The sequence below is a fragment of the Cupressus sempervirens genome, chromosome 3, assembly GCF_028749045.1.
Source record: "Cupressus sempervirens isolate cs-2001-9-10 chromosome 3, ASM2874904v1, whole genome shotgun sequence".
Lineage (NCBI taxonomy): Eukaryota > Viridiplantae > Streptophyta > Pinopsida > Cupressales > Cupressaceae > Cupressus > Cupressus sempervirens.
Genome location: NC_143120.1, coordinates 1,046,955,095 through 1,047,099,273, shown reverse-complemented (window position 1 = coordinate 1,047,099,273; position 144,179 = coordinate 1,046,955,095).

Below are 144,179 nucleotides of genomic sequence, written 5' to 3'. Positions count from 1 at the left end.
AAGACTCAAGGTGACAAAGCTTGAGATGACAAGCTGACAGAGCTGAAGTGATTAAAGCCAAGCAAAGGATTGAACTGAAGTGTGATCTATAATCTAAAAGATATGTTGTAAGTTGTATCAGATCAAAAGCCATTATTGTTACTCTCTAGCAATTGTAACAATTAGAATAAATCCTATGGACTTAGGTTGGTTTAGTAGCCATGTTGTAAATCCTTTAACAGGGTGACATTCCAAGTGAATGTTTCAAAGTCCTTTAACCAGGCCCATTCCTAATAGTATGGTGAAATCCTCTAACAAGTTCACATTTAACAATGTGTTGTAGCCTTTAACAGGGCAGACCATCAAAAGTGGTTGAAATCAATTGTGCAGTTATTTTGTGGGTATCATCCCCACTCCAGTTTTACCTTCTTATTCTTGGAGAGTTTATGGGTTATCAAATTCTCAATGTTATGGTGTGATGCATGTTTACTTTTCATAGTTGTTTAATGTTCAATTGCATGCATGATAATTTTAGTTATGTGCCATTAAGGATTTGTAGAAAAAGTTGCATTGGACCTTGAATAACTGATTCACCCCCCCTCTCAGTTATTCTAAAGAATTATAATAGGGGCTAGTAGGCAATGATGTGGCACACTGAGTGTGTAAAGGGGCACAATAGGATACTGCCAAGTGGTAAAATAATGAACCAATCAAAGGGTGCCATGTGGCTCCCATGTGGTAGATAACAATGCAGAGCTCTAACCAATCACATGCTAATACATGTCAAGCTCAATCAAACTTGAGTTGACTTGAATGAAATATGAAGGGGAAATACACAAGCATGGAAAAAATAATATTTTATTATTATTTTATGGTTTTGAGCATACACAAGTCTTTTTAAATCAAAAGTGTTATATCTTAAAGTTTAAACTTTAGAAAGGGATTTAAGTTTTGCATAAAGCATTCACATGAGATGTAGACCTATGAAGGTAATTTAGGAGCATAGTTTTCAAATGAAGATTATGGGCATCTCAGATGCATCAACATAGGACTATCATATACTGTTGGAATTGGGAGAGAATGAATGTTCCATTTTTGAAGTTTGTTTTTGCACAGAAAGTAGTATGTTGGAGCTATTTAGGATTTTGTAACAAATCCTCATTTTTCAACCATGTTCAGTTATGGCAGTTCAAATTTGATTTATGATGAAATTGTGAAGTAGGGATCTAGTTGGGGATGGATTTTCTCATCTCCATGTCAATTTAATGAAGGTTTTATCAAAATTTTAGATGCATATTTGATGTTTTTGTCAGAATAGGGTTTTTCATCATTAGGAGGACATATTTCAAGTTTGTTACACAACAATGATGAGAATCATATCAGATTTTGGTTGTAGAAAGATGAGAGATGATTTGCAATATCAAGGAATGAAGATTCAAGTGGATTAATGTCACTTCCAAATTAAATCCGATTTCTTCTTCATTTCCTATATCTTTCTCTTTCTCTCTCATTGTAAGGGTTCCATTTTTTGGAGAAGCTTTTTCATTACTATGATACCACAAAGATGGTTCCAGTTAGGTTGAAATTTTTGTTATGATTGATATACCATTTTGTTTAGCATATTTTCTCTTGAATGAACAATAGTAAATAAAGCTAATATAGATAAGTCAAATCTATTTAGTGGTTTCATGAGTAATTTAAACACACCTTAAATGTATAGTTTCAAAGAAATGAATACAATGAGCAAGAAACTTCTTAATTTCATTCTGATTCTCATCTCCTATCTCTATAATTTGTAATATTTTATGGTTTAAGGATTAAAAACTTAGACCTATTTTTATCTCCTTAAATTTGTATGTCTCATATGTTTTATTGCTGGGACAAAGAGCCAAGTAAATGCTTGATATATTTGATAGGGTTGCTAGTTATTTGAGAAGGATATCTTTCACGAGAATGAGGTCTTTATGAGCACTGATGTCTAATTCACAAAGTGATAGGATAGATCTAATATCTTGATGTATGGAATATGTCATTGGTATCATAGATGTATGTGTGTGATTTGTGGAACTGCTCAATAAATAAGGCACTGATCAACTATAGGATCTACTTGTTCTTACTGTTGTATATTTGGGGATTTGCTAAAATCAAACTTATAATCATTCATTTCCATTTCTATTTAAGAGCTAAAAGGATGCCCTTACTTAGCTTATCAATTTCTTAGGTCATGTTATTAACTATTTCATGAATATGATCTTTTCATAACTACATAAGATATGAGGATTATATCTACTTTTTAAGATTTAGTATATGCTTTGAATACTAGTACCATATGAAGAATCTATAGGTACACGCCCCTAGGTTTTGCAGAGCCTGAAGTAGAAGAAGGGTCTAGCCTTATACTTGGCCCAGTGTTGAAAGGATATGTTGCAAATAGGAAGTAGCTATGCCTAGATGTATTTTATTCTCATTGGGATAATTTGAAGTGTAACATTTTAAAACATCAACAAAATGGCGATTCTACTAGGTGTATGTGCTAAAATTGGTTAGACACATACTTCAAAATAGTTATTGTTTGTGAGGTTCATCCAAGAATGAACATTAGATTGTTCATCTTGAACATTTGCATAATGCGACCTATTGCCTCCTATCTAGATGGGGTTCTTTAATTTCTCTCAAAATTAAGAGTTCAATAAACTATAGACCATTACTAGAATGAACGATTTAGGAGAATGAATGAATCTATATTTTTGTATTTTTAATGCAAGTAAGTATGAATTAATCTAGAATCATATGGAAAGAAACTATTAATTGAGATAAGTATATAGAATTCTAGTTTAGCATGAATGCAACTAAAAGCTAGAATGAAAAGCTATTAATAATATAATAAATCTAATGCAAAACAATCTAGCATGAATTTGGCATAATTTAATTATTCAAATTACCCCTCCTCTCTGAATGAGAAGTAGAAAGCCTCCTTTCATAGAATTCCAAATAAATCAATGGTCAAGATTGATTTGATTGAAAGGTTGAGATTGATTCAGAGTTGAGTTCAAATATAAAGTTTCGATCAAAGAGGGAGCTTTTGAGAGATTTTAGGAAATAAGATTCAGTTGAAAGTTAGTTGACTGATTTATTTCCCTTTCTTTTTAATTTAACTCAAAGTTTCCATTTTTTGAACTCAAGACGAGATCTTAGGAAGATATTTGAAGATTTAATTAGATATTACATCATATTTAATGATTTTCTCAATTAATTAATTATTTAAATTCAATAATTGAAATGAGGAGATATTATTTAATTAATTGTATTTAATTCCTATTGTGTATTAGTTAAAATGAGTGAATTTAATTTAATTAAAGTACTACAACTTATAATTAAATTAATTCAATTAAAAGGTTAATTTAGCCAATTTAAGTCAATGTTTAGGAATTAAATATGATTTGTGATTAATATAGATTTATGATTTTCTACATTTGACACTTAGGTCGAGTAGAGAATATCAAAATTAGAATTGCCTAGTAAAATAGGGCTTTAAATAAGATTGATAGACCAAAATTGGTTTAGCATACCAATGTGCCAATTTAGGTATATTACCTTTGCCCCTCTTTGAATGAATGTGTGAGCAATACCTTGATTCAAAGAAATAAAAAGCCTACGAATATAGACCAAGAAGTGAGATTGGTTCTGAGATTGATGACATAGAGACCAATTGATGAGATTTTTAAGGTTATCTCTAGAATGAAGCTTAGCCTTAGGGAATCCAAATAGAACACCTAGATACCAGTATGAAAGAGAAAAGATTATCAAACTTCACAAAATTGTTCTCAGAATGAGACTCAATTCTTAGGAGTCAAGGTTAGATTGCCCTAATACTTGTCCATTAGAAGATGACAAGATTAATCATGATTTATAGAATTATCCCCAAAATGAGGCTTAATCCTTAGGAGTCAAGGTTAGACTATCCTAATACCTATCCATTAAATAGTGATTGAAAGAAAGATTTAGAATTATCCCCAAAAAAAAAAGCTTAATTCTCAACAATTATTAGAATTATCTCCAAAATGAAGCTTAATTATGAGCGAGATTTTAGAATTATCTCTAGAACAGATCTTAATTCTCTGGATTCTAGATAGAGCACATAAATAATGGTCCATAAAAAATAACAATACCTAATCATGAGTCATAGAATCATCCCCAAAATAAGGCTTAATCCTCAGGAGTCAGGGTTAGAATGCCCTGATACCTGTCCCTCAAACTATGACAAGGACTGTTATAAGATTGACCCATTAAACAAAAGATGAGATAGATGACATATGATGCCAAATAAAGGGAACAAAGATACCCCAAGTGATGAGATGCCCCTAGCGATCAGGACATAATGTTCAAATTTAGTTGAAATCAGTTTTCAAAGATTCAATGATGTAATCATCCTACCCCCTACAGGAGCAAAATCAAAAGATAACACACTAGAACAGTGATACAAAGCAATAGATTGGAAGACACAAAAGTGATCTAAGATTCAAAAGAATGTAGAATATAGTTGGAGATCATGAAGAATACATGGAGTTGACTTAGAGTGATTTCAAGGTCCAAAAGACCAAGTTTGACCAGGGTTGACCTAAGTTGACTTTTCTAGAAATTTTTTAGAAAATTTAAAGAGATATGTGATGTGAAAATATTCCAAGATGCACAAAGTATCAACAAAAAATGGACTACACAAGCGTTCAATCATGTCAATCCCCAAAATTTAAGTGTGTTTTTGAGTTATTTTAGTGTGTTAGATTTCAAATTTGATTCCAAAAATGGGGTTAGAGCAGCCAAAGTAGCCAAGAGGTTGATTAATCAATCATTTGTGAAATTAAGATGAAAATGTGACTTGTATGAGAAATCTTCTACCTCTCAAGTCAAGAAATGCAATCAAATGAGTTACCAAAATTATGCCATAATGCAAGTCTAATATGAAATGTAGTCCTATGCTAGATGCAATCCCTAGGACTTGGTTACTGAACCCATAAGATATAGTTTTCATCACAAAGTGTTTGGCTAAACACACAAATGTCATACAATTCTCACTAACATCTCAATCATGAGAATGTGAATATGACACATGTCCTAGTTTTGTCGGGATTAAATATAAGCATTCAAGGCACAAGAAGCTAGAATGACCAGAACATTTGTCCCTTTTAATGTAGTAAGCTAACATAAACATCAAAGCATAAATGTTTGGATGACAAAAATATTTCTTGCATCTAGACACACCAAACACACAAGAGATGCTTCTCATGCTAAGTAATTGATAAAGATTCTATCTGCAATGACCCTTGCATTTGTAACCTGAGACATAAGTGTGCTAAGTATACTCACAATGACCCATATGTTCACTTATCAAGATGAGTATCAATATTTTACTATAGCATGTAGAGTTCACTCAAAATAGGAAGGAGAAGAACCAACCTCAGTGAAGAGTCCATAAAAAATGAGTCAAGGTACACATGGCTATCTAATATGAGATAGAGGCTCTTATAGTAGACACCCTTTTTACATGGATGCTTTAGAGCATTGGAACTAAACCATCAAACAAAAAGAAAAGAAAAGATCATGCCCTTGGTCCTTGCTTCTCTAGTCAAAAGAGACATCCTCAATTTTCTCAAAGGGAAATGATAAAGAAAAAAAGCAAAGCAAGAAAAGACAAGCTTAGTGCATATTATAAACCATGTCAATGTTTCCATTTCAATGTTAATGTTATAGGATTGATGTTAAGTATCAATGTTTAGAACATATGTAAAAGAAATCTCTTCAGTAGTGTGACAACAATAGACAAACTTAGTTAGGACAACTGATGACTGACATCATAGAGAAATCTTGATTGATAAGAATCTCAGTAAGAAACTAAGTGATAGTAGCTTAAGAGACTTTCCTCGAGACGGATCTCTATAAAAAGCAAGTGACAGTAGGAAGACACATTTAGAGCAACTGGTGACTGACATGAGAGAGATCTTCATTGAGAGGAATCTCAATAGTGAAGCAAGTGACAATAGAAAGACACAATTAGAAAAACTAGTGACTGACGCTAAATAGATGTTTTGGAGGACGATAGGGTGTTTCCCCTAAGACTATGACAAGACTCAATCCATGGATGTGTGAACAAAAGCTACAAACTAAATTAAGAAAGCAACTATATCAGAGCTAGAATATGCATTGCAAGATGTAGCATTTGAAATAAGATGCACCTGTTTACTAGGTTTTCACCTACTTGGTAGGGATTCTATTTTTGCTACCATGATGCTTATTTGCCAGGTTTTCATCAATGACACTTTTTTTCTTTTTCAATTTTTTTTGGTATTATCAAGGCACCTATTGCTAGGTTTTCACCAAGATAATTATTTTTTTAAGGACCTTTTACAATTTTTAGACTTTTTAAGGATATTTTCAAAATTTTCAAACTTTTTTAGAGATTACTAGCTCTTAAGCAAGATCATATCATTTTGTTCTAGTGTCTAGTAAGGTGTAGGACAGGATGTTGTAGCAAGTTGGTGAATAAGTAGAGATGGATAGGTAATTAATATGAAGTGAATGAAATAGTACCCAAGCTAGGGAAAATGTAAGATAGCCATATGAAGTGGGTTTTGGAAAATCAATAAAAGTCAATGAGTGAGATAACATGATAGCCTGAAAGGAAGTAATCCAAAAGAGTGGACATGTCAAGAGGCCTCTAAGAACCATTTTTTCTTCTTTTTCTTGTGATCAAGACTAAGAGGTCAAGTGGATAGGATAGTGATAGGAAAACATTATTATAATTAAGGATAATGGAGGCTATGGGTGAGTGACTCAAGATAAGGAGGATGATGATCGGAATCTTGGTGGATCAGATAACCCATGCTCATGAATAACTCAAAAGTGTCAAGATCAAAGAGGAAAGATGAAATGGAATGGATTATGGAAGAATTGCACATGATGCCTATTTGGGTAGTTTTCATCATGGTACTTGTCCAATGTGCCATGAGAAGTGGCTTTCACCATAGGACATATTTATTTATCTTTACTTTTGCTACCAAGGTGCCTATTTCCAGGTTTTCACCAAGGCATATTTTCTTTTTTTGGATTTTTATATTTTTTAGGAAAGAATTCAAGCCTTTTTCAATTTGACTAGTACTCCTATTAGAAGGAGAAGTTATGATAATCCAAGACCATAGAAATGTATAATCAAATATGTTGATAGGGTAATAGAAGGGAGATAGTAGAAAAGATATATGGAGGATAAGGTTTTAGGCTATAGATGAAATAAATCAGATGGAAGGATAAAATGTGGTAGGATAGAAGGTGGAAGGATAGGTAATAGGGTATTGAAAGGGATGCACAAGGGTATAAGAAAAAGTGGGGAAGATCAACATTGATACACACCTTGAAGGGCATTGGAATGATGGAAGAAATATGGACGAAATAGTTTGAGGTTTTGATGTATAAGGTGGTAGAATAATTTTGGAGAAAGATGGGGTGGAAGGCTTCAGAATCTTTTGAGGAAGATGCCTAGAAGATGATGAAGTGAAAGCCTTTGGAAGCTAGAATGCCAACTTTGATTTGCTTTTAAATTTCAAGCCTTTCAAAAGAGACTTGGGAATCCATATAGCTTTAGAGTTTTCTTCACTTTTGGATGCTTTAAAGGATATTTCTTCAATGATGGATTTAGGAACCTTTGATTTTTTTTTCTAGTGGACTTTTGTGGTCTCTTGAACAATTTTTTTTTTGCATTCACATGTCAATTAGAGGAGACATTGTGATCATTTGTAAATGGATTCTCATGTGTATTTTTAAGTTGATAATCCAAATTTCTTCCAAAAGGCTTGGGACTTGTGGATGAAGAAGTTTGATATGGTTGGTTTAGATGGAAAGCGTTATGTGAAGGACTCAAGGATTTGTGTCTTTGTTGATCTTGAAGTATGGTAGGAGAAGTAGGTAATGAGTTAATAGCTGAATTAGGAGATGGGGGAACATAAGCTCCTAGAATATATGGAAGGTTTGAAGGCTTTATCTTAGATGGATAAGGACCAAGAATAGATTTAGAAGATATAAATAGATAGTGGATATGGATATCAACATCCTTGGAGTGAGTAACATGACCTAGGCCATTTAAAGACACATGAATAACTTTAATAGGAGAAACACATTTGAGAGGAGAACTTAAAGCTTGAGTATAACTTTGAAGTGAGTATGGAGAAGTAGAATAAGAGGGGATACTTTGATCTTGACAAGGATTTTTGGATAGCATAAGAAAAGTATTTTTCTCTTAATCTTCAGTAATCTCATTAGGGATGGTGGAAGGAATATCATGATCTTTCCTAGTAGAGAGGCATGATATGGGAGATGGATGACTATGTGGCTGATCTTGAGATGGAGGGATGACATCTTGAGGGATATGAGAGGTTTCTTGATCTTGATCTTTAGATTTTTTAAAATCCTCTTGACATTGATTCACTTCTAAGGACAAGGTAGAACATGGAGTTTACATGGTAGGCTCTTGAAGAGATACTCAAGGGCTAGTTGAAGTGGGATTAATAGGAGTAGTAGCACATGAAGGTTTTGGATCTTTAGTTTGAGTAGAATGGGAGAGGTTTTTAGCTAAGTCAAGATTAGCTTGGGTTTCTTTTAAAGGCAACCCTTGAGGGTACACATAGTCAATAGAAAAAGGATTAGGTGCTTTGTTTGGTGGATGTATGTTGGAAAGCTTAGATGCTTTAGAAGGTGATGGCATGTTGGAAGAAGTAGAAGTTGCATTTGAACCATTACTAGAGATGGTTTCATGATGTTGATCAAGCTTGAGAGTAGCATCTTTGATAGATAATTTATTAAGTTTTTGAATTATGCCAACATCAAATAAAGGATTTTATTTTTCAAATCCATGCAATGTGAATTTTCATGTAGATTATGTCTATATGATAGGCACAATAATTACTCATAAAGAAGACTCCAGCCAAAGTGACTTTATGTAAAACAATGAGTTTCTTTTAAAGTAGTTCTTCCAAAGTTGATTCATAAGATGTTGTGCATTTGATTTTTGGATTTGATTATGTGAACAAATTTTCCCAAAGGGGTGAAATCATGCTCTAATTTTTCATAAGATCTTCCCAAAGGGGTGAAATCATGCTCTGGTTTAGGTTACCAAAAATTTTCTTCAAAGACATTTCTAGATTTCTTCGGTGTTTGTGGATTATTTTGAGATGGCTTGGACTCAACATTATATGAGTTTGATGGTTTTTTTTCATCAAAGGAAGGTAAATAATCTCGCAAGGATAATTTTTTGGATGATGTGTCATCTTCCTCCTCTAGTATTTGAAGTTGAGTACGCATTGATTGGATTTGTTTCTTGATGTTTGCAATAAGTATCTCTTCTTCCTTAGGAATATTGGATTTAGCACATTTTTTGTTAGCCATTGTGATGTCATGGGTTTATGAGAACAACTAGACAAAAAGGTTTGATAGGTTTAGACTAAGACCATACTTGAAACATTGTCTCAAAGTAGGTGTAAGTTACAACAAGGGAGATGTTTTCCAAGATACAAATAGTTGAAAGTGGCTAGAACAACCAAGAGATTGACTATTGTGACAACAATGGATAACAACACAATAGAACAAGTAGAATAGTGTAGTAAAGAGACTAGTTCAAATGTTGGTCATAAGTGTTCAACCGAGATATTTTAGTTTCAGATAGTTGCAAATAGAGTTGTCTATGGAGTTTGCTTAACATAGACTAGTGAAGATTCAAGAAGATAGTAGAGTTATCATTTTCAAGTAGTTTCTCATCAAATGTTTAACTCACCATTTCAATAGTTTTGACTTGTTTGATGTTTATGCAGATTTTGGACTTTGAATACTCAAGCACACCAAACACATCAACAATCCTATCAAGGCTTTCAACTAGGATATATAAAGATCAACTATAGGGTGTCCTCGATATACACAAGGTACATGAGGCCCAAATCTATAGATGAAAGAAAATAATGTCATACAACTAGGAGGAGATGGTAACCCAAATCTCCACCTTTACTTCCCAAAGGTATAAAGCTCTTTGGGTCTTAGCCAAGAGTGACAAGATTATAGTTCCAAGAGAGGTGTCTTTTGATTCACCCATTGATATTTATACTCCGCCAGAACACATGAATTGAGGTCTTCTCAAGGGGTGATGAAATCCCCAAGTAGGCCTCCTAAAAATAAAACAAGTCCACTTGTTTCTTGTGCACTTAAGATCACCCAAAGGTGCAAGAGGAATGAATACATAAGTGGCCTTGGGGTTTAAAAAATACTTGTTCTTTCCCAATAAATCTGTAGATTTTGTAATCTATTCTTGAAGACACTCATGTTTAGCATGCAAGGTTCTTTCCAACTTACATCATAGTCAACATAAGAAATCAAGAGTTCATCAACAAAAGTAAATTGAATGTTGTCAAAATATGAAATTGATAGGGAAAAGAGTCAATTCCTTTATGCATTCAAGATTGAATGAGTGTTCTTTTTAAGCACCAAATTTGAGTGTTATAGATTCATTCCAATGAAAGAATGTAAATTTCCTTTAAGCATTCAAGATTGTGTTTTAAAATGCATTCCAATGAAAACTTTACATTTTAGTTCATGGCATTCAAGATTGGTATAGGCAACATTAATTCAATGAAATATTTGTCAATTTATTAAGACACTCAAGATTGAATTTGATTGTTTTAAGTTTGAAGGTATGCAAGAGTGTGTTTGGATTTTGAATTTAATTGCAACATTCATTCAAGGATAAATGATTAATCATTCAAGTTCATTCCTTCCTAGATTAAAGTCCTCCCATGTTTGCTTCCTTGCCACTTTCCACAAACCTACAATAATTTGTTTTTTTAGTAAAATCCAAGATTTGCATCATGAATTAAACTTTTCATAAAAATGCATTAAAAAAATTATTAAAAATAGAATTTGGAACAATCAAATATGATTTTCTGACTGTGAGCTCTTGATAGTGTCCCAAAACTACAATAAAACTTTTAGATTAAATTCTATGATTTGTGTCATAAATTAATTTTTTATTATGAAAAATCATTAAAAATTTATTAAAATTTTATTTAAAATAGACATTTAATCAAGTAAATCTAAAATTTTTGCTGGAATCTTTTGAAAGTGTCCCAAATCTGTAATAAACTTTCTAGATCAAAATTCCATGATTTGGGTGATAAATGATTTTTTTAATGAAAAATCATAAAAAAAGATTTCTAAAAATAGAATTATGATAAGAAAAATCTGAAATTTTTCTATGAACCGTACATATCCATGTAAAGCTAAAAAAAATATTTCATTGTCTAGTTTGATGATTTGTGTCCAGAATGATTTTTTAATGAAAAATAACATTAAAATTTTAAAAAACTGAAACTCAACCCGAAAAAATCTGTTTTTTTTTTTTTGAGCTACGCATCTATATATAAATCTATAGAAAAAAAAATCATTTCCCAATTCTATGGTTTCACCCCAAAATGATTTTTTTAATGAAAAAATCATAAAATATCATTAATCAATCCAAAGAAATCTAACTTTTTTTTGTAGCTTGTAAATGTCAAGATTAACCTGCAAAAAAAAAATCATTAATAATTTCCATGTCTTTTAGGAGATATGAAAAAATCTTTTGAAACTTGTAGGCAAAAATTAATAAGCATCTAAAAAGTGAGAATTTGAGGCTAAATATCAGGTTCAGCCCCACAGTGGGCACCAAAAATGTACGTGCTAAAATTGGTTAGACACACACTTCAACATAGTAATTGTTTGTGAGGTTCATCCAAGAATGGACATTAGATTGTTAATCTTGAACATCTGCACAATGTGACCTATTGTCTCCTTTCTAGATGGGGTTCTTTAATTGCTCTCAGAATCAAGAGTTTAGTAAACCACTAAACATTACTAGAATGAAGGATTTAGGAGAATGAATGCATCTATAATTTTGTATTTTTAATGCAAGCATGAATTAATCTAGAAAGATATGGAAATAAACTATTAATTGAGATAAGTAAATAGAATTCTAGTTTAGCATGAATGCAACTAAAAGCTAGAATGAAAAGCTATTAACAATATAATAAATCTAATGCACAACAATCTAGCATGAATTTGGCATAATTTAATTACTCAAATTGCCCCTCCTCTCTGAATGAGAGGTAGAAAGCCTCCTTTTATAGAAATCCAAATAAACAAATGGTCAAGATTGATCTGATTGAAAGTTTGAGATTGATTCAAAGTTGAGTTCAATAGAAAGTTTCTATCAAAGAGGGAGCTTTTGAGAGATTTTAGGAAATAAGATTTAGTTAAGAGTTAGTTGATTGATTTATTTTCCTTTCTTTTTAATTTAACTCAAATTTTCAATTTTTTGAACTCAAGATGAGATCTTTGGAAGATATTTGAAGATTTAATTAAATATTACCTCATATTTGATGATTTTTTCAATTAATGAATTATTTAAATTTAATAATTGAAATAAGGGGATATTATTTAATTAAATATTCATATTGTGTATTAGCTAAAATGGGTGAATTTAATTTAATTAAAGTATTATGACTTATAATTAAACTATTTCAATTAAAAGGTTAATTTAGCCAATTTAAGTTGATGTTTAAGAATTAAATATGATTTGAGATTAATACAAGTTTATGATTTTTTTCATTTGACACTTAGGTCAAGTAAAGAATATGAAAATCAAAATTGCCTAGTAAAATAGGACCTTAAGTAAGATTGATAGACCAAAATTGGTTCAGCATACAAATGTGCCAATTTAGGGGTATTACACTAGGGAGTCTATAAAGTAATTCATTGTTAAAAGTACTAGAATCTTTGGTATAAATTGCATTTTTAGAATCTTTATGATAGAAAAACCTTGATAATTTGAAAAAGATTCAATACAACAGGAAGAATTTTCTATATCAGCAATGTAATGAGGTATTTTCCATTTCTTTGCTTAAGATTCATGTCTCCTAGTAATGTTTTATGCATTTATAGAAGTAGTGTTGAGGGTTGAGTGCAAATTGTATTATTAAGAATGTTCATCTTTAATCAATTCAACTGGAATTTGTTTTCAAAGTGTTGTTGTAAAATCAGATTCAAGAATAAACAAAAGGTTTTGTTCTCTTTTTCAATTTTGTAAATCTACAGGAGTGATTTGATGATTTGCATACTGTCCTACAATTGAAATTCTGGTCCACATTTGTCAAGTGACAAATTATGTTTTATTTCTCACAAGCATGAGTGGTGACTCTAAATCTCTATACTAGTTTTTTCCTAGTTGATTTCGTTGTAATATTTTAAAAGACTTTTAAGCTATATAGGCAGATTTGAAGCTTTTGATAGTCTCTTGAAAAGGAAGTATAAGTTCGTGATAAGTTTTAAGGTGTTGTTGCTTCTCCTGTTATAAGAAATAGAACTGTTAAAAAGTAAATCACAATAGTGATTTCTCTTTCCTCTTCAAGGAAGTGTTGGCTCTATATGGTTTTGATTGGTTGTGTCAAGGAATTTCAAGCTTGCACCCATGCCAAATTAGCACATCAAAGTTTAGCATCAACACTTGAGGTATTTTTCATTTTCATGTTTCTCTTTCATGGAAGTCAATTATAAAAAATGGTAGACTCTCTTTAGTGATTTTTAGCACTAGGATAAAGAGGTAGAAAGTTTTTTTCAAAATGGAATCAGATCTTAGATCTAAAACTAGTTTACTAAGTCATGAAGATGTGCTTGAGGATATTGTAGAGATAAGAAAAGAACTTCGTTATCAGATTGTTAATTTGATAAAAAAAACATGGAAGTGAGTGTTCAAGGTCTAGACGATTATTTGATTTATGTAAAATTCAAATCAACACTCATGGAGTTGTATTGATTTAAGACCTAAGGAATCTTCCTGGCCTATTATTTTTATACCTGACTCAGTTAACTAGCCAACACATTTAAGATTAGAAAAGATTTTGCAAATTGAAGAATATGTCATGAAGATGGAAATTTTTTTGTATGACAATAGAATTCATGTTGAGATTTGTAATGATGATGGTGAATGTGCTGAAAATCAAAATGAATGTAATGAATCCATACAGAAAGATAGTTTGTCTTTCGAATGTGAAGAGAAGGATTCGAATATTAGTGAATCAAATGATTGTAGTTAGCATGAGGAAAGTGGATACATAACTAGAAATGAATCATGCGATGATATGTATGAATGTGAAGAACATTCTAGCAATAGTAGTGATGGCTCTTCTTGCAATGATAGTGATTATAATGATGCACCTAATGATGAGGTATCTTGCAATGAAGAGGAAACAAGTCATGATAAGGATTCTAATTTTTTAGATTCTTTTACTAATGTTACTACTATTGTAAGTATTTTGGATCAGCCGGCTTATGATCAGAGCCTAGGAGAGTAGACCTATGATGAAGTCTTGTTAAGTGCTGATGAAATTTCAAAACTACTGGCTCATGATTGTGAAAGGTACGTAAATGTTTCTAAGGATGTTCTAGTTTTCCCTTATTGTATGTTTTCTCAAGATGAATTCCTTTCCCCAAAGTTTGATGCTAAAAAAGATACAAATTCAGAACATTATGTGTTAGATCTTGGAGGTGTATGTGGCCTTAGTTCAAAATTCAATATACATGATCACTTGTCTTATGTAGAGAGTTTTGCTAAGGGAAGATTTAATGTTGATTGAAATTCTCTTCATGTTGATAATGTTGCAATAAGTTTTGATGTTTCATATAATGAGAAGGAGAATGATAGAAGTTGTGGTTTTGATTTTGAGTTTCAATTTTTTGCTAATGAGTCTAGTGATGATGAGTTTGAAAGGTTTGAATTTCATTCCAATGAGTTTTTTGGAAAGAGAAAATGGCAGTAATCAACAAGTTTTTTATGAGAACTTTTATGACAAGTTTCATAGCTTGGTAACTAATCCATTGTTTGAAGAATGTGATGGATTTTTAGAATGTGTTGAATCTGATTGGATGTCAAATAGGATTGAAAATGAGGAGAAATCAGATTTCATGTCCCCTTCATAACTGGTTACATAAGGTGAGTTTCAAATCCATGACATATTTGACTCCTTGAATTGAGAAGAGTATCAGTCCTTTGTGTTTGTATTGGATAGCATGCATGAGCCATTTAGTACAAGTGTATTTCAGTCTAATTATGAAATCTAAGAGCATGTTGATCTGTACTTTCATAATGAGCAAGTTGTAGACCATGATTCTAGTTTTTATATGCACTATGAGAGTGTAGGAAGTTATTTCGTTTTGCCAAGTGAGTTATTTTAGAGTGCTAATCTAATTGGTGAATCTAATAGAAGAGATATTCTTAGCTTACCTCATGAAAGTGTAGATGAAAATAAGATCTATGATAGAGTTAAAAGTTTTTGTTAAGTTTTGGTGGCATGGGGCCATCATTTGTACAATTTTAGGAGTAGATTTCTTAGCTTTCAATAAGCTATTCGAGAGAAGATTTTGTTGTCAAGTGTGTGGTATACTTCTTTCAGTGATTCTAAATACTTTCCATGCCCACAAGGGACATGCATCCCAAAACAAAACCACTGTTGGGACTCAAAATTGCCTTCCTGATTTGAGTACCATTTTGATCTTTTGAGTCCTATAAGCGCATTTGAATGCATGTGTACCTGGCTGTCTATTTGAGGCCTATGAAGTGTTTAATGATTCTAAAAATTTTCATTCAACATTTTCATGTGTTCCATGAAGATAAATTTTCATTCTGAGTCATTCTGTGAAGTTTCATTTTGAGCAATCTTTAGATCTGCATTTTTGCCCGAGTGTCAAAAAGTGACAAATAGCCTAGTTTGCATTTGAATATCTGGCACCTAGTAATGTTTCATGACTCACCCCTTTGGGAGTGTTTAGTACACATATTAGAGAACCTATGTTTTAGATTTCAAGTTGTTTTGACATGTTTTGTCTAGGTTTTGAATCCCTCAAAGTTAGTTCTTTATTGTTGTCATGCTGATTTAAATTGTTCAAAATTCTAGGAGGCCCTGTTTGACTGGTTGTAACTTTGACCTAGTTGATTAAAATGAGAAAATTCCTTATGTATTGCATTTTAGAGGTCAGATATTTGCTATGTTTCAAATTTTAGCTTATGACAAATTTGTTTGATTAGTTTTTGAATGTGAGTCCAAATGCAATTTCTAAAGTTTTACTGGTGTCATAAAAAGTAGATCAATTGGTAACCCTGTTCATGATGTCATAACTTTGAATTTGTGATAGGTGAGATATAATGGAGTGTACCACTATGTTCTACCCTAAAAATACTTTAAGTGTGCTAGTTTGAAAGTCTCGACAAATCTATTTGCACACTTTCTCAGGTCCATTCCATTTGAGAAAATCATTTTTCTGCCATTGTTCCCAGTCCAACAAATTTGAGTAGCTCACTTTGACCACTTGCCAAATTTTCCTAGTTATTCTTCATGAGCCCAAATCAAATATTTATACTCTCCTCATGACAATGAACCAACACCCCATTTTTTGTGCCCCTAAGTGCCTATTTGCCATTTTTTGATGCCAAAACTAAATGCAATTTATGATTTTCATAGTGTTTGCTTACAACTAGTTTTATGAAGGCAACTTTGATGGTTGATATATTTTGACCCTGAAGACTTCATGACACAAAATATGATAGGATGAAAGAATATGGAACAAAGAATTAGTATGCATGATTTCAGGGCCTAGTTATCTTTTTTAGTTAGTTTTTAAGGCTAGTCAAAGGACCCCTAGGCATGAAATTGGCAATTTGTAGGAGCTTAAAAATGAGTTTTAAAGGTTGAATCAGTGATGCAAAATGTTTACAATTAGTATCAAGAGTTCAATGGATCAGTTCAAGGAATTGGTTTTTTTAGTTTAAAAACAAATTTAGATCACACTGATAAGAAATTATGGAGATTGGGGTGTTTAGTGATGTTATAATAACTATAATCATTGTGATCAGTTGACATTGTACATGTCACTTCAAGATCATGGATGTAGAAATTTGATACATGTCAAGAATGTTACATATCTTCAACTTTTTGATCGAATCAAAGATTAAAATATGTGTCACGAATGATATGAGAGGAACTCAAAGTAAATATGTTAAAGCCTAAGGGAGGCTTTTTGTGTTTTAATTATGTCTTGGTTTTAATCAAGGTTTGACACTAATTGGCTTAGAATGTCATCCATTTAGATAATGACAAGAAAATAAAGATGGAGAAATGTGGTATTGTTTATTTTTAAATATGGCAGTGAAGCATTCTGCAAATGTGGATATATACAACACCTCACTAGTAGTAGAGAGTTGCATGCGCCTAAAGAAGGTGATTTTAAAATCAAGTCTATATCATATAAAAGGCAAGATCACCATTTGAATACTATCCTCCCTATTTCACACCTATCACTATAGTAATATTCAATTTCTTCTAGGCATCATTATAATTTATCCAAGATTGAATTTTTTTTCTATTTTCTAACTTATTTAATGCAACTTTTTGCCATTCTAATACCCCACCCCATAGTTTGGATAGATAGGAGTCAAAGCTATAAATATGTACATCAATCCCTCTATATTGTTGAAGGGGTGAGCTTAAATGGTAGATTGTCCCCTTGGAATTGACACTAATCTCTCAAGCCATGACTCATTTTGGTGAAGACCAAAAGGCTCCTCCTCTATCTACTTGCTTTTATGGGTTTTAGCGGCAATCAAACATTAGTATAAGCTACCCTACCCCTAAAAGACAATCCACACCTCTACACACATCATCTTGCTATTCTAGAGACTGATTGAAGTTCATTGGATAAGTCCTTGGGACTTAGGCCTAAAGAAGGCGAGGAGGTAGTTTTAGTTTGAAGCTCACAGGATAGTTTTGAACCCATTAAAAGGTATAACTTTAATTATTCATTACTAAAAATGAGAATGAAGGAAGGGAGTTTTGAGCTGACACACAGGGAGAAGCGACATGGAGAGATATGGAGTGTAACATTTCCTTGTGAAAGTGTGTTTTAAAACCAAATAAGGTGTTAGCAATTGAGCAGATGTCATAGTCATGCTTTGTTTCAAGTGTCTAGTACTCAAGTGTAGACTTTTTTTGAAAATCTAAGCCAATAGTATTTTCCTCCAAGGGTCTTGAAAATTAGAGGATCGCAACTGGTTTTCTCAAAAAGAGGAGGGATCAAACAAGGTGGTAGGATGGACATTGGAGTATCAAGAGGAAAAATCTAATAGAAAGGGAATGGAAGAGGTACTGGCATTAAAAGGAAGAGACCACAATTTTGTCCCACATCGATTGTGGGATGAATTTTTGTTGAGTTTAAATGAAGAACCACTCAAGTGTAAAGTGTCTTAAGCTCTTGGCTTAAAGACAAGTAGTTCTCATGTGTTTTGTAGCCCATTGACCCAGTTGGAGCATGGTCATACAAATTTTGAACAACACGCCTAATGATGTGGTGTACATGTGGAGATCTAGACAAACTAGAAGAAAACATGTGGTAGCATGATCACAAACCAAGAGTGATGATGTCAACATCTAGATGGACCAATTGCAAAATTACATGCACAAAATTTGAGGTCAGTACTAATGTGTTGGTTCCAAAATCAAAGCTGTAGATTTTGGCACGTGGCTAGATCCAATGGTAGGCACTTCCCTATATTGTGAAGATATGTAGAAGTTAGGGAAAGCATGGAAGTGTCTAGTCAACATGTGGCAGTGGTCTCGAGTCAGTGATGATGTGGTAGGGGTAGAGATTGAGCCAATAACAAGGTGCCACATGGCAAACGCGGTGAGGAGCTAGCAGGAAATGATGTGGCACAGTGAGTGTGTAAAGGGGCCTAATAGGATACTTCCATTTGGCACACCAGTGGACCAATCAGAGGGTGTCATGTGGTGTCTAAGTGGGAAATGATAGTGTAGAGGTCTTACCAATCATAGATTGACACATGTCAAGCCCAGTCAAACTTGAGTTGACTTGAATGAAATATGAAGGGAAAATACACAAGCATGGAAAAAATAATATTTTATTATTGTTTTCTAGTTTTGAGCATATACAGGTCTTTTTAAATCAAAAGTGTTATATCCTAAAGTTTAAACTTTAGAGTGGGATTAAATTTTTGCATAAAGCATTCACATGAGGTGCATACCTGTGAAGGAAGTTCAGGAGCCTAGTTTTCAATGAAGATTATGGTCATCTTCGATGCATCGACATAGGACTATCATATACCCTTGGAACTAGGAGAGAATGAATTTTCCATTTTTGAAGTTTTTTTTTTGCACAGGAAGCAGTATGTTGGAGCTATTAAGGGTTTTGTACCAGATGCTCATTTATGAACCATGTTTAGTTATGTTAGTTCAAATTTGATTACTAATGAAATGGAAAATTGGGTGAATGCTAGAGACAATAGGGCCTCCAAGTATATTTAGTGAAGGTTTTATCAATATTTCAGATGCATAGTTGATGTTTTTGTCAAAATAGGGTTTTTCATCATTAGGAGGAGATATTTCAAGTTTGTTACACAACAATTATCAGAATCATATCAAATTTTGGTTGTAGAACGATGAGAGATGATTTGCAAAAGTAGAGAATGAAGATTTGAGTGGACACATGTCACTTCCAAATTAGGTCCTACTTCTTCTTTTCCTATATCTTTGTCTTTCTCTCTCATTGTAAGGGTTCCAATTTTTGAAGAAGCTTTTTCATTACTATAATACCACAAAGATGGTTCCAATTAGGTTGAAATTTCTGTCATGACCATGATACCATTCTCTTCAATGTATTTTCTCTTGTATGAAAAATAGTAAATAAAGCTAATATAGATAAGTTAGATCTATTTAGTGGTTTCATGAGTTATTACATGCACCTTGAATGTATAGTTTCAAAGAAATGAATACAATGAGAAAGAAAATTCTTAGTTTCATTTCGATTCTCATCTCCTATCTCTATAATTTGCAATGTTTTATGGTTTAAAAACAAATAACTTAACCTATTTGCATCCCCTTAAGGTTGTATGTCTCATATGTTTTATTATTGGAACAAAGAGCCAAGTATATGCTTGATATATTTGATAGGGTTGTTGGTTATTTGAGAAGGATATTTTACAAGAATGAGGTCTTTATTAGCATTGATGTCTAATTCACAAAGTGATAAGATGGATATGATATCTTGATGTATAGAATATGTCATTGGTATCATAGATTTATGTGTGTGATTTGTTGAATTTCCTAATAGATTAGGCACTGATCAGCTATAGGATCAACTTGTTCTTACTATGACATATTTGGGGATTTGCTAAAATCAAACTTATAATCATCCATTTCCCTTTATGTTTAAGAGTTGAATGAATGCCCTCACTTAGCTTATCAATTTCTTAGGTCATGTTATTAGCTATTTCATGTGTATGATCTTTACATAAGTACAAAAGATATAAAGGTTCTATCTGCTTTGTTTATATTCAATGTATACTTTGAATACTAGTGACTTAAGAGAAGAGAGTGCATTGGCAAGAAAAACAAGAAGGCTTAAGGTATGAATGCTTGAAGGGTGAACAAGCTATCAGAGCTAAAATGTGTAAAATCCAAGTAGAATGGAGGATTAAAATAGAGATCTATAATCTGCAAATGGAATTGTAAGTTGTTATCGAATCAAACCTTACTGTTACCTTCTAATCATTGTATCAGTCTAGGGTAAATCCTTTGGATTAAGGTTTACCTAATAGTCATTTGTAAATCTTTTAATCAGGTGACATTCCAAGTGAATGATATAAAGTCCTCTAACAAGGCTCACTCCTAATAGGATGATTGAAATCCTTTAACCAAGTCACATTTAACAGTGTGTATTGTAATCTTTAACATGATTGGCCTTTCACAAGGCATCACTTCAGAAGAGTGAGAATGGGTAGCATGTTACTAGTGGTTTTTTCCAAATTGATTTTCCATGTTAAATCATTGTGTCAAATATATTATTAAATTTTTTATCTTTCATGTTTATATTTCTGTAAATTGATTTGACAGTAACCTACAAGTTTGAGTGATTACATAATCTAATAGATTCATGTATGATGAAATTATTTTATGGATATGGGTTCACTAAGCTATGAAAAGTTTTATTTGTACATCTGAACCTTGGATAACTAATTCACCTCCCCCCAGTTATTCTAAAGAGTTCCAAAAATTGGTATCAAAGCCATCTGCTTAAGGGGATTAGTTTAAATGTAAGAAATCGAGTAAAATAAAAACTAATAAAACAATCCAAGAGAGCTTAATGTGAAGAATATTACCATAAAAAAAATGAGTTTCCCAATGGATCAACAAGAATGGAGACAAGAGATTTTGAAAGGGGAAAACAAAGAAAACCCCTTGTGTACTATTAAGAATGTGGCAAATAAGCCTAAGGAAAGAGAGAGGAGGAAGAAGGATTGTGGAGCAAATTAGCTCTTTACAATAACATCAAAAAGATGTAAAGAAGAAGTAGTTGTAGAAGAATGAGAGAGGCATCTCTTTTATAGAGATGAGAAAGGAGTTGCATTTGTAACTCCCATTTCTATGAATGCCACCATTTATAATAATTGTGTGCAAAGTGTCAATATCCTCTTAAGGAGGAATAAACTACTTTCCTTAATAAAGGAATTACAAAAAAGAGTTATCCTCACATGTGGACTAGAGGAAAAGAAAATAATATGTCCTTCACATGTGTACTAAAGGATAAAATACATAAGGGATACCTTGGTTTATCCCATTTAATAAATAAATACAACCAAGGAAAGATTACTACTTCTAACATCCCCCTTTAATCTTTACTTGGGGAGATTTTATCAAAGGATGTTAAACCCAATTTACAATATTACAACTTGATTTTTTTGAAATATCTTCATTGTGCAAGAGGTCTCTTATTATCGTGGGTACATCTTTGGAGAGCCAAGAGAAGTGGATAGTCCTTGAAGTGTGTTACATCTTCAAGTGGATTTATGTGGCATAGGATATGTACAACAAATAATGATGTCTTGTATTTGCCTTGGTGGATTACCTGAAACATAGAAACAAGAAAAAAAGACAACTATCCACAAGGATAATTTCATCTTATATTCAAGTTAGAAACTTTTTATGTATAAGTAAACTCTCATAGAGTAGATATAAGTGTAACTTGGTACCGCAAAGAAATCAAGATAAATCATATCCTGCAAAGAACAAATATGTTATCAAAACTTTCAAGAAAGGACCATAGAAAAGGCTAGCTAATGAATCCAACATCAACAATGCTTCAATAATGTGGATATAGACAGTCCACTAAGAAGTCATTTTACTGCAATTTAATGGGTGATCAATCCATAACCTGCATGACTCATGATTTAAGCAATGAAGTATACATAACATTATATGGCATGTTTTCAAAGATATCAAAGGAGAGAAGTATAAGTATTAACAATAGATTTCTTTCAAATAAGAGTAAAATGCCTTAAGATGGGTCAAATTAACTAAAATTGGAGGGAAACTCCAAGAATAAATGGTATAAACCATAAAGTGCCAATATGGCGATAGAATGATGCTAGAAAAGCATAAACTGCACTTATGTGCCAATCAATAGAACAAGATAAATGTTGAAGGCAATATTTTATAATAGCTCATAATTCTAAGGAAAAAAAAATTGCATATGTGAAAAATATAAAAATGCACTCATAATTGTCAAGTCACAAAATACACAAAAATTTGTATATTTATCAGGATATATATGTGGGCCCCCATATATATACACGAATAAATATACCTAAAATATCATGGTATGAAATCATGCAAAGACAATTAAGATCATATATAGAACATAATTTCTAGGCAACATACTAAGGAGAAATGCCAAAGATGATAAATAAGGATCATTAACATCAAATCATATTTGTAGTAAGTAATCCTCCTAGGTTAAAGTCTATTCATTCTAGAAATTGATCTCTTTTACTAATTACTTTTTGAAACCATTTATTTTTCCTCTTAAAAAATTTATCACTAGAGAAAGATTCATGATGTATGAATGTACCATTTGTATCAACATTAGCATTATTACCATTATCAATATTAGCATTATTACCATGATCTATAAATGCATCATTATCATTACCACTGTAAGAAAGAATAGGAGAAATAAAGGTAGATATATGAGGAGTAGGGTTTAGAGAAGGATGTTGGTCCTCCACTAACACAATTCTACTTCCACTAAATTGTTCATTTTGAGCATTAGAAGAATCATGCACACCATTTCCTACAAGACAAACATTTCATGCTATGTGCACTTTGTTAGTAATAAGATTATAAGCTTGATAACCTTTGGTATTTTGCATGTTTTCACTCATGCACCCTGTATATGCAATCCTAGATGAAGCAATAGGAGGTAAATTTTCAACTGTATTAGATGAGATATGCTCATTTTTCAAATGAGAAAACCTTTCATGCTCCATATTAAAAGCAATATCTTTGTGCAAAGAGTGTCTAGAAGAGGTGAACCTAGAAAATTTAAATAAGTTATCATGGCCTAACTTAGCATTAGCAACAACTTCATTAGTGTTAGGATCAATAATAGAGCACATGTCCCTATGAAACTCAACTTTGTAATTTTGACATAATTTTACAATAGAAAGAAGATTGTATTTCAACTCAGGAACATAAAGGACATCATGTAATTTTCCATTTGGAATACTAACATTACCAAATCCTTCAACTTTGCAACTATGATTATCAGCTAATTGAATTTTGATATTAGAAGGATTGAGTTTTAAATAATCAAACAATTCTTTATGAAAAGTAACATGTTGAGATGCACCAGTATCAATAATCCATTCTAAATTTTTAGGAACATTGTAACTAACAATAAAAGCATGACGAGATGGATGAGAGTTTTGATTATTGTTATTGATAGGTTGCTTATCTTTTTTTTTTTAAAAACAATTATTAGTTACATGACCATCTTTCCCACAATAAGTATAGTGGGGTTTTTTATTAGATTGATTAGCATGAGTATTATTACAATGTGTGTTTGGATTATTATTATTAAAATTATGATTATTGTAATTATGATACCATGTAAGAAATCAAGAAAAATAAAAACTAATAAAACAATCCAAGAGAGCTTAATGTGAAGAATATTACCATAAAACAAATGAGTTTCCCAATGGATCAACAAGAATGGAGGCAAGAGATTTTGAAAGGGGAAAGCAAAGAAAACCTCTTGTGTAATATTAAGAATGTGGCAAAGAAGCCTAAGGAAGGAGAGAGGAGGAAGAAGGATTGTGGAGCAAATTAGCTCTTTACAATAACATCAAAAAGATGTAAAGAAGAAGTAGTTGTAGAAGAATGAGAGAGGCATCTCTTTTATAGAGATGAGAAAGTAGTTGCATGTGTAACTCCCATTTCTATGAATGCAACCATTCATAATGTTGGTCTAACTTTTTGTGTAGTAGAAGTTTTCTGTTAAATCATAGAAAAGTCAAATGTTCTATTCCTAAGTGAAGCATAGGGTTTTGGATAATCCATCCATAAGAAATAATCATCATGTAAACCCTATATCATCTCTATTCATAAATTGTCAGGCGCAAAATTTTGAATTTTCAAAAGAGACGAATCTGTTGTCATATTCCTTTTCCTTTCTCCCGGGTTACCTTTCTTCCTATTTGTCCCAACTGTCAGATCTGACTAGATCTACCGTTGTCATTACCTCGCTATGACAAGTTGCATGCTTATTAAGTATGGCGAGGTAACGAGTGTTGAGTATTTTAAGAGGCGGGACCGTAAAGTGAAGATACGGCGATCGGAGATTTTCTTATTAAATGATTTATTGTGCAGGTAAACTTTGCAAGTTACCATCCAAAAAGGATAGGGACCCACTAGAATATCTGACATCAGAGCTGGAATGATGGTTTTTTCAAACGTTGTGCCACCTTGCTATCGAAAAAATTAAGCACTTCGCCGTTAGCGAAGAGCGAGGCCACGTGAATATCTAAAGATGATGATATTGCATCTTGCTTGTATCATAATTACACCAGGTGGTATGACCAGTCATAAATACCATTGTCAGAATCAATTTTAATTGACAGAAGTGATTACTGGGTAACCCTTGCATTTTCTGGCACGGAATCCTTTTAAGTGTCGGAGCTTGCTACCTCACTATCGGAAAATTCAGGTGCTTCACCGTTAGCGAGTTAGCGAGGCCCTGTAAAATGGTAAAAGATCGGCAAGATCTTTGGTGACGTGGAATGATAAATGACTATGGTAAATTTTGACATGTGCCAACTATGCAAAGATTCGATTCTCATTAATGCCTATCTGACTGAATGTACAAAAAATCTTGAACGTCAGCTTGAAGTGGATCAACGGAGCTCACTACCTCACTATGACAAGTTGCATGCTTGTTAAGCCATGCGACATAGAAAATATAAATCAGGAGATCTTGTGCTTTTTCCTCACCTTTGATTTGGTAAGTGATCAACGACTGTCGTCTCCTCGCTATGAAGAGTTGCAAGGGAGATAATTATAGTGACATAGCGATTTGGGCCCGTCGCCTTCCTTCTTAAGAAGCCCTGTAGCATATCTTTCGATCATTTTTGGATCAGATCAACAATTGTCACCGCTTCGCTATGGCAAGGTGCTTATTCTTTATGCATAACGAAGTAGCGATATGCTGACACGTGTTCTCAGTCGTCAGTCGGTCCAAATATAAGCGCCATCAAAGAAAGAATTTTGTACGTGGCAAGTTCTCATTGGGTAAAATAACTGACATGGCAAATACAACTCCTAGTTGTTCTCTCTGCACCACATGATCGTAGGATCTTTGAAGATCGACGATGCAGTTTTAAATGAAAAATGTAGTGCCACTCTCTGTATTAATTAGACAAGAAAGCTTTGTCTATGAGGAAAAATAGAGTATAATACAGAGAGATTTCATCAGTTTCATCTCACGCGAGCAAAGATTTGGAGCCATTCTTGTGTAGAAGCCATTACTGAAGGAAAAGCGTGCCAAGGTCTGATAAAAATTGTCAAGTTGTCTGTTCGCGAAAAATTTGCAAGAATATAGAGGAAAATAGAGACAGAATTCAAGTAAGTAATACTACCATAATTTTCGTAAGCTTTTAAGTTCTAAAAAGATAGCCCAAGATGCCTCCGAAGAAGGGATTTTCAGGTGCAATAAACTACTTGGATAGAAATGTCCATGATGATTTGCTTGAGTTGCTTCCTAAGTCTACTGTAGAAACAGTGCAAGTTAAGAGGTTAACCTCACTGAACCCTAGGCTAAGGATAGCTGATGGATTGTATGATAAGGGTAGTTGGGTTCAAGATGCTCAAACTTCTCAAACTGGTTTGAGTTTATTCAAAAAATGGTTTGCAGAAAGGAAGTTATATGCCCCTCATGCCAATATATGGAATTTTGATCTTGGAAAGCTTGTTGTCCCCAGTGTGTTTCTAGATTTTGACCTGCTTGAAGCTATAGTGAAAAATTATGACCAAGCCACTAAGGTAGTGAGAAGAATGGATGGTGAGGCTTTAGTTACCATCAGTCTCGAGGAGATTAGGAAGATTTTTAGTCTGGGACCTCTCACTATGTATCATGTGCCCATTAATTTGATAGAGTTAGAAAAAGAATATATGTCCAAAAGGGATGTAGTTAGACAAGGTGCACTGAAAGCCCACATAGGCCGGATTGGAGGCCTCCCAACCATAACATCATCTTCTAAAGAACCATTCAAGAAATCATGCTTTAATGCCAGGGCAGTAGAGATATATAGGACCCTGTGCAGAGTCTTCGGAGAGGGCGAAGAAGATTTTATTCCGGTGAGCTTCATGTATATGATCACCCAAATCTTCTCTTTTGGTGTGGAAATAATTTTTGATTTTGCATCTTACTTGGCTAATGAGATTCACCAGGGATTGGTGGGGATTGCAAAGGGCAAGGTGGAAAAGGTTTGGGGTCAGTACTCCCTATTGATGCATATGTTTCTTTTTAAAGGGGCCACTTATTTTGGTAAAGAAATGGTTTTAAATAGGGAACAAGAGGGGGAGGCACTGCCAGTCCAATTATGGAGTGCAGACATGACTTGGGAAGCAGAAAATGCTAGCTTTGTTAGAATTGATAGGCACTTTGCCTCCAAACTAAGATGCCTCATATTGAGTGATAATCCCAGAATTCCTAAGGCACTAATGCATCTTGTTAGGCCTATGGACAAACCCCATAGTCTAAAAGTTTCACATAATTGGGGAGATATTATCCCATATTCAGTCTCAACCGTCATTAGGGTCTATGGATTCAAAGGAACACCCCATGTACTACCCTATCAAGTACCTTTAAAGGTAGGGATAGCTGAATTTTTGTGGCAGTTGGGAGGAGTGGAGGAGGCCTTTTTGCACAAAAGGGGAACATGATCAATTTTTCCTACTTGCACTATAGCCCACCAATTTGTGATAACTAAAGAAGGGTGGATCTTTCTCCACAAAATTTTGGTTCAATATAAGATGGCAGTGTCTCATGCTCATTTTTGTGATACAGAAGGTTTCTTTAACTCTGCTCTTAGACTTAGAATCAAGCTTCGTCCAGTTCAGCATGAATTCTATTTTCCTGAAGATATAATAAAAAATGAATATTCTCTCCATGAGCAAGAAATAAAGAAAGAAAAATGGAGAGTCTATTCAAAAGTTTTGGAGTTTATTAATTGTTTTGACAAAGATTACAGTCCTCTTAGTAATGTTGCAACCAATGCAGATAAGATAAATAAGCTCATGAGTACTTTCTCTGAGATAATGGAAGTAATGAATGAGAAGAAACAACATTTTATTGATTCTTTTCCAAATAAAGCCAGAGAGGTTATGAGAAAATTGGGTTTCACCCCCAAAATTGGAATGGGTTCACTGGTGGTACGAAAGAAGACAGGATATACTATTGTTCGGCAGCAAATGCCCATTGTACACAAAGAAAAATAGGTAGTTGAATCTACCAGTACTGTCCTTGAAGAAAGACCCCCTGAACCTTCTCCCAAAAGAAGAAAAATAATAAGGGAAGAAGAATCCCCTGATGAAGGTTACTCACCTTCTGAAACTCCAATGAGAATTGAGGAAGAGCAGCTCACCAATGAGAAATGTGAACAAATGGTGTCACAAGGAGAAATTTTTGTTACACAAGCAGAAATTGATGAAGGGAACCCCCAGGAACCTCTTGTGCCAAGTTTTGAATTAACTGTAGCAGATTTCAGAGGAAGGGAATTGGACCCTATTTTGGAACAAGCCAGTTAGCATTTTTTGTTTGATAACAGTTTTGTAAGATCTAGGGCTTTCCATCAGTTTGCATGGAGGGTAAACATGCACATTTTTGAGCAAAGGTGTAAGAATATGAAAACAGAGCATCCAGAAATGGATGAAGCCTCCATTCAAAATCAAATAAAGGAACAAATGATGCAAGAGTTCCAGAATATAACCCTTGATGAGGGTAGACAGATGGTAAAAAATGAAAATATTTTATTATTGCCCAATTGGGATATTGCTGATGCATTAATTTTTAATTCTGTATCAAATAATTTAGGACTACAGGATCCAAATAAAGAGGAATTCTTGGGTACAGCATTCAGCAATGATCAAGCTTCCCTTGTTATGTGGTCCTTGAGAAGAGGATTCAGGACTACTTCATCACAGCCTGATGATTCAGAACTAACAGGGAGTATCATTGTAAGGAGAGTTCCTGATACTTCAAATGTACAGGCAGCCCACATGAATGTGGATTATTCTAAATTTTCTTTGGCCATTACAGAAAGAGAAGAGAAGGAAATGATTGATATGCACAGTAAATATGAAATAGTGGTGGATGCTTATAATCAAGAGGTAAAAAGGAGAATTGAGCTGGAAAACAAGGTATCTCAATTGGAGAAGATACTTGGAAAAAGGAAAGTGGGAGAATCCAGTACACTGAGAATTGCATATCCTCCACAGTCATCTGTTGGATTAACCCCTATCATTGAAATACCTGACACCCCTAAAAGACCCCAATTCTATACTGCAGAGGAATTTGAAGCAGAAAAAACCAAATTACATGAGTGACAGATAGAATTTAGAAATCAGTAGGAAGAAAAATGGAAGCAGGGTGTGACATATTTGAGGGATAAAATACAATGGTCAACTTTTTATGATCAGTTGACAAGGATTGTAACCCTCATGGATGAGTTGAATAAAGAAAAGGATGGACTAAATTCTCTTGCACAGAAATGGAGACAGAGAAATAATGATATTACAATTATATGTATATCTGCAGTCCAAATGCCTTATCATCAAGTTGAAAAGATTTTTGATTTATTGAATAAGTTAGAAAATTTTGAGAATGAAAGAGATTCTTTACAGAGAAGATTGATACTCTATTTTTCAAAATATCTTGCTGAAAAATTCACCCTATTTCCTTGTGCTTTAGAATCTGTTGATACAGTAAAGGAAAAAGAAAAATGGAAAAAGGAAATGGATAAATTATTCGATAATAGAATAATAAACATCATCAGTGAGACTGGCCATTGGTTTTGGGCAAAGACAAACGAGGAGCTGGTAAAAGTACAATTGTATTATACTGCTATGAGAAAAGAATTTGATGATTTAGAGGAAAATGCAAATTCTTTAATAAAGATACAAAGAGAAACTCTAAGTTTTGATTGGCTAGATGATGATACTTTTAATAAGTGGAAAAATTAGTTTAGTGAACAAATGTCAGGAGACAATGAGGAAGAAGATGCAAAAGTAATAGTTACCCTTGTAATTAGCAATGATGACATGGAAAATCCCCAGGTTAAATTGAGTTTGCAGGTAACAGAAGATGATACATCACTTACAGACCTCATGGGTATGTACTCCGAAAGTGAAGAATGATTGTAAGGTCAGATCGTGCTCTTGTCTCAACAATTCAGAAGCATAACAGAAAGGGACCCGCCAAGAAATGTTGTTAATCTTTCTGTTATTTTGTTTTTGTCTTTCTTTTGAAAGGACACCTGTCACCTTCTTTAGCCTAAAGCTTGTTGCATCTCACACTATTTAAGTGAGATCCCAAGGCTAAAGAATGGTCCGAATTCTATTTTTACTAAGTATTGTGCTTAGTCCTATTTTTGGTCCAAACATTTGGAAAGCAAGTTTGTAGTATACTTTTCTGTCAAAATTTCTGAGAATACATGAATGTAGAAAGAACTGTGCTTCTTTTCTGAAGGTCTTTTTGGGTCTATTGTAAAGGATATACCATTTTCAAAGGAAATGAATACAAATTATGAACTGTCCCCATATCAGTTCTTTCTGAATTTTGTCTCCTTTTAAATACTTAGCTACCTTGATGTTGTGTGAGTAAAAGCTTATGCAATTGATTGCAATATAGTAGGGTTGTACATCCATTTGTTATTGCTGTTAATTCAATGGATTAAATAAGGGCTCTAATGAATGTGATGAGATTGCTTAGGTATTGAAAAGGATTTTTGAATGATAAATTCTGATAAGAATTGCTGATAAGAATTTGTTGCAAAGCAACAAATTAGATCTAAGAATTTACTATAGACTCTGAAACCCAATGGATTAGGCACTGATCGAAAGTATTTCAGCCAAAAGAGAAGTGTATTATGACTAGTTTTTTCAAAATACATCATAAAATCAAATTTTACTTTTATTTCCTGTAAGATATTCAAAGTTGGCTAGCACTTGCCTGCATGGAATGTTTTAGCTTCATTTAGCCATTGTTGTTGAAAACATTTGCAGATCTATAGAAGATTTCTTGGCCATATCTGTTCAAGGGATGTGTTTACCAATTTGGTAAGAGTTATGTATATGTTTGAGGATTTAGAAATGAGAATCAAAATGAAACTAAGAATAATTCTCATACAATTGTTCTATTTTTGAACCATCCCCGGGTACACCCGCCCTGGTTTTTACAGAGACAAAAGAGTAGAAAACCATCTAAGGTTTTGTTGAAGTTGGGTCCTAGTACTTTGCATATGCAAGTGACAATGAGAATTGGCTATTCTTTAGGTTGTGTATGTATTGATATCTAGGTATTAAGCCTTTTGTCGCTTAGTAGTTTTAGCACTGTTTTAACAAAAAAAGAAGAAAACACCAACACATAATAAGTGTGTGCAAAGTGTCAATATCCTCTTAAGGAGGAATAAACTACTTTTCTTAATAAAAGAATTACAAAAAAGAGTTATCCTCACATGTGGACTAGAGGAAAAGAAAATAATATGTCCTTCACATGTGTACTAAAGGATAAAATACATAAGGGATACCTTGGTTTATGCCATTTAATAAATAAATACAACCAAGGAAAGATTACTACTTCTAATATTGAAGGTACTAGAAGCACAAAGATCAAGATGTCAAAAAGAGAATTGCCCAATCTTAATAGAGTTAACTTTCTTGCATGGAAAAATCTAATGAAGCTACAGCTGGGAGGTCTTGGAGATCATGCAAAATCTACCATTAATGTTGAGCATATTGATCTTGCTAGAGCCCTAACTACTGAAGATCTAAAAAAGAAGGAAGAACACAACTAGGAAATGTTGGCGATTGCCTCTTCCCTAAGCTATGTTGAATTTGATGATACCAAAAGTCTTCATAGTGCAAAGAAAATTTGGGATGCTCTATACACTATCTATAGAGGTGACAAGAATGTTCTAAGAGCCAAAGCTGAGAGTCTCAGAGGTAAGTTTGATGATATGAAAATGGAAGAAGGTAAAAATATTGCTCAATATTTCTCGAGAATAAAAGATGTTGTTAATGCAATAAGAGGAGCTACTAGTACAATAGATGATGATATAGTACTAAGAAAATGTTTGAGAGCACTGCTATCTATATATGTTATTAGAGTTTCTATAATACAAGAACAGAGATGTATACCAGGGAATGCTCTATGTCTTGAAGGTTTGGTAGGTAGGCTCACTTCTTTTAAGCTATCTAACTTTCATAATTATAAACTTGAAAATATAGAATCTATTTTCAAAGCTCAGACGCCATTGAAGGAACTTGATGAGAAGAAGAAGAAAAAGAAAAAACATGTGTCTAGTGATAGTGATATAGATGAGGAAGATGTAGATCAAATTGAAGTATTATTAGCAAATAGATTTCATAGAGATAAAGGCAAGTTTAGAGGTAAGCTACCTATCATGTGTTTCAATCGCAATGAAGTTAGTCATAATACTACTTATTCTGCATACAAAGGTTTCAAAGTTTATCAAATGGATGTTAAGTTTGCATTTTTGAATTGTATATTGGAGGAAGAGGTTTATATAGAATAGCCTGAAGGATTTGTTGATGCCAACAATAAAAATATGGTATGTAGACTACACAAAGCTTTATATGGTTTGAAGAAAGCACCAAGAGCATATGAGAGACATCATAATTATCTTGTCAAGATTGGATTTGAGAGGATTGATAATAACAACAATCTATACTTGAAAACAAAGAAAGCAAAAGTTATCATGTTATCTGAATTTTTTATTGATGATATCATATTTGGAGGTCAAGATACTTTATGTAATGCTTTTGCAAATGAAATGAAGAAAGAATTTGAGATGTTTATGTTTGGAGAGATCAAGCTCTTTGTGGTTTTGCAAGTACATCAGATGAAATATGGTATATACATCACTCAGTCAAAGTATGTTAAGGAGATATTAAAAACTTTTGGATTGGAAGGTTGTAAACCAATAAGTACACCTATGGTGATAGGACATAAATTATCAAAGAATGATGATTCAACTAAAGTGAATCAAACATTATACAAGTATATGATTGGTAAATTACAATTTATAGTACATAAAAGACCTAATATTGCATTATATGTAGGGATAGTTGCAAGATTCTCTACTAATTCCAGGGAGAATCACTTGATGGTACTAAAGAGAATAATGAGATATCTAAAAGGAATAGAGTATGGTCTATACTACAAGAAAAATGAAAAATTTGAATTGAGAACCTAATGTTAATTGAGATGGAAATATTGATGACAGAAAGAGCACCAATGGAGGAGCATTTTTCTTAAGCAAAAAATTGGTTACATGGACTAGCAAGAAACAAAACTGCATTTCTCAATCTACTATTGAAGTTGAATATGTTGTTGCTACAGTGAATTGTACAAACATTGTATGGATCAAACAACTACTCAAAGGTATGAAGGAGGAAATCACTGAACCTATGATACTTTATTGTGATAATACAAGTTTTATAAATATATTAAAGAATCCTATGATACATACAAAGACTAAGAACATTGCAATCAAGTATCATTACTTAAGAGAATTTGTTCAAGATAAAGAGGTGAAGATGGAATATGTCAACACCAAAGAAAAAATTGCCAATATCTTTACAAAAGCATTACCTAAGGATGCTCATGAGTATCTAAGAGGTAAACTATGGCTGATACCCCTATCAAAGGCTATCTAAGAAGCATAAGGAGTGCCCTACATCAAACAAGTTGATTAACATATGTTACACATTGATGTAGTGGATCTTACTTTAGGAGTTTCCTAAAGTAATCAAAGAACTAGAACTTCAAAACAATCATAAGAAAGGTGACCAAGGGAGAAACTGAAAATATTCATATCTATATATGAATATGACATGCCTTTGGCATTGTTGTCAAAGAGGGAGAAATAGTTTGGTTGTCAAGAAAAGTGTACTAAGTCATGTATTGAGTTCAGGAAATCACAGAGGGAGAAATTTAGATATAGAAGATATAGAATTATGGAATATCTACTCAAAGGGAGAGAGTGTACAAGTGTACCTACTAATTACATCTACCTAGTAAGAGGGAGATAATTTTGAGGTATATATAAGAAGTGATCAAGAGGAATTCATAATTATGAGTTGATTGATTGTCTATTGATTAGAACATAATTTTGTAACCTATTTAGAAGATGAAAGCTATTGATAGAGAAAGAGATTTCAATACAAAGAATTATTATCTTTTTGGTATTTTATTGGTCTTACTAATTAAGTTTGGTTAGTTTGGTTTGCTATCAATGCCAAAGAGGGAGATTGTTGAAAACAAATTGATATAAGTATGATAAATGTGTTTCAATCATTGTTTTGTCACTAATGTCAAACCTACTACTTGCTAGTAAGACAATTATTTATATAAGTTAAGTACTATCATTTATTTGATTGATGAAGAGGATTTGATCCAAAGAGGTAAGAATATGACTTAGAAAGGTTGAGTTATGAAATGAAAAGGAGTACAAGACTTAGTTAAGATAGTGATATTATAGTGCATTGATAATATACTTAAGGTTGCAAAGGTGTGATACATTGATTAAGTTTAGAAGAATAAGTTCAGCAAAGTTTGTCTACCAAGCTTAACTGAGTGGACAGTAGGTGCTAAGAAAAGTTAGTCCAAGATGAGCAAAAAATTAGTTGGATTTAAGAAAATTTAATTTCAATGTAAGTTGAGTGAAATAGTTGATGTTGAGTAATGTTTAGTTGATGCTAAGCACTAGTAAACTTTAGTTCATGCTGAGTGTTTTGACAGTGGATGTCGAGCAACGTAGTATGTGTCGAGCATTAGAAGCCAGTTAATGTTGAGTGTCAACATTATGAGAAAGATTGAAAATTCAATGAATCTGAGCCAACATGTTTGATTTCTTGGATTGTGTGAACCATGTGGAAGATAAGATTGATGAGCTAGTGGCATAAAATTCAAGATGAACCATTTTGAGGATAATTCAAAGAGAATTGAAGGAGAAGTTTCTATAAGGAAACAAATTGAAATGAGGGGTAGATTTATTGAATCCTACCTAATCTAACCCAACCCTAAAATAGAAAATGGAGGATGAATGAAAAAATATCTTAATTCTCTATTTATAGAGATGGCTAGTTAGAAGCAAAATTTGTCATGTGCAAGAACCTAAAGAAGACAAAGAGCCTAGGGTATTGCTTTATTCAATAACCTAAGAGAAGAGACTCTATTGGCAAGAAAAGAAAGAAGGCTTAAGGGTATGAATGCTTGAAGGGTGAACAAGCTATTAGAGCTTAAGAGTGTAAAAGCCAAGCAAAATAGAGGACTGAAACAGAGATTTGTAATCTACAAAAAGAGTTGTATGTTGTTATTAGATCAAGCCTTACTATTACCTTCTAATCATTATATCAATCTAGGGTAAATCATCTAGATTAAGGTTGACCTAACAATCATTTGTAAATCCTTTAATTGGGTGACATTCAAAGTGAATGATCTAAAGTCCTCTAACAAGGCTCACTCCTAATAAGGTGATTGAAATCCTTTAACCAAGTCACATTTAACAATGTGTATTATAATCTTTAATAGGGCATCACTTCAGAAGAGTGAGAATGAGTAGCATGTTACTGATGATTTTTTCAAACTGGGTTTCCATGTTAAATCATTGTATCAAATGTGTTATTGAATTTTTTATGTTTCATATTTATATCTCTGCAAATTGATTTGATAGTAACCTACAAGTCTGAGTGATTGCATAATCTAATGGATGCATGCATGATGAAATTGTTTTATGGATATGGGTTCACTAAGCTATGAAAAGTTTTATTTGTACATTTGGTTCTTGGATAACTAATTCACACACCCCCCCCCCCTCAATTATTCTAAAGAATTCCAATAGGTACACCTGCTTAGGCTTTGAAGAGCCTAAAGTAGAAGAAGGGTCTAGCCTTATAGTTGGCTTGGTATCTGAAAGGATATGTTGCAGATGGAAAGTAGCTGCCCCTAGATGTATTATGTTCTCATTAGGATAATTTGAAGTGTAACATTTTAAAACACCAATAGAACCCTAAGTGAATTTGGTTATATTTGAGGATTTGACCTATAACTTGCAGAGGGTTACGATCTTGCAAGAACCTGATTACAAAGATGGTTTAAGGAAGAGGAAATATTGTCAATGCCATATTAGTTACATTGAGACAAATTGTAGCCAGATTAGATGTTGTGGAGATAGCCTAGAGGAGAGAAGCACATCTTGATGATGTGAGTGGTGATGAATCTATAACACTGAACCCTAATCTAGAACCTAAAGAAGATCAAGATGAGGAAATATTGTTGAGAGTATTGTCTATGGTACATTCAAATACTGTTGTAGAAGTTGTTCCTTATGATGGAAAATTGGATACCAATGTTGTGTTAGATTGGATCTATGATATGGAGAAGTTCTTTTAGTTTGAAAACACTCTTGATAATAGGAAGGTTAAAATTGCAATTATTAGGTTGAAAGGTCATGCCTCACTATGGTGGGAGCATTTGTAAACTAATAGACAAAGGATAGGAAAGGAGAAGATTGAGACTTGGCTAAAATGGTGGACAAGGTAAAGAAAAAGTTCCTTCTTGTTGATTACCAAGTTAGCTTGTTGAGGAAAATGTGAAATTTGAGACAAAGGGACATGATTGTGAAGGATTATACTAAGGAATTGTATAGACTGGACATCAAATTTGGACATGTGGATGATGATGTTGAGAAAGTTGCAAGGTATGCAAATGGATTGAGATCTAGAATTCAAGATGAAATAATTTTTATTGAAATTGGAAAGTGTGGAGGAATCATATCAATATGCCTTGACAGCTAAGGAGATATTAATAAAGAAGCATGAACAAAGACAAAGAGGTAAAGGTGGAATACTGTAGAGAGGTAGAGAAAAATCTTATGGAGAAGGTGGCAGATCTAACAGTACTATGCAAGAAAAGGGAAAATCTAAATGGAAGAATGAGTACAAAGGAAAGACCAAGTGGAAAGGTGGTAGTTCTTACCAATGAGGTACTAGTTCTTATCAAGGAAGTGCCAATTCTTATTCTAGAGGTGGTTTTTGTGGTAATTGTTTCAGATGTGGCAAAGGAGGGCATATATCTTTTGAGTGTAGATCCTCTGGTGATAATGTACAAGGTAAAAGAAATTATATGATTCAAGGAGATCTTGAGGGTTCACCAAGTGGACCTGAGGCTAGAGAAAATGTGATGGTAAGAATAATTTTATATAATAAAGGAAGTGATGAGGAGCCTGTTCTAAGGAGAATTATTTTTAAGGATAGATGTAAGATGGTTGGAAAATGTTGCAAGGTGATCATTGACAATGGAAGTTCAACACATTTGGCATTAGAAGAGTTGGTTACAAAGTTGCAATTGTAGAGGTTGAAGCATCCTAAACCCTATCATTTTTCATGGATCAAAGATGAACATAAGATATTGGTAAATGAACAATGTGTTTTGAAGTTGAAGATTGGATATTCTTTTGATGAAGTTCAGTGTGAAATTATGCCTATGGATTTTTGTCATATTGTGTTAAGTAGACCTTGGCAATATCATAGATATACTATACATGATGGACGATTGAATCAATATACTCTTTGGGTGAATGGGAGGAAGAAAATATTATTGCCTTTGATTGAAAGTCCAGATGAGGTTAATTGTACTACTATGAGAATTTGCATGGTAAATGGAAAGCAATTTGAAAAGGACATGAAGAGGAATCAAGTTTGTTTTGTAAGGAAACTTGGCAAGAAAGAATATAACTGTTTCCACATAACCCATAATATGTCTAAAATAAATACGGAATTAAAATCCACATGCAAGAGAATAGACAACATACCCACAAAATTATGCCACAAGATATACCCTGGGAAACCCTTATTGAGGGAAAAACCCAGCCTCCAAAAGCATCCATCACCATGTATTATTTAGTAAATCATGCCATTGTAATATAACCATGGAAGCCTTCATGTCAATAGCCACAATTGAGCAAACTATGTGAACAAGCATGAATCCACACATCCCATGCCATGCTTCCAACCTTCACAAATGCTCCTTTGGCTAACCTGTCAAACCTTATCCCATTCGACTCTTGCCTTTCTTACTCTTACTCTTTGTCACACCAACAACTACCCTTGTGGCTGCTTATATAGTAGCAAGTCCCACAAAAACACTAAGTGGTAATACATAAACCATGTGCTACCTAACCCACTAACCCCACATTTAATATTGGGCATTTAATTCTTTTTCCCAATATTAAATAATTACATCAAATATTATCACAATGTTACAATACAACTCACCAAAAATATTCCATGGGAATATTTACATGTTGCATGTACATCTAGGTAAAATATTATATAATAAAATATAACAATATTATGCAATGTGTGCAACACCCATTATCTCAACAATCTCCCACTTGTTGTATGCATTGCATAGGGTCAATCTGTAGCCACATAAATGAACAAGGGAACAATCCCTCCCATCACATCCACCATCATGGATCAAAGTATGCCAAGTGCTCCATCCTGGTACCATCAACAAAATCAAAGTATCCAGCATCTCAAACATGAATGATCTCACCTCCTATTATACCATTGCCACTGGACATACATAGAAGCCATCCAAAGAGAAAGCCACCCAACCTGTCGCATTAGAAGATCATAAAATCCTGTACCAACTGAAATTCCAAGCACAAAAAACCTAATCCAAATGTAGTCACATGTATCTATAGTTTTCAAAATATCCATAGCTGAAATAAGACCCACAACAAGTGCCAAACCCATACAACCATCCATACCTCAAAGGTATAAAAAGTGAATCTCATATCACTGACATATCCAATCTATAACCTACAATCACAAGCCTCAAGAGCAATACCTACCACATATATACCAACAAGCTACCACTGCAAAAGATAATATCAAATCTATAACCAATCCACTCATAACATCTCAAAGAAGTGAATCCATATAGTATCAAGGGCATCCACAATACATAATCTAATATCCTGCAAGAATAACTCTCATAACAAGTTTCCAATTCTCTCCCAAGTTCTCCACAACCAACAAAGGAAAGAGATAAATAAATAACCATGTCATCTCTCACATAACATACATGAGCACAAACCAATGATCACAATCTCTAACCAATCTCAAATCCAATGTAGGCAAAATTGAACATCTAGGAAGATAACCAAGATCGGAGAAACCATGCAAATCATAACTTGTATCATGTCCTTCTACACACACCTCTACATGTAAACTGTGCAAGTATGATCTCCTCTATAAAACCCCAAAAAGAAGCCTCAACAACACCCAAACCATTTCATATAACTAATCATGGATGTAAGCCTCTCACAAGAAGACCAAACTCATAAACCATTCCTAAACCAAGGAATATGCCCAATATAAAACCATCTCCCAAACTCAACCAACATAACAACATATGAAGATGGAGATAACCAATGCTAAACCATCTCTCAAATGAACCCTCCAGAACTAACTCATGTACCATAGCTCAAGATCCATATCCATGAAAGACAAGCATAAATATAATGCAATTGAGAGAAACAATGGGGTATACCTCTCAAGTAGCAAGCCGCCAAGTAGACCAAGAGTGGGGAATGAGAATTCTCATCAAGATACCCAAGTCTCCAACCAAGACTCATCTAAGAAAAATTTCCTCTCAAGTCCATATCAAGTGACTACCCCTCAGACTTCCTACTGAAACCATCAACCATCCCAACAAATACTTCTCTAATCCAAGAGAAATCAGCATCACCACCATCTCTAAGTATCCATGAGCACCTGTAACCAATCAATCCATGCCAACTCCAAATGCAACATAGCAATATCATGAAGTATGCAGCTTATGATCAATGTACTCAATACCAAGAAACTAAACCAAGATCAATGTCAAAGTTCCAACCATGGCCTCAAGAACATAAATATGACAACATGATCTAACCATCTCAACCAAAGAGATAACATGCTCTACATGAACATACTATAACATGTCACAACTCTAAATGTGTATCAAGAGTATACCATTACATAATAATGAAACATTCCTCATACCAAGGATAACATGCCAAATAAAAGCATAAACCACACCTTTGCCAAGAACCCTATGAGTCCTCAAGATGCAACCATCTCCACACACCATGAAGAAAACCATCTCCACATACCAGGAAGAACCATCTCCACACACCATGAAGATAACCAAGAACTCCATGAGTCTTCAAGATCTAACCATCTTTACACACCATGAAGATAACAAGTGCACCATGCAAATGTCAAAGATGCTTCTACAGCAACAGGATCTAAGAAAAACCTCCAACATCTGCAAATACTTAATAAATATATCAATGCCAATAACTCCCATTCAACTGTAGTACCAAGTCTCCCATGGCATCATAAAATCCATCCTCTCCAAACCAAGAAAATATAAACCAAACTAGGAAGTAATCTTGCACTGTCTCCCTATCACTATCACAAGCTCCCACTAAACCATGTAACCAAGGTATCCATGACATCATGATGAAAATACCATCCTCTAACCATGAGAATCAACCAAAGCTTCAAACCATCAAAGAACTCAAAGTGAACATCATGAGCTCCTCAAAAGAAACCAAATAACCATGATCCTCAATCAAAAAGATATACCACCATAACTGAATCAAAAATTGAAGCTAATGAACATCAAGGATGTACCTATATATCCAATCATGTCATGCCAAAATCTATGACACCATGATCACATCCATGAACCAAGCATTTGTCTCTCAAAGTGTCCAACCTATCAGCATAAAATAGTCAACCAAAATCCTCCACCATGACTGTACTTATGGTATAGGCAACCCGAATCCAAGCCACCAATCTGAATATGCATTAATAATGAAAGATCAATGGGCAAAGACAACTCATAACCAAGCCATAAATGCAACCTATAAGTATAGACCACTTACAACACTGCACAACTTGTAGATCCAACAAGTCATCATACATATCCAAACCAAACACTAATAACCATATAATCATGAGACCAATCTCAATAATGAACTGAGTATACAATGACATCAAATCTTAATTCTCCAATGCCATAAACTCACAATGTTACCATAGTCAAAATATATCTATAAACTTTTTAGATCAATATATCATCAAATAAACCATACCAAACCTACATCAAATATAAACCAATGTGTAGAGCTCTCCAAGAGCTTTCCATTGACTACTTGAAGTCTAAAATCTGACTCTGTATGCCCAAATTATGCCCTAATCTATGCTCAAAATAAAAAACATCTGACTTTAGGGCTCTTAAAACCTAAAAAAATCTCAAAACCATAGAACCAAACCTACACCATGTTGTAGCGCTCTAAATTAGCTTTCCAACACCTATAAGAACTCTAAAATTTGATATTCTGAGAGAAAGTTATGGCCATTTTACTAAGACAATCTTTTTACCATTTTCACTGCGATTTTTTATTCTTTATTTTTTTTTTCTGTGAGAAAAATTCTAACAAGATTAAATTTGATGGTCATCATGGGCTGAAACCAAAAAAACTCTTTCATTTCCTCTAAACATGGCCAAACTAGGGCATATTATATATCAAAATTTATGAAAACATCGACCTGGATCCAATGGTGAGGTCTGTTTTTACCCAGGAGGTCATTTTTGCAAGCTCCCCCTAAAACCCTCATTTAAATGAAACATCTGAAAAATCCTTTTATCCAACAATTTTACATGACCAAATATTTTAACATCCCATCATAATAGCAAATCCAAAACCCTCAAATTTGCAATAAATCATTTATATATCTTTCCCTTTTCTTTTATCCTCTCATGCATTCCCATGGATTCAATCTAGGATTACAATAACAATAAAACCATAGCTCTGATACCACTTGTAAGGAAACTTGGCAAGAAAGAATATAACCATTTCCACATAACCCATAATATGTTTAAAATAAATACGGAATTAAAATCCACATGCAAGAGAATAGACAACATACTCACAAAATTGTGACACAAGATATACCTTGGAAAACCCTCATTGAGGGAAAAAACTAGCCTCCAAAAGCATCCATCACCATGTATTATTTAGCAAATCATGCCATTGCAATATAACCATGGAAGCCTTTATGACCATAGCCACAATCGAGAAAACTATCTGAACAAGTATGAATCCACACATCCCATGCCATGCTTCCAACCTTCACAAATGCTCCCTTGGCTAACCTGTCAAGCCTTGTCCCAGTTGACTCTTGCCTTTCTCACTCTTACTCTTTGTCACACCAACAACTACCCTTGTGGCTTCTTATATAGTAGCAAGTCCCACAAAAATACTAAGTGGTAATACATAAACCATGTGCTACCTAACCCACTGACCCCACATTTAATATTGGGCATTTAATTCTTTTTCCCAATATTAAATAATTACATCAAATATTATCACAATGTTACAATACAACTCATCAAGAATATTCCATGAGAATCTTTACATGTTGCATGTCCATCTAGGTAGAACATTACATAATAAAATAACATTAAATATAACAAGATTATGCAATGTGTGCAACACCCATTATCTCAACATGTTTTTCCATAATTCCTAAGAGACCAAGTTGTACCAATAGCAACTCAATAACAAAAAATAATGGTAACCAAGTGTCAATCAATAATAACATAGTACCAGACAGAGGTGACCAAGCAATAGAAGTTAGTAATGACTGAGTGTCAATAGATACTAGTAGTATTGACCAACTTTTAGTAGAAATTACAAGTTTCTTCAATGAGTATAAAGATATTGTTGTAGAAGATATACCTAATGGTTTACCACCAGTAAGAAGTATAAGTCATTGTATGGACCTAATTCCTGGATCTATTTTTCTAAATAAAGCACCATATAGATTGAAACCTACAAAGAATGAAGAATTTAATAGACAAGTGCATGAGTTGTTGCAGAAAGGTTTGATCAAAGAAAGTTTGAGTCCATGTCTTGTACCTATTGTATTAGCAGCTAATAAGAATGGAAAATGGGGAATGTGTACTGATTCTATAGCTATTAACAAGATCACAATAAAATATAGGTTTCTCATGCAAAGAATGGATGACATAATGGATTGTTTGATTGGATCAAAATATTTTACCAAGATTGATTTGAAGAGTAGTTATCATCATATTAGAATTAGAGAAGGTGATTAGTGGAAGACTGCTTTCAAGACAAAAGATAGTTTTTATGAATGATTGGTAATTTCTTTTGGTTTGACTAATGCACCTAGTACTTTCATGAGGTTCATGAATGAAGTTCTCAAGAGATTCACGGGTAAATTTTTTATTTTTCAGTTGGATGATATTTTGACATTCAATAAGACTAAGGAAGAACATCTTGAGCATGTTAGGCAAGTATTGTAGAGATTGAAAGAGGAAAAGTTGATGATTAACTTGAAAAAATGTTACTTTATGCAAGAGGAGATTGTGTATTTGGGATTTGTGATTTTAGTTGATGGTTTGAGAATGGAACCTAAGAAGGTTAAAGCAATTTTGGAATGGCCTACACCTAAGAATGTGGGTGAGGTAAGATCATTTCATGATTTGGCTAGTTTTTTATAGATTCTTTATCGATAATTTTAGTTCTATTTGTAATGCTATGACTGAGACAATGAGAGTAGATAAAAAGGATTTCAAGTGGACACATGGAACTAATAAGAGTTTTGAGACTTTGAAACAAAAGATTATTGAGTTACCTATATCAGCTTTGTCTAATTTCAATGACGTATTTCAAGTTAAATTTGATGCAAGTGGCAGTGCAATAGGAGCGGTATTGAGTCAAGAAGTTAAACTTGTTGATTTATTTAGTTAGAAGTTGAATGATGCTAAAAGGAAGTATTTTGTATATGATCAAGAGTTTTATGCTATTGTTCAAGTCTTGAAGAAGTGGAGACATTATTTGATTTCTAGGGAGTTTGTGTTGTATACTGATCATAAAGATTTATAGTACTTGGGAAGTCAACATAAATTGAATTAGAGAGATATGATGTGGGTTGTGTACTTGAAAAGTTTCACATTTATGATTAAGCATAAGAGTGGACCTAGATAAAGGTTTAAGTTCTTGGTTATGATGAAATGAAATAGTTGTATGATACCGACCTTGATGTTTTTGAGGAGTGGAGAGAGTGCAAAGCACCAAATATATTAGATCATGTGAATAAGTATGATGAGTATTTCATTTAAGAAGGTATGTTATTCAAAGGAATATAATTGTGTAGACCAAGGAGTGCTATGAGAGTTAACTTTATTAAGAAAAAGCATTGTGGTGGATTGGTTGGATATTTTAGAATTGATAAGACATTTAGTATGCTAAAGGATAAATACTATTGGCCACAAATGTATAAGGATGTTTAGAAGTTTGTAAGGATTTATGGAGTTTGTCAAGTTCCAAAAGAAGTAAGTCAAAATAATAGTTTTTATACACCTATTTTTGTTCCTAAGAAACCTTGAAGTGACATCAGTATGGATTTTGTTCTTAGATTACCTAAGATAGTAAAGGGGTATGATTCCATATTTTTTTGTTGTGGATAGATTTTCTAAGATGGATCATTTCCTTCCATGTAAGAAGACATTATATGTTGAGCATGTTGTTGAGATTTTCTTCAAAGAGATTATTAGATTGCATAGATTACCAAGAATTATTATTTCTTATTGATTACTTTTGGAGGACTTTATGGGAGAAGATGGGTATTGGGTTGAGATTGAGTTCTACATTCCATCCACAAATAGATGGACAAATAGAGGTTGTGAATAGAAGCTTTGGTAATTTTCTAAGATACTTAGTTGGAGACAAACCAAATAATTGGGAGCTAGTATTGGCACAAGTTGAGTTTTTGTATAATAATTTTGTGAATAGGAGTACTATGAAAACACTTTTTGAGATTGTTACTATAATGCATCCTATAGGAATATCAAATTTGAGGGATGTTGCTAGAGAAGAAAAGAAAAGTGATATAGTGAAAGAATTTTCTAATTTTATGATGCAAGAGCATCGACCTAGGTGTAAGAGAAATCTTGCATCACCCAAAAATATTTTATTTTCAGTCTTTTCAATTTTAATAAGGACTAGTAGATAGGGTGGCTACTATTTATGGGAACTTGCTATTTTTAGTAAGTTTTTCGTAATAGCTTAGAATGTTCTCATTTTCTACAAGAAGGTTCATTTTAGAGTTATAAGCCTACCATAAAAATCTCATTGCTCCAACTTAAGTATCAGAGAAGTTATTGCAAATTTTTAGTGGAAATATTTGCAAAAAAATATTCAGGCTCACCATTGGAGGCCTTAGAGTGCTTAGATGAGGTCAAAAATTTTGACAGAAGGGTGCTTGCACAGTTCCAAGCCTATAGATCACAAACTAGTGTTTCAAAAAAGTGGTTATAATAGCCAATCAAAGCAATGGTTAAAGAGTTATGGCCTTCCAAAGTTGGGCTACCTGAAATATCTAAAATAATTGTCAAAGATGTATTTGGTTGACTCTTTATGTATTGTTAGGGTTTGTTAGCCCTAGGTATTAACTTTCAATGTCTAGAACTTTCCTGGGCAGCATAAAATTGCCTATTTAAGAAAGGCCCGAACATTGTCTAAAACAACTCTAGGTGGTAGTTCACAGCTTAGTCTTGTAGATTACTATAATGAAGGATCCATGTGGGTTAGCATTTTGTACTTGTGAATTCTATAATTTTACATTTGCAATAAAAATAAGAAGTCCAAATTGTGTTCTCACATTTGTTGTTGTTTCTTTGTTTCTGTTATGAGTTTATGGTTTTAAGGGAAGCACCCTTTATCATTTTATGGAATTTTTGCATAAGGAAGTGAAGTTGAGATTGGAATAAAGTAATCATAAGTATAAGGAGAATGTTGATAAGTCTAGAAGACACCATGTTTCTAAAGTTGGTGATCAGGTAATGGTTCATTTGAAGAAAGGTAGATTTCTTATTAGAACATACAATAAGCTAAAGATGAGGAAGTTTGGACCTTGTAAAATCTTGAGAAAGTTTGATAGTGGAAATGCTTATGAAGTTGAGTTACCTAATGACATAGATATATCTCCTATATTCACTATTGCTGATTTGCATAAGAATCATGAGTCAAAGCTAAATTTTTTGTATTAGTTGATTATCCTAAGAAGCAGATTGAAGAGGTTGAACAAATATTATATCAAAGAGTGGGTAAGAGCACAAGAGGAAATATTACTATGAGTACTTGATAAAGTGGAAGAATAGACCAGTTGAAGATGCTACATGGGTTTCTCAATCTAAGTTGGATTCAGCTCAGTTAGTGACACTTGCATGATTCAGGAGAATCATTTCTTTAATACTGGTTGTCTGATGCAAGAGCATCTTGGGTTGCCTTTTATCCTGCACTTTTTGTTCATTCTGATAGTTTTGACAAAGTTCTTTCATACCTTTCTGAGCTCTTTAGTATGAACTGAGTTGTTCCTTTGGTTACCGAGTTCCATCAATGTGAACCAAGTTGTTCTTGTGCTAATCGAGTGTTTCTTCATTTGTTGAGTGATCATGTGTTTTTTATTCTTAGGTCCTTCTTTGACTAAGTTATTTCTATTTTGGTTCTTAGTTGGAGATGTCTCTTCTCTTTAACTTAGATTGTGAATTTAATGATGGGATCTTTTTAAATAATGAGTTTCAACCATTTTGAGGTTCTAGAGTCTTTTGTAAGCTATTTTGGCAAGTATAAGTAGAGGTATTTGGTTTAGTTTGAAGGGAGAAATTAAAGGATGAGGAAGTCAGAGAAGATGTTGTGAGTTTGAAGTTGAATATAGAACTTAGAATTATATTTTGTATTTGGTTGTAACCTAGAAGGCCTTACAGCTAGGCATGTATGCTAAACATTTGATGAATCAGTAAAAGTATGTGTTCTCTCTCCTTGGTGTTGTTTTCTAGGTTTTTTTTCCGTATGTGTAATCAATGAGGTGGTTGGATAGTTGGGTGTGCCCTTTGACCTAGCTATACATCCCTCCTTGCACCATCTTTAAATCCTTCATAAGACTTAATTGCTACAAAAAATCTCAGATATACTACCAATATAGCTTCTCACACAGTCATCTTCCATCATTTTAGCATCTTGAAAAAAATATATCCAATTCTATAATCTTAATCTTTAAGCATGTTTATCTCCTTCAAAAGTATTTTCTAAAGTCTTCCAAGTTCTATGAGATTTTTTTAAAGCTCATACTTGATTGTATTCATTTTTAGGAAGAGCTTATAGTAATGCTTCTTTGGCTCACATATTGCACATAAAAATATCTCTTTCAGCTTTACTACATTCTTCAAGCTTGCTTTCTTCCATAACCTTTTTGTCATTCTTTGTCAAAATCCAATATCTTGGACCCATCCATACAAAATGAATCTTCATCTTCTCCTTCCAAATGTCATAGTTAACTCCATCAAGTTTAGGACTTTCTTTTATAAAATGACTTAAAATTGATCTCCCAAAATTGTTAAGCTTTCTCTTCAAGGACCTAAGGCTTTGATACCAATTGTTAGAAAGTAAAGTCCACCAATATAACTAAGAGGGGGCATTAATTAGTTATCCAAAAGTTATAAAAAATTTCAACCTTATAAATCCTTATCCATGTGAGCAATATAATCGGCAACCATAACAAGATACTCATACACAATAACACCAAATATGTTAACTGAGGAAACCCTTAATTAGAGGGATAACCCTAGTGGGGATGATCCCCACAAAATGATGTACTAATATAGATATTCCTTGTTAGAGGATAGAATCTATTAGGAGCCAATGAAATACATTCAATACATATCAGTCCCTATTAGGAGACTTTTAATCCCTATTAGGAGTTGTAGAAGGTAGATAGACCCAATGTCCAATTAGCTTTAGGGACAAAACCACCAAAGTCACTGTCCAATTGGTCTTTGTATTTTCCTTGTAGAATAATAAAATAAATTATATTTTTACTTTCTCTATCCTATCAACCAGACTTCTCCTATTTTGATCTTGTTACCAGATCACCAACTTTGCATCCAATAATCCCTTGGATTGCTTACTTGCATTTACCAAATACTCTAGTCTTGTTTGCATGCTTCAAACTTCATGCATATTTCCAAACAAGGAGAATATCCTTCCTTTATACCATATCCTCAAAATATTTCCTTGAGTTAGCCTTGTGGCTTTCCCAATTAATTATAATAGGACCTCTTTAAGATAATTAATTATTTTACAATTACACAACATTGATGGATCATAATCTTTACAACTTCCCACATGTGCGATCTCAGACCTTGCACACTCATTGACATCATCGTTGGGATGTCTACTATCATAGTCTAACTATGCATATCATGATTCTATCTCTGTTAGGAGATATAACCCAAACATCAGAAACTGCTTCTTAGGTACCTTGTCTATAAACTGTCCTTTGTAAATTGAAAATATCTTCTACATGTCTTAGAATTTCTTCATGCACACTTAACCACATCATCACAAAATAGTATAGTAATTTTGTCAACCACACTTAACCTGATCATCAATTCTATGTTCGTACGATCTCATTCTATGTCTGCTACTATGCTAGTCTTCACAAAAATAATGCTATGTTGATATCAATGACAAACATAGTCATGAATGCAACATGCCAATCATAAAAAATCTCTCCACTACTTAGGATACTTCCCCAAAGGAATACCATTAGAATTCATGCTAATATTAATAAATTATTTGAGGGGGTCAACTTAATAAATTGAATTGTGAAAGCTAGAAAGAGAAGGGAATAAGAGCATGTTAACCTTAGTCATTCAAGAATTCTACATTCATTTTAAAGCTTAAATAAGTATCCAAATTTTAATGTTCTTTGAAACTTTATGCATTCAATATTGTGTGACTTCATTTTAGACCCAAATAAAAAAAAATCATTCTTTGGTTTCATCCCTTAATCATTCAAGATTGTGTGTATGTGAGAGCATGCATTGTTCTTTTTAGTGTCCATAATTAAATGTGAGTTAACTTTTAAATTTTAAAAATTTAACTCCTAAAGCTTTGTTTAATCATAATTTTTTGCAACCTCCTAATAGCATCACCAATCTAGAAAAATAAAAATTCATCAAACAATGCATTTATTTCCTCCTAGAAGTGTTTTCTTTTTTTAATGAAAACTCATGAAAAAATTTATAAATTGATAGCAATTGATCTAAAAACTCTAATTTTTTAATGTAGGTTGTTGACATTGACAACAACCTTCAAAAAAATTTAGCTTCCAATTCTTTTATTTGCTCCCAAAATATTTTCTAATGAAAAATCTTGTGAAAAATAGTGAATTGCTCAAAAACTCTAAATTTTTTGTTGTAATAGGGTGACATTAGCAGAAACCTCAAAAAAAAAATTCAACTCTTAATTCCTTTATTTACTTCCAAAATAAAATTTTAATGGAAAAGTAAGCAAAAAATATTAAAAATGTAAATTCCTCAAAAAAATCTGAATTTTTACTATAGGCTATGGACATGAACAGAAACATGCAGAAATATTTTTAGCTCCCAATTCTTTCATTTTCTCCTAATATAATTTTTTAATGGAAAATCATACAAAAAATATATAAATTTGTAAATTGTTCAAAGAACTTGAATTCTTTACTGTAGGCTACAGACATCAATGGTAACCTCGAAAAAAACATTCTAGCTTCCAATTCTTTCATTTTCTCTGAATATAATTTTTTTAATGAAAAATCATAGAAAAATATAAATTTCAAAATTTGATCCAAAAAACTAAAAAAATTTTTGTAGGTTCCTGATATCAATCTTGACCTACAAAACCCAAGAAACTATGCAAATAAATGAATTATTAAATTAAAAGAGGAATATTTGGTGCATGGGATTTAATTAAATAAACAACTTATTTAATTAAAAGAGGAGTTATTAGTGCATGAGATTCAATTAAATAAATGAACTATTTAATTACAAGAGGAATTATTGGTGCATGAGATTTAATTAAATAAATGAACTATTTAATTAAAAGAGAAATTATTGGTGCATGAGATTTAATTAAATAAATGAATTATTTAATTGAAAGAGGAGTTGTGGAGATTAAATTAAATAGGTTTTGCATTTATTTAATTTAATAAAGGAAGGGGAATTTTATTAATAAATTAGATTATTGGTTGTCTATTAATTTATTAACTGGGCTATAATTAATTGATTAGTGGATAACACTAAAATAATTAAATAATAAATATTTAATTAAAATATGCTTTAGAAGATGACTAAATTTGATTATGATTTTATGTGATTAGATCTAGGTATCTACAGATGGTACCCACAAAATTATGTACTAATATAAAAGGTCCTTGTTAAAAGATAGACCATTTTAGGAGTCAATAAAATACAATCAGTACATATGAATCCCTATTAGGAGACCTTGAATCCCTATTAGGAGATTCTGACCCTCTTATAAGTTGTACCAACCCTGTTAGGAGTTTAAAGGAGGAAAACTAAACCCACTGTCCAAATAACCTCAATACTATTTCTTTTGAATAATACAATGTAAAACAAATATTATTCAAAAAACAACTTATCTTTCCAAATATGATTCCTTGTAAGGTCAATGTATTTCAACTACACCAAACTCTTCCCTAATCTTCACAATTTTGCATATCAAGCTCACATAGTACCTATTACAATAATATGACCACATATCATTGCATTACATCCAAGGTCAACATATTTCCTTTATACCAAGATCTAAAAAAAGTTATTGAGATGGCCTTGAGGCTTTCCCAATTTACGATTATAATATTGGACAATCTTAAGATATTACAATATATGTTACATTACAGCTTTATATTTTATCCAAAATTAAAACAAATTATCAAATCACAGTCTTCATAACTTTTCACTTGATGATATTATGATTGTGCTCTCTTAACTAAGTAATCTCTAACATGTCTTCAACATCTATCTCATTCCTCTTAAGACCATTCCATTCCTACAATAGTACTCACTTTCTAGAAATGTTGTCTGAAAGTTGCCTTCACTAAAACCTTCATAACTTTGTTCAGTCTTCATATTTTTGTATTCACTATTAGTTGTAGCATGCAAACATACTATAGAAAAATTTCTCATGTGCACATAAGATGATCTTTAATCCACAAACTGCACCAAATTATTTTTCCTAATTTGTAACTCTACAAATCTTCACAGAATAACCAATATGTTGACATCAATGAAAAATAATGCCATGAATGTAATACATAAGCTCTAAATCATGTCTCTAAAAATGCTAATATACTCCCCCAAAGTAATATCATCAGAATTCATTCTAACAAGTGCATCATTGATGACATAGCATGTCATCCATAATGTAGGGCATCCTTGAGCTAGGACCCATTTTGGGCCCCTTCTCAGTCCTTGAGTTAGGGTTTATCTGAGGAATTAAATTATTTCTCGATCATTTGGTGAGGGAAATTATATTTTGAATGCTTTATAAGAACATAATTTTTTCTCATTTTGACACCCACTATTCACATGCACAAGAACTCAAGCCTCAAGCACTCAAGCATTCTTCAAGCATCTAAGGTATTCAAGAAAGTTATGTATTGAAGATCAAGGATTCAAGTATTCATGAAATTATAGGAGTTTATGCAAGCTATTTCATATAATTTTAAACAATTAAATATATCCCCTCATATATTTTGGATCCTTTTGTTGCATCTTCTACATTCATCTCTCCATGGTCCACATTCATTCCTAAGGAAAATTTCAAGAACATTCATTCATGAAGGTTATAGGTCTCAAAATGAAAAACAAACTGTAGATTTAGATACCCTTTTTGTAGAAGTTCAGACATCCAAAACCTATTTTGCAATCAAACATTGAAGGTCAAGGACACAATATGATCTTGACCTCCCTCCATCTTGACCTTGACCCTCCATTTGGAACCTGACTTAAAGTCAAATAATTTCTAGGTTTTGTAGATCTCATAGATTTAGATATGTCATGTGGGTTTTGGAAAATTTGGACATCATCTGATAGCCCATTTAAATTTTTGTATGCTATACTTATTGAGTCTTCTTTCCTTTTCTATTTCAACACACATTTCAGTTTCCTTACATTTAGCTTTACATTGCATATCTACTTTCATAAAACCCTCTCTTTGTGAAGGTGGGGGATACATAAGCCCAAGCAATTCACACTTTTGCATTAGGTTACAAATTGACACTTGATCTTATGTTAAATTGGGCTTGTATTGGGAGGTAAATCTTTATTTTTACCCTTTATCTATGTATAGAGTAGTGGATTAATTCCCCCCTATATATTTTGGGGAACCCAATGTCACATTCTTGACTTTAGAAATCAAACACCTTTATTAGATGAATAGTTGAATTTTGAGTCATTCTCGTTAAATGCCAATCTAATTATCCAAAATACCTTCTTTTTTCATACTTCATCCTTATTTTCAATCTAAAGAATTTATTTCTTATATTATGTTTCACATGGATTGCAATGATGAATAACATTGTTTCCATTATCACTTTACTTGATACATCTACTATTGACATTCTAGTCATGTTTTTTATTAGTGACACACACTAATTTAGGTTGTGAGTTCATACTGAGCATATTGTATAGTTAATAGTGTTAACCAAGCATTCTAGTTGTTACTAAGTCCTATAGTTGCTACTAAGTCCTATGGACAGATTTCAATTTAAACTAAGTAGTTACTATAGAGTTGATGAACAACTGTGTAAACCAAACATTTCAATATATGTCGAGTTTAGCAGTGCAAACTGAGTTGTGCAATGCTTACTGAGTTCACAGTTGATGTGATGTGAGTCTAGAATTGATCAAGCTACTCAGTGTTACCCAAGAGACTCAATTTATACTAAGCTTGAGGTGATAGTGTTTATCGAGTTATGTAGTGTAAATCAAATGATTTAGTTTATATGCCCAGTTTCACAGTATTCGCTAAGTCACCAGTGTAAATCGAGTTCAAGACTACTTGGAAGTGATTAGTATGGACCAAGCTTCTATTTCTACCAAGTGCATGATGATGCTGAGAATTGATAATGGATGTTGAGTATCAGAACCTCACTATGTCAGTCTTTAGAGCTTGAGTTTCTACACTTTGGTCAACTTTGCAATATTTGTGTAAACTTGTATTGTGGCTGACTTTTTAGCTGTGTAATTGGATTGATATATATGTAATCTATTTTATCACATCCAAATAATCAAATAAAAGAAGTAATGTAATCATAAAGGAAGAGTAGAAGAGCGAATTAAATAGGCTACAACAATATAAGGACTAGCAAAGATTCATCTATCATAGCAAGATGATTTGTACACTCAAAAGAATCTCATTCAGAAAACAAACTTGTATATCAGAGATCATCTACTATTTCATCCTAACAAGTGGATTAGTCAAAGCCTTTAACAAGGTAAACCTAACAGTCTTATGTAAATCTCTTTACCAAGTGCATACTTCACTGTAAGTTTGTAAATCCTTTTGCAAGGAGGACCCAACAATCCTTATTTCTCCTAACAGGGTAGATCATCAAAAGTGATCATTATAAGCCTTAATAAGTCAACTTTATATTGTAGTACTAAAGCTTGTGGGTATTATCCCCACCCCAGTTTTACTTTCTATTTGGATGGTTTTTGGATCACCAAATCTTGTGTTTAAAGTGTTATGTATTCTTTCATGTTTTTCAGTTAAAGGATTAATTGCTAATTTGGGATAAAAGTTTGAGAAGTTACTGATTCAACCCTCCCCTCTCAATAACTTAGCTTGTCATAATATTTCCAACAATCTACATCCCTATTATGTTACCCCTATCTATGTGATATTGTTAGCCTATTCTTTGTAGTATCATTTTTGTACTTTATGAGAAACATAATACTCATTCTCTTGTTTCATTAGTTGGGGGAAAGGGCCCTACTTCCTTTTTCTAGAGATATATCATAGGATCCATTTTTCCCTTTGATGACTTGTTTTCCTTTTATATGATATCTTTTTGGCATCCCTTTATTGTGTTACTTATAGATTAACATCTTAAGTACAATCTTATGTTTGCTTGAAACCATATGTCTAGTATAAATCAAAACTCTTTAGGAGGATATTTATAAAACTTTTTAGGAGGCTATTTATGTGTCATTCTTCCCTTGTTCAATGAATTTTCCCTTTAAAATTTTCATTCTCTTATAATTTGATGTTATCTCTTGCCTACATTTATTGTGTTACATAGGGATTAGCATCCTAAGTTCACTCTTATGCTTGTAAGTGCATCCTTATTATGAAGAATCTATCATTTAGGGAATATATTGGTTTTTCTTTTTCTCTTCTCTTAAGGATTTTTTATCCCTTTGTTATTTATTTTGTGATAACTAAGTAGGCATAACATGACATCCTTTTATCTCCATATAGATAATTTTTTAGTATTAATGGTATTATTATCTATGAGTATGCAATACTTTGTTACATGCAAGATTGGGTGTCTCCCACTAACAAATGTATTTTCATGCCTTAGACTTAAATGCTTCTCATTTAATAATCATCTATAGTTTCCTTCATATATGGTATCTTTTTTGGCATCTTATCTTAATTGGAATCACATGTTGTATGATGTTTATTGCTTTAATTTTCTATATGGGGTTGCATTATCCTATGATACTTGTTGTTGGATATAGGGTGTTTTATTTTTTGGACAACTGAGGTTTCTTATAGTTCATCATCTTACAATATTTTGTTATATAATCCATCATAGGCATATCTTTCGTGTCTCACACTTGGGGGGGAAAGGTTTCTTGTACATTATTTTTTTCTCTTTCGAAGGATCTACTTTCCTTGGGATTAAGTGACACTTGTTTATTATGTGAAATTGTTCTTTCCTTATAAATATTTGTGTCTTGAATATGGACTCTCTTTTGAATGAGGTGTATGTCATGATTCGTCACATCTTATTTATTATAAATTCTATGTCATTTTTAAGATCTTTCCCTTATTTTGGGTTTAAAGTTTGAATCCTTCATAAAGAATTCCTATCTCTGTTGGAAATAAAGGGCTAGCTAGTAGAATTTTTCTTACCCTCTTCTCAGTCTTTGAGATGTTATCTTTCTTAGTAAATCCTCTTAGGTAGATCTCTAGTATCCAATATATCTCCCTTTTGAGGATCCTCTTTCCATAAGTGATATATCCTTTTCATGATTGTCTATGTTCTAAGATGATAAGGGTTAAGGCCCTTCACTAAGCATATAGTACCCATTGTTTCTTTAAGGATATATCTTTATTGTGTGAATTAGGTATCCTCCTTCTCTACCCTATCATATCTTTTAGTTGATGCAAGATTCTCTAATGTGCATGATATTTATTTTTTTAAATGGTGGAGAGAGAAAGTGACAAAAATTACAGGAAAAATAATTTTAAAAATAGAATATAAAAAAAAAGGTCATTTCTATTTTCAAGCTGCATGGGTGGTATAAAAAACAAAACAAAATAAAAAATAGTTGTCATTTCATTTATCAAGGTGTGTAGGTGGCATCTATAATTTTTTGGAAATTTCCTTAATTCATGCATAAAATGTTTGTTGTGATCCACAAAGGCAATGCAATTTTATAATTTTCCCATATGGTGGTAATTTAATATTTGTCTTAAGGTGGTTACATTTACCTTATATCCCACATTGGTTGTGTTTGTAATATCTTTGGTGGTAAGTGCCTATATAAGAAAGGCATATGAGCATTTGTAAGCAATCTTTGATAGTGAAAGATCATAGTGCATAAGATCTTAGTTGGGAGGTTCTTCTTGGTGAAAGTTTTCAAGTGAAATCTCTTTGATTGTAAGCTCTTCTTGTGTAGAAGCTCTTGGTCTACAAGCTATTTGGTATCTCTAAATATGGAAGCTCCCTCATATTGAGAGAAGTTGAGTTCTCTCATTTTGGAGAATTTATAATGAATTTAAAGTATTAATATATGACTTGTAAAGCATTTGGTCTTCTCTTTATCTCCATATTTGTATGCTTTTGTTTATGAGTTGGTAAGGGAGGTGTGGCCCTTTGTAAGTGGTATAAGAGAAACCCTTCATTAGTGGAATCAAAGCAAGAGTCCCTAACTATGTAGATAGATTGTCAAACGTGAGTTAGTTCACACCAAGACCTTGTGTTCAGTTTTTTTCAAGAAGGAGTTTGCACAAGGTACTTGGGTTGAGTGAAGTTTGTCTTATGAAGACTTTACTATGGAGAAGGGAAACAAAAAGATGAATTTTATGATTGGATAGATTTTGAGGATTTCTAGATTTGAGAGATTTAGAAAGAGAATTCAAGAAGAAATATATTTGGATTTACAAAAGTAGATGAATGAGTTAAAAGAAAAGTTGTGAAAGAGAGAAGTTCTTCATCAAAAGAGAGATCTTGAGAATTATTTGGATGTGAAAAAAAAAGATGATCCAATGGACTATCATGTTTATAGTACAAAATAAGAGGAAGAGTGTGAAGATGAAAATATGTGTGAACTTGAAGTTGATGAAGAGAAAAAGCATGAAGATGAAAGGACTTGTGAACCTGAGGTAGATAAAGATGATTTGAAGAATGCAATAGTAGAGGAAGAGTACAATTCCTTGGTTGGAGTTCAAACAAGTGAAGCAATTAAATGCCTTTTTGGAGATATGAAAGCAACAAACAAACACGAAAGTGTAGAAGAGGTAAAATTTTATGAATTGCGAGATGTTGATGATGACAGTTTACATGAGGATCATATTAGTAATGTGTGGTATGGAAAAGAAGATTTGTATGGTATTAGAGGGTTTAATACAAGTGCATTAGATTCTACAAGATTGGAGGAGAATGTGAATTACACTTGGACAAAGTTAATTGTAGAGGAGTATTGGTAGTAGTAGATACTTCTTCTAGATAGGTGTTGGAAAAAAAAAAGAACAGAATGTATCAGCAATGGATACTTGTTCCTGCTAGGTGTTGGAAGAGAAGAAAAAAAGAAAATTATCAGGAGTAGCTATTTCATTTTGTGAATCCATATTCCCAAAACAATTCCTACCACAGGTGTTTGATGTAGGAGAAACTTGCATAAACAATTAAAGGAGGCATGATATATTATTTTTAAATGTGGAGGAGAGAGAAAGTGACAAAAATTGGAGGAAAATAATAATAATAATATAATTTTTTTTAATCTACAAAGGGAATGCAAATTTCTAATTTTCCCACATGGTGGTGCTTAGTTGTAATTGGGTGGAAATTTAATATTTTCTGTAAGGTAATTGCATTTACCTTTTATCCCACATTGGTTGTGTTTGTAATATCTTGGGTGGTAAGTGCCTATATAAGAAAGGCATATGAGCATTTGTAAGCAAGCTTTGAGGGTTAAATATCTTAGTGTATAAGATCTTAGTTGGGAAGTTCTTCTTGGTAAAATTCTTCAAGTGAAAGCTCTTTTATTGTAAGTTCTTCTTGTCTAGAAGCTCTTGGTGTGCAAGCTAGTTGGAAGCTCTTAGTGTAAAATCTCTCTCATATTGTAAGAAGTTGGAGTACTCTCATTTTGGAGAATTTTTAATGGATTTCAAGTACTAATATATGCTTTGTAAAGGATTTGGTCTTCTCTTTATCTCCATATTGTTGTGCTTTTTTTAATGAGTTGGTAAGTGTGTTGTGGCCCTTCATTGGTGGTGTTAGAGAAATCATTCATTAGTTGTATCAGAGAGACCCTTCATCAATTATATTATATATAGACATGACATGGAGGGGGCACATATATTCCCTCCTTTGTATATAGTTTTTGGAAATCTATGCTAAATCCCATATTCGGGTAATGCATTAAAAATATATGCTAAATCCCATACACAAGTAACACATTAAAAAATATATGTTAAATCATATATATGGGTAACACATTCAAAAAAAACATGGTAAGTCACATACATAGATAATGCATTTTGATTGGGTTATGTCATGGTGATTCGAGGACATTGATCTATGGGTGGAACTTGATGGGTGGACTAGCGGGTTACCACCCCCTTAGACCATTCAATGCCATCTTTTGCCAGAAAATCTTTCTATGGTTCATAGTAGGGTAGCCACCTTAGTGGGAGAGGTAATCACATCTCTTTTCCTCTCTCTTTTTCTTTCATGCTAGTAGGAATAGATCACGAAGCTATGATATTAATGATGTTGCTCTTGTATTTCTTATGTCATCACTTATGTTCTTGTAATAGCCTTCCAAATATGATATTACTGAGTGAGACATTATTGGTTGAGGTCTCTATACTAGTTAATTTGGGTTTTTTTTAGTACTAACCCCCTTTTGTCTCTTTGAATTTTTTGTTTTTTCTTCCTTTTCTTTGTTTTTGCATCCTAGTGCATGAATGTGGGGTTATGAATCTTTGTCTTGGGGACCCATTCCCTTTGATGAAGTGATGTTCTATCTTATTGTGATTCATTGGAATTTTATCTTCTCTACTTTACCATGGGTCTATATTGAACCATATTCTTGTTAAAGTGGAGGCTACATATATAATCTTAAATTAGAACCACTTTAATTTAATGATAGCTTAGCACCCATTTGATGTGATTTCATCATTAATTGCAATTCCTCATTTCTTCTTATCTCTTTTTATCCCTACTAGATAGAATTAGGTTATGACCTAATATATCCTCCTTGGTATTCCTATTTCACAATGGAAAAAATGAGGTGGGAACTATCCACATGGATTCTCCCTTTCTCTTCTTCCAATCACCCAAATCTTTTTTCTACATTGTAGCATGATTTTCTTGAGATTTGTACCTAATTTCTCAAAATTGGAAGTTATTATCTGGGCCTTGAGGGGATCCTAGAGGTTTCTATGTCTAGGATCCAAGGACATAGTACATCATTGATTGCATAGTATGTCCTTGACATGTAACCCATATTGGGTCCCCTTCTCAACCATTGAGCTAGGTTTGGTCCAAGACATTAATTTTGTACCCAGCCAACTGGTGGGAGAATTTTTATTTTGAATCCTTTACAAGAAAATCCATTTTACACATTTTGACATCCATTATTTACATGTAAAATCACTCAAGCCTTCAATCACTCAAGAATTCTTCAAGCATCGAAGGCATTCAAGAAATTTCTCCATTGAAGATCAAGGATTCAAGTACTCAAAAAAAATTTAGGAGTTTATGCAAGGTCTTTCATAGGATATTCAAAATGAAAATATCTCCCTTCATACATTTAGGATCCTTTTTTGTATCTTTTCAATTGTCTCTCCATGATCCACATTCATTCCTAAGGATAATTTCAAGAACATTCATTCATGAAGGTTATAAGTTTTGGATGGAAGAATATCATGTAGATTTAGATACCCTTTTTGTAGAGCTTTAGAGATTCAAAAATTACTTTGAAATTAGACATTGAAGGTTAGGGACATGGTATGACCCTAACATCCCTCCATTTTTTACTTTTACCTAGAGAAGAATGATTCTTGGGTTTTATAGATTTTATATTTTTCAGGTCTACGCTACAAGCTTTGATAGTTTTGGAGATCATTTGACAAACCATTTACATGTTTATATTTTGTAAGGTGAGTCTTTTTTTCCTTTCATATTTCAATACACATTTCCATTTCTTTACATTCAACTTTACATTTCATATCTACTTGCATAAAACCTTCTCTTTGTGGAGGTGAGAGAGAAGTAAGTCAAATAAATTCACACTTTTTCATTAGGTTATTAATTAAGAATTGATCTTGTGTAAATCAGGCCTACATTAGGAGGTGAATCTTGGATTTCACCCTTCATCTCTGCATAGGGTAGTGGATTAGCTTTACCCCTATACAATTTAATACATGTTGTATTCACATTAGAAGGAAGGGGTTCTTTCAAAAAAATTTAATGGTGAATAAAGTTTTTTTACTCAAACCAATAATTTTCAAAGTAAATCATTAAAGAGTTATTTTGGTTCTTTATATCAAGTAGATTCCAAATCCCTCTAAGTTCATAGATATTGGAGATCATATTTAGAGTGATAATAAAATATTTCTAAGTGAATCATATATATTTTATATAAATATATAATCTATCTATATTTAACTTTTTTAATAATTATTTATTAATTTAACTCAAGTGCTGATATATTAATATTAATAATTGTAAATAATAAAATAAGAAGATTACAATACTGAGATCAAATATTTTTAAACTAATACTATTATTTTTAATATTAAAGAAGCCAAAAATAAGATGGCTAACCCATAATTATAATGCTCATAGGCAGATAAAACTAGGAAGCAACTTTGTCATTACAGTGTTAGTAGAAAAATAGAGAGTCATCACTATGTGTCAGCACCAAAAAAATGGCATAGCTAGCACCAACATATAAAATTCTACTTAATCGCACTACTAAACCTAGACTAATTCATCGTCATAATTTTAAAGAGTACATACAAAGCACAATAGAGACTATGTATCCACCATATAAACATAAACCAATATAAATTTTGGAGTTTAAGATACCATGTAGAGATCAACCATGTTAAAAAATCCCTAAGAAAGCATTGGGTGAGTAAAATAACGAAAATCTGAAAAAACATCATAAAAAAATAAATTTTCAAGATTTTAATTTCTTTTAGGCTTGGACAACATCATCCAAGTACAATTATTTGTGAGGAATCTAACATCATTGGATTCATAATTCCACATGTCCTTAACATCCAATTTTTCCTTCTATAACAAAAAAAACATGGTGGTAGATGAATGCATCATCTCCAAAGTGAGCAAGAGCTAATAAATTACCGCAAAAACAAATTCACAGATCCCTTAGATGTCTTAAATAACTAGTTACTACTATCACTCAGTAGGAACACAGAAAAATGTTGTAACTCGGTAGATGAACTATGTATTAACTTATTACTGATCTTTAAGCATTCACTATTATTAACATGCATGCAAAAGTAAATAACATGAACACAAGAGACACCAGATTAAATGTGGAAACTCAGTATGGGAAAAACCACCAAGTAACTAGCTACCAATTTTTACTCTTCTAAAGTAAGCCCTATTAGGAGCCAACCATGTTAAAGGTTACAAAACACACTATTAGGTGTGACCTTATTAGAGGATTTAATCACCCTAGTAGGAGTGGCCTTGCCAGAGGAATTTAGAACAATTCAGTAGAATTGTCCACCTTGTTAGAGGATTTACAAAATGGCTATTAGAACAACTCTATTAAGAGATTTACAAATCACTGCTACAATGAAGTGACCTAAATGAGATGCAACTAAACTTTGTTGTTACAGATCTCTGTTCTACTTCAATAGATCCTCACTGATCTGATACAATTATACTACTCCTCAAGGATATCTGATCCTTCTTCAAAATTTTCTCACACTTCCTCTTCATACAATCAACTCACTTGCATGCTTGTTCATTACAATTAAAATTCACAATTGACCTTTTATTTATACATTACAAATTGTCAAGTTGGCTCATTTACAAGTTACATTTACCAATAAACAATACATTAGTTGGCTATAAACATTACATGAAACAAATAAACTTTATTTCCCAAAACAATGAAATCTTTCATTGGCCAACCTTGCTCAATAAACACTACTCTAGAAATAATTTCTAGTGTTGACCAAGTGAAGCTCAATAAACACTACGAACTCTAAAAAATCCTTTGGAGACTGAGTGAACTTGGTAAGAACTAACTTTCCTTTGCTGACTTTGTGAGCTTGGTAGAAACTGATTTTCCTTCACTGACCTTGCTAGCTTGATAGAAACTATCTGATAACTGGTATGACATTTGTGTAACATCAAAGACAACACACAATTGAACAATTATATCTAAAAATCTCCCTCTTTGGCATTGATGGCAACACAACATGTCATAGTAGAATGAAATTTGAGAACAAGTCTTTTCTAAAAAAATGTTTCTCCCTCTTACATTTCATTCCATAAAACTTCTCAAATACAGTAATCTCCCTCTATGAAGGAATTACATAGCTTCTTTTCAAACATCAAACAAATTCAAATTTCAAAAAGATATGACAGTATACTCTCCCTCTTTGACAACACATGCCAAAGACAACACAAACCAAATAAAGAACAATGTATCTTATGTACTTAATCATATGCAATATTCTTATGATTGTACTGCATCAGCTGAAAGATCTTCAACTTGGTACCTATTGAGGCATCACTAAAACTTTATTTTAGTGAGCTTCAGATAGGGGAATGACCCCTAATTTACCTCTTAGATACAAGAATGCATCCTTAGGTAAAGGCTTGGTGAATATTTCAACAATTTTTTCTTTTATATGGACATATTCCAATCTGATCTCCTTATCCTGTACCAATTCTTTGACAAAGTGATGTTTTGTTGCAATGTGCTTAGTTTTTGAATGCATCACTGGATTTTTAAATATATTAATTACACTTTTATTGTCACAAAACATAATAATAGGTTCTTTAATTTCTTCCTTCATACCTTCCAATAATTGTTTGAACCAAACAATATTATAACAATTTATTGCTGCTACAACAACATACTTTGCTTTTGCTATGGATTGGGATGTACATTTTTTCTTTTTTCTAGTCCATGAAACCAACCTTTTTCCAAGAAAGAATGCTCCTCCACTTGTACTCTTTCTATCATCAATGTTTCCTACCCAATCTGCATCAGTAAACACTTTCAAATCCAGATTACCTCCAAATTTGTACCATAATCCATAATCTTCAATGCCTTTCAAATATCTCATGATCCTTTTGAATGCCATCATGTGATTTTCTCTTGGTTTTTCTGAAAATCTTACTACAATACCAATTGCAAGGGCAATATCTGGGCTTGTATGAACTACATACTACAATTTTCCAATCATAGATCTATACAATGTCTGATCTACCTCCTTTGATTCATCATCCTTGGTTAGTTTTAGTCGAGTACATATAGGAGTTGAGAACACCAAGAAAGCAAAAGAATACAAGACCTTTGTATACTTTTATGAAGGTATACCTAATAATGGTAAAGTTGCAACTCAGAATGAAAATCAGCAACAAAATCTAGCATCTGCCAAATCATAGACAGTGAATGCCGAGCAGCAGACATATTCAGAAGCCCAGCTACTGAATATAGATAATGTTCATTCAAATTCTAAGAACTATCAACAAGAAGAAAATGAAGAAATATCTAATGAAAATACACATGAAGTTTCAGATTCTGAAAGAGACAACATTCAAACAAGGAAAGAACCAGTATTGACAAAGTATGTAAGAAGACATCATCCTGGAGATCAAATTATTGGAAACAAAGAGGTAGGACCAATGACAAGGAATAGACTTAGAAGTGAGACATGTTTACTCAACAAAATGGAACCAAAAATAGTAAGTGAAGCCATAAAATATGATGATTGGTACAATGCTATGAAAGAAGAAATAGAACAAATTGAGAAGAACGAGACATGGACCTTACTCTCAAGACTAGCTGACAAGAATGTAATTGGAACCAAGTGGGTGTTTAGAAACAAGTTAGATGAGAATGGTGAAATCACAAGAAAAAAGGTAAGACTAGTCTGTAAAGAGTATGCATAAGAAGAAGGACTAGACTATGGAGAAACTTTTTCTCTAGTTTCTAGAATGGAAGGAGTAAGAACATTACTGGCATATGTAGCCTTCAAAGGATTTAAAGTCTACCAAATGGATGTTAAATATACATTTCTGAATGGTATACTTGAAGAGGAAGTCTACATAGAGAAACCAGAAGGATTTTTTGATGAAAATAACAAAAATAAGGTATGCAAAATACATAAGGCTCTATATGGATTAAAGCAAGTCCCTAGAGCATGGTATGAGAGACTTCACAAGTATGTATAGGATTTGAAAGAACTAATGATAACAGCAACATGTACATCAAATCAGAAGAAGGTAAGGATATCCTTATATTTGAAATCTTTGTGGATGACATAGTTTTTGGAGGAAATGAAGCACTTTGCAAAAAAATTTCTGACAAAATGAAACATGAGTTTGAAATGTCTATGTTTGGAGAAATCATGTTCTTTGTTGGATTGCAAGTACATCAACTAAAACATGGTATATTAATGACACAATCAAAGTACATCAAAGAGATACTTAGGATGTTTGGATTGGAAGACTCCAAACCAGTCAACACACCAATGGCAATAGGACATAAGCTATCCAAAAATGATGAATCAGCTGAAGTCAATCAAACAATGTATAGATCCATGATTGGAAAACTACAATATGTTGTACATAGCAGACCCGACATAGCACTAGCAGTTGGAATAGTGGCTAGATTCTCTACTAATCCTAGAGAAAATCATCTCATGGCAGTAAAAAGGATAATAAGGTATCTCAAAGGAACTGATGATTTTGGCCTATATTACAAAAAGAATGAGAAGTTTGAGCTCAATGCATACACAGGCATAGATTGGGGAGGCAATATTGATGACAAGAAAAAAACAAGTGGAGGAGCATTATTCTTAGGTAAAAGGTTAGTTACTTGGACCAGCAAGAAACAAACATGCACATCTCAGTCCACTACAGAAGCAGAATATGTGGCAGTAGCAGTCAATTGCACAAACATTGTATGGCTTAAACATCTATTGAAAGGAATGAAAGAAGAGGTAATCAAACCTATGATACTATATTGTGATAATAAAAGTGCTATAAACATATCCAAGAATCTAGTAATGTATTCAAAAACCAAGCATATTGCAATCATGTATCACTATGTAAGAGAATTGGTGGAAGACAAACAAGTAAAGATGGAGTACATTCACACAAAGGAACAAACTATAGATATCTTCACCAAACCATTGCCAAAGGATCCTTATGAATATCTTAGAGGCAAGTTGGGGGTAATGCCCCTAACTCAAGCAATCTAAAGAAACAAAGAAGCTACCTTGCATCAACAGGAATAGATCATTGAAATATCAGAAGAATGATGCAAAGGATGACAATAGGAACAAAAATTCTAGATCAGTCACAAGCATGGTGACAAAGGGAGAAAACATGAAGATGCAAAGCTTATAATTAGCATGTTGAAGATGCTACATCTTTGGCATTTATGTCAAAGAGGGAGATTTATGAGAAATTGATCAATGAAAAAAAAAAGATATGGAGATGTATGAGATCAATAGCAAGGATGTAGTAGTCAAGAGAGAGAAGTAGAACAAAGGATTTAGTTTGTATCAAAAAAAGAGGGGGTTATATACAAAAAAAAAAAAATGTATCTAATTTTGGTGGTAACTAAGTTGATCAGCTCAATCAATTGATCAATTTGGTTTGCCATCAATGCCAAAGAGGGAGATTGTTGAAAATGATTGAAAAGACCATGAATGAATAATGGAACTGGTAAAGAATGTTTTCAATCATTGTTTTGTCATTGATTTCAAACTTTCTACTTGTAGGAAATAATATTTCTTAAGTGATCCAAGTGCTATCAATTGGTTGATTAACAAGGAGGAGGCAATCAATAAGATGTAACTAGAGCACCTAGAGAAAGGTTGAAGTTATGATGTTGTAAAGAAGTCTAAGGATCAGCTAAGCCATTAATGAAATAGTGTATTGATGACATACTCTAAGACATAGAGAATGGACACATCAAGACACATCAAAGATGTAAGGATTAACTAAGTCATTTGTTAAGCCTAACTAAGTTCATTTGAGAGAGCCGAGCTAGCTAGTTAGTGTTGAGAAAGTTCAACTTTAGTGTGTGTCGAGCAATCCTTCAGGTGCCGAGTAACATAGAATTATTTAGGTGCTGAGCATCAGAGAAAGGTAATGGATGCCGAGTAAGTCTTTAAGTGCCAAGAAAAGTAGAAATGCTATAGGTGTCGAGCGTCGGTAAAACAACAATAGGAGCCGAGTAACACAAAAGGTGTCGAGCATCAGTAAACCAATAATGTTGAGTTGCTACATTATTTGTTAAGTCAAAAGATTCACCAGATCAATGATGATAAGTTTGTTACATCAAATTTTGTGAATTAGTTGGATGATAAGGATGATGAGTAGATGTCACAAAATTTTATGTAAACCATGCAAACCAATTCAAGGCAAATGCTAATGAATTTATCATGAAGTTTCTAGAAGAAGCAATTTGGAGGGAAAACAATACCATTTTCTCAAGATCAAATCAAGATTTGAGAAGGAAATGAAGAATAGAACTTCTTTATAAGGAGTTATAGGTTAGAGATGAAAATTGTGTGAGAGAGAGTTGGTCATAAGTGTGGTCATGCTAAGAAGCCAAGAGAAGGCTAGTGTGAAGTGTCAAGAAGAGGACACGGTGAGGAGTAAGAATAGAGCATCAAGACTCTAAGTTGATCAAGTGACCATAGAGTGCATTGGCATAATGAGTGGAAGAACTCAAGGAGACAGATCTTGAAGGGTGAATGAGTTGTCAGCACTGCAAGGGAGAAAAGCCAAGCAAATAAAGGAACTAAAGAGTGATCTAAAATCTGCAAGGTTAAAGTTGCAATCTTTATCAGGTCAAAACCTTTCTAATACTTTCTTACCATTGTATTAGATATTGAAATCCTACATTGCTAGGTTAGCTTAACAGCTAGGTGGATAAGTCTCAGGAAAAGGATAGAAGATCCCCAGGAGAAGGATAAGAGATCCTTAGGAGAAGGATAGGTGATCCTTAGGAGGAGGATAGGAGATCCTTAGAGAGGGATAAAAGATTCTTTTGAGAAGGTAACTGTAAATCCCATGAACTTGGGTGAGCATAATAGCTCTATGTAAATCTTTTAATAGGGTGGCAGTCTAAGTTGAATGTACTTAAGTCCTCTAACAGGGCACACTCCTAACAGGGTGTGGAAATCCTTTAACATGGTCACATCTGATAGTGTGTAAAGCCTTTAACAGGGTAGACCATCAGAAGTGGTTGAAATTAATTGTGTAGTTATTTTGTGGGTGTCATTCCCACCCCAGTTTTACCTTCTTATTCCTGGAGGGTTTCTGGGTCACCAAAATCCTTTGTGTTATGGTGTGATGCATGTTTACTTTTCATGATTATTTAATGTTTAATTGCATGCATAATAAGAAAGTAAAAAGGATAGTACTTCTAATTCACTCTCATTTTATTAGAAATTTTTGATTGGACATTATTGGACCTTGAATAACTAATTCACCCCCCCTCCCCTCTCAGTTATTCTAAAGAATTCTAACAGATGTCAATTTCTTTTTTATTTGAATGTTAGCATAGTACCAACAATATAAGAAGATTGAGTTCTTCTTTTCATTTGCAAATTTGTTTCTTTTCCTAGACTGTATTGCATCTTCTTGGTTTAGTGTTACATTGTGTATTGTCAAAATATAGTTGTAGTGATCTGAGAAGTTGTTGTTGGGAAACTTTTTCTAGACTAAGAGCCACTAGGGGCCATAGACACTCTATTCTCATTTTACACTTCCTACATTCAATAATTTAGGCAGTAGGAGGAGTAGGAATTAGAAGTAAATAATAGAAGAGCTTTAAAAATAACTCTTATTAGTCATATCTTTGGATGGTGTGGGATGTTTAAATCCTTCAGTATTCTTGGGTTTCTTGTGCTTATAGGCATCCTAGTTGGCCTCTAAGTTGGCCTCTATTTCTCTCTAGCCAAGAGCATTCCCCCAAAACCCTTGATTTATTTAAGACAGAGCCTAACACAAATCTTTAAAATCTAAGGGAGTTGTACCTTTCAATTTAGAGGGCAGTGCTAGATTACCTACATTGAACCATCTATTGGTAACATTCTTTTGTTTCTCCAAACATTGGGCATTTTGAGAGTCAAGATATGAACCAGACATAGGAGGATAAACTATTAACTAACAATTTTTGGTGACTCTACCAAGGAACAAATTTGAAAGTATACAATTGGAATTATTATGACCTATTCGAGTATGAGAAGGTATGGTACTTCCTCAATATGGTTTTATTCTTGTTCTACAACCAAACCTTGGCTTTCAAGATGAAAAAGAATTCATTTTGAGCCAATTGAACACTTTAGCTTGGTGAAATATAAAATCTTTGGAAGAATACGGGAGAGTTAGCCTTGTATTGGAAAATCAAGAAGCTATAGTTGAATATTAAGAAAGAACTGTTCAGTAGCAGAGGGGATGCAGATAAGTAGATTCGATGTATGAGGAACTTAAGAAAGAAAATATTTCCATATTGAAGGACCCCCTCAGAATTAGAAGAAATTGCTCTAAGGATCCTATATTAGAAGATGTTCACAAATAGTTTTTTCTTTCAGTAATGGGGTTGTAACACCTACAAGGGTAACTTTTCAAAGTATACCTATTATCTTACCAAGAACTATGGCAATACCTTAGGGTAATGTTATAGGTTCCCTACATCTTGCTACCAAAAATGATCTTCCAAGAGCTTCAAGAAAGAAGTTTCCTAAGTTTAATGAAGATGGAAAGGTATTAGTAGAAGAACACATTACCTCATTTTGATGGCCTATACTATTGTGGCCTTGCACCATGAAGATGTTGCAGTTTGCATGTTTCTAGAAACATTAGTCAAAGGTGCGGCTAGTTGGTTTTAACATCTACTAGTTGGATGCATCACCACATGGAATGACATGTAGACAAGGTTTGAAGCATGATTCAAGAGTGTGGAGGATGAGTACACTCTACTATCACAACTCACATAGATCAAGTAGGAACCAAGTGTTCCTATGAGAGATTTCATTACAAGGTTCAACAAGTTAATCAATCTAATAACTATAGAAAGTAGGCCAACTATGGACAGTCAAAAGACATTCTTCATTTCTCCATAACACCCAAATTCAATTTTCAACTAAGGAGAGCTTATGTAGCTAACTCACAAGATGCCTAGACAATGGTCATTGAATTAGAAGATGATCTAATTGTTGTTGGGAAATGGAAAAGAGAAATCTAGACTAGAGAAACCACAAGTAATGTTACAAAAATTATCAAATTAAATGATTTCTCTAAAGAGACAAATTGGCAATCCTAGCATTTCATTCCAACAGCCTTATCAAGACATACCTAGAGAACCTCATAAAAGAAAGGTCTTGCAATTTCCACCTACTCAAGACAGACTAGCAATTGAAGTCGCTCCCAAGAATAACAACATGTGTACATTCCACTTGAAATAAAACCATGATGGTGACTCTTGCCCCTAAATGACTAGATAAAAGCAAATGAATGCAAATAATGAGCTACCAATGGAGTATCCCAAAAGAGAAGTTGACTCTACTTCTAGTGGAGACTCTAGAACTTTCTATCTAGAGTATAGATCAGATTTAGAAAGGGGTAGTGATTATTTTTCCACCTTGGATAGAGCTCAAATGGAAGACATGACCAAGGGTCATAAGAATAAGAATCAAGCTTCCACCTCTTCTCTTGTTTAGAATAATGCACTAGTGACTAATCCAGTCAAGGTTGTTGATCTTGTGCCTTCAAATTCTCAAAAGGAGAAAAGTGGCAATTCATCTAAATCATTTGATGTAGTTCAATATTGTAGGGATGTTAGAATCCATATTTCTCCATTTGAGTATCTTAATTCCAATCAGTCTCAATTACAAAGACTTGTTGAATATTGTAAAGGTGATGGTAGAGATAGTAATAAGGATCAAGTTAATGCCACTATGAATGATCATGTACATGAGGGAGTTAGTACTAGTGTATTCCTCCTACTAATGAGGAGCCTATGTTACCAAAGTTATTTCAAGAAGAGGAGTCTACCATTTTAGCCACCTCCGCTAGTCAAAAACTAAACCCTTTCTATGTCTCTCTATTTATAAATGACCATAGGCTTAGTATTTGCATAATTGATTCAGGAGCCTCTGAAAATGTCATGTCTTCCATGGAAACTAAAGCCCTAGGTCTTCCTTTGACTAAGACATTTGGATGTTGTTACTCAATGGATGCTAGGAAAGTTCCTCTTATAGGAAAAATTAAGGACACCTAAGTTGCCTTAGCTTCTCATCCTACTATAAGACTATAGCTTAGAATCCTAGTTGGAGATATTCCAGTCAGTCATGGCATGCTCCTAAGCATAGTTTTTTTAGGGACATAGGAGGAGAAATCAAGCTTGATTGGTCTCATGATATCATACTAATTCAAAATAACAAGGTCAAGCTTGAACTAGAGGAGAATGTCAAGTTCACAGACCTAAAATTAGTTGATCCTAAAGCCCAAATTCTCTACTAAGAAATGAAATTTGGAAACTACACACTATTCACTAATGTACCTAACATTCAAGAGGAATCAAGTTTCCTGATGGTGATTAGATGTGGACACTTCAATTTGATGGAAGATGTTCTTCTATGGGTTTGGGTGCTAGTGTTGTATTGGTATTGACTAATGGAAAGATGACTCATCTTGCATATAATTTGGAGTTCAAGAACAATAAAAAAAATACAAGATATGAGGCACTTCTCATGGGCATAGTGGTAGAAAAGAAAAGGGGAGTCAAGGTGTTAAAATATGAAGGTGATGTTGAGTTGATAGGCAGACAAGTCAGAGACCAATATTCAGTAAAGAGTCATAGATTGAGAAACTATCATAATAGAGTATGGTATGAGATTGAAATCCTTGATGATTTCTCCATTATAGTGGTGTGTAGAGAGAAAAACATTAAGGTTTATTCTTTAGAAGTCTCAACATCATTACTTCTACCACATCTAGACTTTGAGAACCAATTCTACAGAGTTGAAGTATTATTATGGCCCAATGTGCCAAATAATGTAGAATCATGGCATGTATTCAATGATGATAAACATATTCTCCACTTCCTTGAAGGAACCCAACCTTTGACATAAAAAAAATTTGAGGGAATTACTCATCCATGTCATGATCTACTACAAGATAGTAACAAAGAATATGAGTCAGGCATCATTTAGTTAAAAGGTAAAAAGATTCCCCCCATCTAGTTTCATTGGAAAAAGTCTTTAATAGACATGATACATTCATTAAAAGAGAAAGTGATAGGAAGGGAGGAACTAGTGGTGAACATGATGGGCTAAACATAGGAACAAAGCTTAGCCCTAAGATGATAAACAAAGAAAAGTGTTGTACTAAACAACAGAGAGTAGAAATAAAGAAATTAATCATTAATTATCAAAAATTGTTTGCTTGAGGCTATGAAGATCTTAAATGGGAAGTTCAAACATGAGATACCCCTCAAACTTGATGCGGTACCATTTAGGAAAAAACAAAAAAAATTATAGTCTTATAATTGAAGATGTAATCTTTAGAGAAATTGATAAGATGTTGAATGCTAGGATTATATACCCCATCCACCATTCTACTTGGAATTCTAATGTAGTTCTTGTTAGGAAGAAAAATGGAGATATAATATATGCATAGATTTAAAGAACCTCAATCAAGCCTCACTCAAAGATAACTACACACTTCCTAACAAGGATCATCTCATGGAGACAGTTGCAATATCAAAAATAATGTCAATGTTAGATAGCTTCTCTAGATTTAATTAGATACAAGTTGATAAAGATGACCAATATAAAATAGTATTTACCACTCCAGGGGGAGCATTTTCATATAATAGAATGTCATTTGGATTGATTAATGTAGGTGCAACATTTTAGCATGCTATGAACTTGTCTTTTGGTAACTAAAAAGACAAGATTATCGTTGTATATTTGGATGACCTCATAGTATTCTCCAAGATGAGGAAAGATCATACCAAAGAATTGGAGAAGGTACATCAGAGATACAGAGAGCATGGAATTCAATTGAACCCTAATAAGTCATTCTTTTATGTTATAGAAGGAAAAATTTAGGGTCATATTATGTCTCAAGAAGGTATTAGAATTGATCCTAACAAAGTTAGAGCTATCCAGAAATTAAACCTAACATCAAGAAAGACTTTAGTAAAATCCTTTTTTAGCCATGTTAATTTCATAAGTCATTTTGTGCTAGAATTTTTACAGATTAAAAATGCATAATAAATATGATGAAAGGTAATCAAACTTTAAAATAGAGTGATGATGGAAAGAAACATTTTCAAGACATAAAGGGAACAATTGTTAAGGCCCATGTTCTTATCCATCCAAACTACACTAATGACTTTATAATCTACTTCTATGCATCAACTCATACACTTTCTACCATCCTAGTATAAGAGAACAAGGAAAGAGTGCAGGCACCTATTTATTTCATGAGTATTTAATTGAAAGATCATGAATTGAAGTATTCTCAAATGGAAAAGCATGACTATGCAGTATTAAGAGCACTCAAGAACTTTAGATTTTATATCTTGCATTCTCACTATGTGGTACATGTGCTAGACTCTGTACTAAAGAGTATTATGATCCAACAAGACATTGGTTGCAATAATAGAGGAGCTTCGGTTGCTAAAGTCCAATAATATGATATTGAAATTTAGCCAGCCAAGCTTGTGTGTGGGAATAGATTGTGCAAAGCAATAGCAAAGAATGAACAACAAACTAAAATAGACGACATCCTCAGGGTTCTCTTGGTAAGTCTCTAGGACCCCTAGTTCTCCAATATTGCATATTTTCTTAGTTATGGTGAATGTCCAGAAGGATTAAGTGCCAAAAAAATAATGGATTTAAGAACTAAAGCCTTGAAGTATGTTATACATGATGACATATTGTATAAGAAAGTTATTGATGGCACCTTCTAAAGGTATGTGGATGAGGAAAAATGAGTCAAGTTATTAAAAGAATTTCATGATGAGGTGTGTGAGGGCATTTATCATTAGTGTTACATCATTTAATATTCTAAGACAATGTTACTATTGGCCTAGCATATCTCATGATGCCTATAAGTGGGTGGCTAACTAACAAAAATGTAAATTATTTACTAGTAAGCCCCAAATAGTTTCTTTACATCTTAGGCTAGTGGTAATTGAAGCTCCTTTTTAGTAGTGTAGATTGGATTTCATTGGCCCCATCAACCCATCATCTAGCCAAGGACATACTTATATCTTAATAGCTATAGATTACTTTAGTAAGTGGGTTAAAGCCAAGCCAATAAATAAGACAACCATTGAAGTTGTGTGTGAATTCTTGAAGGAACGTATATTCATCATATTTGTTGTACCTATGAAATTTATCATAGATAATGCTTTTTAATTTTATTATTTAAATATTTTTGATTTCTATTATGATAATGACATTCAATTGGGTCATTCTTCTAATTACTACCCACAAGGAAATGGAGAAGCCAAGTCAAGTAATAAAAACTTGGTCAATATTATGAAGAATTTAGTTTCAGATAGCCAAAGGAACTGGCATAAGAATCTTCATGTTGATTTTTTGGTAGATAAAACCACACCTAAGTGAGCTATTGGCATCTCACCAGTTGAATTGGTTTATGGAGTTGAGGCCAATCTACCTTTGCCTCTAGAGCTTGCTAGCTGTAGGTTGACATCTATAATTAACGATAGCACATTCAAGGATGGGCTTGAGAAAATAATCATGTACCAAACCCACTTGCAAGAGGAAATGGAAGAGCTCATAGATTAAATCACTAAATATTAGATTTGAGTGAAGAGTATGTTTGACAAAAGAGAAAGGCCTAGAAGGTTCATGGAAGGAGACATAGTTTTTTTAAAGGATAAGAGATGAGAACCAAAAGGTATGTATCATAAGTTTGAGTCTCTTTGGAAAGGACCTTTTAAGATTATACAAGTAAATCAAAACAATACTTTTACATTGGCCCGTCCCACTAGAGAAGTCCTTCCATATTACTACAATAGCCAGGACCTAAAATTATACAAGATTTAGAATTGAAAGTAGGTAACCCTTGTGTTAGTTGTTAGTTTAGGCTCTCATTTTTGCTATGTGCCTTAGCATAGCTTTCTTCATGTCTTCCTAGAGTAATTTTTTTCTTACTTTCTTAGTGTAGTTTTATTTCTATTATGTGTTTAGTTTAGGTTTCCTTTTTGGTGTTTTTCATTCTTGCCATGTGAAACCAGAGATGTTAGGTTCCTACATAGGCATTGTTGCATTAGAAGATCATAAAATCTTGAACCAACTGAAATGCCAATCACAAAAACTTGATCCAAAGGTAATCACATTATCCATAGTTGTCAAAATATCCATATCTAAAATATCACCCACAACAAGTGCCAAACCCATCGAACTATCCACACCTCCAAAGGTATAAAAAGTGAATCTCACATCATCAACATATCCAATCTGTAACTTGTAATCACAAGCCTCAAGAGAAATACCTGCCACATATATACCAAGAAACTCCTAGTACAAAAGATAATGTCAAATCTATAACCAATCCACTCACAACATCTCAAAGAATTGAATCCATGTAGTCTCAAGGACATCCATAACACATAAACCAATAACTTGCAAGAAAAACTCTCATAAAAAATCTCCAACAATCTCCCAAGCTCTCCACAACCAACAAAGGAAAGAGATCAGATAATAACCATGTCATCTCTCACATGACATACATCAGCACAAATTAATGATCACAATCTCCAACCAATCTCAAATCTAATGTAAGAAAAAATGAACATCCAGGAAGATAACTAAGAAAAAAGAGAAACCATGAAAATCATAACCTATATCATGTCCTTCTACACACACCTCTAGATGTAAACTATGCAAGTATGATCTCCTCCATAAAACCCCAACCAAGAATCCTCAACAACACCCAAACCATACCATATAACCAATCACAGATGTAAGCCTCTCACAAGAAGATCAAACTCATAAACCATTCCTAATCCAAGGAATATACCCAATATAAAATCATCTCCCAAACTTAACCATCATAACAACATATGCAAATGGAGATAACCAATACTAAACCATCTCTCAAATGAATCCTCCAAAACTAACTAATGTACCATATCTCAAGATCCATATCCATGAAAGACAAGCATAAATATAATGCACGTAAGAGAAACAATGGGCTATAGCTCTCAAGGAAAAAACTATTGAGTAGACCAAGAGTGGGGAATGAGAATGATCATCAAGATATCCAAGTATCAAATCAAGACTCATCTAAGAACAATCTCCTCTCAATTCTGTATTAGGTGAATGTCCCTCAGACTTCTTGTTGAAACCAAATAGTTGTCCCAAAAAATACTTCTCTAATCCAAGAGAAATCAACATCACCACCATCTCTAAGTATCCATGAACACCTATAAATAATCAATACATGCCAACTCCAAATGCAACATAGAAAGATCATGAAGTATCCAACTTATGATCAATGTACTCAATACCAAGAAACTAAACCAAGATCAATGTCAAAGTTCTAACCATGGCCTCAGAAACATAAACATGACAGCATGATCTATACCATCTCAACCAAAGAGATACCATGCTCCATATGAACATACTGTAACATGTCAAAACTCTAAATGTGTATCAAGATATACCATGACATAATAATGAAACCATCCTCACACCAAGGATAACATGTCAAATAAAAGCATAAACCACACCTTTACCAAGAACCTTGTAAGTCCTCAAGATGCAACCATCTCCACACACCATGAAGTAAACCATCTCCACATACCATGAAGAACCATCTCCACACACCATGAAGATAACCAAGTGCACAATGCAAATATTAAAGATGCTTCTATAGTAACAGGATCTAAGACAAACCTCCAACATCTACAAACACTCAATAAATATACCAATGTCAAAACTCCCACTCAACCATGATACCAAGTCACCTATGGCATCATAAAATCCATCTCCTAAAAATATATTCTCTAGGTCTACATTCACACAACCAAAGTTTCTATACCATGTGAAACCAAGATCTCTAAACTAAGAAGATACAAACCAAACCAAGAACTAATCCTACACTGTCACAAGCTCCCACTAAACTATGTTGTTAGAAAGGCCAAGGTTATCATTGCAACAAAAGATCAACCTGTTAATGCCTGATACAACCAATAGTCTTATAGAAACACAAGAGGTATTTAAGCCATGTCATGACCCCTACAAGGGATGTTGACCCAATTCTAACAATCCCCCTCCCAATGTCACATGTTGAGGCTTCAGGATTCAAAATTATTACCAAGCTCTAATACCAATTTTTAGAAAGGCTAGGGTTACCATTGCACCAAAAGATTGACTTGTTAATGCTTGATTCAACAAATAGTCTTATAGAATCATACGAGGTAGTTAATCCATGTTGCAAACCCTACAAGGGATGTTGGCCCACTGCCAACATGTGTATCCAAGGTATCAATGACATCATGATGAAAAAACCATCCTCTAACCATGAGAGTCAACCATGGCATCAAACCATCAGACAACTCAAAGTGCACATCATGGGCTCCTCAAGAGAAATCAAATAACTATGATCCTCAACCAAGAAGATACACCACCATAACCAAATCAAGAATCCAAACGAATGAACATCAAGGATCTACCTCTATATACAATCATGTTCTGCCAAAATCCATGGTACCATGATCACATCCATGAACTGAGCATCTAACTCTCAATATGTCCAACTTGGCAACATAAAATAGTCAACCATAATCCTCCAACATGATTTCACTTGATAAAAACATTTCATCCCTTCTACATGAAGAAAAAATCATAAAATCATGTGACTTAGGTCATAGACAAGCCAAATCCAAGCCACCAATTTGAATATGCATCAATAATGAAAGATTAATGGACAAAGACAACCCATAACCAAGCCATAAATGAAACTTGTAAGTATAGATTACTTACAACACTGCACAACTTATAGACCCAACAAGTCATCATACATATCCAAATTAAACATTTATAACTATATTATCATGAAACCAATCTGAAATATGAATTGAGTATACAATGACATCAAATCTTAAATCTCCAAACATACAATGTCATAAACTCACAATGCTACCATAGTCAATATATACCATAAATTATTTAGATTAATATATAACCAAATGAATCATGTCAAACCTACACCAAATCTGAACTAATGTGTAGAGCTTTCTAAGAGCTTTTCGTTGACTACTTGAAGTCCAAAATCTAACTCTGTATGCCCAAGTTATAACTTAATCTGTGCTCAAAATAAAAAACATTTGACTTTTAGGCTCTTAAAACCTAATAAAATTCAAAATCAAGAAACCAAACCTACACCAAGTTGTAGTTTTCTAAATAAGCTTTCCAACGCCTATAAGAAGTCTAAAATTTGATATATTGAGAGAAAGTTATGGTTGTTTTACTAAGACGATCTTTTTTACCATTTTCACTATGATTTTTTTTTGTGAAAAAAATATGATGTCATTAAATTTGATAGCCATCATTGGCTAAAACTAAAAAACTCTTTCATTTCCTTTGAACATGGCCAAACTAGGGCATATTATATTCAAAATTTATGGAAACATTGACCTGGATCTAATGGTGAGGTTTGTTTTTACCCAAGAGGTCATTTTTGCAAGCTCCCCCTAAAACCCTTATTTAAATGAAACATCCAAAAAATTCATTGGTCCAACAATTTCACATGCCTAAAATCTACCAACATCCCATCATAATAGCAAACCCAAAACTCTCAGATCTGTAATAAACAACTCATATACCATGCCCTTTCTTTTATCCTCTCATGCATTCCCATGGATTCAATCTAGGGTTGCAATAATAAAACCATAGCTCTAATACCACTTGTAAGGAAGCTTGCAACAAATAAAATATAACCATTTCCACATAACCCATAATAGATCTGAAATAAATATGCAATTGAAATCCACATGCAAGAGAATAGACAACATACCCAAAAATTGTGACAAGATATACCCTAGGAAACCCTCATCGAGGGAAAAGACTAGCCTCCAAAAGCATCCATTACCATGTATTATTCAGCAAAAAACACCATTGCAATACAACCATGGAAGCCTTCAAAGCCATAGCCACAACCAAGCAATCCATGTGAACAAGCATGAATCCACACATCACATGCCATGCTTCCAACCTTCACAAATGCATTCTTGGCTAACCTATCAAGCCCTATCCTACTTGACTCTTTCCCTTTTTGCCTTCTCTCTTGTCCCACAATAACTACCCATGTGGATGCTTATCTAGTAGAAAGTCTCACAAAACCACCGAGTGGTATTACATAATCCATGTGCTAAAACCATGTGCTACCTATCCCATTGACCCCACATTTAATATTGGAATTTAAATTTTTTCCTCAATATTAAATAATTACATGAAATATTATCACAATGTTATAATACAACTCATTAAGTATATCCCATGGGAATCTTTACATTTTTCACATCCATCTATGTGCAACATTACATAATAAAATAAAATAATACAATATAACAATATTATGCAATGTGTGCCACACCCACTATCTCAACAGCCATTTGTATGCCTAAGTCCCTAGTCAGAGCCCATTTTTGTCAGACTTTCAGTCTCCCTCTTTTAGGCTTCTAGTTTGGTTCTAAATCAATGCAAATGAGTTTATGTCCAATTCTAGATAACCATTAGGATGTTTTTTGTCTCATCTATTTCTTTGAGCTTTCCTATGCAAGAATTAAGCAAGTTAGTTGCATATCAGTTGACTAGGTGATATAGGTATGGTTGGGAAAATTTTGATGCATTTTTGCAAATGAGAAGAAAGCTAAATCCTTCTTTGAAATACTAAATTATTCTCAAGTCATGCTCTCTCTAAGTCAAGTTGCACCAAGAAGAAAGATCGCATGGAAATTCAAAGCCAAAGTGAAGAAGTGCCTAATTGTACATAAAATAACTGAAGATCATTAGAACTAGCCACAAGCTTTCACAAATGGAAAAGTAGTATAAAATACTTATTAGTGGCCACTTTCAAAAAAGCTCCATTTTAAGCACACTATGAAAATAATCTTGTATTTTTTCACAAAAAACAAGTTTGATACAAGTGGAATCAAGTTAAAGTTGTCGACTATTGAGAGACTTTCATGTGTTTGAAGCAAAGAAGTGGACCCGGTCCCATTTGGAACCTTCACTAAAGATCAATTAAATTGAATGCTTCCCACTATTTTGGGAATGGCCTCCTCTCAGTACACCAAGGCCCCTTGTGGAGCCACAAACTTGACTTTATGAATAGATATTTGGATAAATTTTTGAAGCTTTAATCTTAAGAATATCTCTTCCCTAAGGAGTTTTTAGGGATCCTGAGCTAATGGATTGATCAAATGAATTAATTTTAGTAAAGTCTTTTCCATTTCAAAAATCACCTATGTGACTTTGCTAGCTTGGGTAGCATACCTTGCAAGGAATTTTCTACAATGCATGAATATGCTTAGTTGGTAAGATTTTGATGATTAATTTTCATTCTACAAGTAATAAGGAGTATGGCGAGCATGAAGAAGAATTTTGTGGAGTATTCCTAATGTATTAGAGAGGCTTCATAATTTGGCTATTATGAGTGTGTTGTAGCCTGATTGTAGAGCCACTATCCCCATTTTACAAAGAGGTAAAATCTGATGAGATTGTGAAGTATTTTGGATAGGATTTCACCTTTGAAGATATTTAGGAAGTTACTGAGAAATCATGAATAATTTTTAAAGCATCCTGAAGAAACTAATGATGTCTCAAAAAATTGCCTCAGTAATAAGTACACCATAGCCTCTAGCCTACTCACAACCCTTCATTTCCAAAATGAGAATTTGGTAAAGTTTTCAAGATATATCTGGAATTGTGATTTCCTTAAGCTTCTTAGAGGAGGCTTGTGCTAAAAATGTATTCAAATAGGCTAGTTGCATTCAAATTAGAGAAATGTCAAAATGTGGCCATGTCTAATGTGCTATCACACCTACCACCTCAAATTTCTAAGAAAAGGTGAATTTGAGCTAGTGCATCGAGTGTAAATGTAAAAGGGTAGTGCATGAGAGATTGTAAATTTAATTCCAAGATAATCATGCTTTTGAGATGAAGGAATTCAAATAAATTAATTTTTGGTAAAAAATGTGTCATTGTATTTATGCATTTAACAAAGGAGCACTTGAAGAGGCACTTATCCGATAAGGCAAAGATGATAGAAGGATAACTTGTTTACAAGGTGGAATATTTGTTGGAGATTCCTAGTTTGTGCTACACTTAGAAAAGTAACAAAGAAGTGAGGAAATAAAGGGAAGTAGATGTTAAATTTCACCTATTTTTATAAAGAAGCTAAAATGTTTTGCTTTTGATCCAAAAGTGAATATTGAAGTTTTGAAAGGCGTCCAGAAATCACCAAAATAGCTACACCCCTAAAGGAACCAAGGGAAGTATTAAAAAAAAGTAGAAAATGGGTTACTCTGCTACTTAATGAAAATATAGTTGTTGTTTTCTCAAGCCAAATTTGGACCTTAGGAGCTTATGAGCCATTACATAATAGAGCATCAAAAAAGCATCGTTTATACTATGCTAGAGCTTAAAAGGTAAAGCTTTATAAAAATTTATTGTACAAATCATTCTTAAAGCCATATTTTATTTAGATAGTGTCATTTACCCACCTCATTAATGGAAAATATGATCATTATGTTCCTTAAAACTATAATTGTGTTAACTCCCCATGCCAATGTGGGAAATCCAAAATATAATGATCAAATTCAAATTGAACAAATATTGGATATGTAGTATTTCTATTTTATGTTATAATGGTAATTGTTTCTTCATGTGTGTGAAGTTCTTGTTACCTTGAGTTTTCATGTTGATTCATGGGCTTGAGAGCTAGTATGCAAGATAAACCACCTAGTTTTCTCAATAAGCTGAAGGATTACACATACACTTCTTTCCATTTTTATGACCTTTCTGATCTTCACAGAAGGTTGAATTCATAGCCAATTCATCTAGTTAACCAAAAACTCAAGAAGAGTGGTCTAGTTGAAGCTCCAAGATTCCCCATGGCCATTCATGTACCCGAGCTAGTGTAGGAGTGCATCACCTGGTATAATCCCAAGGCAAAGTAGATAAGTATGTAAGATGATTTTGTATTTTTGACATTTGATAGAACCTTTATGCATAATGATTTTGGATTGTAAGATAGGGATGAATTTTGTGACATAGAACTTGGATCTTTAGACTCTATGTATAATGAAAAGATAAATCTAATGCAAGGATATATTCTAACACATGGTTCCAACAACCAAAAAGTATAAAGAGTAAGTTGCCTAAGACTCTATTTGGTACTAGATTGAAAATGGAAATTGTTGATATTCTAGCCTTGTTCTTAAGACTAAAAGGTCAAGAGAAGGTATTCAATTTCATAGAACATCATTTATTTTTAGTACAAGTTGTATGTGTAGATGATCAATATATAGATTGGGTACAGATAATGTGTGATGAATTAATAAGCTAGATGTACTTAGCTAATTCAATTAAGAAATTTCATATGTCATCTTATTTGATTTATTCCTTAGCAAAATATCACTTATGGCCAAGATTTCCCTATAATGAAAATTTTCATGAGTCTAGCAAAGTGTATGAGTTTTATCCTTTCCTTCTACTAGGATAGAGCTATGAGAAGTTTGTAGATGTAAATGATGTTTTTACTATGAGGCTTTGCAAAGAGTTTCAGGGGTGCCCTAAAAGAATATTTTCTCCAAAAGCATTTAGTAACATAATTTGGCTATTATTTTATTTAGTTTCTCTCTTTCTCTTACATTCAAATAGGTGTATTTGATGTCTTTCCTTGGAGATTACCCACATATCTAGATGACAGAGTTGTGTTGGTCAAGCTATGTAGGAAAATCATGGAGGTGAACACTCTCTGTGTTGCTAATAAGAAGGTTGAAATCTCATTTTTGCTTGAAGTGGGATCATTCATGTGCATCAAGATTAGATACAAAGAACCTCATTAAGGCCTTTGACAATATGTATAAGCTTAAGGATTATGAATTTATTAGGCCTCAATTTGATTGTGTGGCCTATGTGAAGGATAACCTTCAACTTGGTGTGAGTTCTAGGCACATACCTGGCCTAAAATATTATTGGGTTGAATATTACATTGAATATCAAAACCAAGAGAAGTGTTGGTCAAGGCTCATAGTGGAGAAAATAAAACTGTATAAGGTGAGTATCAATGTGGATGATATTGATTATGATGGTTCTAATCTAATATCCATGACTTATAAAAATTAAATAAAACACAAGCCTATTCTATCTACCCCACATGAAGGCCTAGTGGTTGATAAGTTAGAAATTTTGATGGGTACAATTATAAAGAGAACTGACAAGTGGGTGGATTAGACCAGAGTGAGGAGAAAAAGGACTAGAGCTAATGATTCTTCAACAAGAGCATCTTCAGGATCTTCCTAGACATCATCTATTGCTACTTCCACCAAAGAATTCATAACTTCCACATCCATGGGACCTTCACAATCATTAGGTGGAGGAGGTGGAGGTCATCCACTAGACAAGAACATTCAAGTCACTCCAACCTATGGAGGAGGTTCTCTTCTTGATACAGGAAAATATGGAGATGTTGAGGCAAAGAAAGAAAAGGAGAAAGAGAAGGAGCAATCTTTTGCTAAAGACCCCTCCATGGTGCCAATTATCAACCCGGATGGAGATAGTAATCAGCTAGAGGGCAGACTCGATGGTGATCAACAAGCCCAAGTTACTCCATAGGAGCCAAAAGGAACAAATCAAGGTAATATTCATGTGTGTTATGTAACCAAAATTTTGACACTTCCTTTCTCTAGTAGGAAGAAGGAGATGCATTTGATGGATAGAAATTTATTTGATCCATCAGCTCTTCGGTCAGCATTGAATGTCCTCTTAGAAGAATCTTGTTTAGAGGAAACTATTGATATAAAGAAGAAAATAATGGAGGAGAGTTGTTGGAAATATGATTAGTTAGATATCTAGAGAGTTATCATTTATGGAAACATGTATTCAACATTTCATTTATGCATTTACAAGTAGAAAATTATCTAAGTGTTAGACAATTTGTAGTAGTATAGAGATACATGTGATGTGTATAGATGACACACTTTGAGTTATACCATGCATAGTTGAGGATAGAATTATAACAATGTCATGATGATGTAAGTTAGTAAGTAGATCTGTACAAATAGTATGATGCAAGTTACAGTTAAAATACCAATTCATGTATTTGATAGAACATAACAGAGCATATCAAAAATATGAGTTGTACAACTTAAAGAATTATTTTGGTGATAAAATAATTACTAAGTCATGATGAGCTAAATTTTTGAATATCAATCCATAAGTGATTTTATATTATGTCAAGTGTGCGAAGACATGAAGGTCAACTGAGCAGAGAATTATTAATTTGTGAGATATAAGTAAAGATCTTATCTTGTGCAAATAATGTGAAATTTATGTGAAAGATGTGTGACATGCAAACTATTGTGATGATAACTTAAAAGATATGCAAGCCTTATGTAATGCAAGATCTGATGTATGATCATATAAAGTGAAAGTTTCAACAATGAGAAAGTATTGTATGTATACCTATAACTATGAAGAACTTTTTGGATTATTGCATGTTAGGGAAGTGGGCTCTTCTTGCATACATTGTATTTGATCTACCAACTCCTAACATGGTTGAAGAAACTCCTAATATGGTTGGGGATTCTAACAAAGCCTAGTCCTCTAACAAGAACTAAAGACACTATAAGTAGTTCATAGACTCCTAATAGGGTCAATATACTTAACAAGATTCTTTTGTTTAGTGGATCATCTAGTGGATATCATCTCCACCAGGGTTTTCCCTTGTCCAAGGTTTCCCTAGTTAAAAAATAATGGTATTATGAGCTCTCATTGTGTATGGTCATATTTATGGTTCAAAATTGTTGGTTTACTTTCATATGCAAGTTATAAAGTAATTAACAATATTTAGTTTTGGAAAAAAAATTGTAGAATATTGATTCAACTCCTCCCCCCCCCTTCCCTTCTCAGTATTATCTATTTCTAACAATTGGTATCAGAGCACAATTACTCTAAAGAGGCTTAATAGTTTGAGTAAGATCTCTATGGATATGGAATACTTAAAAAGAAATCTTGAAGAAGCTCTTGAATAGGTTGACCTTCTTACAAAAGAAAGAGATAACCTGAACGATAGGTATGAAGATGCAAAAGTTTACATTGGAAAACTGAAAGACAATATTGATGATCCAAAATCTGGTAAGGAATCAAATGTGTAGACTAGTGATAATGATGAAGTGGGAAATCTCAAGAAAGAAAATTAGATCTTGAAACATGACTTGAAAATTGTGGTACTTAAGTTGAGTCTTAAGAAAGATGGTAGTAAGAGTGAACCTAATCTAAAAGCTAAGAATATAGACCTTAGATCCTAGTTGAGTCAAGTAACATCTAAATTAGATTCTATTAAGATTGAGCATGTAGAATTAGAAAAGTACAATACTACTATGAAAGGAGAATTGACAGAAGTTAAGCAATAGTTAGAGAAACTTTATTCCAGTAGTGAGAAAAATGATGAATAGATATTTCACCAGAGACCTTCTTATGACAAGACAAGCCTTGATTACCTTATTAGAGAAAAATTTGCCAAGAAAGTTGAAATTAGAAAAAAACTAGATCCAATTGTTGAATCCCCTAAAGATTATGATTTGAGTGAGATTGAGTCAAGAATTACTACTAAAGTATCTACAAGGATTGAACTATTTGATCTGTCTACAAAACATGATAAGCCTAAGAAAATAGAGCAAGTTGAGAAACCTAAGTAAGATGAACCACCCAAGGAAGTTAGACATGACATTAGAGGTAGATGTTTCATATGCAATGGAATTGATCATATGAAAAGATATTGCATAGGTAATTCTTTTAAACCTATTACTAATTTATATTGTTATAACTGTCATGGTTATGGACATAAAGCAATAGATTGTAAGAAACATAAGTTTTATGGTAATAATAAAAATAGTAGAATGTTTAGGAACACTAACCCTATAGGTAATGAAAGGGGAAGATCACAAAGTAGATCTAATGATGGAGGAAGATTTGATGGAGAAAGGAAATAATTTTTATGTTACAAGTGTAACAAACATGGACACATTGCAAGTAATTATAGAGCACCTAATAGTCAGAATGGAATTGATCAAAAGAGGAATGCACCTATATGATAGTTATGTAATAAATTTGGACACATAGTAGGATATTGTAGAATGGACAAAAGAAACTTCAACAAGATTCCTAATCACAGAAGAAACAATAACAGAAATGATAGAAGGAGTGATAACAATTAGAAGGAAGTAGTTAAGGAATATGTTGATGAATTCAAAGAAGCATTTGTGAAAGATAAGGATCCATAAAGTTCTTATATAGTTTTGGAGGATCAATATTTTGATGCACCTAATGAGAGATTAAAGTCTAAAATTTTTTGTGACTCATCCTATCTAAATTAAGTAGTTTCAAAAAAGGCAGAGCATCAGTTAATCAGAACTAATGTTAGAGAGTGAATTAGAAGTTGTGTAGTTACTAGAAGGTAGAGGAAATAGAGAGAAATATATGGTTGAGTGTGCAAGATTATATATGATAGCAGTAAGTTGAAAAGATGGAAAACTAGTTTACTAGTAATCAGTGACAATTTTTGAATTTGTGGTAGATACACATTTAATGTAGAGTTTGATTTGAAGTGATTTAAAGATTGTGACCAAGAGTGACTTGATAGAAAATTGAAGTGCATAAAGAAGACATTGAAGCTCGAAGTTATAGAAGCCCTAAATACAAAATTTTAAGGTATTTTATGGATCTTGAATTAAGTTTTTAGTATACACATTTGAAATAATTCTGGCCAATTAGATAGTATATGATGTTAGTGACAGACTAAGGTATAAGTTCAAGAAACACCCATTTGTTTCTTTAGTAGATGATCCATTAGGTGCATTTTCACAAATCCTACAAAATGTGCTTCATGTAGAGGATGTTAGGAGTTATATCCATTGTAAAATTGAAAATATTGGAGATGAGGATATGCATAAGGACTTAGGAGTCATGTGTAACAAGGACTTGACCTTGAAATGTGAGTATGCACATCTAAACAAGTTAAGTATAGTAAAGTATATTTTTTACACAAAGTTTGACAATCATGACTTGACCAAAATCATTCTCAGTAAAGTTCATGATGAGATGTTCTGGATAGGTGATTTACTAGTGGCAATTGATAATGACCGAATTCACAAGGTCACAGGTTCTAGCAATGAAGGATGCAACCCAATGGATGATAGAAATGTGAGAAAGATAGTTGAGACAAAATTATACGCCAAATTTGATGGAAGAAATATGAAGGCAGACATGATTTACAACAAAGCAGTTAAAGTGCTAAGTAATATTTTAGGGTAAAAGATTAAACATGGTTCAAGGGTTAGCTTAGTACCAACCATATTCATACATACAACCTATGTAATGGCAGCTGAGAGAAGAAAATTGAACCTATGTGAGATTGTCAAAACTCAATTATTGGACAACATTGCAAAATTGAAGAAGACTAAGAATGGAGTCTTTAGATTTGAGTCTTTATTGACACATTTATTCTTCTATGCAACCAAGAAGTTCCTAGGAATGAAAAATTGGGAAAGCAATGAGTGTGCAATGCAGTTGGTGACATAGTATTACAGGGAACATTTGGAAAATTTCAAAGATAGTGACATAGATAGGATGATTAAAAAACATTTAGACTAAGATGAAATAGAGGTACAAAATACCTCCCTCCATGGTGAAGTAAAAAGATGAAGTATGCTTCATGGTGGAAACTAACAATACATGCATGGAAGCAATAGAACTAGGGGTAAAATTCATTGAGTCCATGGGATATGAAATGAGTGTAGAACTCATTAAAGGGTATGTGCAAATCATACTCCAGTTAGAAAAGGACACTGAGTGCCCTAGATGGGGTACCTATGATGAGGAGGTAAGAGAAATTCATTTTGAACTTCACAACAAAGATATTAAGAAGAAAATGGAGAAGATGATAGATTCCATCCTCATGGAATTTGGTATGACTTGAGAGGAGTTTTATGAAATTAAAGGTATTGCATTAGAAATGAAGAACAATAGACAGACTAAGGTGATAGTAGCAACACCAATTGCTATTGTAGCACCTTCTAAGCATGTAACAATTGTCAAACCTAGTGTGAAGACACCTATACCCTATGCAATAGTTGTGAAAGTGCAACCAACCAGAGTTCAACATGATCAACCTAGGAGGAAATCAAAGGATGACTCACCTATTGCATAGAGGAAGTCTGAAAGATTGGTAAAGGTAAATCAAGAATCTTTACCATCTATGAAGAAAAGGTTCAAGAAAACTTCTAGTGGACCCAGAAAAAGGAGGAAGACCTTAAAAGTAAGTGATTTAGAAGAATTAGAGGATGAAACTAAGGACAAACTAGTTGAGAAAGCAACACAAGAGAGAAGACCATGAATGGGAAAGAAGGCATGGAAACCAAAGGCAGAAAACCTAAACATGCAAATTATAAATGATGATAATATTTTTTAGTTGAATAAATTCTATAGCTAATAGAACAATTTGGATAGAAGGAAACTAGAGAATACTATAGTAAGAAACATGATATTGAGGAACAAAAGGTTTAAGAGCATTCAAAACAAGATCTTGAAAGACCTATAAATAGGTTATTAAATAGGAAAAAAAGAGTGATAGAAGAAGATGCAAAGCGAAGAGAAAACATGATTAAAAAAATGTGTGAAGTTAACTCTAAGCAAGATATGGATACAATTTTGAAGGGTATGGATCCCTTGCTGAGGGACAAAAGAAGAGAAATTATTCTAATGGGAGGCAATTATGAAGAATCTAAGGAGACAGAGGAAGACATAGTAAAACATATGATTTCTATGCCAAAAGTAAGTGCGCAGTCAAAACTAGTAAGCCCAGTATATGTACAAGCAATTACACCATCTAGTAATGTCATGAACCCTTGAATCATGTACTTGTATATAACTATGTATATTTGATAAATTATTAATCTCAAAATCTTATTAATAGATTAATTATCTAACATTTTATTGTCAAAATTTAATTTTGATGAAATATTTGATATTAACTACTAATCTCAAATCTTCATTATTTAATATTAATTAATTATTAATTAAATCAATTAATCTGATTAATCATTCCTTAAATTAATCATTAATTGATTATTAGTTATCAAATTTCATTTTTTATTAATTATTAATTGATATTAATCAACTTGCATATAACCAATTCTTATAAGACATTATATTTATATTAATTATTCATATTATCAATCCTCATATTTATCATGTCTTTTTGTAAACATGTGAATAAGGTCGAAAGGATGCATTGCGTTACTTGGCACAATATTAATTAAGGTTGACCACTAAATAGGAAGGAAAAGTAAGAAGTTTTTGGCAGTTTGAAGAAAATAGCGAAAAGGTTTTGGTAGTCTAAAAAGTGATTTGGAATAAATTGAAAGTATTGAAAAGGAAATATTGAATGGGTTTAAGAAATAAATTTGCATTAAAACTTGGTGTGTAAGAAAGTACATCCCTTGAAAACAGTGTTAGCCTCAAATGGTCAACCATGAGCCCAAGTCCACACGGGGGATCTTGGTTAAGGATAAGTGTTAATAAGCATATAGTGTGATTAGTGGGAGAGTTGGAAAACTTCCAAGGTATGAAATTATTATCCTTGACATATATGGAATTATTTTCCACCATTTCACCATGTAATAGTGAAAACATAATCTTTTGATATATCTATATAGAATTTTAAATCTTTCCCACCATGTAATACTAAATATAAATAAACAAGGTCTTTAATAATATTAAAATAAAAATGTACAATTATAAATTTAAGATCATATGTCTCTTGTAGTAGTCACATGATGGATAGGGAGTGTGCACAGGGGAGGAGTAAATCGGTCGCGTTGGGGCAAATGAATCCCAATATGGACTAAGGCCTGAGGGAGGTCCAAGCTAAGCATATCCAAACTCAAAGCCATAGTAAATCTACCATTCATCATGGGACCTACTACAAGGGCAACAATTATAAAAAAATCTATGCATAACAATAGCATCAAGTGTTTTATCTTAAGAATAACTCAATTCAAGATAGAATTTCTCTCTAACGTTAATTTATATATTTATTTATGTTTTAGGACCATTTAAGTTTTGACCTAGTAGAAGGGGTCATTACAAGTGGTATCAGAGCATAATTCTGCCATCCTATGAATAAAGAGTTATGGAAAATCTAGAAGGAAGGACAAAAAGACCTACTATAAATGACATCACAAATGAGATGAGATCTTAAATGGAACAAAATAACCAAGCATTAATAAATCAAATGGAAAGATCAAATCAAGCACTTATTCAAGCTTTGCAAAATATGGGAAATTCAATTAGTAAAAATTTGAAAGACCAATCTCTCCATATAAAAGACACTAGCTCAAATCACTTAGAAAATAACAATGTTTCCTCCAAAGCCGAGATACCACAACTAGCCTTTTTCCTATAGGAGAATTGTTAAGAGAAGAAGGAGTAGAACATCCCATAAATCAAACTAAGGATATAGCAAGAGCATATGTCAAACTAGAACCTCACATTACAGTAGTGGTATTGTTGTGGTGTCCACAACACACGCCCCATTCCTCACTAAGAATGGGGACCCCCTACTTTTTTCGACTCCCGTACTCACAAATCGAGTCAGGAGAAGAATTTTTATTTGAAAGTTGAGTCCAAAAATCACAAAAAAAATCAAAAAATTGAAAATCACAAAAAATCAAAAAATTGAAAAACAAAAAAAAATAAAAAATTGAAAAACAACAAAAATTAAAAAACCAAAAAAAAAAAAAGAGTTGAAAAAAGTGCTGCACACTCGCACCCACGATGCTCGATCGACGCGCACCTCGCACCGCACACCTGCAACACTCACACTGTGTGCTGTGTGCTCAAGTGCCTGTGTGCTTGTGTGACGCTTGCGCTGCATGCCCAAGCACCCCCGCACTTGCGCACCGTGCGCCCGCATGCATGTGCACTCATGCACCGGCATCAAGCACCCACGAGTCGCACGCTTGCGCGCATGTGAGCCCACGAGCTGCACACCCGTGCATTGAGGTGGTGCTTTGCCATGGGTTTGCGCCTCACGTGCATGCACTCTAATGCATTTTGTATGTGTGTGTGCGCGCATGATCAGGGCACCTCATGCACATTCATGTTGCGTGCTCCCAAAGCACCATGTGCCCTTGTCAAGCTATTTTTTCACCTTCAGTTTTGTCCAAATAGCCATAAAAGGGGTTTAAAATATATCGTTTAAGTATAAGTTTAATTCCTTATACTTAAGATATATTTTAATATATGTGATGAATCTTTTGAGATAGGTTTCAGACCTCCTGGAGATAAGGTAAACATTTTAGAAAATTTCAGGGCTTCAGAAATCCAGACTTAGCCAAATTTTAGGGCTTCAGGAATCCAGACTTAGCCAAATTTTAGGGCTTCAAGATTTCAGACTTAACCAGATTTTAGGATTCATCTCCAATTTTGTTTGAATGGCTAGTGTGTCTTTACTATGCATTGTTAACTCTACGGACTAATGTTTGCTTCTTTTGTAGGTAAAAATGGCATCCTCAACTTGTCAAGGTCATAACTTTTGACTCAGGCCTCGAAATTTAGAATCACTTACATCTTTGGAAAAAAGAACTAAAGATCTAATTTTAGTCTCTAAAATAGTGAGCCTTTGGTAGCCCAATTTTAAGGATCAATGAAGGTTTTGACTTGAAATTTTGAGCAAAAGACCTCCAAAAAGGTCATTTAAAAATTGCTAGAAAATTTGTGAAAAAATATGAAAAAGTTGCAAACATTTGATCGTCTTGGATAATCTGGATCACATGGTTTCTTGCCAGGAAGGATTGGACAGGTGGAGAGAAGACAAAGGTCAAAGATACAGAGGTTGGACACATAAAGCAAATCAAGTTCCTCATCTTATGCAGCTTTTTGGGACAAGATTCAATGCAAGTGCCTTGAGATTTTTTATTGAAGTAGAGGGAGTGCAAGTTTATGAAATTAATTGGCTATAAAGAAGGTATAAATCATCAAAAAAGGGCATGGAGCATATACAAAAAGTGATCTAAAACTTCATTTGAGCAAAACCCAGAAATCGTTTTCAAAATTGAGAACTTTGATTTTTTAGCAAATTGAGCTCCATAGGTCTGCAGCTCCGCAATTTAGAGGTGTGCCGACAGTTGACTGCTAGTTCTAAAAATATCACTTTCCATGCATTGGGATCACATTCTGATGGCAAGTTAACTCCAACACACATCAAGTGAAGGGCTAGCTTCTATTTTTGGTGTCTCCATGCACTTCTACTTCAACTGATGGCTCCCTCCTACTTTCTCTATCATGTTTTCATTGTTTTTGACATGTAAAGGGCTCATGCATTCAATTAATGAATAAAATATGGATGGAGTCCCTCTAAGAACCAATTAGATTACCAGTTTGTATATATTTAGTTTTTTAAAATGTTTTAAAAGCATTTTATTGCATTAAGATATCTCTCACTCTCAACACAAATTGAGGAGATGATTTCTTATAAATACCCCATTGTAAAATGTAAAAAGGGTTGCCATTATTATGCAATAAAGTTATGCTTTTGGTGCTAGCATTTGGAGTGTAGTTATTCTTGCCTGAATGTGTCATTATTTTATAGATTTTATTCATGAGATTGTGATTGAGCCAAAGGTTTATTGCATTGTTTCCGGTTGTGTGATATTTTAGTTCTAGTGTTTGCTACAGATATATGAATTCCGTTGGCATAACGAGCTTGAGAAGAGATCACCCGATTGTGTCTACATAGCTTTTTGTCTTACATGAGTGCACTTTCCATGGCCTTGCAATTTGATGAAGAGTGAAACATCATCCAATTTGTTAAAGATTCTCACTGACGATTGCATCAGTGGATTCTAGGAAGCGTTGCTCCTGTTTTCATTGGTTTCCTAAAGATTTCTTTGAAGGTTTAACTCGCAGCGTGTTGTGTTCTGTAGCTTATGTCCGTTTAAGAATTTCAATTTCAAGTTATTTGATTTCATGTTATTTTCTTTCAATTTCATTATTTGCTTTGCTAACCCCCTTGTTAGAATAGGACCTCATAGTAGCTGCATTGTTAGAGTTGCATTCATTGAAAAATAAAAAATACAAAAATATTATTCTTTTGGTGTGATATTTTGAGACAACAAACAAATTTTACTTGATTCCAAGGTAAAAGAGTTTTTGGAACCAGGAAAGGCCTCCTCGTGAACATTCACATTTATCTTCTACTGAGCGGATTTTGGTACATCGCAAGACAAACACTGAACGTTGGAGCGGATCCTTAAAAAGATTTACTTTTCAAGAGAGGAATTACACTATGGATTCCTGCCATTGACCTTGTGCAAAATGAGTTCCCAACAGAATTGGCGCTAGAAGGAGGGCCACAAAACGAAGAACCTACTCTTGGAAACAAGAAAGATTTGATAAAGTTTCAAAAGTTTTGCACTCTTGCAATAATCTGCACTTTGCACAAGTTCAAAAAAAAAATTGAGTTTTTCAGAAATTCAGGTGAGCAAGTCCGCAGATCCGTAGCTCTGTAGATCCGTAGCTTCGCAGGTCCGCAAATCTACAGGTCTATAGCTCTGCAGATCCACAGGTCCATAGCTCTGCAAAATTTTGTGGTGCACTATTTTGAGAAAGTGTGTTTCTCCAGAGGTGCACTTTTCTAGAATAAACACAAGTTCCTACAACTCAGTCACTTTCATAAGCATCACAGTGATAAAGGGATTCCAAGAACTCCACCCATTCACATTACACATTTCATCGTCATCATTCACTCTACATTCCACTTCACACATTTTTGTCACTATGCACCATGTCTTTCTTCAATGCCCAAAGTTCACCTTTGAACCTAAGTGGACAATTACATGATTTGCCCAAAAATCCTAAAAAGTTTTTCCCATGGTTCATCTATGGAGAATCATGAATAGTAGAAGATCATATCAAAGTTTTCAAAGAGATCTATAAACAAAACCAAATTCAACATATGGATGTGGTATGTCACCTTTTTCCTTACACTTTGGGGGAAATTGCATTCAATTGATACCTCAATCTTCCACCGGCATCAATAAGGGATTGGAACTCTTTTGAGAGCAACTTTCTAGAGAAATTCAAGATCTATGTTGATCCAGCTCTTTTATATCATTAGTTCATCTCAATTAAGAGGGATCCCCATGAGACTATTTCACAGTTTAATCATCATTTCTATAGGATGTATCAAAGAATGGAGTTTCCATACACTGTACCGCAAGAGGCTACTATCCAAGTCTATTTTGGGACAATGGATTCATTAACTTCTATTTTTCTAAGAAGGCTCCCACCTAGAGACATTGATACCATTGAAAAGGTTTTCAAAGAGGTTGTTACATTCACAAATTAGGTTACTACTACTCCAATGCCAACAATTACATATTCTGGATATGGGTCTCAAAAGACCTCTTTCTTTGAGCAAAAGGCAGTTGCATCCGTTGGAGTAGAAAATGATGTGGTTAGAGAGCTTAAGGCCATGAAGGATATGATGCCTCTTTTATCCAATGAACTTGTGAGAATAAAGTTGAATTCTTCAAGAAACCAAGGCAATCATCCAAGACAACTTTCTACCTAGCACAATTATTCTCAAAATCAGAGCAGAAATTTTGGCCTCTACAACAACATCAACAATGAGAATAATCGTATTATAGGAATGAGTCCAAGTAAAAATGGGTATGGGCACAATGATGTTTTGGATCAGCCTCCCCAAATCATGGAGAAACAACCTTTGCAATTTAGTGCAATGATGTTTGAATCATATGATGAATCTACAGGAGGACTAAATGATGAAGATGGTCAAGAGGAGTTTGCATTCCCATTCAATAAAGAAATTCTTCCAAGTGTCGATGTTGCAATAAGTTTGGATATGCCAAGAAGTTTTGATAACATGAGAAATTTTGAAGTTCTGAAACTCCATGAAGTTGCAAAAGGTGATGGAAATGCAGAAGATCCTAAGGTTGGTGAGATTTTTGAATCACAAAGTCATCAAGAAGAAGACACCAATTCTTCCTATGGTGATATTGATTCCCCATTGGATAACGATAAGCCGCCTCCTTCAAAACAAGATTTTTCATTAGAAGAGATGGATAGAGTGTTCAATTTGGTCTCAAGCTTGACTAAGGAAATGTCTATTTGCAGGTATTCCACACACATATCAAACCACACAATAACTGAGTCATGTAGGATCCATCCATTTGGGTTCCATTCAAAAGAAAGTTTCCCCGATTTCTTGTTAGCTTGGGAGATTGCTATGGAGGGAAAGTATGATTTTGAACAAACTTCTTTGAGATACAAGGTGGAAAACATCTTGGTTGATAATGATAATGAATCCTATAATTCGAAAGGGAGGCTAGGAATTGAGTTTCCTAGTCTAAGGGAACCTAGAGCGGAACCTATAAGTGTTTCCATGTGCACATGAAGTGGTGTACCATGAGATGAGACCGCTAGAAGGAGAAATTACAATGTGTGAGTGTACCCCTATGGTGGGGGACTTGCTAGATCAGGTGATATCTTTCCATTATCCCTCCCAATTTGATGATTTTCAATTTGAATATGATGCTAAAGGTAAGAGAAATTGTTTGTGGATTAATCATGGCTATAAAGAGTTACCACAACTTCTAATTTTGTGTGATTTGTGCCCAAAATTTGAACCAAGATTGTCCAAACTTTATTTTTCTGAGTACAAAGACAAGTCAGCATTTTTGAGAACTATATGGGGTGGTTCATTACTATTGCACGTAATAAGAAATCTACTAACAACCATCCCACATTCTTGTTATTCAAAGTTTTTTGTAGATAAGTTTTTGTTTTTGTTTTGTTTTTCTTAGTCCTTTTTAGTCTTTCTAGTTAGGTGTTGCATGTTTCCTTTTAGTCGTGTGTTCTTTTTCTTTTTTTTAGTTATGTTAATCCTAGGGGGTAAGGTGTACTTGGGATTTTTCTCAAGATTTTACTAACCACTCTTTGGTCCTGATTTCAGGAGGAAGTATTTCTTTGTCAAAACATTTGGATGATTGTGTGTTTTATACCCACCAAGAAACAGACATTTCTTGTAGAATTAGGGGACTTTCAGTCTGGAAATCAGAAGCCTAGACCAACAAGCTCTCCACACTTTGAAAATTTTAAGATTTTAACATTTTGGGTGCTATTGAATTCAAGTCGAAGATGATGAGAAATGATCCAAACTCTAACTAGTTCAAATAGGAGGGGTCTCCTCGAAAGGTTGCTAAGATCATTGTCTGGCATGAGAGTTTCCTAAAAAGTTCTAAAAGAGGAACGCAAGGGATGTTCATAAGAGATCGAATCTAACAAATGAAACTGATGTTCTGACTACATAGTCTAAGTGTAGTCAGGATGCAAAAAATTTTTTTTTTTTTTTTTTAAAAGGAAGAAAAAAATGGTGTTAAGTTTGAAGGATTCTAAGATCTGAAATGGCAAAAGATACGCGCTTGTTTCATCAAAAGCAACATTCTGAATGACATAGAGCAATATGTAAAAAGGCCATAAGTTAAAAGAATGTGACATCCTACCAAGAGCCCTCGAACTAATTCTCTCATCTGGTCAAGCAATTGATTAATAAAGAGCCTTCATGGAGATTCTGAATGAATAAGCTAGGAGGAGTCAAAGATTGTTTTGAGTTGTCAGAAAACGCTGATTGGTTGCAGCTTGACACATCAAAAGGGATGAATACACAATGCACACATTGAGCTAGAAGGTTTCGAGTTTTGATATTTTGACTGAGAAGTTATCGAAAAGATGCTTGGGATGTTCGAAGCTTGGTTGGTGTTTGATACACATTGGAGGAATGTTTGCTGATGAAAAAATGCCTTGGTCATTTCTTCCTTTTTTCGAGGCTATTTGTTGTGGTGTCCACAACACATGCCCCATTCCTCACTAGGAATGGGGACCCCCTACTTTTTTTGACTCTCGTACTCACAAATTGAGTCAGGAGAAGAATTTTTGTTTGAAAGTTGAGTCCAAAAATCACAAAAAAAATCAAAAAATTGAAAATCACAAAAAATCAAAAAATTGAAAAACAAAAAAAAAATCAAAAATTGAAAAACACAAAAAATTTAAAAATTTTTAAAAAAAAGAGTTGAAAAAAGTGCTGCACACTCGTGCCCATGACGCTCGAGCGACGCATTCCTCGAGCCATGCGCTGTGCGCCCAAGTGCCCACGCGCATGCACAACACTCATACCATGTGCTCGAGCACCCCTACGCTTGCACGATGCTTGCATCACACACTCGTGTGCCTGCCACTCACCACGCACCCGCATGCATGTGCACTCGCACGCCAGCGTCAAGTGCTCATGAGCCACGCGCCCGTGCGCATGTGCTCTCGCGAGCTACACACCCATGCACCACGCACCACCTCACATGTGCACTTTGCCACGAGTTTGTGCCTCGCATGTGTGCACTCTGATGCATTTTGTATGTGTGCATGTGCGCATGATCAAGGCACCTTGTGTGCATTCGTGCTACGTGCTCCCAAAGCACCATGTGCCCTTGTCAAGCTATTTTTTCACCTTCAGTTTTATCCGAATAGCCATAAAAGGGGTTTAAAATATATCATTTAAGTATAAGTTTAATTCCTTATACTTAAGATATATTTTAATATATGCAAAAAATCTTTTGAGATAGGTTTCAGACCTCCCGGAGATAAGGTAAAGATTTTAGAAAATTTTAGGGCTTCAGAAATCTAGACTTAGCCAAATTTCAAAGCTTCAGAAATCCAAACTTAGCCAAATTTTAGGACTTCAAGATTTTAGACTTAGCTAGATTTTAGGATTCATCTCCAATTTTTTTTGAATGGCTAGTGTGTCTTTACTATGCATTGTTAACTCTACGGACTAATGTTTGCTTCTTTTGTAGGTAAAAATGGCATCCTCAACTTGTTGAGGTCATAACTTTTGACTCGGGCCTCAAAATTCAGAATTGCTTACATCATTGGAAAGAAGAACTGAAGATCTAATTTTAGTCCCTAAAATAGTGAGCCTTTGGTAGCCCAATTTTAAGGATCGATGAAGGTTTTGACTTGAAATTTTGAGCAAAAGACCTCCAAAAAGGTCATTTAAAAATGCCTAGAAAATTTGTGAAAAAATATGAAAAAGTTGCAAACATTTGATCATCTTGGATAATCAAGATCAAATGGTTTCTTGCTGGGAAGGATTGGATAGGTGGAGAGAAGACAAAGGTCAAAGATACAGAGGTTGGACGCATAAAGTAAATCAGGTTCCTCATCTTATGTAGCTTTTTGGGACAAGATTCAATGCAAGTGCCTTGAGATTTTTGATTGAAGTAGAGGGAGTGCAAGTTTATGAAAGTAATTAGCTATAAAGAAGGTGTAAATCATCAAAAAAGTTCATGGATCGTATAAAAAAAGTGATCTAAAACTTTATTTGACCAAAACTCTGAAATTGTTTTCAAAATTGAGAACTTTGATTTTTTGGTGAATTGAATTCTATAGCTCCATAGGTATGCAAGTCCACAGGTCAGCAGCTCCGCAAGTACGTAACTCTGCATTTTTTGAGCTTCACAATTTAGAGGTGCATCAACAGTTGACTGGTAGTTCCAAAAATATCACTTTCCATGCATTGGGAGCACATTCTGATGGCAAGTTAACTCCAACACACATCAAGTGAAGGGCCAACTTCTATTTTCGGTGTCTCCATGCACTTCTACTTCAACTAATGGCTCTATCCTACTTTCTCTCTCATGCTTTCATTGTTTTTGACATGTAAAGGGCTCATGCATCCAATTAATGAATAAAATATGGATGGAGTCCCTCTAAGCACCAGTTAGATTACCAGTTTGTATTTATTTAGTTTGTTTTAATGTTTTAAAAGCATTTTATTGCATTAAGATATCTCTCACTCTCAACACAAATTGAGGAGATGATTTCTTATAAATACCCCATTTTAAAATGTAAAAAGGGCCGCCGTTATTATGCAATAAAGTTATGCTTTTGGTGCTAGCATTTGGAGTGTAGTTATTCTTGCCTGAATGTGTCATTATTTTATGGATTTTATTCATGAGATTGTGATTGAGCCAAAGGTTTATTGCATTGTTTCTGGTTGTCCGATCTTTTAGTTCTGATGTTTGCTGTAGATATATGAATTCCATTGACATAACGAGCTTGAGAAGAGATCACCCGATTGTGTCTACATAGCTTTTTGTCTCACATGAGCGCACTTTCCGTGGCCTTGTAATTTGATGAAGACTGAAACATCATCCAATTTGTTAAAGATTCTCATCGACGATTGCATGAATGGATTCTAGGAATCGCTGCTCCTATTTTCATTGGTTTCCTACCGATTTCTTTGAAGGTTTAACTCACAGCGTGTTGTTTTCTGTAGCTTATGTCCATTTAGGAATTTCAATTTCAAGTTATTTGATTTCATGTTATTTGCTTTTAGTTTCGTTATTTGCTTTCCTAACCTCCCTGTTAGAATAGGACCTCATAGTAGCTGCATTGTTAGAGTTGCAGTCATTGAAAAATAGAAAATACAAAAATATTGTTCCTTTGGTGTGATATTTTGAGACATCGAATAGCTTTTACTTGATTCCAAGGTAAAAGAGTTTTTGGAACCAGCAAAGGCCTCCTCGTGAACATTCACATTTATCTTCTACTGAGCAGATTTTGGTATGTCGCAAGACAAACACTGAACCTTGGAGCGGATCCTTAAAAAGATTTACTTTTCAAGAGAGGAATTACACTATGGATTCCTGCCATTGACCTCCTGCAAAATGAATGCCCAACAGGTATCACTTAGAGAATTTTGTGAAGATAAGAGAAAAGAAGCACCAAGGACACATGTAAATAGGGATCTTAGGCATAAAACAAAAAAAGTAGATGTTCCCAATTTTGATGGATTGAAAAAAAAAATGGCATATGATTGGCTACAAACACTAAACATGTACTTAAGATTTAATACCATGACTGAAGAAGATGCACTCCAATTTTCCATTCTCCATCTAGTTGGCATAGCAAGTGAATGGTGGCACTATGGAAAGAGCACTCGAGGCCATGATAATATTACTTCATATAAGGATTTCACACAAAAATTTATGAAAATATTCGATCGAAAACAGCCCCAAGAAGACTTCAAAATACTAACACATATCAAACAATATGGATCAGTTGAAAGTTACATTAATGAATTTGACAGAACATTAGTAAAGTCACAAAGATGCATGAGGAAAAGCTCACGTATTTATTTATAGAAGGGCTAAAAGAACCACTCGGGGGATTAGTCAGTTCATTGAAACCTAAGAATCTTGAAGATGCATTTGAAGCAGCATTAAGTCTAGAATCTTCAGCAAATGTTAGACCAAAAAATAGCTAGGTCAAGATATATCATAAAGGGAATGGCTCCTATGAGAAAGAGAACTTTCACAAAAAAGAGGAATCCCACAAAAAATTTCTATCTGAAAGGGAGAAGAAAAAACTAAGAAAACAAAATTGATGCTTTAAATGTAGAGGAATATGGGAAAAAGGACATGATTTTAGCAAAAAGAGACTATGCTTCTAATGCAAGGAGGATTGGGAACCTAGCCATAAATATAGAAAAATAGAAAGAATACAAAATATTGAAACCATTTATGATGAAGAAAATGAAGAACATACTCGCAAGTAACTAAGGAAAGGAGGAGGAGAAGAAGAAGATGAAGAAGATCTTGGGGTAATATCAACTTTCACTAAAGCATCTAAGCATTGAGTAATGAGAATTAGGAGCACTCTTCAAGGGAAAAAATTTATAACTTTAATTGATAGTGGAGCCTCTCACAATTTTATTAATAAAGAATTGGTTAAAAAGTTGGGATTGAAAACAAAGAATTTTAAAGGTTTTCCAGCAATACAAGCCACAAGATCATTAGTCAAGTGTACGGAAATAATTCCCCAACAAGAATTTATGATGGGAAAAAATTGTGTTAAAGAAGACTTACATGTGGTACCATTGCATAGCAACATAATCTTGGGGTCACCTTGGATTTGTTCCCTAGGATGCTTTAAGTTTGATTTAGCCAATTTGAAAATCTATTTCATGCATGAAGCACAAGAGATAACCTTAGAAGGAATTTCAGATGGATAACCTCAATTAGTTTCCTACAAAAATATTGAAAGAATATTTAGGCATGGAAGAGGAGAATGGGCTACCCAATGCTTAGTCTTGGATAAATCTACCTCAAAAGATCCACCTATACATATTGATATTCAACCCATCATCAAAGAATATAAGAAAGTATTTGATGAAATCCCACCAGGTCTACCCCCAAAAAGAGGTTTTGAACACATCATAGAACTAGAAGAAGGAGCAAAACCAGTAATCACTACTCCATATAGAGATCCCCAAAAGTATAAGGATGAAATTGAAAAAAAAATTAAAGAGCTCCTAGAGATGGGGCACATACAACCTAGCTCTAGCCCATTTTCCTCCTCATAGTACTTGTTAAAAAGAAGGATGGAACAATGAAAATGTGTATAGACTACAAAGCATTAAACAAAAAGACTATTAAGAACTGCTACCCCATTCCAAGAGTGGATGAGCTTATTGATGAACTACATGGGGCTAAATACTTCTCTAAAATTGATTTAAGGTCAAGTTGTCATCAATTAAGGATGCAGGAAGAGGACATACCAAAAAAAACTTTTAGATATCATTATGGACATTTTAAATTCTTAGTTTTACCATTTGTCTTTACAAATGCACCGGCCACTTTCCAATCATGTATGAACCATACTTTTTGAAAGTAATTCAGAAAAATTTTACTTATATTTTTTGATGACATCTTGATCTATAGCAGGATGTGGGAAGAACACCTACAACATATCAAAGAAGTCTTAAGCATTTTGGAATCAAAATCCTTATTTTCAAAAGCCTCAAAATGTGAATTTGGACTAGAAGAGATTCTCTATTTAGGCCACAAAATAAATGTAGGAGTTAGTGTGGATGAAGAAAAAATTAGAGAAATTAAAGAATGGAAGATACCTAAAACCCTAACTCAACTTTGAGGTTTGATTGGGTTATGAGTTACTACAAATGCTTTGTGAAGGGATTCTCTAAAATTACAGCCCCCCTTACAAACTTAACTAAAAAGGGATCTTTTGGATGGAAGGAATTAACCCAACAAGCCTTTGAAAGGTTAAAAGAAGTAATGAGTTCATGCCTAGTTCTAGCCATTCCAGATTGTTCACAACCATTCGAGTAGCAGTGTGATGCATTAGGAGAAGGAATTGGAGCAGTTCTAATGCAAAATAAACATCCCATCACTTTTGAAAGCCATAAATTGAATGAAAGTTAATGACACTACTCTATCTATGACAAAGAAATGTTAGCAATTATGCATGCTCTAACTAAGTTTAGACAATACTTAGTATGTGGAAAATTCAACATCAAGATTGATCATAATAGCCTAAGGTTCTTTATGAATCAAAAGGATCTCAATGACCGTCAGCAAAAATGGGTTAGCAAAATTTAGGCATATAACTTTGACATTGAATATGTCAAAGGGATAAATAATATGGTAGCAGATGCCTTGTCATGAAAATATCATATAAAAACAATAACAAGTTATAGCCAAGATTGGAAAAAGGATATTATAGCTGAGTACACCAAAGACCCACAAACAAGAGGAATCATGGAAGGAGACCCACCAAGTGACGAATATAAAATAGTTGAAGAATTCATTTTTTATAAAGGATATTTCTTGCAGAAAATTCAAAGATAAAAATGAAGATTATGGAGGAATACGATGATAACCCCTTATCAGGACACCCAGGATTTTACAAAACTTACAAGAAGATTCGAGTAAGATATTCTTGGAAAGGCCTCAAGAAAGATATAATCAAGTATTTTTAGGAATGTTTAACTTGTTAGAGGAATAAAATTGAACAAACTCACCCAGCAGGATTACTACAACCACTCCTCATTCCAAACCAAAAATCGGAAAGCATTTCTATGGACTTTATTACAGGCCAACCCAAAGTATAAAAGAAAGATTGTCTATTTGTGGTGGTAGACAGGTTAACCAAATATGCACACTTCATGGCTATCTCCACTCAACATAAAGCATCTCAAGTTGCAGAGGTATTTTCTAAAGAAATCTTTAGGTTGCATGGAATTTCAAAGAACATTGTTAGTGACAGGGATAGTAAATTCCTTAGTCTGTTTTGGCAAGAGCTTTTCCAATTAATAGGAAGTCATCTAACTCCTAGCACCAGCTATCATCCTCAAATAGATAGGCAAACTAAAATTGTTAACAAATGGATACAAGGATATTTGTAGAACTATGTAACAAGCCAACATAAGGCTTGGGTAAAATGGTTATATTTAGAAGAATATTGCTATAATACTACTTATCATATGTCCATCAAAATGAGCCCATTCAAAGCTTTGTATGGGTACAAGGCAACCACATTTGGAGATTTGGTTAATGAAAAAAGCAAGGTACTAGGAGCCTAGGATTTTGTTCAAAAAGATATTGATATTATGAACACTCTTAAAGATAATTTGCACCATGCTCAAAATCAACAGAAAATGTATGCAAATCAGAAGTGCATAGAAAGAGTATTCAAAATCGTTGATTAGGTATTCTTGAGATTACAACCCTACAAAAAATCAACTCTCAAAGAGAGCGAAGTGGAAAAATTGAAGCCACATTTTTATGGACCCTACAAAATCTTCGGGAAGATAGGTGAAGTGGCTTATGAGATTGACTTACCTGAGGATAGGAGAATACACAACATTTTTCATGTATCCAAACTTAAGAAGGTCATCTTAGGACAAAGAGTAAAACCCTGCATGGAGTCACCACCACTAGATGATGAAGGGAAACTCATCTTGGAACTAGAAGCAATCATTGATAAAAGGGAAAAGATAATAAGGAATCAAACCATTCCCGAATACTTGGTTAAATGGAAGAATCTACCTACAGAAGATGCTACATGGATGGGTGAAGAAGTTATGTCTCACCCAAAGTTTCTTGAGGACAAGCAAATTTAGGGAGCTTGGATTGTCATGAACCCTTGAATCATGTACTTGTATATAACTATGTATATTTGATAAATTATTAATCTCAAAATCTTATTATGAGATTAAACATCTGACATTTAATTATCAAAACTCAATTTTGATGAAATATTTGATAGTAACTACTAATCTCAAATCTTCATCATTTAAAATTAATTAATTATTAATTAAATTCATTAATCTAATTAATCATTCATTATTAGTTAAAATTAATTAAGTAATTATTAATTAAATTCATTAATCTTCATTATTAGTTGTCAACTTTCATTTTTATTAACTATTAATTGATATTAATCAACTCGCATATAACCAACTCTTATAAGACATTATATTGATATTAATTATTCATATTATCAATCCTCATATTTATCATGTCTTTCTATAAACATGTGAATAAGTTTGAAAGAATGCATTGCGTCACTTGGCACAGTATTAATTAAGGTTGACCACCGAATAGGAAGGAAAAGTAAGAAGTTTTTGGCAGTTTGAAGGAAATAATGAAAAGGTTTTGGCAGTCTGAAAAGTGATTTGGAATAAATTGAAAGTATTGAAAAGGAAACAATGAACGGGTTTAAGAAATAACTTTGCATTAAAACTTGGCATGTAAGCAAGTACATCCTTTGAAAGCAGCATCAGCCTCAAACAATCAACCATGAACCCAAGTCCACATGGGGGATCTTGGTTAAGGATAAGTGTTAATAAGCATATAGTGTGACCAGCGAGGGAGTTGGAAAACTTCCAAGGTATGAAATTATTATCCTTGACATATATAGAATTATTTTCCACCATTTCACCATGTAATAGTGAAAACATAATTTTTTGATATATCTATATAGAATTTTAAATCTTTCCCACCATGTAATAATAAATATAAATAAATAAGGTCTTTAATAATATTAAAATAAAAATGTATGATTATAAATTTAAGATATGTCTCTTGAAGTAGTCACATGATGGATAGGGAGTGTGCACAGGGGGAGGAGTAAATCAATTGTGTTGGGGCAAATGAATTCCAATATGGACTAAGGTCTGAGGGAGTTCCAAGCTGAGCATGTCCAAACTCAAAGCTATAGTAAATCTTCCATTCATCATGGGACCTACTAAAAGGGAAACAATTATAAAAAATCTACTCATAATAATAGCATTAAGTGTTTTCTCTTAAGAATAACTCAATTCAAGATAGAATTTCTCTCTAACATTAATTTATATATTTATTTATGTTTTAGGACCACTTAATTTTTGACCTAGGAGAAGTGGTCATTACAAGTGATGAGGAAGATGTTGAAGAGACACAGCAAGCACCATCTCCTTCTCACATAGTTATGAATATTGAATCCATGCAAGTAGATAATACACATATAATAATGGATGCAAAAGAGAATCCTTTTTCAAGTTATGGGTCATCAATGTTGGCAATATCACTACCTATACCATCTTTGATGAGGAAGAAGAAGAAGTGGAAAAGAAGAAACAGGTAGAGGAGAAGAGAAAAGAAGAAGAAAAGAGGAGAGAAGAAGAAAAGAAAAAAGAAGAGAAGAAATAAGAAGAAGGAAGAAAGAAATAGAGAGAAAAAGAGAAGAGGAAAGAAATGATACAGAAAAGAAAAAAAGAGAAGAAGAAAAGAGAAAAGAGAAGGAAAAGATAAAGAAGTAAGAGGAAGAGAAAAGGAAGAAAATAGAAGAAGATTCTGAGCTAAAGGAGAGGTGGAAGATTGTGATGCAAGAATCTACATTATTGTCCATACTAAAACATGTAGAGTTAGAACCTGGGAAGGTAGTGTTTCAGCATGAGGCTAGCATACCTTATGTAGCCCCAACAATTGTATCTATTGAAGCACCTTTAACTAGCCCATCATCAATAGTCAAGCTCGTGACAATACTATCTAATGATGATGATGATGACTATAAAGGGTTAATGAGCTCATTGAGCAAGTTATTTGAAAAGAATAAATATGTAAAGTCTTTGGAGAATACATTAACTAAAGTACTAGAGAGAATGTAGAAGATAGTTACTACAATTATAACTAATCTATACTTGTAGTCAAAGGCTAAATAATTGGTGAAATATTTTGATGAAAAATTCACAACCTTGTCTGAAGTTGCTTCAGCACAAGTACAAGCAAAACATGATGCATCACTTTTTGATATAGTGTGCATGAATGTAAGCAATGATTTGAAGGCACTTGATGCATGCAAGATCTGTCCATCAGATCAAGAAATCAATTACAAATATGCACCAAAGAAGACCATTTCTTCTAGCACTTCGATAGCATAAAAATACTCTGAAGTACGAAAATGGCTCCAAAAAATCTCCTAGAAAAATCTCCCTATTCTTTAAAAAAAAAACTTCACCAAGAGCAATTTCTCTCAAGTCTCCCTTAATTTCCCAAATGACATCCTACCCCCCTTTTTATACAAAATAATTTTCCTAAATTGGCTCAAAACCAATTAAGGGTATAAAAAAAAAATCCCCTTCGAATAACCCCCTTTACCAATTTTACATTTTGGCATTTATATAATTTTAGGGGTTAATGTTGTTATAAATAAATCTATTTTAAGGGGGCTTCGTTGTTTGATACAGGTTAAATAACACATCTGCCATGCATTTAACAAGCCACATCAGTGGTATATTGGCACATAGCTATTTTAGGGGCGGCCAGGTCAAGGGTTCAACTCCCACCTATGCATCTTTTCAAACGGCTTTGGCAGCATTCATAGTTTAAATAGAAAATCCATTACAAAGTTGCTAAATGCTCCATGTGGTCTAGTGGCAAGGAGGGAAAGTAGGGAATGAGAGGTTGAGGGTTCAAACCTCTTCAACAAATTTTTAAACCACCAAATTTGAGCTTGAGGTGCCATGTGGCACTATTTTATTTGCTCATATTTTTGACATGTGTCATCACTTGAGCTGCTGATATCATGATGACATCATCACTATTACATTTTGCCTCCAAAATTCAAATAGCCATAACTTTCACATATGAAGTCTGTTTTTGATGAAACAAACATTGTTGGAAAGCTCTCATCAGGCTCTTCATTTTGAAATCCATTGTTGATCACTTTTGAGATGGTTTGATTTCACCCCTTATCTAGCCCTCTGGTCTACCTGTTGACAAAAACTTTGACCAAGCATAACTTGCACGAATGAACTCCTTTTTGCTCCATTCAAGTTGCATTGGAATTAGAACACTGAGATCTTTTTGATGGTGCAAAAATTTGAAGATTTGAAGACACTTCAATTTTCACTAAAATTATCCACTAGATCAAGCCTCCCCACTGAAGACCTTTTGGACCTCCAAAAGTGACATTTACTTTGACATAAAGTGAGGACTTGGCATCCCCACTTGTCCTGTATCATCTATACATCTGGATACCTAACTCACAAGCACAATGAAGACTGCAACAACATTGTTGATCATAAATATTATTCTATCACTTCCATAAGCATCTACATTAGTTGTCGTAGCCACTAACCAAAAAACATTGACTAGCATCAAGCTGAACAATAATGCAAAAATGAAAGAGAATAAATCAACAACATATCGATCCTTCATAACAGGAAAATTTTTACCCAAGGAACCATCCATGCTTTCAATCATCATTCCCTCATGATGTACTACAAGTGCATCCTGCAACATCTGACCCTGGTTAGCTACTCCAAGTTCAAGTGTAGAACCACTTGTACTAACAGACATAAGAGTTAACTCTTTACTTGCATTAATTACCCTCTTTAACTGCCCTGTGTTTGCAAAAGAACGATCAGTCTTAATCCTGTGAGAATGTACAACATACTAAATGCCATCTTTAAACAAGTGATAATGATTCTTCTCCTTGTAGAAAATTACTTTTCTATCATAAAGATAAGGGCTACCAAGCACTATCCCACAGATATCCAGTGGAACCACATCAAACTGTACTTTATCCACAAACTTACTAGTGATTACGAATCTTAAGGTGCATTGTCTTGTTACTTGTAGCTTATCATTTTCACAAATCCAACCTAGTGGATAAGGTTTCTTATGTAATGTAGTTTTCAATCCCAAGTTTCTCACAATACTCTTAGAAATCAAGTTCACTTGAGAACCACTATCTATGAGTGCATCAATTTTAGTGTTCTTAGCAACAACCCTTAAATGAAAAAGTTCATTCCTTTTCTTATCTTCAGACAAATCATTTTTTGTAGAAGTAGAAGCACAACTAGCAACTGAAACACTAGAAATAGGAGCTTTACCTTTCAAACCCATAGCTGTTATCTTAGTCTCATCATCTAAATCTGAACCAAGATCCAAAACAACATTTGATGCTTTCTCCTACCTTTCTATTTCTGATCAAATTTTTGAGCCCACTTAGGCTTCAATTCGGGATGCAACTTCCAACAATGTTCTTCATCATGACCCTTCTTGTCACAATGAGTGCAAGAAAGTTTCTCATCCTTCTTGACTATAGCTTCCTTCTTTCCTTTCTCTATCTCTGCATTCTTAAAATATTTCTTTACATCATTATCAAAGTTATCAATAAAAGATCCCTTACCTCTTGACTCTAAGTGTGTAGCTTGAACTGACACTTCATCCAAATTACAAGGGTTCAATACCAAAATAGAATGTCTAAGGTAGGAATGAAGACCTCCTATGTACTTCAACAAAGTATCTTAGGTGTACAAAGGAACATTCAAAGCAATAACCCTTTTTCTAAATTCATGGGTGTACTCTTGGACAATTTGATCTTTCCCTTGCCTAAACATTTGCCAATCCATTATTAACTATTGCATATGTCCTAGGGGATAAAACTGCTTCTTAAGAGCATTCACAAACTCTTCCCAAGTTAAACTGACTCTACCATGTTGTGAAACTTCTACCTTAGTCTTACTCTCCCACCAGGTTAAAGCTATACCTCCTAACTGAAGAGTAGCTAATTGAATCGTATCAACATCATCAAATAGGTTCTGGACTCTATAGTAGACTTCTACTTGTTGAATCCAATCATCCAATTTTTCAGCATCAAGTTCACCACAATACTTAGGCAAGTCAAATTTTATATCCAGTTTGATCTTAGGCTTATAACCACTCTTAAAAGGATTAAAAGAAGTAGAATGAGGAGAAGATGGAGAAGAACGAGAAGATGAAGAAGATGATGAAGATGGGGACGAAGGTTTAGGAGGGTCACTACCACCTCCTACTCCTTTGGCTTTGTCATCCTTTAATGAGGATTTTTCTTCCTCCTTCTTCTTAGCCTTATTTGCCTTTCTCAATTGTCATTCATGTCTCTCTTGGAGAAGAATGTCCACCTTAGCCTTGATCTTGAGGAACGCTCTTCAAAATTCCATCTCACTGATCTCATTAGGAACCTCCATTCCAGAAATAGACATCTTTGGAAATGTCCTATGCTTCCCAATCTTAGGATTAAATTCTTCAAGCTTGCCTTCGCCCTTTTGAATCCTAGATCTTGTTAGCATTCAAGAAAACAACTGCAATAATAGTCAACTGGGCTCTGATACCACTTGATCTGATGGACAGATCTAGACTAATTGCAATATTGAATGCTTAAATAAAATCAAATTAGCGGAAGTCTTAATACATTTATACATAAATTAAGCATCAAAACTCAAAAAAAAAACTTGAGGAGAAATAAACAGAATTGAGAGAGAGAAGAAGATAGAAAGTGCAAACAAAGTTTGATTTCAGAGTTTGCCACAAATGTGAGTACATCTCTGAGTTGGCTCTAATAGAGTACGATCGATTTGATTAATCTCCAGAAATCAATTACAAATATGCACCAAAGAAGACCATTTCTTCTATCACTTCGATAGCATAACAATACTCTAAAGTACGAAAATGGCTCCAAAAAATCTCTTAGAAAAATCTCCCTATTCTTTTAAAAAAAACTTCACCAAGAGCAATTTCTCTCAAGTCTCCCTTAATTTCCCAAATGACATCCTACCCCCCTTTTTATACAAAATAATTTGCCTAAATTGGCTCAAAACCAATTAAGGGTATAAAACAAAACATCCCCTTCGAATAACCCCCTTTGCCACTTTTACATTTTGGCATTTATATCATTTTAGGGGTTAATGTTGTTAAAAATAACAAATAAATCTATTTTAAGGGGGCTTCATTTTTTGATACAGGTTAAATAACACATCTGCCATGCATTTAACAAGCCACATCAGTGGTGTATTGGCATGTAGCTATTTTAGGGGCAGCCAGGTCGAGGGTTCAACTCCCACCTATGCATCTTTTCAAACGGCTTTGGCGGCATTCATAGTTTAAATAGAAAATCTGTTACAAAGTTGCTAAATGCTCCATGTGGTCTAGTGGCAAGGAGGGAAAGTAGGGAATGAGAGGTTGAGGGTTCAAACTTGCTCAACAAATTTTTAAACAAACAAATTCGAGCTTGAGGTGCCATGTGGCACTATTTTATTTACTCATAATTTTGACATGTGTCATCACTTGAGCTGCTGATATCATGATGATGTCATCACTATTACATTTTGCCTCCAAAATTCAAATAGCCATAACTTTCACATATGAAGTACGGCTTTGGCGGCATTCATAGTTTAAATAGAAAATCTGTTACAAAGTTGCTAAATGCTCCATGTGGTCTAGTGGCAAGGAGGGAAAGTAGGGAATGAGAGGTTGAGGGTTCAAACTTGCTCAACAAATTTTTAAACAAACAAATTCGAGCTTGAGGTGCCATGTGGCACTATTTTATTTACTCATAATTTTGACATGTGTCATCACTTGAGCTGCTGATATCATGATGATGTCATCACTATTACATTTTGCCTCCAAAATTCAAATAGCCATAACTTTCACATATGAAGTTCATTTTTGATGAAACAAACACCATTGGAAAGCTCTCATCAGGCTCTTCATTTTGAAATCCATTGTTGACCACTTTTGACATGGTTTGATTTCACCCCTTATCTAGCCCTCTAGTCTACCTATTGACCAAAATTTTGACCGAGCATAACTTGCATGAACGGACTCATTTTTGCTCCGTTCAAGTTGCATTGGAATCAGGACGCTAAGATCTTTTTGATGGTGCAAAAATTTGGAGATTTGAAGACACTTCAATTTTCACTAAAATTATCCACCAGATCAATGCATCAAGGAGTTAAGAAAGAATATTGATGAAGGCAAGAAGTTGTATGGAAATTGCACATTGTTATACAAATACCTAACAGATTTTGAGAATCAGTTAAAGGGTCAAATGATTGAACTTAATACGTTCACTACAAGGTTACATTTTCCAAAAGTTAGCATTGAGTATTTTGGAATTAAAATTGAGAAGATCCATGATGCAATCAAAGGAATAGAGGCTGATAGGAAAAGGTATTAAAAAGGTTCACTACTCTTAGGGATATTTTGTCACCTAAGATTAGTATTTTGCAGAGGCAATTGGAGGAGTCTCTTGCAGCCAAGGCCTCCTATGATAAATTTTATGTTGACTTAAGCATAGTTGAAGTGGCATCTTATGCACTTTGTGAAATAATCAATATATCTTATATAATGAAGGAAAATTGGAAGAAATAAGTTGAGTGACAGAGACTTGTCTATGTAGATTATTTTTCCAGAATATCAAGTTGATCAGTAGCAGGCTATGAAGTTTTTGTTTACATTTTTTGAAACCTTTGTCATTGATGTCAAAGGGGATGTAATATATGTAAAGAAAATTGTATGTACTAAGGAGGAGTATATGTGTAGCAAATTTTATATGTATATGTAAGGTGGGGTACACTTATGTGTCAATGTAAGGAGTGATTAGGAATGTAATGATCCATCAAAACATGAATAAAATTATTATGTTTTGAAGATAATTTTGTGTAGTTACTTTTATTTGTTTTGTTTTGTGTGACATCATTTTGGGAATTATCCAATTTTCCCAAATATTTCCATAAATACCAAAGTGGGAGATTGTTGGAAATAAGGTTAGTTAGATGTCTAGAGTGTTTTCATTTATGGCAATATGTATTCAACATTTTATTTATGTATTTACAGATAGAAAATTATTTAAGTGTTGGGCAGTTTGCAACAGTACAGAGACAGATGTGATGTGTACAAACAAAACACTTCAAGTGAGCTAATGCATAGTTGAGGATAGCTTTATAACAATGTCATGATGATGTAAGTCAGTGTGTAGATGTGTACGGACAGTATGACACAAGTTACAATTAAAATACCAGTTCAAGTATTTAACAAAATAGAATAGAGCATATCAGAAATATGAGTTGTACAAATTAAGGAATTATTTTGGTGACAAAATAATTACTAATTCATGATGAGATGACTTTTTGGATATCAATCCATAAGTGATTATAAATTATGTCAAGTGTGTGAAGACATGAAGGCCGGTTGAGCAGAGAACTATTAATTTGCGAGATATAAGTAAAGACCTTATCTTGCAAAAATAATGTGAATTTTATGTGAAATATGTGTTACATTCAAACTATTGTGAAGATAGCTTGAAAGATATGTGAGCCTTATGTGATATAAGATCTGATGTATGATTAGATAAAGTGTGAGTTTCAGCAGTGAGATAGTATTATATGTATACCTATACTTGTGAAGAACATTATTGATTATTGCATGTTAGGGTAGTGGGATCTTCTTCCATACATTTTATTTGATCTACCAACTCCTAACAAGGTTGAAGAAACTCCTAATAGGGTTGAGGCTTCTAACAAGTCCTATTCCTCTTATAAGGACTTGAGACACTATATGTATGTCATAGACTCCTAACAAGGTCAATATCCTTAACAAGATTCTTTTATTTAGTGGATCATCTAGTGGGTATCAACCCCACTGGGGTTTTCTCTTGTCCAAGCTTTCCCTAGTTAACAAATAATGGTGTTATGAGTTCTCTATGTATATGTTTATATTTATTGTTCAGCATTGTTGGTTTACTTTCATAAACAAGTTATAAAGTAATTAACAATATTCAGTTGTGGGCAAAAGTTTATAGAATACTGATTCAACCCCCCCACCCCTCTCTCAGTATTATCTATTTCTAACAAGAGTGTCCCACCAAATAATCTCATTGCATAGGCTATGAAATCATCATAGCCAACATCACAAAAGTCAAAGAAGCATAAGACATTAGTTTCTTTAACCATAGATGCAAATACATGACATTTGGTGGTAGAGATAGTTGAACCTGAAAAGGAGGGAAGAATTGAGGAATTAAATCCAAATGATTTCCAAATAAAGAAAATTGATATATGGTCAACAAATGGAAATAAAAAAACATAAGAATTGAAGATAGATTGGAGGAATTCAAATCAGCAAAGGAGACATTAAAAGCCTCCAATAAGGAATTAATTGATTACATCATAGAAATTATTGGACCTTTAGTCATAGTTTCCATGGATATTGTTTCTACAAGCACATTTGATCCAAGGACAGAGTAGAACAAGAAATTTTTGTTGAAACTATAATAGGAGAGGTATTTCAAGAAGATTAGTCAAGCATGGCTCAAATATTTGAAGGCCCAAGGGCCTCCTCGAATCAAGAACTTGGGAAATCTAATTTTAGATATGGATAGGTTGATAGAAGTTGTATCTATACACCAAGACTCAATGCAAATGGAGTCATGGAAGCTAAAAAATGAATTGGTGTTGCTCCAAGAAGTGATAAGCATGAAGTATGATGTTGTCATCAATCTTGGCATCTTTAGGAATAGTAAAGATCCATTGCTTCACTAGAAGCTATCAATAGAATTTAAAAGGGAAAGCTTGGATAAATTTGAGTAGGAGTTGAAGAGTGTGTATGAGGATGCATAGAAATTAATTGAAAACATCTATGTATATCTCAAGGATTTAGACACTGATTCATATATAACTATGAACAATAAATTAGTAGACATTTAGTGAATGAAAGTGAATTTCCTAGAATTCATAAAATAATCCACTAGCCTTTCCAACTTTTAATATTCTAAGATATTAGAGCTAGTTGTTGTTGATGGAACATTAAAGAGGATGTCAAAAAAGCTCCAACCCAAAGTTACCATAGTGGAGGATCTAATAGAAGAGCATGACTACTAGGTGGTAAGAGCTAATAATGTTTATATTCAAGTGTCAAAGAAATAAGGATGGTACTAGATGCATTCAAGGTGTATAAGGCCATTTCCACAAAGAAGAAGTGAAGCATTATAATTCTTTCCATGATGATTCTTCAATCTAAATTTTGCCAAGTTTCATTCTCTCTCTACTTCCTTTATCTATTGTAGCTAAATATGGCGATTCTCCTCACATGCATATATTTTTAGTGGATGACTAATATTCACTCCTTTTTTGAGCTAATTCCCTTCGAATTCTTTTCAATGTAATCATGCAATGTAATTGGAAAAATCTAAAGGGGCCTATATATTTGATTTTGAAAATTAATAGAAGCATTGGAAAACTTTTGGTGTGAATTGGCTTTGTAGTTAGGTCTATCTAACTTACTTTGATGGTTTGTTACTCATTGTATGTTAGATTAGTTTTTCTTGGAGTTGAAAGACATTTTGATGTGAAGTTGTTGATTTCTTTCTAACTTGAATGTTAGTATAGTACCAATAGTATAGGAATACTAAGTTATTCTTTTCATTTGCAAGTATATTTCATTTCTTGGACTGCATTTCATCTTCTTAGTTTAGTGTTTCATTGTGTATTGTGGAACTAGAGTTGTAGTGAGCTGGGAAGTTGTTGTTGGGCATACTTTATCTAGATTGAGAGCCACTAAGAGCCATAGATGCTCTATTTTAATTTTACACCTCTTGCATTCAATAATTTAGGTAGTAGGGGTAGGAGTAGGAATTATAAGTAGATGTTAGAAGAGTTGAAAAATAGCTCATATTAGCCATATCATTGGGTGGAGTGGATTGTTCAAATCCTTCAATTTGCTTCATTTTCTTGTGGTTATAGGCATCCTTCTTGGCTTCTATTGCTCTCTAGTTAAGAGCATACCCCTAAAACCATTGATTTATTAAAGATAGAGCCTAACACAAATATTTTCAATCTAAGGGAACTATACCTTTCAATTCATAGGGTCATGATAGATTACCTACACTAACCCATATGTTGGTAACATCCTTAGTTTTCTCCACACATCGGGAATTTTGAGAGTCAAGGTATAAACCAGACATAGGAGGACAAACTATTAACTAACAAGTTTTTGGAGATTTTTTTATGTTTTTTTAAAAAATTTTATGGGTTTTTGGTTTCTTTGAATAAAAACAAACAATGAAAGAATGTAAAAGGAAAAAGACTCCTTGGGCTCAATTTGATGGATCTTTCCACTTGTTTTCTAAATGGGGAAGGTTTTAAACTTTAAGGCACATCAAACACACCAACAACCTATTCAGGTTTCTACAAGGATGTACAAGCTCAACTAGGGGATGTCCTCAATAAATGTGAGGTATGTGAGGCTCAAATCTATAGATGAAAGAGAATGCTGCCAAAATAACTAGGAGGAAATGGTAACCCAATTTCCACCATCACTTCCCAAAGGTATAAATTTCTTTGGGGCTTAGCAAAGATTGAATATATTCTACTTCCAAGAGGCATGTCTTTAGATTCAAGCCACACTATTTATACTTTGTCAGAACACAGGAGTTCAAGTCATCCCCTAGAGTGATCACTTCTCTAGGTAGGCCCCCTAAAAATAAAATTCAAAATCCCTTATTTATAATCCCTTAAAAATCCTTAACAAAGATGCAATTAGAAAACATAAATAATAAAATCTTAGGGATTAAAACACAAAGGGATTCATTTTAAGCCCAAACCCAAATATGAATGATTTATTTTAAACCTCTTTTTTCACTGTTGGGAAAAAAAAACAAGTTGAACAAAAGAAAGAAATGATTTTACAATGAAAAAGGAATAAAATGATCACTTTTTACAATTCAAATAAGAAGGTTTTGGAATATGTGCACCTTGATTTGACGCATTCCATTTTTTCCCATTTTTGGATCCTTTGACCTCCAAGTTGCCTTCACAAACTTCAATCAAGTGCATGAAATCATGGAGAAATAGGAAAATTTAAATGAAATACATTGAACTATTTGATTCCAACTTAAGAGAAAACTCACATCATGCATTAAAATTTGTGCAAATAAATTGCAAGCTACTTACCAAAATGCTTTTTTTTTTTGGCCTTTTGACCTAGTTAACAAGATTAGTTCTTTATGCCAAGATTTCATGATGGACCTATCTTTCACCAAGATGAGAATGAAAAAAATGATCCTAGACTTACTTTTGAGAGAACTTTTAATCCTTTGGTATATTAGATGAATATAATATGGTGCTTAAGACCTTAGTTTCAAACAAGATCATCACTTTACCATACAAATATAGACCTTATAAACCTAAGGTAAAACCTCCATGGTGGAGATATGATCACTATTGTGGCTACCATAGAAACAAAGGTCATAAAATAGAAGATTGCATTCAGTTGAAACATAAAATTCAAGCTCTTATTGATGATGGGATCATTGATGTTGGAACCTCTAATGACTCATGTGGTGAGGATACTTCTCTAGAGAAAGATCATATTGAGGAACCTATATCTAGTAGTGGTTCCTTTGACACCTCCACTTTTTCCAACATGCATGAAATCCCTAAAAATTCAAACCTTTCGAACATACCTCCATAAAAAAAAAAACCTAATGCTTTTCGTATTGACTATGCATATGTTGGAATACTTTAGAATAACTAAGAGGGGGGGAGTGAATTAGTTATCCAAGTTCTAGATGTATAAATAAAAAATTTCATTGCTTAGTGAACCCATTCATATCCATGCATGCGTCCATAAGATTATGTAGGTTACTCTCAAATCAACTTACAGAAATGTAAAGCATGAAACATAACAAATTCATCATCACACTTGACACAATGATTTACATGGAAACCCAATTTGGGAAAAACCACTAGTAACATGCTACTCCTTTTCACTCTTTTGAAGTGATGCCCTATAAAAGTTCAACCCTGTTAAAGGTTACAATATACACTATTAAGTGTGACCCAATTAAGGGATTTCAATCACCCTATTAGAAGTGACCTTTGTTAGAGGACTTTAGGCCATTCACATGGAATGCCACCTGACAAAAGGATTTACAAATGACTGTTAGGTCAACCTTACTCCAAAAGATTTACCCTAGACTAATACAATTGTCAGAGTAATAGTAGAGCTTTGATCTTATACAACTTACAACTTCTCTTATAGATTATAGATATCTATTCAATCCTCAATTCTTCTTGGCCTTCATACTTTGTAGCTCTGTTAGCTTGTTCACCCTTCAATCATTCATCTCCTTAAGCCTTCTTGCTTAACATGCCATTGCAAACTCTTCTCTTGGGTCACTTGATGAAGCAAAACCCTTAACTCCTTCTCTTCCTTAGGTTCTCACTCATAACAACTTTGCTTCATGACTAAACATTCCTATAAGTAGGAAATTAGGATATTTTCCCCTCATTTTCCATTGTCAAAATTTAGGGCTTGGATGGATTAGGTAAGATACAATGTATCTACCCCATATCCCATATCTCTTTTAGAAACTTCTCCTAAAATCCATTTGAATTCACCTAAGTTACCTCAAATTTTGTGCCATTAGCTCATCAACCGTATCTTCCACCTAGTTCACAAAATTCAAGAAAACAAACTTGTCAGCTCAGATTTAGCAAATCCTTGATCTAATTTATGCTTCTGGTGAGATTGGGTGTCAGTTTATAAGCATCAACATTTCGGATCATACTCAATCATCCATCATCGGGAAGAGAGAGCTAAGGGAAAAAAAAAGGTTGCAAACCCAAACTAAATAAAAAGAAAAGGAGAGGGGGCCAAGGAGGATAGCATGTAAGCCAAGGTGACAAAAGATTAAAAAAGAAGAAAGAGAGAACAGAGGCCAAAAAAAATAGACAAGAGAAGAAATCACCAAAAAAGAAATCATAATACCTTAAAAGAACTGAATAGATGGGAATACCAGAAAAGACAAGCTATAAGTAAATAAGATAAATAGTATATAAATATATATATATAAACATGAAGAAGACTAAGAAAAATGGAGGAACGTAAACTTGTGTATGTATGCATATATGTATCTATATATACGTACATCCCTATATAAAAATATAAATATAAATATACTAACTAAAATAAACAAAACAAAATATAAATATAAATATAAAATAATTAAATAAATAAATAATGATGATAAGGATAAGAATAACAATATAAAAATATTGATAATAACAATAATAGAGAAAAAAACTATAGTAATACTAATAAACAAAAAAATGGAATAAATTAAGGAAAAATAAAAACATAAATAAAAGAGTCAATGAAAATAATGCGAAGATTTGTTAAAAAATAAAAATAATAAAAATAACAAAATATACAAGAATAAGTATATACACACACACACACACACACACACACACATGTGTATGTGCAAGTATATATATACATATATAAATATGTAAGTATATATGTATATATATACTTGCAAATACACATGTATATATATATACATAAGTGAAATATTTAAATGTAGGTATATATGTATCAATATATACATATGTACCTATATAAATAAAAATAAACCTACTACCAAATACAAAAAATAAAGAAATGGAAAAAAATTAAATAATAATAATAATAATAACAATAACAATAACACACAAATATTGAGTAATAACAATGATAGTGAAAAAATAAAAGAATAATAATGATAATAAAGAAATAAAATAAATAAAGGAAAAACAAAGAAAAAAATAAAATTAAAGAAAGAAATTAAAGACAAGATTAACTAAATTAACAATAATAAAAATAATAAAAATGAGATATATATGAATATATGTATGTGTGTGTGTGTGTGTGTGTATTATGTAAATATATACACTTACACACACACACACATATCTATATATATACATATAACCATATATATATATATATATATATATATATATATATATATATATATATATATATATATATATATATATATATATATATATATATATATATAAAATACCTCAAAATAAAAACAAAACCATCCTCGAAGAAGTGGGTCAAGGCTGAGAAGGGGTAAAGGTGGGGGGGGGGGGGGGGGGGTGGAACGGGTAAGGGAAAGAAACAAGAGGGCATAGACAATAGAAGAAAGAGGCGAAAAGACAAGAGAAGAGCCAAGTGAAGCAGAGGGCTACATAGGTCAACTAGGCGGATGATGGGGTCTCTTGATGGAGGATAAAAGTGGATTCCAAGCTAGGATGAGGGCCCATCATTCATCTCAATTGAGATTGGTGGGGTGATTAAATATTTTGGTCGCCTCCTTCGTCTTCCTCTTGTAATAATTGTCCTCTTTAACAAGGATTTGAGTGTTTTCCAAACAAATATGACGTTTGGTTGAAGATGAATGCTCGGTTAAGTAGGATTTAATCACCCTATCATGCTTGATGTCAACACTATACTCCTTGATTCTTGTGGTGAAAGATCTGCTTGTTTCACCAGTATAAGGTGTACCACAAGAACACAACACTTTGTAGACTCCAGATTTTGAGAAGGTGTCTCTAGAGTCCTTCAGCAAGGGTAGGTGCTTTCTAATGGTGGAAAGGGGTTTGAAGGCACAATGAATTCCTTTTTTTTATCAAAATTTTGGATATTTTGTGGGAGATCTCTTTAATAAAAGGGAGGACAATGAAGGGGGTCACCCTTCCTTGAGAAGGGATGGGTCTCACAGCGGAGTGAAAAGTTCTTACTTGTCAAAAGGCTCTGGATATATGTTTGTTAGAATACCCATTGAGTCTAAAGACTTGATGAAGGTGAGATAACTTTGGTTAATGTTGTCATCATCACAAATGTGAAGGGCCTTAAGGGAGAGGGTTTTTAATACCCCTACTTTTTGGTGAGGGTAATGATGGAACAACGAATGGAGATATAGATTTGTGTGGGTGGCTTTACAGAACACCTGATGACCCAGGGAGCCATTAGGTTTCCTAATTAGTAGCATGTCAAGGAAAGGAAGGTGATCCTCCAACTCCAACTCTCTAGTGAAGGAAATGCAAAGTGACACATTGTTAAGGTGAGTGAAAAACTCATCTAATTTTTTGAGCCCATGGGGCCAGCAAACATTAGTGTCATCAAAATAGTGCTTCCACCACTTGAGCTTGAGAGGGAAGGAGTGTAATGCCATTTCCTCAAAGTGTTCCATGTAAAGATTAGCAATGATCGAGGATGGAGGGGAGCCCATCACCACCTCATCGACCTGTTCATATATAATACCTTGGAAGGAAAAAAAGGTCAATCTGAGGCACAACTCCACTAAAGTGGCGACCTCTTGATTAACCTTGCGTTTGACAATTTCAATAGAGTCAAGAATGGGAACCTTAGCGAGTGTTGTGTTCTTGTGGTATGCCTTATATTGGTGAAATAGGTAGATCTTTCACCACAAGGAGCATAGTGATGATATCAAGCATGATAGGGTGATTAAATCCTCCTTAGCTAAGCATTCATCTTCAATCAAACATCATATTTATTTGGAAAACACTCAAATCCTTGTTAAAGAGGACAATTATTACAAGAGGAAGATGAAGGAGGCAATTCAAATATTTAATCACCCTACCAATCTCAATCAGGATGAATGATGGGCCCTCAGCCTAGCTTGGCATCCACTTTTATCCTCCACAAGAGACCTCATCATCTACCTAGTTGACCTGCGTAGCCCTCTGCTCTACTTGGCTCTTCTCTTGTCTTTTTGCCTCTTTCTTCCCTTGTTTGTGCCCTCTTGTTTCTTTCCCCCACCTCTTCCCCCCCCCCCCCCCCCCCCTTTTCTATCTCCCCCCCTCCCTTTACCCCTTCTCAGCCTTGAACTGCTTCTTTGAGGATGTTTTTGTTTTTATTTTGAGGTATTATTATTATTTGTGTGTGTGTGTGTGTGTGTGTGTGTGTGTGTGTGTGTGTGTGTGTGTGTGTGTGTGTGTGTGTGTGTGTGTGTGTGTGTAAGTGTATATATTTACACAACACACACACACACACACACACACACACACACACACACACACACACACACACACACATATATATATATATATCTTTTTATTATTATTATTATTATTGTTAATTTAGTTAATCTTGTCTTTAATTTCTTTCTTTTCTTTGATTTTGTCTTTTTTTTTTCCTTTATTTATTTTATTTCTTTATTATCATTATTTTTCTTTTATTTTTCACTATCATTGTTATTACTCAATATTTGTGTATTATTGTTATTATTATTATTATTATTTTCATTTCTTTGTTTTTTGTATTTGGTAGTAGGTTTATTATTATTTATATAGGTACATATGTATATATTGATACATGTATACCTACATTTTTTGCTTATGTATGTATATATATATATATATATATATGCAAAAAGAAACTAAGACATATATATATATATACACATACATATCTATATATATACATACATATCTATATATATACATACATATCTTAGATTCTTTTTGCATTTATATATATATATACTTATTCTCATATATTTTGTTATTTCTATTTTTTAGCAAATCTTTGCATTATTTTCATTGACTCTTTTACTTATGTTTTTGTTTTTCCTTAATTTATTCTAATTATTTTGTTTATTAGTATTACTATATTTTTGTTCTCTATTATTGTTATTATCAATATTTATTTTTTATTATTCTTATCCTTATTTATTTATTTATTTATTTTACATTTTTATTTTTATTTTATTTTTTTTGTTTTAGTTAGTATATTTTTATTTTTATTTTTATATAGGGATGTATGTATATATAGATACATATATGGATACATACACAAGTTCACGTTCCTCCATTTTTCTTAGTCTTCTTCATGTTTTTATCTATATATTTATTTACTATTTATCTTATTTACTTAGCTTGCCTTTTTCGGTATTCCCATCTATTTAGTTCTGTTAAGGTGTTATGATTTCTTTTCTTGTGATTTCTTCTCTTGTCTCTTTTTTTTTGGCTTCTTTGCTCTCTTTCTTCTTTTTTAATCTTTTGTCACCTTGGCTTACGTGTTGTCCTTCTTGGCCCCCTCTCCTTTTCTTTTTATTCAGTTTGGGTCTGCAACCTATTTTATTTTTTCTTAGCTCTCTCATCCTAATGATGGATCATTGAGTATGATCTGAAATGTTGATGCTCATAAACTGACACACAATCTCACCAAAAGCATAAATCAGAATAGCATGGACTATGGAAATCTATTACAATAAATCTTTGATCTTTAAAATAATGCAGTAGCTCGGCATTATCAATTTTTTGATGCTCAAAACATACTATGTTTCTTGGCATCTATTATGAATTCACTCGGCATCAATTAAACTTTACTTGGCATCAACTATCTTGCTCAACATCCACTAGAATTTTCTTTCACTCAGCTCCAACTAACTTTCTACTTGGCTTGCATTGTCTTTGCTCGGCACCTTATACTATCCACTCGATCAAGCTTGGTAGACAAACTTTATGTAACTTGTTCTTCTAAACTTTGTAAGTGTAGCCAACATTTGTAACCTTAAGTAGATTATCAATATATCATGTCATCATTGTCTTAACTAATCCTTGTACTTCATTCATAATCATAACTCAACCTTTCCTCTAGGTGCTTTTGTTACATCTTATTGATCAAATTCTCTTCACCAATCAACTAATTGATAATCACCAATCAACTAATTGATAATACTTGAATCTTATAAGTAGTTTTCTTACTAGAAAATAGTAGGTTTGACATCAATGACAACACAATGATTCAAACACATAGTCTTCTTCAATAATCTCCCTCTTTTAATGATCTATTTCAATCATATTTCAACAATCTCCCTCTTTGGCATTGATGGTAAACCAAACTGATCAACTAAGTCAATCAAATGATGAAAATCTTATTCAAGCAAACTAACTAGGTTAAAATAGTAAGACAATACCAAAAAGAAAAACTTGTATCAAAATTTCTCCCCCTATCAAAAACTTCTATTTTCTTATTAGGTTACAAAATGCCTTCTTATGACTCCCTCTAAGTTCCTTCTTGTATCTTTTTCATCATACATGTGTTTTCTTCTAATATTGCTGACCACTAACACTCTTCATCTCTTTGACAACAATATCTTGATACTTCCTTCTTGATTAGGAATATCTCCCTAAACATTTTTACTGGTTTTATCAGTAGAATATCTCCCTTTTATCAGTAAATCTCTCCCTATTTTTTGGCTCTTGATCAATATCTCCTCTCTGTGTTTTGACTCTTGATTAGTAGAATATCTCCCTCTTTGACAAAATGTCAAAGACATATCATTGCAACATCTTAAACATGCAGATATAGGCTTTTTTAGTTTCTCCCTCTGTCACCTTGCTTGTAACTGATTTGAAGTTTCAACTCTATGATTACTTTAGGTAGCTCCTAAAGTAACATCCTCTACATCAATGTGTAACATGTGAATATCAACTTGTTCAATGCAGGGAACTCCTCTTGTTACTTAGATAACTTTTTATAGGGGTATCACCCCTAATTTACCTCTTAGATACTCATGAGCATCCTTAGGTAATGGTTTTGTGAAGATATTAAAAATTTTCTCCTTTGTGTTAACATATTGCATCTTCATCTCTTTATCTTGAACTAACTCTCTCAAGTAATGATACTTGATTGCAATATACTTAGTCTTTGTGTGTATCATTAGATTCTTTGATATATTGATAGCACTTGTATTATCACAATAAAGTATCACCGGTTCTGTTATTTCTTCCTTCATTCCTTTGAGTAGTTGTTTGATCCATATAATGTTTCTATAATTTACAGTAGCAACAACATATTTAGCTTCAATAGCAAATTTTGAAGTACAACTCTATTTCTTGCTAGTCCATGTAACTAGTCTCTTGCCTAAGAAAAATGCTCCTCCATTGGTGCTATTTATGTCATCAATGTTTCCAGCCCAATTAGCATCAATGTAGGCTCTTAATTCAAAATTTTCATTCTTCTTGTACTATAGACCAAATTCGTCTATTCCTTTCAGATATCTCATTATTCTCTTCATAGCCATTAAATTATTTTCCTTGGGATTGGCAAAGAATCTTACAACTATCCCTATAGATAATGCGATACTGGGTCTGCTATGTACTACATATTGCAATTTTCCAATCATAGACCTATACACCATTTGGTTCACCTAAGCAGAATCATCATTCTTTGACAACTTGTGTCCTATCACCATAGGTTTACTTACTAGTTTGGAATTCTCTAAGCCAAAAGTTTTCAATATCTCCTTGACATACTTTAACTGAGTGATGTATATACCATACTTCTTCTGATATACTTGCAAACCCACAAAAAAAAAAATTTCTCCAAACATAGACATTTCAAATTCTTACGTCATTTGTTTTGCAAAATTCTTACATAAAGCATTTTGACCTCCAAATATTTTAGATAATAGAATACCTTATCCTTTCTCTATCTTTATGTATAGATTGTTGTTATCATCAATCCTTTCAAATCCAATCTTCATAAGATAATTATGAAGTCTCTCATACCATGCTCTATGTGCTTGTTTCAAACCATATAGAGCTTTGTGCAGTCTACATACCATGTTGTTATTATTATCATCAACAAAACCTTCAAATTGCAAAACTTCAAATTGTTCTATGTAAACTTCTTCCTCTAATATGCCATTCAAAAATGTAGATTTAACATCCATCTGATAAACTTTGAAACCTTTGTATGCAACATAAGCAAGTAGAGTTCTTACTCCTTCCAATCTAGCAATAGGGGAAAATGTATCTCCATAGTAAATTCCTTCTTCTTGTGCATATCACTTGCAAACTAATCTTTCTTTATTTCTTGTGGCTTCACCATTCTCATCTAGCTTGTTTCTGAATACCCACTTGGTACCAATCATATTCTTGTCTTCTTGTCTAGGAACTAGACTCCATGTTTTGTTCTTTTTTATTTGTTCAATCTCTTCTTCCATGGTTTTGTACTAGTCAGCATCTTCTAGTGCATCTCTTCTTGATTTGGGATCCTTCATGCTCAGAAATATGATTCACTTCTCAATCTATTTCTTGTCATTTTCCTAGCATCTTTATCTCCAATTATTTGAGTAATAGGATGATGTCTTTTGACATATTTGGACAATCTTGGCTCAGCTCTTGTTTCTTCATTTTGTCTTTCAACTCCTGAATCACTATATATATCTCTATCAAGTATCTCAAAATCTCTTTCATGTGTACTAATCTTAGAATTAGAATGTGCATCTACTTCATTCTGTAACTCAGTATCTAAATGCAACTTGGTTTTTGAATGCAACTCAATAGTCACTAAAATTTACTGTTGGTTTGTTACTTGATTTGTAGCATCTTCTTCGGTAGGAATTCCTTCATAAATGTATACAAATGATTTGTATTCTTCTAGATTTTTTATAGGTTTAGCCTCATCTACTTCTGTATATTCATCAAAATTCACATTTGCACTTTCCACAATTTTGTTGGTGTTTGTATTCAAACACTTATAAGCTTTACTTCTTGTGGAATATCCTAGGAATATACCTTCTTCACTTTTTGCATCAAGTCTTCCATTCATAACATCATTGAGAATGTAACACTTACTTCCAAATACCTTAAAGTATTTTACATTGGGTGGATATCCATACCATTATTCAAAAGGTGTTGAATGAGTATCGTTCTTGATTTTCACATAGTTCAAGGTATAGAAAGTTGTACTTACAACTTCTCTCCAGTATTTCAAAGCAATATTCTTCTTCATCATGAGTGTTCTAGCATTGTCCATTATAGATCTATTTCTCCTTTTAGCTATTCCATTTTGTGGAGGGGTTCTAGGGGCAGATGTCTATCTTTTGATTCCTCTGTCATGATAGAACATCTCAAATTCACTTAATGTAAATTCTCCTCCTCTATCAGATCTCAAACATTTTAAACTTTTACCTATTTCTTTCTCAACTCTTGCCAAGTACAACTTAAACATTTGAAAAGCATCAAATTTTTGTTTCAAAAACATAACTGTCATCAACCTAGAATAATCATCAACAAATAGCATTATGTACATATCTCCCTTGTATCTTTGTTCTTCAATAGATCCACACAAGTCAGTATGAAAAATCTCTAGTACTCCTTTAGAGGTATAGTTTTTACTCTTAAAACTTGACTTTGTCATTTTGCCTAGATGACATTGTTTGCACACTACATTATCAGGGTTCTTCAACTTAGGCAAAGCTCTAATTTTCTTCATGTTATTGATACTAACCAAGTTATCAAAATTAACATGACATAACCTTTTGTGCCAAAGCCATACATCATCAAATTTTGTAACAAGACAAGTAACATCCTCTATATCAAGATAAAATAGATTACTTCTAGTTTGATCACCTTTTTCAATTAGTTTCCCATTTATGTCATATATCTTAGCAATCTTGTTTTCAAATTCAACCTTGCATCTCAAATTGTTCAATTGTGACACTCAACAAGTTATAATTTAGTCCTTCAACATAGTAAGCATTGTCACATAAAATCTTATCTATAATTTTGATAGAACCTTTTCCTTTTATCAAACATAGTGCATCATTACCAAATCCTACACTATTTCCATCATAACAATTTAAGGTAATGAACTTACTTTTATCTCTAGTCATATGAAGTGAGCATCCACTGTCAATGTTCCATCTATCATTTTTGTTCACATAAGTCACAAGTGCAGTTGCCTCATCTTCATTAGATTCATCCTTCATTGCAACATACATCACTTCATCATCATGTTCATCAAAATAATCCCTTGCTTCCTCTTCAACAATGTAGCATGAATTTTTGCCTTTATCTTTGTAATCTTTGCTATCATCTTCTCTTATGATATTGTACTTGTCACCACCTTTGTAGTTCTTCTTCTATGTACATCTTATAGCAATATGGCCAAGCTCATTTTAAATGAAACAAATGATGGGTAACTTACCTTTGAACTTGCCTTTACCTCTTTGGAAGCTCTTTGCCAGTAGTGCTTCTAGTTGTTAAACATCTTCCTCATTTGTATCACTATCACTGGATACATATTTTATCGTCATCTTCTTCTTCGGTTTCACTTCATTAGAGTCTTTTAATAATAGCTTAGCTTTGAAAGCAGATTCAAGACTCTCAGGTTTGTAATTATCAAAGTTAGATAGCTCAAAAGTAGTGAGTCTACCTACTAGACCTTCGCGAGCTAGATTATTTCATAGAATACATCTCAATTCTTGAATTTTAGAAAATTTAATAGCATAAATAGGTAGTAATGTTCTCAAGACTGCTTAACACAGTATCATCATCTATCTGACTAGTAGCTCCTTTTATTACACTAACAACTCCTTTTATTCTACCAACATATTGAGCAATATTTTCACCTTCTTCCATTCTCATATCATCAAACTTACCTCTCAGACTCTCAGATTTAGCTCCTTGAATATTTTTTTCTCCTCCATAAATGATAGCTAAGGCATCCCACATTTTCTTTGCACTATCAAGATCTTTGATATCATCAAATTTGGCATAGCTTAGGGCAAAGGAAATCTCCAACATCACATTATTATGTTCTTTCTTCTTCTTCATATCTTCAGTAGTTAGAACTCCAATTGGATCAACATGTTCCATAGAAATGGTAGATTGTGCATGATCTCCAAGTCCTCCAAGGTGTAGCTTCATCAAAAAATTTCATGCAAGAAAGTTATCTCTATTGAGCTTGGGCACTTCTCTTTTAGACATCTCAATCTTTATGCTTCTAGTGCTTTAAAACTAGTCCACTTAAGCATATGGCTCTGATACCAATTGTTGGAATACTTTAGAGTAACTAAGAGGGGGGGGTGAATCAATTATCCAAGGTCCAAATGTATAAATAAAACTTTTAATTTCTTAGTGAACCCATTCATATCATTGCATGCATCCATAAGATTATGTAGGTTACTATCAAATCAACTTGTAGAAATGTAAAGCATGAAACATAATAGATTCATCAACACACTTGACATAATAATTTAAATGGAAATCCAATTTGGAAAAACCACCAATACATGCTACTCCTTTTCACTCTTCTGAAGTGATGCCCTGTGAAATGCCAAACTTATTAAAGGTTACAATACACACTATTAAATGTGACCTAGTTAAGGGATTTCAATCACCCTGTTAGAAGTGAGCATTGTTAGAGGACTTTAGGCCATTCACTTGGAATGCCACCTAGATAAAGAATTTACAAATGACTGTTAGGTCAACCTTAATCCAAAGGATTTACCCTAGACTGATACAATTGTTAGAGAGTAACAATAGAGCTTTGATTTGATACAACTTACAACTTCTCTTGTAGATTATAGATCTCTATTCATTCCTCAATTTTTATTAGCCTTAATACTTTGCAACTCTAATAACTTATTCACCCTTCAAGCATTCATATCCTTAAGCCTTCTTGCTTAACATGCCATTGCAAACTCTTCTCTTGGGTCACTTGATGAAGCAAAACCCTTAACTCCTTTTCCTTAGGTTCTCGCTCATAAAAACTTTTCTTCATAACCAAACATTCCTATAAGTAGGAAATTAGGATATTTTCACACTCATTTTCCACTATCAAAATTTAGGGTTTGGATGGATTATGTAGGATACAATGTTTCTATCCCATATCTTATATTACTTCTAGAAACTTCTCCTAGAATCCATTTGAATTCGCCCAAAAATGGTTTAGCTCAAATTCTATGCCTCAAGCTCATCAACCTTATCTTCCACCTAGTTCACAAAATTCAAGAAAATAAACTTGTCAACTCAAATTTAGCAAATCTTCAATCTTTAAAATAATGTAGTAGCTTAGCATTATCAACTTTCTAATGCTCAGAACATACTGTGTTGCTTGACATTTATTATGAAGTCACTTGACATTAGCTAAAGTTTACTAATGCTTAGCATCAATTAAACTTTACTCAGCATCAACTATCTTGCTTGGCATCCACTAGAATTTTCTTTCACTCAGCTCCAACTAACTTTCTGCTTGGCTTGCACTATTTTTACTTGGCACCTACTATCCACTCAGTCAATCTTAGCAAACAAACTTTATGTAACTTATTCTTCTAAAATTTCTAAGTGTAGCCAACATTTATAACCTTGAGTAGATTATCAATACATCATGTCATCACCATCTTAATTGATCCTTGTACTTCATTACATAATCATAACTCAACCTTTTCTCTAGGTGCTTTTGTTACATCTTATTGATCAAATCCTCTTTATCAATCAACTAAGTGATAGTACTTGAATCTTATAAGTAGTTGTCTTACCAAAAAATAGTAGGTTTGAAACACATAGTCTTCTCCAACAATCTCCTTCTTTCAATGATCTCTTTCGATCAAATTTCAATATCATACCGTCAAGAGCTACCTCTAAAATAAATTCAAGGTGATCTCCACTTGGCTGCAAATCTTTTACATGCTACTAAGACTAAAGACCCTCAACTTTAATTCAATGCTATTCTTCCTATGTCCACTTCAACTATTCCTTCATTATCCCTTCAAGATCCTATCATGTGAACCTCACAAGCTCCTTTTTCCTTAGAAGTGGCTCTATGTCAAGAGGACTCTCAAAAGGCTAAAGATATTAATGTCAAGAAATATCAAAATCAAACACCTTTTCATCTCCTTCAAGATATCACCTTTCCATATCCTATATCTTATCCACCTCCTAATTATAATGAATACACCACTTCCAATAATTCCATTGAGATTATTGAAAATTGTGAAGAAATCACTATTCCTATGTTATCTAATGAAACTCTTAAAGATCAAAGTATCCCCTCTTATTTTGCATCTTCATATCCACTTCAAAAAAATCCTCAAGCTTCAAGATCTTCTCTAAAAGAAATTCTCCTATCAAATCTATGCATGTGTCTATTTAGGGTCTTTTTCATGTTACTCACTCTAAAGATGATGATATCCCTATTGATTATCCATTTGCATCTCTTAAGTGTATGCTTGGTCCATATCCATCTAAGCTAAAGCCTTCAAACATTCCTTCCATATTGGGGCCTTATGCTTCTCTATCTCCTACTTCTACTCTTGTCTCATCGTTCACTTCTCCCTTTATAACTCAAGATCAACAAAGACACTCATCTTTGATAAACCTTCATCCATCTTTCCATCTAAACTAGTCATATCAGCCTTATTCATCCATAAATCCCACGTCTTTTGGAATAAATTTTGATGTACAACATAATAATAAATACAAGAATCCATTGGAAAATAAATATCACTATGTCTTATCTAATTGACATGTGAATACCAAGAGAGGAATAAAATTCAAGAGACCACAAAGGTCCACTAATCAAAGAGCTACATCAAAGAAAATATGGGTCCCTAAGTCCATTATTGAAGAAATTCATTCTAAATCATCCAAACAAAACAAAACAAAAATCTACATGAATTCCAAAGTCTCTTTTGAAAGACTTGAATATTGAAAATAAATCAAAGTTGGCATTCATGCTTCCAAAGGCTTCCACTCTATCTTCTTCCAAGTATCTTCCTCAAAAGCTTCCAATTTTTTCCACTCTATCTTCTTCCAAAGGAATCCTACCACCTCATACATCAAAACCTCAAGCTATTTCATCCATGATTCTCTATCATTCCACCACCCTTCAAGGTGTGTGGAAATGTTGATCTTTCCCACTTTCTCACCTATCCTTATGTAATTCTTTCAAGCCTACACTTTCCTACTATCCATACTCCTTCTAGCTTTCCAAGATATGACCTCTTATCTTCCATATACCTTTTCTACCATCTTCCTTCCATAACCCTATCAACATCTTTGAGCATAGATTTATATGGGCTTGGCTTATCATGACCTATCCTTCAAATAGTAGCCCTATCTAAATTGAAAAATATTGAAATCTTTCCAAGCCAAAATAAAATGGAAAATGAAAAAAAAAATGTGCCTTGGTGAAAACATGGTAACCATGCACCTTGGTAGAAAAATTAAAGAGAAATAAATGTGTCCTATGGTCAAAACTACTTCTTGTGGGACCTTGGGTAAGTACCATGATGAAAATTTTGCAAACATGCACCATGCGCAATTCTTCCATCATCCATCTATCACCTCTTCTCTCTTTGAGCTTGAAAATGTTGATCTATCCTTGCATATTGGATATCTTATCCATTAGATTCCCTATCATGCTTTTCCATTCACTCATAGCCTTCATATCTAGCTTCATTCTTATTACTCTATCCTATTGCTATCCTATCTAGTTGATCCCTTAGTCTTGATCACAAAAAGAAAAACATGGTTCTCATATGCCTCTTAATATGTTTACTCCTTTAGATTACATTCTTTCATGGTGTCTCTCTTATTGGCTTCCACTACTTATCATGTATGTCATCTCACTTATTAGCTTCCACTTCTTATCCTATATGATATCTCTCTTATTGGCTTTCACTACTTATCCTATATGTTGTCTCACTTATTGGCTATCTTCTTATCCTACCTACTATCTCCTTTCTTGGATTTATTGTCTTATCCAAAACATGGTTCATATGGATTTATTTCCCTATCTTGGGTACTATTGAGGAGTAAATCCTTGATGATCACATTCATCTTGCACCATTCATTCTTACCTATTCATCTTATCTACCTTTCTAATCTAGCATGTCCTATACATTTCTAGGCACTAGGACAAAATGATTTGGTCTTGCTTAAGAGCTAGTTAATCCCACCAAGTGGTGAAAACCTAGGAAAAGGTGCTACTTGAGACCCTTTCACCTGTTGGTCTAATTTTTCACAATGTAGAAATTATGGAAAATTTTAGTGAAAATTTATTTGAGTCTTAAAATCTTGGAAATTAGGGTTTTGTTCCTTGTATTTTTCAAACCCTTAGATTGCCCTAGTTTTAAAAACCCTCAAAAAAATTTATTGCTTTTACCCCAAGGAAGGACTTGCACAAGCATGAATTCATTATAATTTTGTGTAAACTTTACATGGTCGTGCTTGGCCTATAAATTATTTGATCCTTCTATTAGGAAATACCTCTGATGACACAAAGTCTTTATAATCGTTGATCTTGTTTAGATCAACGGGTGTTGCATTCCTACAATTTTGAGATGCAAGGTTTTTAAATAATATGGGCATGCAACTCAGTGACACGTAGCCCTTGCCTTTTTAAAGTTTTAGTGAACCGTAAAGTTTATTGGGAGTCATAAGTTGTCAAAAACTTTTGCAGGTTTGTCAGTACTTTTTGTGCACGTTCTAGATTTCCTACAATATCATTGGATGAGTTACTAATAGAGATATGCCTTTATCAGCAAGAAGCATCAACCATTGATTTCATTTGAATCAAGGGCTAGTGCTTTTTTGCAAGAAGGAGATGCTCATGAAATAAATAATACGAGGAAGCGTCAATAGGACAAGTGGCACAGTCTGACAAGATGGGCCTGTTGTTCTCAAGGATGATGTTGAGATGTCTTCCGTGGCAAGTGTCAGACAAGTTGGGATGGTTGGAAAATTTTTATTCATCACTTTAGTTAATGTGGTGTTTAAGATACCTGATTCTATAATCATAGATCTATCAAAGATCAAAGGCCAGCACATGCCCGCATTTTGAAGCTGCATGAGAGATAAATAATGTGGGCAAGCAATTTTTTGACATATGGCAAGGTGGGGTCGAGAATTTTTAGTGTGTGTTGTGGTGTGCCAAGCTGTAAAAAAATCGTTGATATGTACTGCCAGTTATGCAAATAAAGTGTTTCATTTTCCAAGTCAACTGAAGCTTTGTTAGATTGTAGATCCTTCAAAGATCGAGGGTTGGCACACACCCACATTATGAAGTTTCTAGTCAAATAAGGAAAGTTGGAATGTGCCAACTTGACACGTGGGAATAATGACATCAAGCACCTACTCACTCAAAAGAAGATATGGGACCCGCTGGCTTGGAAGTTGTCAAAAAAGCACAAACTCATATAAAGGCTTCCCATTGATCAGTATAGCTGACAAGATTTTGTTCAAATGTGAATTGATCTGATCATTGATCTTGTCTTGATCAACGAGTGGCACTTCCCCATAATTCTAAGGTGCAAGAAATTTGAGAAATGTGGGCAAGTGATATTATGACATGTAGCCTTGTTTTTTAAAGTTGTAAAGCTTGTTGCCTTTTAAATCAAAGCCATCCGATCTGGTGAAATCTACGGATAGGATTCAAATTTGGTTGCAATTTGGAGGTAACAGTTACTGAGAGCAAATATGGTTCAGATTTCATTCATGTGATTTCAATGTATGAAAGAGCTCATGATCTCACCATTAATGAATCACCAAAGTGCAGAAAGAACATCAAAGCATACAAAATTCTCAAAGCCAGGGTACAAAAATTTTAGCTAGCAATCCAGTAAAATTGTAGAAGAAATCACATAGTGTAGAAGTGCAAATTCTAGTGGGTAAGTACTCTGTAACTCTTTAAAAAATTCAAGTATCTGTTGTTATAAAGTTTCTAGGGTTTTATTCAAAATGCCTCCCCAAAAAGAGTTCACCGAACAAACAGATTATTTGAAGCATTTTGTGCATGATGATTTTCTTGAACAATTCCCCTTATTGGTACATGAAATAACTAAGGGGAGGGAACTCATTCCAAAACATAGCTGTAGCAGAAGGTTTTTATGACAGAGCAAATTGGGTAAGAGATGCCCAAGTTTCCATGGGGGGTCTGGAGTTGTTTAAGAAATGGTTTTCAGAGCAAAAATTGGACACTCCTATGAGAAATGTATGAGAGTTTGACATTGGTAAATTAACAGTCCCCACAGTTTTCTTTGATAGTGATTTGTTGATGGATTTGGCCAAGAAATATGATTTGATTACAGGGTGGGTAAAGAACCATGTTGGAGTGAATCTCTTTAGGGTTTTCCCTGAATTAATTAGTGAGGTTTTTAACCTCAATCCTAACCATGTTGTGCATGAAACTATTGATATGGATGACCTTCAAGCAAGGTATGATGCACAAAGGATTTACCTAAGAATAGGGCCATTGCAGAAGAATGCTACTAAAATTGGCACCTTGCCTATGATTACAGCCAACACCCCACAACCATTGCTAAGAAGGCATTTCAGCCTAAGAGCTCAAGCATTATATTTTTCTCTTTGCAAGATTTTTGGGATGGATGAAGTTGATCAAATCCTAGGCTCTATTGTCCTTATCATGGCTCAAACTCTTCAATTTGGGATGACCACTATTTTGGATTTTGCTACTTTTCTTGCAAAAGAAATTCACAATGGCCTGGTGGGGATAGCATGAGGAAAAGTGGAAAAACCATTCTATTGGTATTCATTGCTTATGCATGTATGCTTGAACAAGGGATTTACCTTCTTCTCCAAGGGTATAGAGCTAGAAATGATCAGGGATGGAGAGAGGAATCCAGTGCAGTTGTGGAGTGTGGATATGACTTCAGAAGCTATAGATGCCAGCTATGTGAGATTTGATAGATACTTTGCATCAAAGTATAGGCTGATTTTGAAAGGGGACAGCCCTAGAATTCCACAAGAATTGTTAGAATTGGTCAGACCTAAGGACCATGCACAAGGACTATTGGTTAGTCACAATTGGGGGGATATAGTCCCTTATAATGTTTCAACTGTAATAAGAGTATATGGTTTTTTGGGAAAGCCACATGTGTTGCCTTTTCATGTGCCCTTGAAGATAGGGATAGCTGAACTCCTATGGAAAATAGGCACTATATATGAGAGGGAATTATCTAAGAAGGGTACCTTTTTTCCAATTGTTACTGTGGTACACGATTTTTCCTTTGTCAGGAAGGGGTGGAAGCACCTGAATTTGTTTTTAGATCAATATAACATGGCATAATCTCACGTCAGATTTATTGATCCTGAAGGATTCTATGACTTCTTAAGAGAGAGGGTGTAAGCTTCTCGCATGGTACAACAAGTTTATTATCCGGAGGATATAATCAAAAATATTTTCACTTTGCAAGAACAAGAACTAAGGAAAGAAAAATGGATAGTATTTAGCAAGACCCTAGAATTTATTAATGCTTTTGACCCTCAGTATGACCCATTGAAAGACAAAAAATATTGGGGAGCCAAAATGCAAGCATTAATGAATAATTTTTCTATGATCATCCAAACTATGAATGAAAAGAAAGCCATGTATATTGAGATATATCCAGATAAGGTTGCAGAAGTACAAAGGAAGATAAGTAGCAAAAATATAGTGGCTCCTAGCCAGTATACATTACAGAGAAGGGCACGTTATGTCATGGTTCAAAGTGTGCAATAGGAACCCCTTCATCAAAGGCCAAGGTCAGGAAGTCCATTTGTAGCCAGCTCTCCAAAAAGGCAAACATTAGAGTAGGGGTCTTCTTCTTCTCAAAAGGAACAATAATCCCCAAGTCAGTCCCCAATCCAGATAGATGATGAAGCATCTCTAAAGGTGTAGCTTAGAAAAATTGGTGGAGAAGGGGATGTAATTGTTACATCCATAGATTTGGAGATTAGAGAACCACAAGAACCTCCTATGCCTTCCTTGGATTTAACTGTTGCTGATTACCAAGGTAAGGAAATTGATCCAATAGTTGCCCAAGCCTTTGAAAGTTTTATTAATGATGAGAATTTTGTAAAATCTAGGGCTTTTGCTCAATTTTTGTGGAGATTAAACATGGGAAATTTTAAAAAAAACCTATGAGAAGATCAAGGCTGAGCAACTAGACAAACCTGATTCAGATATTAAGGAAAAGGTGAAATCTAAATTTTTGAATGATTTTGCTCAATTTACTCCTGAAGCTGGGAGGCAGATAGTTAGACAATTAGGAGTCCTCCTTCTGTCAGAATGGGATATAGAAAATGCCATTGTTTTTTATTTAGTAAGGAAACAAAGGAATGTTCAACTAAGGACTGTTGAAGAAATACTACAGGCTCATAGAGGAGTCAAATTTAGTGATGACCACCAAGCCCTTGTTATATGGTGTTGGGCATTCATTTTGCACGAGGTCAACAGCAAGAATCCATAGTGTAATTCCTCTCTTCAAAAGCAAATCTTTTAAGGATCCACTCCAAGGTTCAGTGTTTGTCTTGCGACGTACCAAAATCCGCTTAGTAGAAGATAAATGTGAATGTTCACGAGGAGGCCTTTGCTGGTTCCAAAAACTCTTTTACCTTGGAATCAAGTAAAATCTGTTTGCTGTCTCAAAATATCACACCAAAAGAACAATATTTTTGTATTTTCTATTTTTCAATGAATGCAACTCTAACAATGCAGCTACTATGAGGTCCTATTCTAATAGGGGGGTTAGCAAATCAAATAACAAAATTGAAAGAAAATAACATGAAATCAAATAACTTGGAATTGAAATTCCTAAACAGACATAAGCTATAGAACACAACACACTGCGAGTTAAACTTTTGAAGAAATCGGTAGGAAACCAATGAAAACAGGAGCAATGCTTCCTAGAACCCACTGATGCAATCGTCGGTGAGAATATTTAACAAATCAAATGATGTTTCACTCTTCATCAAATCGCAAGGCCACAGAAAGTGCACTCATGTGAGACAAAAAGCTATGTAGACACAATTAGGTGATCTCTTCTCAAGCTCGTTACGTCAACAAAATTCATATATCTGTAGCAAACACTAGAACTAAAAGATCACACAACCAGAAACAACACAATAAAACTTTGGCTCAATCACAATCTCATGGATAAATCCAAAAAACAATGACACATTCAAGCAAGAATAACTACACTCCAAATGCTAGCACCAAAAGCATAACTTTATTGCATAATAACGGTGGCCTTTGTTACATTTTACAATGGGGTATTTATAAGAAATTGTCTCCTCAATTTTTGTTGAGAGTGAGAGATATCTCAATGCAATAAAATGCTTTTAAAACATTAAAACAAACTAAATATATACAAACTGGTAATCTAACTAGTGCTTAGAGGGACTCCATCCATATTTTATTCATTAATTGGATGCATGAGCCCTTTACATGTCAAAAACAATGAAAGCATGAGAGAGAAAGTAGGAGGAAGCCATCAGTCAAAGTAGAAGTGCATGGAGACACCTAAAATAGAAATTGGCCCTTCACTTGATGTGTGTCGGAGTTAACTTGCCATCAAAATGCATTTCCAATGCATGGAAAGTGCTATTTTTGAAATTGGCAGTCAACTATTGGTGCACCTCTAAATTGTGGAGCTACATGAAAATGCGTAGCTGTGGACCTGTGGACCTCAACTGAGTCAAAAATCTCAAAAATTTTCTAAGTGTCAAAATTGAAATTCTAGCATCTAGGTTTTGTTCATCTTCATCCTAAAGATATGTTTGGATATTTGCCCTTGAATTTCTCTATAATCTCAGTAATCTTTGTAGCATCGAGAAGATCTAAAACCTCATACTTATCTTTGACCTTCTATCTATAGTTGTCCACCTCAATTCGAGTTTTTGCAAAATTCCCAAGTTTGGTATCCAACTCTAACAATGCTTCTTCTATCCTGAAGGCTTGTCTGATGTCTTCATCACTGGATGCTTCCTCTAAAGTCTTTTTGAAGTTTTCTACAACTACCTCAACTGGTAAAAGCTTCTCTCATTCTTCATCTTCAAAAATATCCAAGCATGTATCACTATATAATTTTTCTGCTTCCAAAATTCACTCTCAAGCTTGGTCCTTGAGCCTATGTATCTCATCATGCAATGTTTCCATCACTTTATTTCCCTCTACAATATTTTCTATCGAATCATCTATCATGTCTAGCTCTTCACCAATATATACATCAATTAGAATGTGGTACCTTTGTCCTTTTATGGCTTGTAGAATTTTCAAATCCTTGCTCCAAACCTATACCTTATCCATAATGCTAAAGTCCTACCTCAAAATTGCCATGATCTTATCAACATTGTCTTGTGTAGCATGTAATAATTTTAGACTTCCTGTAATTATAGTGATACCCCTATCCTCAAGGTTGTCTCGCCAATCCTGAAAAGCTCTTAGAAATGGATTGAGCCATACATCTTCCCCTTCTTTAAGAATGGTAGTCAAAGTATCCTTAGGGCATTCAGAATCAAGAGGACCAATAACTTTAGCTAGATATCCTTTCAAGATCTCAACTTGCCTTCGAAGTGCTCTAATTTCAATCTCATCACATTTCATATGGTTAAGAACCTCTTTGACTCCCATAGTCATAATCTATTGAGAAGTATCTCATGTAGGTTTCCCTAACATGATATCCTTTACTTCATAGTCCTAAAGGTTGACGACTTCTTCATCTATACCTTTCGGGGGATGAGCCACTTGTGCAAATAAGTCCTAATTTCGAGTAGTGGTAATGAATGCAAATGGTGTTGCATCTTGTAATGGAGAGTCAGGCTTTTTCAAAATCTCTGCAATGTCACAAATATCATCCTTTGAAGCAAGGAATTGATGCTTAGCACTTCTCATTATTTCCTTCCGAAACCATCTCGGGATATGTCTTTCTTTAACCTTGGCTCTAGATGATGAAGGGATGTGTTCAGCTACCTCCTTCCTCTGTCACTTTTGCTTGGAGTTTCTTGTTATGAGGGTTCTTTTTCTGAAGTCTCAATTTTTGTAGATCCTATAGTTTGATCCTCAACTTCTTGGGAAGGCTATTGTATATATTCCATTACCTGTGCCTCTTTTTGTGGTTCATTAGTAGTCCTTGGTTCTGGTTCTCCTTGTAATGATGATCCTTTTTGAACATGTTCCTCTAAACTTAGAGGTGGAGGTGTCACTAAAACCTTATCTACCATCATAGCTTGAGGTGAAGATGGGGGGCGTTGGATGAGGACCTTGTGTCTCAGGTGGCATCTGCATCCAATCTTGCTGTTGAGATTCACCTGTAGGAGTATCTCTAATCTTATCTCCAACCAATTCTGTACCCACTGGCATGAAATCAAAATCTAGAATGGAGAGAATATCATCACCTAGCTCTCTTTGCTCATTCACCCATCATTGTACTTCATCTTTCGAAGAAGAGAGCTCTACCATTTTAGCTTGGGTGGGTGGTGGGGTATTTGTGACATTCTTCTTTCTTTCCAATTCTGTGGCTTTGGCAAATAGAGTTTTCCCTTGTAAAGGCACTTGTTCTTCCTCCCCATCTAACTCTATTTCATCCTCATCTGATTCTTCCTCAAAAATGGTTTTAGGAACAAATGGATTAGGCACTAATCTTTTACGAACTCTTTTCCTCTTGTTCATCCTAACCTTAACACTCCTTTGCTTCTATGGAGCCATAGGAGAAGTGGGTTCTTCATGCATCAGATGAATGGATGTCTCTGGAATCTCTCCTTCTTCTTGTTGGCTTGACAAAATAGGAGGCAATGGAAAATCAACTTGGATATGAGAAATTGCAAGGTCTCAGGGGTCTTGGGAAGTAGATTCATGTTGCTACACAGGGGCCTGTTCTTCAACATGCTCTATCTAGATCCTCTGAGGAGAGGCTCTCTTCCTCTTCTCTTTCTTCTTCTCTGAAGGATGGTAGTATCCCACTAGACAATCAAGCTAGTAGACTGTTTCTGACCTGATAGGAGACTAGAGTGCAAAGATAGGAACTGTGACCTTCCTCCCCTTTACCCTTTCTGGGTGAGCATGTGCATGGAATATCATTGTGTCTGGAATCAGATCAAGTGGAAAGGGTTTCTTGATCCAACTCTTTGTCATTCTAATGAAATGTCTTGCTTGATGATTAATATCATCTCCTTCCTCCCTATATACTTTTGCATTTAGAATGGGCCTCTTGCCAACCTTATCTATATTGAATAAGGGATCCAGTAGCCCCTGCAAATCTTGTAGCCTTATCTCATCCGGGATGGTCAAATGGAGAGCCTTCTCTACTAAATATAAAGTCATTCTACAATAGTCCCTGATACGAACATCATAGTCATTTGTGCCATTCATCCAATGATCTCCAATGGTGTCCTCATGGTAGATCTCTTTTCCTGCCAGATTTTCCACTTTACCAACATTGTCGAAGAATGGCCAGGGAGAGTTATATTCTTCGAGGGGATAGTTCTCCCATTCCCATTCAAAAGTTGGGATATCCTACTTTCTCTTTACCTGGTATGCTCCTGTTACAAATGGCCAATCCTAACAAGGTCTTCATTGTTTCTTGATCCTCTCATAAGCTGACTCAATCTTCCGAGAAATTTCCATTAGAACCAACTTGTCACTTGGGTACCTTGGGAGCTTCTTTGGATGGATAGATGTACCACCAACCTAAATGTATGTGAATGTCCGAAACTGGATAAAATATGCATTGAGAGCTGTGATTTGTGCCTTGGCCTCATCAGACAATCTCTTTCCATAATCACCTTCGATGAATCAAATGATGGCAAAGATAAAGGCATCATTCACAATCCTGTACTCTTTGCTTTATGGCTAGAGCTTCTTCTTAACTAGTTGAGGATAAACTATATACGACCATTCGTTAGGGTCCTGCATGCTACCCTTTTTGTACAATTTGGGATAGTCAGTGGCTCTTGTTGCAAGTAGATATACCACATAAGAAGTCATATAAAACTTCTTCTTGTCCTTTACTATCCGCAACTGATCACACATGTTCTCACTAAGTGTGGTGGCCCAATCTAGTGGCATTTTTGCGTGTCTGATGGTTTCAATGAAGTTAACCATGAATGGAGCAAGATGACCTACTGCAGGCAATCCCATAACTCTACTCAGAAGAATGATTGAATATCCAATGTCATCCTTCATGTATTCTCGTGCCATATCTACTTTACTGATTGTCTTTCCCCGAGATGGCTTCTCAATGAAGTATGAGGAATATTTGATGTCCATGGCCTCCTGGTGATGATCCTTATGCCAACTCTCAGCCACTTCATATGAGAGTCTGATAAACTGATTAGCTCTAGGTAAGTGAAAAACTCTCTCGATATTATCAGGTCATAGATCTAAGACCACTTCCCTAGTGACGCTCTTTACCACCCTTTCCTCAGGAACAAAATGTCAAGATAAGGTCAAAATCAATTCAGCTAACTGAACAGTCCTAGGATGTGATGTTGCATTTACCAATCCAGACTGGATTAAGGTAGATCTCAAAGAAGATCTTTCAGTTGGGTTGTTACAAACCCTAAAAAATTCTCCCAAGTCCATGTCTCCAAGTTCTGTGTCTTTGATCTCAGAGTGTTCATTGTACAATCATGACTTTGGGGTTATGCCTTGGAACTTGTACACAACTGGCTTTGCTATTGATCCAAATGTGGACTCCATATGATTATATTACTTGTACATCACAAAGAAAAAGAATGATTAATCACTGGATACATATAAAACATTTTTAAAAAAAGAAAAAAAATGATGTTCTAGAATTTATTTTACTTCTTGTGATTTTTTAATTTTATTTTTTAATTTTTTTTATTTTTATTTTTTACTTTTATTTTTTTTATTTTTTTGGGTTTTTGAGATCATATATAAAAATTTACAAAAAACAAAAATAAATTTTTTTTTAAAAGTGAGAAGGGCGGCGGTGGCACCGCGCGCGCGCCAAGAAGGGCGCGGCAGAGGCCCTATGCGCACGTCCATAAGGGCATCACGACAGAGCGATGCACGCAGCAGCTACACTATCGCACGTCCATAAGGGTGCGTGGTGCGATGGCCGCATGCGACCCTGTAGGCGCAAGAAGTGACCACGCACCACACATCCAAAAGGGCATCGTAGCTGAGTGGCACGTGCGCGGCGCAGAAGGCCCGCGCAATGACCGCGCCATCGTGCATCCAAAAGGGTGCACAATGCAGCGGCCACGCGAGGCCCTATAGGCACGCGCAGCGACCGCGCCGCCATGCATCCAAAAGGGCACGCAATGCGACGGTCACGCATGACCCTATAGGCACGCGCAGAAACCATGCCGCCAAAAGGGAACGCAAAGTAGTGGCCATGCGCAGCCCAGAGGGACGCGGTGACAGCATCATGCACATGCTAAGAAGGGCACAACGGAAGCATGTCACATGCTTCTTCTCCTACGCGCGCGCGCTCAAGTGCGAGACCATGGAAATGGAGGGGGGGAGGTTTCATACCTTCCTCTCTCAACTCTACCAAAAAAAATGAAGTGAAGAAATGAAAATAACAAGGGGGAAGGAGGGGGTTTTATAACCCCACTTCCTTCCTTGTGGTTTTTGCAAAGCGCGCTTGCCTCGATATGTGTACGGATAGAAAATTTATTTTATTTTTATTTTTATTTTTTTTCAATTTCTTGATTTTTTTTCCCACTCTAACTGATTTAATCAAGACTTTCTCCTTCTTCTGATTCCTGAACTATGAGTCTGAGAGTCGAAAGAAAGTAGGGGGTCCCCATTCCTAGTAAGGAATGGGGCATGTGTTGTGGATACCACAACATATGGTCCATGGAAAAAAGGGAAACTATCATAATGCATGAGATTCCCACTGCAGAGCATACTGGTGCATTGATAGTGTTCAAGGCTGGTGAGATAGGTAGTAAACAAATAATTGGGATGGCATCAGAGATGCTAAAATTTGGTAGCATGGTGTCTGGCCAAGAGGAAGATAAATTTTCCCAACTCAATGCTAGGTTTGAGGAAGTTTTGAAAGCATATGAGGAGAGGGGTATACAAATACAATCATTAGAAAATAAAGTAACTCAAATGGAGAAGATTCTTGGGAATAGAAAATTAGGAGAAACTAATAAACCTAGGATTGCATACCCCCCACGGCCATCTATTGAGCCTTTCAAATCAACACCAATTATTGAGATACCTGATACTCCAGAAAGGCCTTAGTTCTATACTACAGAGGATTTTGAAGAGGAGAAAAATAAGTTATATGTAATGCATGTAGAACTTAATAATTAGTATGAAGAAAAATTGAGGCAAGGTATCATGTATTTAATAGACAGGATAGAATGGCCCACATTTTTTGATCAATTAGCAAGGATTTCAGCTATTAGAGATGAATTGAAAAGAAATGAATCTATATTCAAACCCATTGTACAAAAATGGACAGAGAGAAATGAAGATATCATTGCTATGTGTATATCTGTTATTTAGCAAACATATCATCAAATAGAAGAAATTTTTGATTTACTAAATAAGTTGCAAGGTTTTGATGATAAGCAAGATTCTTTCTACAAAAGATTAACTATTTGTTTTTCCAATTATTTTGCGAATTTTTTTTTATTTATTCCCTTGTGCTCTAAAAACAATTGATAAAATAAAGGAAAAGGAAGAATGGAAGAGGGAACTAGATGAAGTCTTTTGTGAAAGAATAAATAAAGTTATAAATGAAATGGGCCATTTGTTATGGGAAATGAAAAATGAGGAGTTGGTAAAAGTATAGTTATTCTATAATATCATCAAAAAATATTTTGTTGATTTAGAGGCAAATGCAAATTGTTTAATAACTATACAAAGAGAAGTTCTAAATTTTGACTGGCCGGAGGACACTACCTACAATAAGTGGAAGGAAGAGTTTATGTCTGCAAAACAAATAGAAGGAGATGATGAGGTGGAGGATGATGATAAAGAAGATGCTACAAAAGTAGAAGCCACCTCTACTATTGATGATAAAGACAAAGAGGACCCTCAAGTAGCAAGAGATGACTCATCACTGTCACATTTGATGACCACCTATCTCGAGGAACCAGAATGCTAAAGGAATCTGATCAAAGTATTTTTGCCTTTCCAAAGGAAATAATAGAAGTGGACCCACAAAGGAATATTCAATGTATTAGCCTTTCTATTATTTTCATTTTGTCTTTTGTTATAGGTGTATGTAAAAAATATTTTTGAAGGACACCTGTCAATCACATCTGCCCTTTGCTTGTTGCAATTCATGCCTATATAAATGAGTTTTCAAGGCAATGTGAGGGTTTGAATTTTGTATAATTTTTAGTCTTTTGAGAGAATTCAGTCGGTCCAATAGTATGCAGTTGTTTTGAATTTTCTTCCAATTGTACTCTCTGATAACATATTGAAATGACAGAAAAAGCAATCTATTCTGGGCTTTCAATTGATTTCTATTGGTCGTTGTATTAGTCACCTGAAAGGATAATACAAAGGGGTATTTACACTATATTTGTGTCATCAATTTATGTCTCCTTTTTATGGGTTTGTCTACTTTGAAGTCATTTTAAATAAGGTTTATCTTGGTTGAATGCAATCTGGATGGGTTGTATGTTGATATCACTATTGCTTTTAATTCAAGGAATTATAGAAATGCTTCAATGAATCAGTAGGTTTTATGAGTTTCTAGAAAGGATACTTCATAAGAATGGAAATGGTTGATTACAATTTATTAATTCATTTACAAGTTATTTGAATTAGATCTCCCACCAATAGTTAATTTTTTGCCCAATGGATAAGGCACTAGTCACATAAGTCAGAAGTAAGCAAGTGTGAATTCTGTTGTTGCATATCAAACCATTTTTTAAAAATCAAAATCATTTTTCATTCCAATTTGTTCAAAGTTATACATACCTGTCACTACTCATTTATATCTATTCTCTGAGTCTTAAGTAGCTGCTATTTCTAGGAATATTTGTAAATCCTAGGAGAATTATGACTAGATCTGCTAATAGGGGATGCATATAGATTTAAGAAACTTTTAGAGAAAATTGATAAATTGTGTATGTGCCTGAGGGTAAAAGATGAGAATCAGAATGAAACTAAGATAATTTCATACCATAGTTTGCATTAGAATCATCCCTAAGTATACTTGCCTTGGTTTAGCAGAGCCTAAGAGTAGGAAACCATCCTTTGGTTTTGTTGAAGTTGGGTCATGGTGGTTTATTCATGTAATTGCTACTAGGAATTGGCTAATCCTTAGATTGTGTGAGTATTTTCACTGTGATATTGAGCATTTTTTTGTTCAGTAGTTTGAAACAACAACATCACCTATGTTCATCAAAACTTTTCTTTGTGCTCATGAACCATTCAACTCATTTTTTTTTTTCCTTGCCTAGCTTGGAACTGACTCTCGTCTAGGTCTAGGGGGCCACAAACTGCTTATGCTTATTAGGGTCTCTTTGTTACATTGGTGTTTCTTTTCAAGCTTGTTCAATAGTGTTTTTCAACACTTCTCCCATTAACATTGAGTTTTTCTTAAAACTTATTGGATACTTTAGCTATAGTCTAGGATTTTTCAATAATTCTCATTGGAAGACTTGAGTCCTAAAGAAGACCATCATGTGAATTCCACACATGCACTTAAATTAAATGTTGTTTGGGACTTGTTGACTTATTTTACTTTGTATGTTGTTTGTGATGATTTATTTTCTTGGTGTTCCCTCCCTAATAGTCTCTTGAGAATGTCATGGACTAGAAACCTAGGGAATGAGTTATGTTTTCTTTTTCTTTATGCCTATGGATATACCTTGTCAATCTTAGGTGTCTTGAGTATCTTTCTTGTCCCACTTAACACTTAGGATCCACAATGTATCATCCTTGTCTTTTTTTTGAAAGTGTGTTCT